This window comes from Brachyhypopomus gauderio, chromosome 1 (assembly GCF_052324685.1).
Source record: "Brachyhypopomus gauderio isolate BG-103 chromosome 1, BGAUD_0.2, whole genome shotgun sequence".
Lineage (NCBI taxonomy): Eukaryota > Metazoa > Chordata > Actinopteri > Gymnotiformes > Hypopomidae > Brachyhypopomus > Brachyhypopomus gauderio.
The window spans coordinates 19,972,810-20,116,988 of NC_135211.1; the positions used below are offsets into that span (position 1 = coordinate 19,972,810).

The 144,179-nt window shown below is 43.6% G+C and overlaps 5 protein-coding genes and 1 pseudogene across 10 annotated transcripts in view; 4 read left to right on the forward strand and 2 right to left on the reverse strand.

The window, feature by feature from the left end:
* Positions 1–3,172: 3,172 nt before the first annotated feature.
* Positions 3,173–54,464, forward strand: vstm2b (V-set and transmembrane domain containing 2B). 2 transcript variants are annotated; one of them, XM_077000948.1, is made up of 5 exons: positions 3,173–3,882; positions 4,326–4,513; positions 5,056–5,085; positions 5,728–6,124; positions 54,277–54,464. In XM_077000948.1, exons 1-5 carry the CDS (start codon positions 3,810–3,812, stop codon positions 54,426–54,428), a joined length of 840 nt encoding a protein of 279 aa, XP_076857063.1. In that variant the 5' UTR covers positions 3,173–3,809; the 3' UTR covers positions 54,429–54,464. The 2 variants fall into 2 exon arrangements, with proteins under 2 accessions (XP_076857063.1, XP_076857072.1); XM_077000957.1 differs by lacking the exon at positions 54,277–54,464 and adding an exon at positions 28,298–29,593.
* A 5,517-nt stretch (positions 54,465–59,981) lies between these two features.
* Positions 59,982–75,863, reverse strand: strip1 (striatin interacting protein 1). Of its 2 annotated transcripts, none has more exons than XM_077000978.1 (21): positions 75,718–75,863; positions 74,666–74,735; positions 74,520–74,594; positions 72,869–73,003; positions 72,596–72,716; positions 70,105–70,167; positions 69,762–69,868; positions 68,905–69,032; positions 67,910–68,092; positions 66,343–66,578; positions 66,185–66,250; positions 65,897–65,960; positions 65,738–65,809; positions 65,520–65,594; positions 65,203–65,300; positions 65,004–65,130; positions 64,815–64,915; positions 63,320–63,386; positions 63,106–63,210; positions 62,414–62,618; positions 59,982–61,280 (listed from the first exon to the last, which is right to left on the reverse strand). In XM_077000978.1, the coding sequence occupies exons 1-21, from the start codon at positions 75,826–75,828 to the stop codon at positions 61,024–61,026; spliced, it is 2,466 nt and encodes an 821-aa protein (XP_076857093.1). In that variant the 5' UTR covers positions 75,829–75,863; the 3' UTR covers positions 59,982–61,023. The 2 variants fall into 2 exon arrangements, with proteins under 2 accessions (XP_076857093.1, XP_076857084.1); XM_077000969.1 differs by having other exon boundaries at positions 70,105–70,173.
* Positions 75,864–76,465: 602 nt separating this feature from the next.
* On the reverse strand, positions 76,466–96,903 carry LOC143511013 (S-adenosylhomocysteine hydrolase-like protein 1). 2 transcript variants are annotated; one of them, XM_077000989.1, is made up of 17 exons: positions 96,364–96,888; positions 92,895–93,006; positions 92,638–92,781; positions 92,366–92,466; positions 91,537–91,639; positions 89,567–89,661; positions 89,229–89,335; positions 88,636–88,752; positions 88,463–88,526; positions 88,101–88,189; positions 87,916–87,986; positions 83,869–83,963; positions 81,748–81,846; positions 81,575–81,643; positions 81,267–81,345; positions 80,769–80,889; positions 76,466–78,593 (listed from the first exon to the last, which is right to left on the reverse strand). In XM_077000989.1, the coding sequence occupies exons 1-17, from the start codon at positions 96,538–96,540 to the stop codon at positions 78,587–78,589; spliced, it is 1,650 nt and encodes a 549-aa protein (XP_076857104.1). In that variant the 5' UTR covers positions 96,541–96,888; the 3' UTR covers positions 76,466–78,586. The 2 variants fall into 2 exon arrangements, 1 of the variants encoding a protein (XP_076857104.1); XR_013130134.1 differs by lacking the exons at positions 76,466–78,593; positions 80,769–80,889; positions 81,267–81,345 and adding an exon at positions 82,257–82,524 and having other exon boundaries at positions 81,613–81,643; positions 96,364–96,903.
* Positions 96,904–103,958: 7,055 nt separating this feature from the next.
* LOC143511033 (RNA-binding protein 15 pseudogene) lies at positions 103,959–106,725 on the forward strand (annotated as a pseudogene).
* A 5,829-nt stretch (positions 106,726–112,554) lies between these two features.
* LOC143511024 (uncharacterized) lies at positions 112,555–121,116 on the forward strand. Of its 3 annotated transcripts, none has more exons than XM_077001006.1 (2): positions 112,555–118,902; positions 120,542–121,116. In XM_077001006.1, exon 1 carries the CDS (start codon positions 112,555–112,557, stop codon positions 117,850–117,852), a length of 5,298 nt encoding a protein of 1,765 aa, XP_076857121.1. In that variant the 3' UTR covers positions 117,853–118,902; positions 120,542–121,116. The 3 variants fall into 3 exon arrangements, with proteins under 3 accessions (XP_076857121.1, XP_076857132.1, XP_076857141.1); XM_077001017.1 differs by having other exon boundaries at positions 112,555–118,079; positions 118,646–121,116; XM_077001026.1 differs by having other exon boundaries at positions 112,555–118,079.
* A 2,816-nt stretch (positions 121,117–123,932) lies between these two features.
* The window catches only part of celsr2 (cadherin, EGF LAG seven-pass G-type receptor 2), a 60,368-nt gene continuing 40,121 nt past the window's right edge, over positions 123,933–144,179 (forward strand). Inside the window, exon 1 of the mRNA XM_077001053.1 lies at positions 123,933–127,859. Coding sequence (XP_076857168.1) covers positions 124,286–127,859 — 3,574 coding nt within the window. The 5' untranslated portion in view covers positions 123,933–124,285. The remainder of the gene's footprint in view (positions 127,860–144,179) is intronic.

The following is a 144,179-nucleotide window of genomic DNA, read 5'->3' on the forward strand; positions in this document are numbered from 1 at the left end:
CACTAAACATAAACGCAAGAAAATCTCTACATACAAATACTGTAAAAACAATCCAACATCCAAACTCTAGAAAAACCGCAAACACACATACTAAAAAAACCTGCACATACACTCTAAAAAACCACCTCGCAGACACTCTAGAACAACCTGCACATACAATCTAGAAAAGTCCTACACATGCACTCGCAGCACCCTACATGCACATTTTAGAAAAAACCCACAAACACACTCAAGAAAAACCCTATTTACATAGCTGGTAGCCATGATGGACATTTGTTCTCCTTTTGATTAGAGGTTTCCAGGTCCTCTTCTGAACTGTAGTCATGTAAGTCAAAACGCCAAAATGGTTTTACAGTGGAATAATAGCAATCAGTATGTCAGTTAAAGTGCAGTGACCTAATTCTAAATCTCTCAAAGTGTTTTTTTGTACATGTTGTTAATCTCTTTCAACTTGTCTGTTATCTCTCCTTCTCTCCCCATCTGTATATTTATGTGTATGTGTGTGGGGAAAAATTTACCTGTTTGTGTGTGTATGTGAGTGAGACTGTATTTGTTTTCTGTGTGTGTGTGTGTGTGTGTGTGTGTGTGTGTGTGTGTGTGTGTGTGTGTGTGTGAGAGAGAGAGAGAGAGATTGTCTATCTGTATATGTGCATGATTTTATCTCATTGAAACATGTTATCCCTCTCTATCTTTATCTATGTACATGGGACTGCATTAGGCTTTTGTGTGGTGTGTGTGTGTGTGTGTGTGCGTGCGTGCGTGCGTGGCAGGGGGTAGGGGGTGTAAGGGAGTATCCAGGCTGTATTTACTGAGAGAGTTGCAATCTAAAAGTTCAAGTGATCACACACAGGCACTGTAAAACCTCCCTACCAGTAACCATAACCTTGTTATCAAGGGCACACTGATGAGCAGGGTTTCTTTGCAAGAAGACACAAAGAGAGGGATGAAAGAAGAATACAACTGAACAGATACTTCAAGGTTAACTTTGGCCTCATGAATCATTTTCCAAAATGGGAGCAATTGTAGAAATGTTGAAGGCTAAAGAGAATCTTCCTGCTAGGAGTTGAAGTTCAAGCCAGAGAGAAAGAGAAGAAGAGAGATATGTATTTGATCATTCACCTACTTTTCTTTTGTATCTCATACTATCATTCACACAGTCTGCCTGTCATAGTGTCATTCACATTTTTCGTCTTTCTCTTGGACCCTTGGAATTGTGTTGGGGTGTACCTCAAGTGAGCTGTTATCCAGGTGCTGTGTGCGAGTTATAGAAAAAAAAAATCTTTGTGTGTATATTTTTGCCTTTATTCCTTACTTTTGTTTTGGTAATTTGGGACATAGCCCCTTTTCTCATGATGTATCACAACATCATTCATCACGAGCGAGAAATTGGGGTAGATGCGTTAAATGTAAACAAATGAGGTTGCCATGCCTATGGCTTGAATACCGTACGTGGAGCCTTTGACTACAGGGAGTTTAAAATCCCTGGACATTACCGAAGGTTGCGACGTGTAATGAATGTGGGAAACAAATTAAACACAACATCAAACTTCTTAAAGCACCTGAGAACACACCCAGATACATTAGACACTTAATTGTCATTACAGTTAATATAAAACACACCCGGATAGGTTTGTTTAGTTTACGTTAGACACATACATTTTATTACAGCTAATATATAAAACACATCTGGATAGGTTTGTTTAGTTTACGTTAGACACATACATTTTATTACAGCTAATATATAAAACACATCTGGATAGGTTTGTTTAGTTTACATTAGACACATAGCCATTATTACAGCTAATATATAAAACACATCTGGATAGGTTTGTTGAGTTTATGTAAGACACTTAGCCATCATTACAGTTAATATATAAAACACACCCTGAACCTTAACCCTACAAGCAAAACATTACTGGCAGATAATGTTAAACATAACCCGAAATCAGTCATGCGCAGTCATGGTTCAGTGGTAGGGAACTGGTCTTGTGACCAAAGGGTCGTGGGTTCGATTCCTAGGCCTGAGGCCATGACTGAGGTGCCCTTGAGCAAGGCACCTAACCCCAAATGCTCCCCGGGCGCCGGGCTAGGGCTGCCCACCGCTCTGGGCACGTGTGATCCACAGCCCCCTAGTAATCAACTAGTGTGTGTGTGTGTGTGTGTGTGTGTGTGTGTGTGTGTGTGTGTGTGTGTGTGTGTGTGTGTGTGTGTGTGTGTGTTCTAACTGCACAGATGGGTAAAAAGCGGAGGACAAATTTTGATTGCAGTGAAAAATCACAATTAACAAATATGGCACATTCGAAATGTAACCCTAACTCCAACCCTTAACCCTATAAACTTACATTAAAAAAAGCAAATAGAAAAAGGCTAAATGAACACAAAAACTCTTGGGAAGGCTTAACATTAATTAATTTATTTATTAAGACCTCACATGAATAATTTAATTGATTTATAAACCTCACATGAATTAAATAGCAACAGATTATTTTTCACAGGATCTTCTTCACATTATGAAGAGGATTATGTATTAAATCTATTTTAAAAATGTCTGCCTTTATTTCTCCACTATTGAGTGTCCTGGTCCATTTGAGGACACAGCACAATTTGATTCACTCATATGAACTTCACTTAAAAAAAATAAAAAAATAATAATAATAAATAATTGGTTAATAAATATAATTTACTGCTTTTCGATGTAAAAATTACTTTAATAATAAAAATAGCATTAATAACATTAGTTTTTATCATTATTATTATTATGCAGAAAAGAAGAATAGTGAAACTGAAACAACTGAAGTTCTCAATTTTAATGAACACATGAAATAGTTCACCTAATCTGAAAATCTCTGTTGACTGCTTATGGAGAGCTTTAATAGCAGTTTGAACTTTAGCTGACTGACATGTGACAAAGAATGATGGCAAAGGGACAGAACTTAAACTGGTATTTTAAATGTTTCATATAAAATGTAACGACCGATGTATTATTATGGTAATTGGACTGCATGTTGATCGTTACCAAAGAAAACGGCATACATCACATCACAGTGGTTGTTTATTCTTTCAGGACATGATCGTCAGATTGCGCGGTTTCTCCTCATAGGCTGAAGCCGATTGAGAGACAGGGGAGGTCGGATCGCGTCCAGAGCTCGTCTTTGCTGTCAGTGGTATCGCGCGCGCATGCCACACTGAGCTCGTGGGTTTGGAAATGCCAAAGCGCCTCCTCGCTGTTACGCGCTCACACACAAAGCAGAGGTTTCCGGTGGCGCCAGCGGGAACTGTCGACTGGTGCTCCTGGTTTAGGTATTAAACAATCGTCTTTTCAATCTAGTGGAAAAATCGTCATCTAGCGCAAAGTGTTGTTTTTCGGGATTGGACACTGGATTGTTTTGTGATGGGAGGTGGAAAAGACTCCCGGAATTTTTCCCTTCATGTTGGGGTCAGAGTGAGGAGATTTAACACTGGTGAAGATAAGTTGCGCCCTGACATGAAACAAATCGGGAAATAAAACAATCTGTCTCGAAGGATACTTGCTAAAAAAAAACAGCCTACAGACATTTTGCTGAACATATACGCTCTTGCGGAGAAAGGATATTCTAGTCTGCACCTTTGGATTGTACAATTTGACGCAGCACCGCTTGGAGTACGTTATTCGGGGATTTTAAATCTATCATTAGCATTTTCTGGAAAGATTAACTATTATTACAAAATACAAATTAAAGAAACAGAATGGAAATGGCAATGAAATAAATCGTCTCTGTCTGGTCACATGACCATTTTCCTTCGTTCTCTGATCTAACCCACCGTATGAGATGGAAAAACAGGGACTCGGCGGCGTCCTGTATTATCTGATTCTAAATGCGCCCCTGCTGTTCTGTGTAAATGGTGAGTAAACTTGATCAGTCGTTCTGGTCAGAGGGTTCCAGTCTCTCGGCCCCGTTGTGGTTCAGACTGTCTCTAAATACTTTATCTAAAATACCTAAATGTTCTTCTTTCATAAGATATTATTTTCTTGTTGAGGATCGACCAAAGGTTGTGTAAAAAATTAACAGCACACACTCTGTAAATCATCGCTACTTCCGTAGGTATGCTATGCTTTAAGAGAAGTTATATATGAGCAAAGACTCATGATTGTCGAGGGCGACATTTACAAGCACAACGCACTTAGGTGCACTTCGATACTATGCATTATTATTGGGAAACTAATCTTATTTTGTGTACTAAAAAGAATACATTATATTTAAATATCAACCCCTCATAACCTATTAAGTACGTTTTGGAGTTCGCAGCGTTCGAAAGTAACGCCGGTCTTCGCTTTTCTGCCTCAGCCACTTTTACCGAAGTGCCAAAAGATGTGACCGTGGGTGAGGGCGAGGACATTGAGATGCCGTGCGCTTTTCGAGCTGTTGGAGCCTCCCCGTTCTCTCTGGAGATCCAGTGGTGGTACCTCCAGGAAGCAGCCCCAAGAGAGCTTGCACAAGAACTGCAAATTAGCGCCCCAGCTAACAGACCTAAGGTAATGCGTTTTTTCCCCACGAAGAACTGGCTAAAGACATTAGAGTCGAATTCGCTCTAAGATACACAGAAAACGAGTAGTGCGAAGAGTGCAGAGAACCGCTCTCCTGTTCCACGGACGAAGCAGGATGCGACAGAGCTTTGCGTGTGTCAGCCGATCCCTTGATAGATTCGTGTCAATGTGGGGCAAATTAACCTAACGGAAGAGATCCAGTGTAAATATTGTTGCTTCTCCGTCATGGAGGAGGAGCGCTCTCACGCATACTACAAAGGCCACTTGTTGGGCTTAAAAGCAAAACCAGGACACGTCAAATTCTCAAAGCACAGATACAGTTTAGAACAGCAACATCAGAAAGTAGTTCTATATGAAGATATGTGTAGAATTTCTAGAACTGATGGATATAAAACAGTCATCTCCTAATCGCGTCCAAATTATGGAGGTCAATGTGGCTCCTGCAGTTCTTAGACTCAGAGGCAAAGAAGCTTGAAACAAGAAAATACAAGAACTTTAAAAGCTTCTTATATTGTTTTAATTTGTTATAGGTCGCCCCAAGGGACGCCACAAAAATAAGTGTAAGTATTTCAAACAATCAAATATGAATTCAATATAAATGTATTTCAGTCAATTAAGTATCAGTTAAATAATTGTATTTCAATAAATTATTAATGCATTGTGACTGTCCTAATCACAGATTGTTTTACTAAACTAGGCTGATTTGGAAAGAAATGTGTAAGATGTGATGATACAAATGGGTTTAAATATGAGAGAATCTTTTAAATATATCAACTTGATGCCATGACAGCCAGTGATGAGGCAAAAAAGTTGTTAATGTTTTAAACAAATAACTCTTTGACTAAGTCAATTAGCAAATACTGTAACAAACATTCTGCATCAGTAAAATCATTGAGATTCACAGTGTTCAGACTTTGTCCTTTAGACCCAAATCAATGAGTTTTCCATGAAATGGATGTAAACCGCTGAAATGTACAAATTCAGATCTCTTTTTTGCCTAGTATTTTTTCTTAAATTCATCATTATTGTGAATCAGAACGTCAATGATGTGGTTTAAGGAGTGTTTTGAACATTTATAAAACAGCCTGCACTCTATAGTAGAGATGTACTCTGTACTGTTAGGGTTAGTGTTAGGGTTAGAGTTAATGGCATTATTTTAATATTTCTCTGCATCTTCATTTTTCCTTTAATATCATAAACAGACCGTGAGAGTGCAAGGAAACGCCATTTCTCACAAGCTAAGTCTCTCCAACGTACGTAAGGAGGATGAAGGGGTATATGAATGCCGTGTTTCGGACTTGTACTCCGACGAAACTCAGGAATACAAGGTCCAGGCCACTCTGCGTGTGACTCCGCGTGAGGGCATGGTGGCAGAAGAGGCCGTGTCTCATATCCAAAATCGGTGGTCACTGAGGAATAGCAACACTGCAACGGGTGGACGGGCCACTTCACAGCCAGGTCATGGGAAGCCCCGTATGCCTCCGCTGGGTGGGATAGGCCCTGTTCCCGCATCAGTGACAACAACCACCTCTGCAGCAAAGTCTTCAGCTTCACCTCGGCCCGGTAATGCGTCAATTCTCAGACAGCAGCATGGAGCCGGTGAGTGGAAGGGCAATAGTGACACCTAGTGGTCAAGAAAACAAAAACCAATGTAAATTGAGGGGCAGCTTTTGTTCTGGTTTTCTCAGGGGCAGTTTGTACTGATAAACGTGAAATGTCCTGCTGAATATGTATTGTAGGCACATGTATATACACACACACATGCATGTACACATGTGCATGCACACACACATGTGCATGCACGCACACATACACATACCCACAGGCATACAAACACCACTGATTGATGAAGCATGTTCCTGAATTAACACATTTTCCTCTGCTATATCTAGACTGTGTGTGCTGTGTGTAACTGGGCTAGGCAAAACCTACATACATGAGCAAGTGTGTTGTGCATGAGTCATCCATCCATCCATCCATTTACATCTGTGTGTGAATGAGTGTCTATATAATTTACCTATGCCCACACAGTCACAAAGTGCTCAAGTCGCAAAGAGAGGTATGTCAGGGACCTCTCGCTCATGCAAACATTATTGTGTCTTTGTTTCTGTGGCCCTGAGCTCAGGGCTCCTCTTCAGGTGGATTAGTAAAGGAATTCTAGCGTGGGTTTCCCACTCATTCCAAGGAAAGTGACACCTGTAGATATGGGAGGACAGAAATCAAGAGTTGTGTTGTAGTCATCATGGAGATGGAAGAGATTATGAAGACAGGTTGGGTTTGCTGTGCTAACTGTGCATTTAAAATGATATCACCAGAGTGTTAGACCCTGGCTGGTTTTCCCATGAACCACAGAGATTTAGAGACTAATGATGAAATCACAAAAAAAGTATGGTAATTCCTGAACGTACAACCAAGAACAAACTTCCTGCTTGACTATCATGGAATGCCTACATGTCTTTAATCCAAACATTTATGTGGTTTTGTTGAGGCATCTTGATCAGAATTATAAAGTCACTGGTATCTTTTAAAGTCATTGTGTAATTTATACTACAAATTCATCATAATGTTGGAATAAAAATAATAAAGTGCCACATGATGCCAAGTCCAAAAATAGCTAAAGCTAAACAGTGAATCAAATAAATATGTTAAATATATTTGGTTATTGTTAGTTTGCTTGGTGTTTATTATAATTGACTCATTTGATTGGTTGATTGATTTTGGTAGACTATTAAGCAGAAGTCCAATAATATTCAGTTAAAGCAGTGTTTGGGCTATCGGCATCCAGTAAATTCTGTCACTAGGAACATTAGTGTGAAGTTTATAGAATATGATTTCCATCTGATAACATGGCATTTAGATAAGGTAGTAATATATTTCTTTTTGTTATCTGCTTTTATTATCGTGTCGTTCCCATGCATATTAATTTAATTTCCCAGAAAAAGACCAATACGCTCCTTAAAAACTAAAATTTGCTTATATAAGGTTTAGTGTTAGGTGTTAGGTTTAGAGTTAATCTGCACCCCTTAAGGACTAAAATTTATTATAGAAGGTTTAGTGTTAAAGATTGGTGTTAGGGGTTAAGGTTAGGGGTTAGTGTTAGGGGTTAGGGGTTAGGTTTAATCTGCACTCCTTAAGGACTAAAAATTGCTTATATATTTCTGTATTTATTTGTGTGTGTGTGTGTGTGTGTGTGTGTGTGTGTGTGTGTGTGTGTGTGTGTGTGTGTCTGCCAATATGCCCAGCCCATACCCAAGCCATGTCATCATTGCAGATATTGGGGTAATCATGGCAAACATGCTGGACATTAGATGGGCGACCCTAAACCCTAACCCCTAACACTTATAGTCATGCATCTGCCTCTGTGTCTGTTAATATATATAAAAGTAAAAAATAGATATTTACAATAATATCAAATATATTCTTCATATTATTATTATTGTTATTGTTATTATTATTATCAAATAGGAAAAATTGCAGATTCACTATAATTATAGGGCCAACCAAATGTTGTTTGGTTGGAAATGCATCAGCTGTATGTTTAAGCAAAGTGTGTGTATATTCAGGACTGTTAAGTCCTGGCTGGGTTTTCTTAATAGAACATTATATTTGAATGTCTTCTTTTGTTGGTTTATTTGTGTTTTTACAAATATAAGCTTGGATGTTTTTTAGGATATGCAATAGTTTGGCTGTATCATTTTATCTGTTTCTTTGCTTGTAGTTATATTCACTGAATATGCTGGCACATTAGTTTGTAGCAGTAGCAGTTTAATTGCTGCATGCTTTGCTTGTGTAGAATGTCAGGTAGATGTGCCTCTTTAGTTCAGTGAGGCGGTGCTGCTGCCCCATGACTGTGGGTATGATGAGCAATGTGTGTATATCTTCCTGTTCATTCAGGGTCAGTCATATTCATTTGGTACCGTCCAGTAGCATCTATGCAAGCTGTCATTGTTTATATTTCCCCAGCTAAATCAAATACAGCAAAGGCCTCCTTAAACTTCAGCAGGGACAGAAAGATCAAGTGTTTGTCATGTTTTTTTTTTTTTTTTGACTGTTGTACTCAGACAAACATGTCAACATATTTGTCATTGGATGGTGAAGGTTAAAGAGCAGTCTGCAAAGTTTGAAAAATTACTACACACACACACACACACTCACACTCACACACACACACTCACACAGACACATACTCACACATAATTTTTATTCTCTGCCTGTCTTGGAAACATGCAACTGATGTTACCTCAGTGTTAAGTAACTGACTGCAGGAGTGCCATGCAGCTGATAACCCTAACCTAACCCTCACTGAACCCTAATCCTCACTGTTCCCTAACCCTCAGTTTGTTGTTTCTTTGCTTCAGATTTTTTAAAGGGATGAGTTCATTATACATATTTGCCATTCTGTTTTTCAAGCTCAATATTGCTGGTCTGCTAAAACAATCTAATGTGTTTACAATTATTAATGATCAATGACTTTGCATGATTTGGTATTACAATACAGATCCATTTGCAAATGACTAAGGGAATGTGCCAAACGTTTACTGGAAGTGGAATGACATGGAAGTTCAGTCCCATTGACTTACATTTTATTTTGATCCAGAAATAAAAATAACAAGTGTTCAGCAGGTGAGAGACTGGCAGGAGTGCTTTCACACTAACTGATGAGCCTTATGTAGTTGCTGGTCCCCTCTGAGAGTGTACATTCACTGTAAGCATTTGTGCATTCTCCCTGTGCAGTGTGGTTGTGTGGGAGGACTCTGGGTGTGAGTGTTAATTGTTTCTTCTTGGCTTTGCTCATTCTGGGCCATTAAGCTCAGTGTTACAGATACACTTGCAGCAAATCAAAGAGTGTCTCTGTCTCCATCTAGGTTTTGTTTGGCAGAGTTACTGCAAAATACATAAAGAAAATTATAGAGAAGAGAAGAATAAAACGATAGATTGGATGAAAGAAAGGAACACACGGAGAGAGTAAAAGAGGGTAACAACAGCAGCAGCTAACACTGAAGAGGAAGAGAGAGGGGGTGTAAAGTTAAAAACAGGGAGAAGATGCATCTCTGTAAGCCTGAACTTGGCGCAGCTGCTGGGCTGAGAGAGAGTGCTCTAGCCACTGTTGAAAAACAGAGGGACCTCTTATAACTGTGAAATCACAGGACTAGCCTTGATTTCTTTCTGATTTTCACATGAACTTGTAAGCCAGATGAATGTGTGCTACTAAATACGCATAACAGTAAACACATTTCATCATACTATGTACACTGAGGAAAAAAGTATTTGAACACCCTGCGACTTTGCAAGTTCTCCTACTCAGAAATCATGGAGGGGTCTGAAATTTACATCTTACACTGAAAAAAATAAAGCATTGGTTCAATGTAATAAAATTGAATTAATCAATCACACAAATTTTTTTTCATTGACTCAATCCAAAAAACTTAATTCATGACTAAATGAACAAGTCCGCCCTCTCGGGGTCCAGGCACTCACGAGCCGCGGCCAGCTGAGTAGCGCACACTGGTCCTGCTCTAGCTGTTCCAGCGTGGGCGTGGTCTCGTGGTGCGGGAAGGAGTCCTTCTCCAGCTCGCCCTCTGCCCCATAGAGCTCGGGAACGCTGACCCGTACAGGCGAGAGCTCCTGGGAAGGCGAGGGATGTCTCTCCCGCCACACCCGCACCGCTGTCTTGCGGTACTCCTCCGCCAACTCCGGTATAGCGGTCTCCCGAGCCGCACACAGCAGATAGGAGCACTCGGGATCCCGCTTCAGCTGCTCCGGAGTCGGCGTGGAGTTACGGCGCGGGGGGGAGGAAGACGCGTGGTGGTGCCGCTTGCTGGGCTTCTTGCCCTTCTTGGGCTTTGGCTTGTAGCCCGGCATTGTGGTGTCTCTTCGTGGCTCGTCGTTATGTGCGGGCAGGGCGAAGGACGAGACACGGGAATCCTTGCTTTCGTGCCAAAACGTCACTTTTAATAACAGATAACGGTTGCGCAATAGCGCATGGGCAACACAGTTTAATCACACAACGTGCAGACTTAGACAACGATGAGCACAGGACACTGCGCGAATGCACATTAAGTAGACAAACCACATTAGCCCCACGTGATGACGAGACGAGGCACAGGTGAGACGGATAATCACTAGACGTAACCACCACCACGAATATCCACAGACGCAGACGATGACACGCGGACTACGTGAACACAAGCCCAAAGGGGAGGGGCCGGGGTCCTCAACGTGACAACGTGAAGTGGAGGTGGACTGTTTAGAGGCGGGCTAACAGGTCTTTGAGAGCCAGAATATTTGCTGATTGGCAGGTGCTCATTGTGATTTGTTTTAGATTATGTCTCTCACAGTGGACCTGCACCTAAGATGTAAATTTCAGACCCCTCCATGATTTCTAAGTGGGAAAACTTGCAAAGTCGCAGGGTGTTCAAATACTTATTTTTCTCACTGTAAAATGTGTTAAAACTTCCTTGCTGTGTTCTACTCACCTCTTGCTTCTGCTTGACAAGGGACCAGAGTGAGTGCTGTGAACCATGTTCTCCTTATCTGCAAGGAACACATCCATTAGTTTAGTAAAAATACATAAAAGTATTTTAGTTGTAGTGACAGTTGCTATTTTTTCTCTGCAATTTTTTACTGAAGATTCTCTAGTACAGGCCTGATAGATTTCAGGCGCCACGCCGGAATTCCGGCGTACCAACATGTCCGCGAGAAAAAAAAATTTGAGGGGGGGAAAAAATCGTCAAATCATAATGATAAACCACACGCGCGCGCATGCTATCTGTTTTGAGGCCGAAATATGATCCTTATGATCCTTACGAGGTTCCCAAGTTACGATTTTTCGTGGTTACTACACATCTCCCATTTACTGTATAAAGCCTCGTTTGGACCTAAGTGGTTCTGCGTCGTAAACGGAACTTGGTGTTTGGTGTGTGCGGCGTCAGGATTAGTTAAACGCAGCTATGGATAAAGGTATTGGCCAAAAGGCTAGCTTTAGGATAGGATAACTGCGTATAGTACGTTATTTACGTACAGTATGTACGTATGTTCCGATTTACACCGAAAATCGATTTACGATGGATCAACGTCGTAACCCGTAGACCACCTGTATTTCAGACATCGGAAGAGCTTCAGAGGTAGATACAAGATAAATTCAGTATTTTATCTTTACTATGATTAAGTTAAATTTTTATCAGAAATATAAGAGTGTTTTCTTTTGAGCCGGTACAGGTGGTCAGACGATCTGGTTCATCCTGGCCGCTTTACGGCGTAAGGTGTAATACATGAACAAAAGCACAAAATGTATGTCCTAATAAACCAACACAAAATATTTATTAAATGTATTAAATTTTATATATAAAAACTAACTATAATCATAATACTTGTAATTCATTTAAACTTTATTTGCATAATTTCTTTGAGTTGTCTGGTATCCTATAATTTACTAACAGTAATGAATAAATAATTAATCATGCCTGTTTAGGTTACAGCCTCTTTAGGTTACAGCATTTTCTTTTTTATTTATAGTTTTTTATTTCACAATAATGATTACCTGACTTATTTATTATTAATTAATTTAAAGATTAATTATTAAATATTCAAATAATTAATCCCCCCCCCCCCCCCCCCCCGCTCAGAAAAAGTTCAGGCTCAGGAATTTTTCCCACTATCACCCCTGCTAGTATTAGCTTTGCAGACCAGATAATGCTTTATAATTTCTCTTAGTAATAATAATACTAGTGTTAGTAGTCCTGGAGTTTTGGCTCTTTCAAACATCATACATTCTCACCCAGGCGACCCAGCTTGTGTCCAGGTTGTGCTAACCAACCCACAGCTCTCCTCTCCTTATCCACAGTCATCTTGAGGTAACTTATGCTTCCTCGGTAACCTCCTTGATAGCCCTTCACTTACTCTGCAGCCTCTGCTGCCCTCCACCTGTGCCCTGTCTTCCATCCCAGCCCTTATGACTCTGTATTGCGGCACCTGCTGGCATGGGACTCTTAAGTTCAGGCTGCTGATGGGGACATTCAGATTGTTGTTCTGGCCATACAGTGCAATGTTGCTCTGGCTCCAAGGTCAACCCAGGTACTTCTGTAGATACCTGCTGACTTTCCTCTCAAAACTCTCAGTGGTGGAGATTGGAACCAGAGGATCTGTGGGATGATGCCGTGTTGCTAAACCCAGGGCTTGAACTTACCAGGTAGGCCTGGCTGCTGCTAGCCAGGCTTCTAGCTCAATGTCGGTAGCTGCCATGTCTTTCAGGCTGCAGTCAGTTACCTTTCCCACCCTCTTAACTGGTTTCTCAGTGATTTATGGTATCTGGGTAGTGCCAAGTGTGAAGCAGAACGTGTTGATGTGGACCAAGTCAAGATTCTCAGACTGAAACTGTCATAATAATCCAGAATAAGGTCTCTAAACCAATCTGGGATATGGTGCCAGCACAGGGCCTCATCAACCAGTTTGTGGGGTATGAACCCATTGGTATTTGTGAAATCCAACCCTAGCACCCCCCCCCCCCCAGCGTCTCTCTTGTTCTCACTGGCATTCCTGATCAGCTGTGACCATGCCTGTGTGCACCACCTTTGGGATTCCTCCTTTGTGGACCGAGGTGTGTACAAGTTCCTCAGGAGGTCAGACACCTGGAAACAATGCTGAAAACTTGATTTAGGTTCAGTGAGTTAACAAGTTATTAACTGAATCAAAGGAAGGAACAAACCAACTGAAGTTAAGCTAACCATGAATCAGAAAACTCCACAGACCATTTAAACCAATGTTAACCAACTCAAAAGCTATGATCATTAAAGCAAATGGAGGAAAATGCCTTATGAATTAAACTATTAACTGCAAGATAATGGCATGTCCTGCAGGATATCTAAAAGCCTTGAGCTTTTGCACAAGGATCCCTCTCCGTGTCTTTGAATCATAACACTACCCTTAACTCTACAAACGAAAACAGGAGGCAAGATAATTTTAGTGACAATGTGTTAGAGCAAATTAAGTGAGTTTAATGAACAGGTTTCAGGCTTTAGAAGTATAAATACTGTGTGTGTGTGTGTGTGTGTGTGTGCGTGTGCACGTGTGTGTGCGCAAACATACTTGGATTTCCCTTGCTGTTGATGGCTCTGCACAAATCCAGGCAAATTTCTTGTAGCGATGCTTTGGCTTCTTTCCAACTCCAAGTTCCTTTTCAACTTCTACTTCAACTACTTTAACTCTCCCTAGGTTTCAGTATTTAACTATTAATCCGAGGATGTTGCAGTAAGGGAGGGACTAGCTGTCACACCAATGAATATTCAAAGTTAAGGCATTTCCCTCCAGTTGGAAACAAAAGATATTAAACATCTAAGACACAGAAGCATGGCAAGGATAGAAAAAGCTACATTACATATCCACATACACTGAAAAGTGTATTCTTTTCTTGCGGGAGCATCATTTAGGAATAAGGAAGAATTGGTGTATGAGGATACATTAGTTAAGATATTTCAGTGGTATTCACTCTACCAACAGCATCTATAACTTAACAGACTTCCTTAACTCACCATTCTGGAGCTCTTCCTCCTTTGGAATCCACACCCCTTCAACAACCCACCACTGCTCAGCAACCTTTCCCCTCCTCCACATGACCTTCAGGATCTTCCAGAGCCTATGGAGTAGCTTTTGGCAGTTCTTGTAAACTCTATAAGGTACCCACTTGGTCCTGGCGCTGAGCTTGCTGTGACCATCATCACTTCCTGGATCTCCTTTCAGCTGTCGTTGAAGTTCAGAGTTGGTACAGATGGATCAATCAGGTACTGAGAGTGGCCCAGGTTGTGCTCCTGTAAGGTGTCTTTGAGGTAGCAGTCGATCTCCACTTTGGAACAGGTGACCTGGCCACTCCGCTTCTTCCTAATCAATTACTTTGTGAACCCAGAAGGATTCACATGAAGGAATCACCATCCGCTTCCTGGCCCTCTTTGTTCTCCTTCTGTGCCACTCTCAGGAGATGCAGGCCAACCCTCCCCACCCTTCCTGCTGTCTGTCCGACATATCCGCTGTCTCACCAGCTGCCACCGCTTTATTCTCGTTTTTAGTCTATTCCTGATATCACTGGTTGTTCCAGACAGATGCTTGTAACATATGAAATTGATGCAACCTGGACACATCATCAGTGATTGTGAGTGTTTCAGGTCTTTCAGAAATCATACACTGCATAGTAGTAATAGTAGTAGCATTATTATTATTATTATTATTATTATTATTATTATTATTATTATTATTACCATTGTTATTATTATTATTACCATTGTTATTATTATTAATAGTAGTAATAATAGTATATTCCAAACTCTGGTCTTTGAAGTCTTGTCTTCATCTTCCCCACTTGTTTACACCATATGACACTGCTGTGCATATCTGTGGTCTCAAAGACATAAGGAGAGAAAATCACAACGGCCACATTGGCCTTGCTCACCTTCAATGGTCGATATTCAGGACTGTAAATTAGTCATACCCTCAGCTCTGAATGTGGTGATGTCTATATATATATATATATATATATATATATGGCCAGGTCTTTGTACCAGTTGACTGCTGGTCATTATATCCTTGATTTGGATCCATTGCACGGGTTTTTGGTTTGCGCACTTTCAATTAAACCATCCCTTTTCCCTGAGACTTGGCGTATATATACGCCAAGTCTCAGGGAAAAGGGATGGTTTAATTGAAAGTGCGCAAACCAAAAACCCGTGCAATGGATCCAAATCAAGGATATAATGACCAGCAGTCAACTGGTACAAAGACAAGACAACAAACGACCCTCAGGTGGGACGGATCACGGGCTCTGCCCACCTGAGGGACGCACATGACGTAACAAAACAACAACAACAACAGCCGCTGTGGACGGAGGCGACCGGTAGGGGGCCGCCTCACCGTGACAGACCCCCCCCCCACCCAGCCGCACTCCCCTCCACTGGGTGTGTGGCACACAGCGGCTGCACACAAAACATGAAGGAGCAGGAAGGCAGGGACAAAGCAGGGACACACCCCCTGCAGTCCAGGAGCTGAAACACAAAACATGAAACATTAATTAGCTCACCTTCCTGGGTGGGACCCTGGACCGACTGGGCCGTTAACAACACAAAACCACGCCCCGGTCAATCACAGGGCCCTCACGCCCTAACCGGCCCTCAGCCGGTGAGCCCCACAGGTGTGAGGATGAGGAGCTACGGCTCCTTTATCGTCCCTCGTGTATGTGTGTGTGTGCAGGTTACCTCCCTGAGGCGTGGCCACTTCACCTCCTGGACCTACCTCCTCCCAGAGCTGACCCCTGCCTTCTGCTAGGGGTCACCCCAGCTTCCTGGGGAGCCAACCTCTCCCGGGGTCCCTCATCGCAAGGTGGACTCCTCCACCCAACCCAGGAGCGCCAGAGACCGAGGCCCAGAGCACCCCCGTCGCGGGCTGGGGAGCAGCCCCAAGGGCCTCCTGGTCACCCCAGGCAGGAGGGAGGATCTCCATCTTCAGCAGGAGCTTCTCAGACCGGAGCCCCATGGTCCCCAAACATCCGGGGGCCCCAGCCCTCTAGGGAGGGGCTCTTTACAACCGGGCTCTGGTCACCCCACAACATAAGGGGGCTCCTGCCAGGTGGAGACCCACGACACCGCCAGGGGGAAGCACCTGCACAGAACACACACACACACACACCAACATAAAACACAAACGCGCACCACAGACGCCCTCCGTGCCATACCCCGTGGCACGGGACCACAGCTGGTCCCCCCCCAAACACACATTTAAGGGGAGGAGCATGCGTGGGATTACACGCAACACGTCACATGCACGCGAGGACAAAACACATGCAAAGACTAGACAAACAAAATGGTGTACTAACAACGAACGGACGAGACCCACACATGCGCGCTCGGTTCAGACAACAGTGACGCGCTGCTCGTGTTTGCAATCGCTCCCCACATGAAACACAAGACAACACGGGGAGCGAGGCGACAGTGAAGAGCGGCATCTGCATCACACATAAAACAATAAACATTTAACACCACGAGCACGCACACTGATCCAGACGCCCATTCATACGTACACGCTAACACCACCTAACACGAAGAGCTTTCCCAGGGAGACTGCCCTGGTCCTCGCCGTGCCACACACACAACACAAGCACGGCGGAGCTCTTCAAACAAACACGAAAAGTTTTCCCAGGAAGACAGCCCTGGTCCTCACTGTGCCACAGACACAACACAAAAGCACGGTGGAACTCTTCACAAAACACCACGCAGACAAACACTTACCACGAGACATGACCACGAACGAAGGAGAAAGAAAAAGAGACTGGCGGCTTCCGAAAGGTGGCTGGTCATTCTGTGACGGGCAGGGTGAGCGACTAAAAAGGAAGCGATCACGCCAAGTCTCAGGGAAAAAGGATGGTTTAATTGAAAGTGCGCAAACCAAAAACCCGTGCAATAGATCCAAATCAAGGATATAATGACCAGCGGTCAACTGGTACAAAGACAAGACATATATAGGCAAACAAACGACCCTCAGGTGAGACGGATCACGGGCTCCGCCCACCTGAGGGACGCACACGACATGACAGAACAACAACAGCCGCTGTGGATGGAGGCGACCGGTAGGGGGCCGCCTCACCGTGACTATATATATATATATATATATATATATATATATATATATATATATATATATATACACTACCGTTCAAAAGTTTGGGGTCACCTAGACAATTTTGTGTTTTCCCTGAAATCTCGTACTTTTATTTATCAAATGAGTTGCAAAATGAATAGAAATATAGTCCAGACATTGACAAGGTAGAAATAATGTTTTTTTTTTATTTGAAATAATTTTCTACTTTAAACTTTGCTTTCGTCAAAGAATGCTCCCTTAGCAGCAATTATAGCATTGCAGACCTTTGGCATTCTAGCTGTTAATTTGCTGAGGTAATCTGGAGAAATTTCACCCCATGCTTCCAGAAGCCGCACAAGTTTGATTAGGTTGATGGGCACTTTTTTCGTACCATACGGTCAAGGTGCTCCCACAACAGCTCAATGGGGTAGAGATCTGGTGACTGCGCTGGCCAATCCATTACCGATAAAACACCAGCTGCCTGCTTCTTCTCTAAATAGTTTGTGCATAATTTGGAGGTGTGCTTTGGGTCATTGTCCTGTTGCAGGATGAAATTGGCTCCAATCAAGCGCTGTCCACAGGGTATGGCATGGTGTTGCAAAATGGAGTGATAGCCTTCCTTATTCAAAATCCCTTTTACCTTGTACAAATCTCCCACTTTACCAGCACCAAAGCAACCCCAGACACTCACATTACCTCCACCATGTTTGACAGATGGTGTCAGGCACTCATCCAGCATCTTTTCAGTTGTTCTGCATCTCACAAATGTTCGTCTGTGTGATCCAAACACCTCAAACTTTGATTCGTCTGTCCATAACACTTTTTTCCAATCTTCCTCTGTCCAATGTCTGTGTTCTTTTGCCCATATTAATCTTTTTCTTTTATTAGCCAGTCTCAGATATGGCTTTTTCTTTGCCACTCTGCCCTGAAGGCCAGCATCCCGGAGTCGCCTCTTCACTGTAGACATTGACACTGGCGTTTTGCGGGTACTATTTAATGAAGCTGCCAGTTGAGGACCTGTGAGGCGTCGATTTCTCAAACTGGAGACTCTAATGTCCTTGTCTTCTTGCTCAGTTGTGCAGCGGGGCCTTCCACTTCTCCTTCTACTGTGGTTAGAGCCTGTCTGTGCTCTTCTCTGAAGGGAGTAGTACACACCATTGTAGGAAATCTTCAGTTTCTTGGCAATGTCTCGCATGGAATAGCCTTCATTTCTCAGAACAAGAATAGACTGTCTAGTTTCAATTGAAAGTTGTCTTTTTCTGGCCATTTTGTGAGTTTAATCGAACCAACAATTGTAATGCTCCAGATTCTCAATTAGCTTAAAGGAAGGTCAGTTTTATAGCTTCTCTAATCAGCAAAACTGTTTTCAGCTGTGCTAACCTACTTGCACAAGGGTTTTCAAGGGTTTTCTAAATATCCAATAGCATCCTTACACAGTTAGCAAACACAATGTACCATTAGAACACTGGAGTGATGGTTGTTGGAAATGGGTCTCCATACATCTATGTAGATATTGCATTAAAAACCAGATATTTACAGCTAGAATAGTCATTTACCACATTAATAATGTATATAGTGTATTTTTGATGCATTTAATGTTAGCTAAATTGAAAAAAAACTGCTTTTCTTTCAAAAATAAGAACATTTCTAAGTGACCCCAAACTAATATATATATATTAGGGGTGCAACGCGATTAAAAAAATTAATCGAATTAATCAGAAGCTTTGTAATTAATTAATCGAAATTAATCGCATTTTAATCGCATTTCAGTATTTAACATGAGAAATATTCATTTAAGTTTGAATGATGAATGAATCAATGAACATAATCATAAACTTCAACATCTTGTTTATTTTTCCACCAGTCTACTACACGAGTGCAGAAAACAGAGCAAACAGTTTTCAGAACACTGGAAATTCTGACCAAAAATGTTTAATTTTGGGAGTTTTGCTCAGGATATTGGAAGAATAAGAAGAATTGAAGTAAATCAGAAGATGTTTTTTAATACAATTTTAGATGGTATACTTTTTCTTTAATTTCCCAGGCCTCTCCATAGTGCCTAGAAGTGGTCTTCTGCATGCTCAAAGCAAACGACTGGATCTTCCATTCATCATCTATAATATGAGCTGTCACACCAAGATAATTCTTGTTGCTAACAGAGGTCCAGTGATCCCCAGTCAGAGCCACCACATTTGTGGCGCTCTTCACAATAACCTGTTTTACTTCCCTTTCCTCATCATACAGCTGCTGGATTTTCTTCGACATTGTCTTTCTAGACGGCAGTTCGTAACTTGCATCAGCTGACGCAATTTGCAGCGCTTCTTGTAAACTTTCAACCACTGAGAGCGGTCTACAGTCCACAGCAATCCATCTCGCTAGTCAATTGGTCAATTTGTCTGATGTGGACTTTGACATTTTGTTTCTTAATTTGAACCCCGACATGTGGTTGAGTGTTGACTGGAATACATTTAGCAGCTAAGTTATCATTGCTGACCTGCGCATTAGCCCCAACATGTTATGCGTTGAGGTGGTAACGAAGGGTGGAAGTGCTCCTGTGATAAGCAAACTTCTTCCTGCATAAAGTGCAAATAACACTATTTTTGTTTGTACTTCCATCAGGAAGTTTCTTATATTTAAACTTCCCATCCACCAGCATAGCCTCTTCAGTCATCTCCATCATGCTCATCTTATTGTGCGTCCATATAATCTCTATGCCTGGAACTTATGCACTGAGAAACATTCCACGGTGCAAAAGTGTCTCATGTATTAAAATGCGTACATTTTTTTAGTTCATTATTTTCCCTGTAATGAATTAATCGAAATTAACGCGTTAAAGTTGTATATATATTATATATTATACTAATATATATATGTGACGCTGGGACAGAGGCAGCAGGAGGCAGAGGTGAAGGATGCTCGGGTTTATTATCCATAACAAATAACAACAAAAAGACTCAGGCTCAAAGGCAAAAATAGTAACAACAGAAATGTGAACACCGAAGTAAAGCTCTTGGGTAGTAGTGGCAGAACTCTCCCATGTAGCGAGGCGCTGAGGCAGGAGAATGAGCAGCGCTGGAAGGATCGACCTGTGGGAATATAAAGGGAGAGCCTAACACGGAACAGGTGTTAGAACACAGGTGATTGGGAGCGTGGGAGTGTCCTGCGCTGTGAGGGTGTGCGTTGTGTGATGGGGGGCGTGGTGGTGCTTGTGCGGGTCGCTTGGGACGCCCTCTGGTGGCGTCCGGGCCGACTCACCGTGACAGAACCCCTCCCCAAGGATCCTGCCAGCCGATCTCTCCTCGGACGCCCCGGGCCACGCGGAGCAGGAAGACCAGGGTGCTCCCGATGGAAGGAGGCGATCAAGGAAGGATCCAGCACCTGGGAGGCAGGGACCCATGACCTCTCCTCCGGTCCGTAGCCCTCCCAATCGACCAGATACTGCAGTACACCGCCCCTGCGCCTGGAGCTCAGCAAGCGACTCACCCCATAGGCCTGCCCGTCTGGCAGCTGCAGCGGAGAAGGGGGACGTGGTGCGCCCTCAGCGCTCAACGGGCCCTCCCGGAACGGCTTCAATGCAGACACATGGAACGTCCTCGAGATTCGGCGGTCCGCTGGCAGGTGTATTTGGTAAGTAACCGGATTTATTTGTCTGGAGATGGTGTACGGACCTGTGTAACGGTCAGTCAGTTTTCCTCTTGGTCCCATGCGGCCGTCGCCTGTAGCCACCCACACCTTGTCAACGACTCTGTATGCGGGCGCCTCGCTCCGTCGGCGGTCAGCTTTGGCTTTGAACCTCCTTACCGCTGCCTCCAGCTTGCGGTGAGTATCCGCCCATACCCTCTCGCTTCGCTGGCACCACTCCTCGACTATGGGTTGGTCCGAGGAGGCGGCATTCCATGGGTAGAGAGGAGGTTGTCGGCCTAACACGCACTCGAACAGTGTTTTACCTGTGCTCGATTGGACCAGGGAGTTCTGTGCGTATTCCGCCCAGGTGAGTAAGGAGCTCCATGTGTCCGGATACTCACTGCAGTAGGCTCTTAGGAATCGTCCCAGCTCCTGGTTTATACGCTCCACCTGCCCGTTGGCTTGTGGATGGTATCCTGAGGTGAGGCTGACCGTTATGTTGAGTTTGGATAAAAACTCCCTCCATACCTGAGATGTGAACTGAGGCCCACGGTCGGAGACGATGTCCTCCGGTAACCCGAACTGCCGGAACACCTCCTTAAACAGGATCTCCGCTGTCTCCCAAGCCGTAGGCAGTCCTGGTAGAGGTATGAAGCGCACCATCTTGGAGAATCTATCCACCACGGAAAGGATGGTGGTGTTTCCGTCGGAGTCAGGCAGGTCTGTCACGAAATCAACCGCTATATGAGTCCAGGGCTGAACCGGTATGGGCAAGGGAAGTAGCTTACCCGCGGGAGGCACACGGGGCACCTTGCTCCTTGCACAGTCCGGACATGAGGCCACGTGCCGCAGGACGTCTCTGTGTAGTCCCGGCCACCAGTAACGAGCTCCCAGCACCTGTGACGTCTTGGTTGATCCAGGATGACCTGTGCCTAGCGAAGAATGCGCCCAACTGATGAGAGGAGTTCGCTGCGCAGGAGGAACAAACCTGCGGTGAGGAGGACACCGGGGGTGTGGGTTAGTCGCCACGATCGCTCGGTCGATCTCCCAGTCCAGCGCGCCTAGAAAACACTCCGTTGGAAGGACGGGCTCTTTCTCCGTTGACTGCTCTCCGGGAAGGAGCGAGAGAGAGCGTCAGCGCGTGTGTTCTTCTCTCCGGGGCGGTACGTAACCTGAAAACGGAATCGGGAAAAGAACAGCGACCATCGCGCCTGACGCGCATTCATACGTTTCGTGGATTTTATATATTCAAGATTTTTGTGATCAGTGATCACTGTGAACGGATGTTTAGCCCCCTCCAGCCAATGTCGCCATTCTTCGAAAGCCAGTTTCATGGCTAGTAATTCTCTGTCGCCGACTCCGTAGTTTCGCTCTGCAGAACTGAGTTTCCTGGAAAAGAAGGTGATAGGTTTAAGCGAACAGTGTTTCCTGAAACGCTGGGATAGCACGGCCCCGACCCCTACATCGGACGCGTCTACTTCCACCATGAACGGCCGTTTCGGGTCGGGCTGGTGCAACATAGGTGCAGAAGTGAACGCCTGCTTAATACTGTTAAACGCGTTCTCCGCCTCCGCGGTCCAGGTTATCCTCTTCGCCCCTCCACGCAGTAGATCTGTGAGAGGCTTGGCTATCTGGCTGTACGAGCGGATGAAACGCCTATAAAAGTTCGCAAAGCCCAAAAATCTTTGGAGCTCGCGCCGTGTGTGAGGACGATTCCACCCCTTCACCGCCTCCACCTTTCCCGGTTGCATATGCACGGAGCCTGACCTTATGATGTAATCAAGGAAGTTCACCTCTGAGAGATGGAACTCGCACTTCTCCAGCTTGCAGTATAGCCTACTGCGCAGGAGAGTGCTCAGGACTGCCAGCACATCCCGGACGTGTTGGTCCCGGGAAGGAGAATAGATGAGGATGTCGTCAATGTAAGCGACGACACATCTATTCAGGTACTCCCTCAAGACCTTGTTGATGTACGCCTGGAAAAACGACGGTGCCGATGCCAAACCGTAAGGTAAGACCCGGTACTGGTAATGACCAGTAGATGTACTGAACGCCGTTTTCCACTCATCCTCCTCACGGACCCGGATGAGGTTGTAGGCGCTGCGCAGATCCAGTTTGGTGAACACACTCGCCTCCCGTAGCTGCTCCAGAGCCGAAGGCACCAGAGGCAGTGGGTATGAGTAGTTCACCAAGAGGGAATTGAGCCCCCGATAATCCACGCATGGCCTCAAACCACCGTCCTTCTTCTTCACGAAGAAGACACTGCCTGAGGCGGGCGAGGTGGAGGGAGTGATGTAGCCCTGAGCCAAAGCCTCTCTAATGTATTGCTCCATCACCTGCTCCTCCTCTTGTGACAGGGGGTAGATCCTGCATTTAGGGGGAGTCGTGCCTTCTCTCAGGGTGATGGTGACATCCCAGAGGCGGTGTGGTGGTAACTGTGCAGCTTTAGACGCGCTGAATACCTCCGCGAGGTCCCGGTACTGGATTGGGATCGCTTGGGGGATGAGCGACATTAGGGCTCTCTATACTAGTAGTCAGCATGTTATAGGGCTTTCTGCGACCCGCACGTGGACGTTTGGACAGAGTGGACCAACGGAGAATGCGACCCGAGGACCATTTAATGAGGGGATTGTGCAAATGGAGCCGGGGAAGACTTAACGTGACTGGGTGACGTAAGTGTGATAGAATGTAAAACGATATGTATTCTGTATGACCCTGTATGGTGAGACGGAGTTAAGCAGTGCGGTACTGGATCACGCCCCCGCCCACAGGTCGTCCGTCCAGCGCCTACACATGCCTCGGTTTCTCCAACTTCTTCAAGGGAACCCTCAGCCGCTGCGCCAGGCTCTGCTCCATCACGTTCCCTGACGCTCCCGAGTCCACTAGGGCAAAAACCCCCACAGAACAGCCCCTGTAAGACAACCAGGCTTGGATGGTAAGTAAATTACCCGTCAAGGAGTTACTCACCCGAGCTCTGCCACCGCTCGGGCGAGCGGTCTCCTTGGTCGTGGTTGTCTCTCCGATCTGCATGGGTTCGGGTTTCTGGTTCTCCTTGGGGCTCGCCGGGGCCGGAGTGGTGTCGCCAACAGGACCGTGAGGAATTCTGCATGTCCTCTCCTGCAGCAAACGGTCATACGTAACCGCGAGACGCACCACCTGTGTAAAACTCGCCCCTTCCTGGCGACACGCTAGCTCTGCCCTTAGCTCGGGGCGTAAGCTCGCGATGAACGCGTCAATAAGAGCCGCATCATTCCACCCGGTGTTGGCGGCCAAGGTCCGAAAATCCAAGGCATATTCTGCTGCGTGCCATGTGCCCTGACGCATTCTCAATAAGCTTTGTCCGCACGCACTGCCCTGTCTCGGGTGGTGGAATACATCTCTCAACTCCGAGACGAACGTGTCGTAGTCCGTCAGCAGAGCTGATTCAGTTCTCGTGAGCGCTGTTCCCCACTCCAGCGCTTTACCAGTGAGGTGGGATAAAACGTAAGCGATCTTTTTCTCGGGACTCAGAGAAGACCGATACGTGAAATATAACCCGCATTGCATAAGGAATCCCTCGCACCTGTCTGGTTCCCCTCCGTAGGGCTCGGGAGGTGCGATGAGACCTCTATCCTCTCGTACTGGAGGAGAAGCGCTGCTCGCCTGGGCAGAGAGAGACTGCAAGCAACTCGACATCATTTGCATCATGCTTCTTATCTCGGTGATCTCTTGCTGTTGTCTTCCGATGACCCTACCTTGCGTTGCCAGTATCTCCAAAGGAGACGGCGCTTCTGCTCCTGCTGTCGACGGCTGCTCATTCTGTGACGCTGGGACAGAGGCAGCAGGAGGCAGAGGTGAAGGATGCTCGGGTTTATTATCCATAACAAATAACAACAAAAAGACTCAGGCTCAAAGGCAAAAATAGTAACAACAGAAATGTGAACACCGAAGTAAAGCTCTTGGGTAGTAGTGGCAGAACTCTCCCATGTAGCGAGGTGCTGAGGCAGGAGAATGAGCAGCGCTGGAAGGATCGACCTGTGAGAATATAAAGGGAGAGCCTAACACGGAACAGGTGTTAGAACACAGGTGATTGGGAGCGTGGGAGTGTCCTGCGCTCTGAGGGTGTGCGTTGTGTGATGGGGGGCGTGGTGGTGCTTGTGCGGGTCGCTTGGGACGCCCTCTGGTGGCGTCCGGGCCGACTCACCGTGACAATATATATATATATATATATATATATATATATATATATATATATATATATATATATATATATATATATATAATAATAATTATATATATAATATATATATAATCACACCCCTACCTTTCTTTCTCTTCATGTAACTATGTGCGCGATGCAGAGCAGGGAGGCGGACACAAACACTGAGGAGAGAGAGATTTATTAATGGGAATTTCATAGGCAAAGTCGTAGTCGTAGGCAGGGGTCATAACAGGCAGGCAATCCAAACATGAAATGTACACGGGCATGGTAACAAAGAGAACAAAACAAGGCAGGGGAACGAAGACTAGGCTGGACGTACTCACGATGACGAAACAGAAACAGTAATCACTAGAGCACGAACGAGGCAAGAGAACAAAACAGACAACAGCACAAACCAACTCAGAGTACAAAATATCCGACAATGACATGGGCGATTCAGGGACTATAAATACACAGGACTGGACTAGACACAGGTGATAACAATGACGACAAGGGCGTGACAGACAATGGAAAACCAGGGCAACAGACAAGCTGGGCAGGATCAAGGAGCAGGGAACAACACACACACGAGGGAACAGGGAAACCGGAGTGACAGCTAGGAGAGGGGGCATACATTATTCTGTATGATGCATATCTGCATTTAAAATAATAATAGGTTACTATTATTAGGTTAATATAATTACAAATTGGTTTGTATTATAAAAAGTATAATCTTAGTTACATGAAGCTCAACTCTTCAAATATCATTACATAATTATGTGTTATTGTGACCTTATTACTGCTCAAAAGCTTCCAGTGCTTCATTGTGATAAAAAATGGTGCAAAGAGCTGAGGAATAGCTACATTTACATTTACATCTACCTATGTTTTTGTTACTCATATTCTACCCATTTAAATAATGTGCTAGCTAAGATAAAAATGATCTTAAATAGCATGCTAGTGGGAATTGCTAACTAGTAAACTTTTGTTCTCACCCAAGTTAAAAATGTTAATATTAGTTGTTTCACTTTTTTTTCACCCTAACCCTAAGCCGTGTTCTACTCCCATGTATATTTATTTGTTTTATTTTGCTGCTTTCTAAAGTGCCAGTAAGTATTAACAAATACAATTAGAATATTATCCAAATTATTCCAAATTGCATATTTATATGTTAACCAAATTCAGCTTAAAGCAACCAAACTGAAGCAGACTCTTAATACTCCTCAGCACCATCTTGTGATGTGTTTGCTTGAGTAAGATTAGGGTTGGGGTTTGGGGTATGGGTTAGGGTTTGGGACTGGGTTCAGGTTTGGTTTAGGGTTAGGGTCTAACGGACAGAACTTTGTGTGTGACCTTCGCTGGCTCTAAATCTTCCTCAGCTCCCATGCCATATGGGGTTCCACAGGGCTCTATCTTAGGACCCCTACTTTTTTCCCTGTATCTGCTTCCACTGGGTTCCATTTTAAGGAAACATGGCATCTCTTTTCATTGTTATGCTGACGACATCCAGATATATGTCCTACTGAAGAAGAGAGATGCCGCTATAAAACCACTTCTGCTATGTCTAAATGATATTAAGGACTGGATGGCTTTAAACTTCTTAAATTTTAATGAATAGAAAACAGAATTGATGGTCTCTTTTGGGCCCTTTGACATTATATGTGAAGCAAACTATCACTAACTTGGGTTTTAAAATGGACAGTGATTTTAAATTGGACCGCCAAATCGGTGCAGTGGTTAAGTCCAGTTTTTTCCATTTGAGGCAGCTGGCAAAGATAAAGAAATTCATTTCGCACAAGCACTTTCAAACAGTAATCCATGCCTTCATTACGTCTCGGCTGGATTACTGTAACGCACTTTATTTTGGAGTCAGCCAGTCCTCTCTCAAACGTCTTCAGTTAGTGCAAAATGCTGCTGCCCGACTTTTAACGGGATCATGCAAGAGAGAGCACATAACTCCTATTCTGGCCTCCCTCAACTGGTTACCTGTGCATTTTAGAGTTCATTTTAAGATTCTTTTATTTGTTTTTAAATCTTTAAATGGACTCGCCCCGCCTTACCTCGCCGAGCTGCTCCATCCCCATACCACCGCTTGGTGCCTCAGGTCAGCTCATTAGCTGCTCCTGGAGGTGCCAAGGTCCAAGCGCAAGTTCAGAGGGGATAGAGCTTTTTCCATCGCTGCTCCTAGATTATGGAACAACCTACCACTGCATGTTAGGCAAGCCCCTTCACTGTCCATTTTTAAAACATGTCTTAAAACCCACTTTTATTTATTGGCTTTTTACACACCATGAGACTTTGTATATGTTTTTAGTTTTTACTGTTTTAGTTTTATTGTTTGATTTGTTCTATTGATTCTTTTTACAGTTTTATTTAATATTGTTTTATCCATTTTTTGCTATTAGTTGTTTTATGTCTAAATGTTCAATTCTTATGTACAGCACTTTGTTTCGGTGCTCTGAGTTCTAAATAAAATTGAGTTGAGAGAGTTCAGTTGAGTTAGGATTTGGTTTATGGTTAGGCTTTGAGTTAGTATTTGCTGCACTGTTCCCACACCAGTGGTGATATGATGGAGGTAGAGTGGTGGAGGGTTGGGGCAAAACTAAGATGGATCCACTCACAGCTGACACTATCAAAGCTTGGAGAACAACCACACACCAGTTACACACTCTAGGTGTGTGTGTGTGTGTGTGTGTGTGTGTGTGTGTGTGTGTGTGTGAGAGAGAGAGAGAGAGAGAGAGAGAAAGTGAAAGACATACACACAGCTATGTGTTAATTGTACACACTTATTCAACCAGCACCTTTTTGTTTGTGTGTAAGTGTCTGGCTGTGCTTTCATATTCCATGCTGTCTTTGCTATTTCTCATAGTCTCAGGGCCTGTAATCTGGGAGAGAGTAAATGCCAAACTGGCTCACACAGACACAAGGCGCCTCATGTAACCACTGGTGCTCCTTATAGCCTCTGAGCAGAAGCCAAGCCTGATTTACAGCATCACCATGGGAACCTACCACCATTTTGTGGTTGTATTGAGCTCCCTGCTGGGTGTGACAAGCAGGGCAGGAAATGGCTGGAGGATATATATAATATATATATATATATATATATATATATATATATATATATATATATATATATATATGATGAAAGGAAACACTGAATGTGATGGAATAAATAAATGCCCAGAATATTTCTTCATTTTTCTTTAATGCTGTTTGTTGTTCTTTATTAGTGATTAAAAGTGTCACAATGCAATTTTATTTAAGAATAGTAAATTAACCCTAACCCCTTACCCTAACCCTAAAATGTATCCTTTGAACTAATGGTCTTCTTGTATGATTTTGTTGATATTTAGGTTCTGGAACCATGGCAACCACTGAGCCCCTCCTCTACATAACCCTACTTATCCTACACAGGCTTGTTCCTTTACTGATTGCCAACTAAAAGACTCCAAACAACTACCAACATTTTCATTTTATGTACCAAACAGGGAAAAGTTTATGAAAAATGAATATATATACTATTGTGGCACAACATCAACAAGGATGGGATACAATAAATAGTTCAGTGACTGATGGAAATAAGAATAAAAAGAAGGATTCTCAGAGACTTGCCTGGGAGTTGGATGCTGAACGGACTGTATGAGAAGCATGACAGAAATAAATATAAAAAATATATTAAAAACAAGTCTATGTGAATTAGAGCTTCACATCTGTGTCCTACACACAGCTGACATCCTCAAAACACTACATCCACTTACAAACACTGCATCCATTTTCAAACAATGCATCCGTTTCCAAACACTGGCCTCAGCAGAACGAAGGGTATCTTCAATTATTTTTCAGTGGAGCTTAAATTCCCTAATTTTGGATTTTTATCTTAATGACATTTCTTAATCTACACGGGATCCAATTCTCTGTAACCACTTGAGAAATTTGTATTTGTTTTGGTTCCATCATTAACACAAAAACAAGTCTATGTGAATTAGAGCTTCACATCTGTGTCCTACACACAGCTGACATCCTCAAAACACTACATCCACTTACAAACACTGCATCCATTTTCAAACAATGCATCCGTTTCCAAACACTGGCCTCAGCAGAACGAAGGGTATCTTCAATTATTTTTCAGTGGAGCTTAAATTCCCTAATTTTGGATTTTTATCTTAATGACATTTCTTAATCTACACGGGATCCAATTCTCTGTAACCACTTGAGAAATTTGTATTTGTTTTGGTTCCATCATTAACACAAAAACACTAGAAAAACAGTATTATTTGTTAGTGTTGATTTTATTTATTTTGCTATTTATTTTTATTGTTGTTGTTTTTATGTGTTTATTTTGCACAAGCTGTTGAACAGTCTCTCATGGTCTCGTGTCCGAGTCAGTGATGAAGCTTGTCTGTGTGTGTCAGCTCTTCCTACTGAAACTCTGATGCTGTATTACATCCACATGTTTCCGTCCTACATCTGAGTTTATTTGTTTTCTTGCCACATGTATTCAAATGTGATCAAATAAGTCACATGTTTCCATAGTTGTTGTTAGTCACCTTCAATAATGTTTATTTTTATTAAAGATATGGTGATCAAGTTAAAACATTCATTTATAAAAAAAAAGTATGTTGTCAACACATGTTGAAATAAAGATTGTTTCTTTTTAATAAAATTAGTTGTCTGACATTTTATGCTTAAAATTAAAAGATCATACTGAACATGCTTTTTCTCTACAGGAATTCCACATACAAAGAGATGCATGCAAGCGGTGTAGTTAGATTTTGGGGTTAGTGATGGGTTAGGGGTTAATGTTAGGGTTATTTAGGATTAAGGTTGGAGTTATAATTGGGTTAGGGTTAGTTAGGATTGGGGTTAGGGTAACCCTAGTGTCACAGTGTTTGCATTCAGACTGAGTCATGGAAGATAGAATGTGAATGTGGTGCTTTGTGACAGAGTGACTGCATTGTGGTTGTGAGGGGACTGGACACACAGACTTGGTGACTGTTATTGGTGACTGTAACTGTAGTAAGTACTGTGACTGTGGTAAATATGAGCACTTATTACTTCATTATTACAAATAAGTACTGTGACTGCGGTGAATGAGTGCACTTGTTACATCATTATTACTAGTAAGTACTGTGACTGGTGAATTAGTGCACTTGTTACATCATTATTACTAGTAAGTGCTGTGACTGGTGAATGAGTGCACTTATTACCTTATAATTACTAGTAAGTACTGTGACTGTGGTGAATGAGTGTACTTATTACCTCATAATTACTAGTAAGTACAGTGACTGTAGTGAATGAGTGCAATTATTACCTCATAATTATTAGTAAGTACTGTGACTGGTGAATGAGTGTACTTATTACCTCATAATTACTAGTAAGTACTGTGACTGTGGTGAATGAGTGCACTTATTACTTTAACGGATTAAGGCAGATCTGAAGGCAAGAGTGTGTCCAACCTGGTGTATATATATAAGTTTTTAATGCTTTGGAATGGTCCAGTTAACCTACTTCTTGATTTATTTAATTAAATGCTAATGTGAATGTTGAAATAAATTTCCTTCTTATAATTTTCCCTTCCTACACAAAGTAGGGGACATTTTTAGAAACCAAAGTAACAGAAACAAATATTTTTACATGGCCAAAGGTTGCACCCTGCATGTCTCAATTATCATTTGCATATTAGCTTAACTTACTAAGCTCAAGGATTTGTGAAGATGAGGAAGATTGTAAAATAATCTTAAGTAAATGTAATTTAATGAGTACATTTAAAGTGATATAGAAGATTGGCTTGTATGTGCAAAAGGTTAAAGGTAGGGAAATGTGTCCAGGACTGGGCTGCCGCAAGAGCAGTTCTCGCATGATCCACCGATCCCAGAGCACTGTGTCATAATAATGGGCAGAACTTCAGATTTAAAAGCAGCATTCAAAGATCTGGAAGCGGCGGCTTTTAGCTCATTGGTGAACTACTGTTTGCTGCTGTCTTACATCCTACATAGTGTTTGTTTACTGCCTTGTAGTCGACTCTCTTGCACCATTTTGTGATATCGGATATTTGTGATGTTCATTATTTAGTTGTGTTTTTGCTCCATAGTTTATCCCCTCATTGGTTTTGTGTTTCATGTTCGATCTGACTTTACAGCGCCAACTCTTTGGCTTGATAAAATTATAAAATTCTGTTGACCAAGAAAATGTTAAATGGTCTTGACCCACAATATCTAAGTGAACTCATTGCATACCATAAACCATCTCACCTGCTACACTCTCAAAATGCAGGATTTATCTTAGTTACAGAAATGAGCAAGACTTCAACTGGAAGCAGAGCCTTCTCATTTGTAGCCCCTCAGTTATGGAATAGCCTTTCAGCTCCACTCCAAGATTCTGAAACAGTTCCAATCTTTATATCTAGATTTAACACTCACCTTTTTAATCAAGCCTTCAGTTAATATACAACATATGAAGGTGTGGAGCTTGGAAGCCCCCGGTCATTGAGTCTTAATCTGAGATGTTCATGCTCTCATCCAGTGATGTCATGCATTCCCTCTAGTTGTGATAATGATTTGGGTGGAAAGCAATGACAGGTTGTTTTAATTGATGTTCACGTACTTAACTTGTATTTGTATCCTGGTTACATACTTCTACAAATGCAATTCCACAAAAGGACTTAGAAAATGGTCTGGCTTGCCAGTGGATGTACCGATGTCATGGATGAATGTGCCAATGCCAGCAGCGGACGCATCAGTGCCAACCCCTACCTGAGGCCCAACATCCACATTGGAGGTACTGTGACTGCTCGGCAGGGCCGGAGTGGGACACTTTTTCAGCCCGGGAGTTTCATGCCCAAATCCTGCCCAAAATTATTTTTCCCTCCCAATCGGCCCAAACTACAGATTGACATGAGCCGGCCCATCGGGAATCCACACGAATCTCCCGAATAGCCACTCCGGCTCTGCTGCTCGGCCTAGAAATAGAACTAAATATGGACTTCTACTAGCTGGACCGCCCAATGGAGAATGGGTTCCATTTTGAGTCTTGGTCCTCCCAAGGTTTCTTCTTAATCCCAAGGAGTTTTTCCCTTTAGAACAGGCTATTAGTTTAGAATAGGCTATTTGCCATAGATTAGGATTGTTTTAGCATTTTCTTTCCTTGGACTCAGGAAAGAAGTTTAATTTAAGTTCAATTTAGTAGCTCCTGTGGTGGTGGTTGTACTTGTTTATATCTATTGTGGTGCTTGTTTTGGTATTCTTTTGTAAATACACTATAATACACTAGTTTCCATTAAACACTTTTTGCGTATCCCCAATCTGTGGTGTGGTGGTTTCTGACTTGTGATCAGGGAACCCTTGTTTACATGCCAATATAGTGCCTAGGCAGCGCCAACATCAGGTGGGTTTGTAACAGTAATGCAGAGCCAACCTAGGCCTGAATAACAAGTTTAGGTTAGGGTTAACAGTGGGATTGTCGCAATCATCCTCACCTTGGCAATGTGGTTCCCACGGCAATGCTCTATTTTGGTTTTGCTTCCTAGTTTTTATTTGTTGTTCATGTGCTTTGTTTTGATTTCAGTTTTCACACCTCTTGTTTCAGACCCCACTTCATTCTCTCCTGTATAGTTGTTGTTCTTGTTAGTTTGTGTTTAAACCCTTTATTTTGTCTTCCTGATGTTTGGTCTTTGTGACTATCCATATTGTCCTGGTGTTCATGTTTTCAAATCTCCTTGATGTTAATTATAGTTTTGTTTTTTTAACTATAGTTCAAAACCTAGCCACTAGGGTGCACACACCAGTGTATTTTAGTGCCGGTTCCAAATAGGGAGGGTTGCATCAGGAAGGGAATCTGGTGTAAAAACTCAAATCAAATGATGCGGATCAAAAATAGAAATACCATACCGGATCGGTCGAGGCCCGGGTTAACAACGACCGCCACTGGTGCTGTTATCCAACATATTCCGGCATTAGCAGAAATTGGACTACTGTTGGGACAAGGAGGAGGAGGAGAGGGGGGAAGAGGGTCCTGAAGCTGAAGGAGACGAGGAACAGCAGGAAGGTGGAGGTTAGAGTAGGTACGTGGAATGTGGGCTCTATGACAGGTAAAGGGAGAGAGCTAGTTGATGCGATGGAGAGGAGGAAGATAGATATACTGTGTGTACAAGAGACCAAGTGGAAGGGGAGCAAGGCCAGGAGCATTGGTGGTGGCTTCAAACTCTTCTATCATGGTATAGACAGGAAGAGAAATGGAGTAGGGGTAATCCTGAAGGATGAGTTTAGTAAGAGTGTAGTGGAGGTAAAGAGAGTAAGTGACAGATTGATCTGTTTAAAGTTAGAGATTGATGGGGTGATGATGAATGTCATCAGTGCTTATGCTCCTCAGGTAGGTTGTGATGTGGAGGAGAAAGAAGAATTCTGGGGAGAGTTAGATGAAGTTGTTTTGCAGGTTCCTAAAGAAGAGAGTGGTTATTGGAGCAGATTTAAATGGACATGTTGGTGGAGGGAACAGTGGTGACAAATGGTGGTAGATTTTGCTAAAAGGATAGCTGATAGCTGGGATGAGACTTCAAATGCAGTGAGGGATGTGGCTAGGAAGGTATTTGGTGTGACCTCAGGATAGAGGAAGATAGACAAGGAGTCGTAGCGGTGGAATGAAGAAGTTCAGGAAAGTTTGAGAGGAAAGCGGTTGGCTAAAAAGAATTGGGATTGTCAGCTAGATGAAGAAAGTAGACAGAGTTACAAGGAGATGTGTCATAAGGCAAAGAGAGCAGTGGCAGAAGCTAAAGAGAAGGTATTTAGCAAGCTGTATGAGAAGTTGGACACTAAGGATGGGGAAAAGGATCTGTACAGATTGGCCAGAGAGAGAGAAACAGTGATGGGCAGGATGTGCAGCAGGTTAGGATGATAAAGGATAAAGATGGAAATGTGTTGTCTGGTGAGGAGAGTGTCTTGGGAAGGTGGAAGGAGTATTTTGAGGAACTGATGAATCAAGAGAATGAAAGGGATAGAAGGTTAGAAGAGGTAGAGTTTGTGAATCAGGAAGTGCCCCAGGTGAGCAAGGAGGAAGTAAGGGCTGTAATTCGGAGAATGAAGTGTGGTAAGGCAGTTGGACTGGATGATATTCAAGTGGAGGTATGGAAATGTTTGGGAGAGACAGCAGTGGAGTTCTTGACTGTGTTATTTAACAGAATCTTGGAAGGTCAGAATATGCCAGAGGAATGGAGACGAAGCATATTGGTGCCGATTTTCAAGAATAAGGGCGATGTTCGGAGCTGTAGTAATTACAGGGGAATAAAATTGATCAGTCACGGCCTGAAAATCTGGGAAAGAGTAGTGGAAGCTAGGCTGGAAGCAGCAATATGGTTTCATGCAGGCTAAGAGCACCACAGATGCTATGTTTGCTTTGAGAGTGTTAATGGAGAAGTATAGGGAAGGACAGAAGGAGTTACATTGTGTGTTTGTTGACTTAGAAAAAGCTTTTGATAGAGTACTGAGACAGGAGCTGTGGTATTGTATGAGGAAGTCAGGAGTAGCAGAAAAGTATGTGAGAGTAGTGCAGGATATGTATGAGAAAAGTGTGACAGCAGTAAGATGTGCGGTAGGAATGACAAACGGGTTTAAAGTGGGGGTAGGACTACATCAGGGATCAGTCCTGAGTCCCTTCCTGTTCGCAATTGTCATGGACAGACTGACGGACGAGGTTAGGCAGGAGTCCCCTTGGACTATGATGTTTGCTGATAACATTGTGATCTGTAGTGAGAGTAGGGAGCAGGTGAAGGTGAGCTTGGAAAGATGGAGATATGCTTTGGTGAGCAGGGGAGTGAAAGTGAGCAGGAGTAAAACAGAATACGTGTGAATGAGAAAGCAGACGGTGGACAGGTCCAGTTACAAGGAGTTGATTTGGTGAAGGTTGACGAGTTTACCTACTTAGGGTCGAGGGTACAGAGTAATGGAGGAAGTGAAAGAGAGGTAAAGAAGAGAGTGCAGGCAGGATGGTGTGGATGGAATAAAGTGTCTGGGGTGATCTGTGATAGAAGGGTGTCGGCTAGAATGAAAGGAAAGAACTATAGGACAGTAGTGAGACCTGCTATGTTGTATGGACTGGAGACAGTGGCACTGACAAAGAGACAGGTGAGGGAGATGGAGGTGTCTGAGATGAAGATGTTGTGATTCTCATTTGGAGTGACGAGGAAGGATAGGATCAGAAATGAGTTTATTAGAGGATCAGCACATGTAGCATGTTTTGGAGATAAAGTTAGCGAAGCGAGATTGAGATGGTTTGGACAGGTATATTGGTAGGAGGGTCTTGAGGAGGCAAGAGGAGGAGAGGTAGACCTAAGAGGAGGTTTATGGATGCAGTGGTAGAGGATATGAGAGTGGCTGGTGTGTCAGAGGAGGACACTCAGGACAGGGCCAGATGGAGGAGTTTGATCCGCTGTGGCAACCCCTAAACGGGAATTGCAGAAAGAAGAAGATTTAACTTTAGTTCAAATTCCTTGCATTTTCCCTAGCCTTTTGTCTTTAGTTTTTTGTTTCTGTTACCCTTTCCCATAATAGTATGGTCCTACCAACTAGGGACAAGCCCAGATGTATATGTAGAGGGGGAATAGAGAGTCCATTCCAGTTTGCACACCAAATACAAGTTGTTATGAAGGAAAATGGATTGTGCAGCGATGCTGGGTGGCCTATTTTTTAGCAAATTTTGTGCTCGTTGTGTGCTGGGTAACAGCTAACCCAGGGGTCACCAACCTTTTTGAAACTGGGAGCTACTTCTTGGATACCAATTATTGCAGAGGGCCACCAGATTAATACGCATCAATCAAACGAAAAGTTGTAGAGCGGGAGGGGGTGGCGGCGAATGAAAGTTGTTGAGCTGGGGGGGTGGGGGGGTGGGGGGGGGGTGCGTGTGCGAGTGTCAATTGCTAAGCAGGAAGACTGCTAGCAACCGCGGACAATCTGTAATAGTAGCAAAAACATAAACGATGCAGCGTTTTGGTGCATGGCACTATAGTGAGCTATTTTTAAAACAAGCCCGCGGGCGACTCATGACGTTGGTGACCCCTGAGCTAACCTGATTATTGGGTTTAATTAATGATTTATTGTTGAGCCATTAATGATATTACATTAAAATTCTATGTCCATGACTTCTGAATATTTGTTATATTAATGCTCCATCATTCATTATTTAATTATCTATATATTAGTTATCTATATATTATCAGACATGTGAACAAGTCACTAAGTTGCAAGTAACAAGTCTCAAGTCTTCACAATCAAGTCTCGAGTCAAGTCCCAAGTCAATACAATCAAGTCTCGAGTCAAGTCCCAAGTCAGTACAAGCAAGTCTCAAGTCCCAAGTCTTAAACTTCAAGTCCTAGTCAAGTCACCAAATGTAATTTCAATATTTAACACAATTGATGCAGTTGATTAGCAGTATATAAAGTTAGTCAGACTAACTAACGTAAGGCGTTTGAGTGTTTCGGTTCGCTTGAGTGAGATGTCTTTGCAATTGTCGTCGTCACCTACAGCCCCCCCCCCCCCCCCCCCCCAAGTTACTTTAGTTTGTCCGTTCGTCGTCGTCCCCCCCCCTTCCCCCGAATTATCGTTGGTGCTAGTGATGGGATTTTCGGCTCAATTTTGAGATGCGGCTCTAATGGCTCTTCTTACTGTGGAGAGCCGGCTCTTTTCGGCTCCCAATATATATTTTTTACATTATTAATGAATTAATAGCTTAAACCTAATTTTATAACATTTTGTTTCATTATTGACATTGTTAAGCACTTGTGATTGTGACGGGTGGGGTGTGCGAACTAAAAAGGAAGCGATCACGCAAAGTCTCAGGGAAAAAGGATGGTTTAATAGAAAGTGTGCAAACCAAAACCCATGCAATAGATCCAAATTAAGGATATAATGACCAGCGGTCAACTGGTACAAAGACAAGAAATATATAGGCAAACAAACGACCCTCAGGTGAGACGGATCACGGGCTCCGCCCACCTGAGGGACGCACATGACGTCACAAAACAACAACAACAGCAGCTGTGGACGGAGGCGGCCGGTAGGGGGCCGCCTCACCGTGACAGTGATGAGTAAAAATGCTGCAAAACAATGCTTTATAAATAAAACTTTTATTATAACCAATTATTAAATTATCACAAAATAGCACCAAAATAGAACGCAATACAGATTGTGCCTGCCGTTTCCACAAAAAAGTGGAGATAACTAACGAATCAAGGGAGGGCGGGTGTGACGCAAACACAAGTATCTATGTAATTTATTAATTTAAACAAAGACCAAAAGGAACAAGAGAGAATAACTAAGGACAGGAGAATACACACTAGACCAAACATAAGCTAGACAGCACGGCAACCAAGCAAACACACTAATAGAAACACTACTTAAAACACAATGCAAGAAATAAACTTTAGACACACCACAGGAAGGACTACTACAATAATGGATGAACAAACAATACTAAAGCATGACAACCATAACACAAACAGGACTGAAATAACTGAAAGACTAAAAAGCAAGAAGACTAGAACGCACAGGGAATGCATACACAAACTAGAAGTGAAAGACAAAGGCTACAACAGAACCTAACTACTAAGGGGAACAGAATAACAGGGAGAAATATACAAGATGTGAAGGAAAACACAACTATCAAGGAACAACTACATAAACCAGCAAATAGACATGAGAACTAAAACAGGGAAGACAAGACAGAACAAACCAGACCAGCACACAGGAGAAACGAAGGGAGGGTACAGGCTACTGAGCACGGAGAGAAGCATAGACCGGAGCGTGCAGGAAACATGGCAAACACAAATACAATGACCGACACGGGAGTGAAACACTAGGGGGGTTATGTACACAGAAAACAAGACGGTGAAACAAGACTCAGGTGTGTGTACTAATGACGAGGGCGTGACAGACAGGGGTAGGAACGAATGGGAGCGGGGAGCTAGGCGGGATCAGGGAGGAGGGAGGGGCTGGACGTGACAATAACTTTTTTTTTCAGTGTTTTCCCACCACATTATTAATTGAAAGCTGCGTGTGATTGGTCAGATGTGTGGAGCACACGCTTGACATGCGGGCAGTGGAGACATTCTTTGCAGTGTTGTCCGAAACAATATGTGGTAGTATAAAAGAAACACCCTTTAAAAACAGGGGAAGGAACATTTACCTGATGAAAATTAATGTTGCATTGTGTTCCAGGTTTGAAAAGTGCTAAAGTAGGCTAAAGTACTTGAAAATGCTTGAAAATGTAACTGTATTTTGTTTCACAACAAATAGCTGTCTGACTGAAATCGAAACTTTTTACCCCAGACTCGAAGATCAAACAGAAATTTAAAAAATCATAACCAATAACAGGGACACATTGTAAAGTGCGGGACATCCAGAGACAGCCACTATCAATCTCTCCTCCATTTTGCAATCAGAACAAATAATCAGCAGGAACCAAAGTCAGAGGTGCGGTTTCGGAGGAGGGTGCAAACATACTTTCTGATTGGTAGTCGACGCCGCGCGCCACTGCTCATTTGCATAAAGTTGAGCCGAGCTCAACTTGTTCGTGTCGCTCGATTCGCTAACTTCGCTTCGCGCCGCTCACGGTCGCGTCGCTGGGTGTCGCTCACTCTCATTGAAAATGAATGACTTCCGGTCGCCGTGTCACTCTCGTCGCTTTCGGTGTGAATGCACAGTTAGAGGAGAACCGGCTCGGTCTTAGAGGGGAACCAGCTCTCGTCGTTCACTTAAAAGAGCCGGCTCTTTGAACCGGTTCGTTCGCGACCGACACATCACTATTAGCTTAGGCACCAACTGAGGAAATAAACTCTCCGCTCTCTACCACTGGTAGAAGCAGAGCAATACGCACAAGGAGAGGGAGAGACAGCGAGGCACCAGAGGACAAATAAAAACGATGTTGGAAAAAACTGTGGCACTTGCAGAGCACAAGCGCAATACTGAAGGAAAAAGCGGCTTCCAAATAGGATCCTAAAACGGCTCCCATTGTGGAGCTGGTTCCAATCGTTCACTTCAAAGAGCCGGCTCTTAGAACCGGATCGTTCGTGAACGACACATCACTAGTTGGTGCGGACCGCACACACAAGTCAAGTTGCTCATGTGGACCCTTGTAAAAGTTAATTTTCGACCCCTGAATTATCACATCCCAGCTAGCTAGCCAACCGTTATAGCATTATGTGAAATATACGTAGCAGAGACTTACTTTTGTTTGTGCAGCCTCAAATGTCAAACAGTTTAAAGTGGCTGCATCTCCATCTCTTATCCTGACTCCACATGTCTTGCATGTCGCAGTTCTTATTTTATTCACAACAGCATAATCTTTATAATTGAACAGGATAATTTTTGGGAGCATGTTGCTTGTCCTCTCTGCACAAATTCAACGCTGCTGACACCCCTCCCCCTCCCCCGGTTGGTTACGGATAAACTGAGCTGAGCAGTTCACATTTTACAGCACCATTTAATACAAAATGATCCAGTTATGTGATTCTATATTACTTATTTATGTTAAAATAAGGATTTCAAGTCTTTTCAAGTCTTAAAGCTCAAGTCCGATTCCAAGTCCAAGTCAGTAAAGGTAAGTCTAAGTCAAGTCGCAAGTCTTCAGTGATGTTGTTAAGTCGAGTCACAAGTCATCAGTTTAGTGACTCGAGTCAGACTCGAGTCCAAGTCATGTGACTCAAGTCCACACGTCTGGTTATTATTATCCATCTTCTTATCACTAATAGTTGACATCTGTGACAAAAGCATGTAACAACAAATGTTTGTAGGTACTCCACATGCTCCATCATCTTGTTACTATGGTTTTCTTGTGTTGTGCTATGCCCTGAGTTGATGACACATCTTTATTTCCAAGAAAAACTTGCGCTAGGAAAACAACATGGTTCTCACAAGTGTAAACCGGAATAGTGCTTGAACCAGAATTGTTCTGGTTCACTGTTGATGGAAAAGAGCTACCGGGGGGAGTCAGCATCCAGGCAGTGACAGGGCAGACACCACATCTGCATGAGTTCCAATCACAGATCCAGATCACCTCACACCTGCCTGTCCTGCCAATGACAACCCTGCTCACCTTCACCTGAGTACCTAATGGCCACCTGCCCATTATACCTCCACCTACATAAATTCCTCTTGTCCTTCATTACGTGTTTTGCTTTAGCCTGGCTCACACTAATACTACTCTTTTTGATTTTTCACAGACATGCTGGTCTTTCTTTGTTTTTAAGTTTCTTCTTGTTTCATGTTTTCTTCAAATAAACTACATTATTTTACTTTGGGTCACATCTCATTTTCTTTGTTCACACAATGGCTCATGAAACATTAGTTTACTGCAGTGTGGGACTAATAAAGAATGATCTTATATTATGTTAAAGTTGTGACCTTTAAAAGAAAATGTGGCCACAACATATTTGGTGAGTAGAATTATAATAAACTGGGGAGATTGATATATAGTGAAAGTAGAACGACATACTTTTGTCCCATTTTTCTTGGATGTGGAAATGTGATTTATTCAGTATTCATTAACTTTTAACTTTTTGGAAAGTAGTTATTGGTTAATTATCCTCTTTGACCCCTGTGAGGTTAAAGAAAGGTTATAAGTAAAAGAGAATAATATATCTGTATGTTGAAATATGAATAGAAATTATGATTTATGAGTGTTACTTAATTATGGACAAATCTCCCATGTTTTTTTCCCCTGCCAACAATCCTTTCCCTTCCACTGTGTCCCCATACAAGAGGTCAGTGGTGTGGCTCTTCCACCGTGTCCCCATACAAGAGGTCAGTGGTATGGACCATCCATAGTGTCCTCATACAGGAGTCAGCAGTGTGGCCCTTCCATAGTGTCCCCATACAGACAGCAGAGTGGCACACCATCATCACTTCATCAGTCCAACATGCATCACAGTGACGCATAGGAACTCATAGCTCTCCCACTCCATCTGCTGTGTCTGAACACACTGAGAAATTCACTTTCACTAAAACACTGATTTCCTCCCAACCATAGCACCCTAACCATAGCACCCAAACCCTAACCTCCTGACCCTAATCACCATGTTCTCCCTTTAGTGCACTGCTGTCAGCTTCCTGACAGCCCCCTTTCTCAATCAAATTAATGAGCACTTGACAAGGACATTTATGTGTCCCAACAAAGCTAAGAGTGTCTCAGCATCACTGTAAATCATTTCTTGCAAAATAACACCAGCGCTTTGCTTCACCATTAACTCTGCCTCTCTTCTCTGTAGTGGAGAAAGCAACAATTTTTCATCACCCTTGCTCTGATGGCTCATAGATCATGACCAAAAGACTGACTTCCCCTCACAAGGTTTGAAATACTAACTTTAGCTGATCCCTTAAAGTGCTTGGACTGTGTAATGAAGAATGCAAAAAGGTTTTCTACCCCGGCCCCCTCCAATGGGGACTCAAATTTCATGACCCCAGGACTGAGGAAACCCATCTTATCATACTCACCAGGGCCTAAGGAATTATGGCTTCCACCAGGACAGATGCTCCTGTTTCTGGCCTTTGTCCTTAGCTTGGTGCATTCCTAACAACAAAGCGTCACCTTTGGAATTTGCGAACAGACCTATATCCATGATTGCCAAAATTGACCATAATTCTTATAACTCTATATTCTAAGATACACTATATTGCCAAAAACATTCGCTCACCTTCCTTGACTCACATATGAGCTTAAGTGACATTGTAACGTTCACCAGAAGCAGGGGTGACACAATTGCAAGTAAATGAATATTTACTACAGAACAGTACTGTGACACTTGGGGCAGGGCGAAGGACAAGGCACAGAATCCTTGCTTTCACGAACGTCACATTTATTTTACACATAAATATAGCGCGGATAGCGCACGTGAAACAATCACACTTCTAAGTATGTATGACTCAGACAAAGACAAGCACGGGACACTGTGCGAATGTACATTAAATAGACGAACCACATAAGCCCCAAGTGTTGACGAGATGAGCCACAGGTGAGAACAATGAACACTCGGACACAACCGCACCCACGGAGATCCACAGACGCAGAACGACTAGATGTAGACAACGTAAACGCACACCCAAAAGGGAGGAGTCAGGGGCTGAGATAACTAGGAAAGGTCAACACACATGGGAACATACTACAACACACGCTACATGAACATAAAGGGGAGAAACATAATATAACAAGGGAAGTAGCGACTAATGGAAAACTGAGAAATGAGTGACTAAGCAGACCACGGAGGAACACAACTAAACGGGACTACAGAGAAACATGAGCAGCGTAAAACACAACGAAATGGAAACTAACAATACCAGAAGGCAATCTCTTAACACGCACTCTTCTCAAACACTAACACTTCTCCTAACACTCTCTTCTCAAACATACATTCTTCTCCTAACACACACTCTTTTCAAACACACACTCTTCTCCTAACATACACTCTCCTACTAACACACACTCATAACACACATTCTTCTCGAACACACACTCTTCTCCTAACACACACTCCTAATACACACTCTTCTCCAAGCACACTCTCTTCTCATAACACACACTTTTCTCAAACACATACTCATAACACACACTCCTAAGCTGGAGTGGCATATGTGACATTACTGCTGTTGTATCCAGTGATCTCTATACAATGGGGTGCAGGACAAAGCATAAAGTGATTATTAGCATTCGGGTCCTGATGAATTTCTCCTCACACATTTCTGTATAGACAGTGAAGTGAAGTGATAATGACATAGAAAAGGGGGACATTTGCCTATGAAGCCATCTTTGAGAAAAATAAAAATACATTTAAAAACTACAAGTATGCATGATTGGTGCATGCTCTTGAGGTAGAACATGTTGGAACTGCTCAACCCAATTTAAAGGGTGGCATTGTGGGTTATTGCACAATGGACTGGACCACTGAATATATATGCCTTTGGTTTCGACACTGAACTCTGTAAATGACTCTAAAGATTTAATAAGTTAATTAGTATGATATGTGGTGATGCGTTTCCTTGGTTGTAAGCCTAAATCATGTGGAAAATAAGAGTTCTACAAGATGACAAGGGTCACCAGAAATTAATGCATTTTCAAGGAACCATTTGTGCTTTGCTTTGCATTGTAACTGTATTATGAAAACATAAACTGAGTTAATCTGTATATAGATTAGGGTGCCTCATTTAGTTATTTTTACAACCCACATGATAAATATCTTTCATTTGTTAAAATGCAAAATAAAAATAAACACGAAAGAACCTGAAGCAACAGGGTCACAAAAGCTTTTCTATAGCAATGGAGCAATTTTCAAGGCTTCATTATCATACTGCAAATAGAAAGGTACTAAATGTTGTGAGTGACTCAACCATGACAAGAACCGGAAGTATATGAATCAACACTGGTTCTTTTATTTGGTCATTCACTGCCAAACAGCACAACAATTCCAAGAAAGACTGGGGAAGGGCTGTTTAGGAGCGGTGCACTGTGTGCAGCAGTCAGTGCCCACAAGGGTTCTGGCATGCAAAGGGTAATGCCTACTAGGAGTAGTCTGCCCTGCTGGCATGCAGTGGTCAGTGCCTACAAGAATGTTAGTGTGTGACAGATAATGCCTATGAGGGGAGAGGAATGAGGAAGCTTTGGTCCTGGTCTATTGGTATGGATGGCACAGTGTCCAGGGGAATCCTAATCCACTGAGACAGAAACAAAAAGAAACAGAATGAACACATTGCTGATTAGCATAATTACTGCTAGTCTCACCTGACTGTCTTTTGAGCAGTGTTTGTATTGCATCAGTAGTCAGCCAGATGACTGAGTGCCAGTGGTCTCATCATGTGGCCTCAGCCATGTTTGATTTCCTGACTCCTGAGTCAAGTGGTTGGTGCAATCCAGAATGTGGGTGCTAAAGGTGGTGTTTCTTCATTCATCACCATGCATGGCCCCAGGGTGGGGGACATATGCAGCTGGTTTCATAGGTGGTCTGAGTCTCACCCCCCTCCTGTATGGGGGACACTGCAGGATGCTAGAAACATCACTGTCATAACAAAAGCATATCGCCATCTAACCCTAACACTGTCTATTTTGACCTGTTTTTACAACACAAAGCAGCTTTACAGGCGCATGTGTCCAGATCACTAATGAGCAAGCCAGGGGTGACTCTGGCAAGGAAAAACTCCCAAGGCAGAAATTAGGAAGAAGCCTTGGGAGGACCAAGACTCAAAAGCGAACCCATCCTCTATTGGACAGCCCAGCTAATAGAAGTGCATATTTAGTTCTATTTCTAGGCTGAGCAGTCCCTCCAATGTGGATGTTGGGCCTCAAGTAGGAGTCAGCATCGACGCGTCCACTGGTGGCATTGGCACATCCATCCACGGCATTGGCACATCAACTGGCTAGTCAGACCATTTTCTAGGTGATTTTATGGAATTGCCTTTGTAGAAGCATGTAACCAGGACACAAAATACAGGATAAATATGTAAACATCAAATTAAATATCCATATATACAGTATATAGCACACATGCCAGTGATTAGCATATCGGAGGTTTATCTATAGCAGCATAACTAAAAGTAGGGGCCTGGAGGTGACCACAGTCATGAGGGCTCACTGAGCCATTGCTTTGCACGCATGACATGGCTGAATGACAGCATCAACATCTCAGATTACCAGATTATTATCTTCAGTTAATGATGAATCAGTTAATGCTGCCCAAGGTAAAAAGTAAGCATAGCATTTAGCTTTTATGCTGTTTCATATGGAATCAGGAATCAGAGGATATTAGAAGAGCTCCTGCGCTATATGTAAATCAAAGATAAAAACATAACTATATGGCCAGGCCTTTGGTTTGGGATAGTTGTTGTTTTGCAGGTACTGAAAACCTAAGTACCTAAAATGTGGTATTATTGCAGTTTTATGTCCAGTTTTTATGTTCATAGAACGGTTTTCCAAGAGAGACTTAGAGTAGAGCTGCTGCACCTCCATGTAGAGAGGAGCCAGTTGATGGTTCGGGCATCTGGTCCAGATGCCCCCTGGGTGCCTCCCTAGTGAGGTGTTCTGGGCATGTTCAACTTGGAGGAGACCCTGGGGAAGACCCAGGACATGCTGGAGAGATTATATCACTTGGCTGTCCTGGAAACATCTTGATATCCCCCAGAAGAGCTAGAAGAGGTGGCCGGGGAGAGGGAAACCTGGGCCTGGATAAGTGGATGTAAATGGATAGATGGATGGATGTTCATAGAACTGGTACATTTATTCTTTGCTATGCTTCAAGATGTTACTCTTTCTCATTTACAAATAGTTTTAAAGTGATTTCACAGTACAGCATGACTGATCTAAATTCCCTGTTTATTCCCCATAGTAGATATCAGCTATATCAACAATGCAAACAGCAAAGACAAATAAGTCATGACTCTTAGAAACCAGACTCAGAAAAAACTATATCAGTTTCAAGATCTATCAATAGTCTAACCAACATACTATGACCTCTGTGAAATCTGCAGGTCTAATGTTTTCTCCACTATTTCCTTAAGAAATATTTGTATCAGCTATATTACAATACTCTCCTGTAACATAAGCTGTTACTATTGTATTAATTTCTGTTCAAAAAGAATCTTCACATCCCCCAGAAGTAACTCTTAAATATTTTCATTTGATACCTACGTCCTTTAGGACAAATTTTAACATTATGTGAATACTTCTTAAATGTATAAAATGCCTTACCCATCTATGGCTAGGGTTTGGGTTAACCTATATTCTGACCCTAACCCTTACCGATCTATGGTTAGGGTTTGGGTTAACCTATGGTCTAACCCTAACACTTACCCATCTATGGTGAGGGTTTGGGTTACCCTATGGTCTAACCCTAACCCTTACCCATCTCTACCCTAGTAATATGATTGTTAAATATGTTCCAGCTAGTAAGAAAAGTGACAGGCTAACAATGGGCAAGCTAAGAAGAAGGTGTGGCAACACAGCAGCATACACAAAAGCACATGGATAGGACACAGAATTTATGGATAGAGCACATAGGACTTTCAGAAAGAATCTTAAAACATATGTATTTAGTACTGCATCTAATTATGTACTTCTTTAAAAGATTCTAACAATAGTAATATTTGTTTTTATTGAAAATCTTTTAATCTATTACTTAGTTTACAGGATTCTGTATTATGTTGATATGCAAACAACGTTGCCTGATCTGTTTTATTAAACAAAGAGTATGGTATCAAAGATGAGCCAATTAAATAAATAGCAGTTGATTAATATCTTAGTAACATTCTCTGGTGTAAGACCTGCTGTTTGGAATGCAGGAGAGAGTGATAATCATAGTTATATAAAAATCATATAATTAAAAAAAATTATAATAAAATCATAGTTATAACCCATCCTTTAACAAGCATGTGAAGCACTTCCACAGCATGTCCTCAACGCTTGGGTTCTTTTAACTAAATGGACAGTGCCACTGCAAGGGCCTGGCTGGTGTTCCGCTTCACCTCTTCAACAGAGAGGGTTGAATTAATTAAAAGGAGAAAACAAGTTATCTAGATGTGTACCTAGAGTTATGTAGATGTAAATGCAAATGAGTAATCTAGATGTGCACCTAGAGTTATGGAGATGTAAATGTAAATGAGTTATCTAGATGTGTACCTAGAGTTATGGAGATGTAAATGAGTTAAAATGTGCCATATTTTGTCAATTGTGATTTTTACACCCCAATTGAAATTTGTCCTCCGCTTTTAACCCATCTGTGCAGTTAGAACACACACACACACACACTAGTGATTACTAGGGGGCTGTGGATCACACGTGCCCAGAGCGGTGGGCAGCCCTAGCCCGGCACCCGGGGAGCAGTTGGGGTTAGGTGCCTTGCTCAAGGGCACCTCAGTCATGGCCTGTCTGGAAATCGAACCCACGACCCTCCGGTCACAAGTCCAGTTCCCTAACCACCAGGCCATGACTGCCCCAGTCTAGATGTGTACCTAGAGTTATGGAGATGTAAATGTAAATGAGTTTTCTAGATGTGCACCTAGAGTTATGTAGATGTAAATGTAAATGTGTTATTTAGATGTGTACCTAGATTTATGAAGATGTAAATGTAAATGAGTTATCTAGATGTGTACCTAGAGTTATGGGGATGTAAATGAGTTATGTAGATGTGTTACACACATCTAGGTACATCATGTGTACCTAGAGTTATGTCAGGGTTGCCAACTTTTCAAGATCACTTGGAGTGAGATTTGATCTTGTAAATTGTTGACGGGGGGAGGGGGGTGGAGACTGTAAATTGTTGACGGGGTGGCGAGTGTAAATTATTAGCGGGGGGGATGTAAAATGGACACAAATTAAGTATTATACTGTATTGCAATTGATCGCCAGTGGTTGGAGAATTAGTAACTCATTGAATCATAGATGTAAATCAGAGATAAATAAACTAGACTTTTTCAGCGTGAGAAATTGGATGTATGGCATGTGAGCGTGTGAAGACAGTCAAATGCGTGTGTCTCACGCTCATTGCGTGAGAGTTGGCAACCCTGTTATGTAGATGTAAATGAGTTATCTAGATGTGCACCTAGAGTTATGTAGGTGTAAATGTAAATGAGTTATCTAGATGTGCACCTAGAGTTATGGAGATGTAAATGTAAATTAGTTATCTAGATGTGTACAATGTTAGTGCACATTCTGGGAAAGGAAATAGCAGTAACATTTCTGGAAATACTATGGTGAGTGATCAAGCAAATCATTTCAGCTAACAGAGATGGTGAGATTCCTATGAATAAATTGCTGGATGAGCAGCATTTTCTTCTGGTGCAGAGCAGCCACTATGAAACCATGAGCTATGCTGATTTTGGCTCTGCATTAGCAGTAGAGTGGGAAGAGGAGGTTAACGAGAGCACTTCTGCACAACCAAAACTGCATGTAGCACCAAGCAGTGTCCTGTCTCAGTTCCTCATGAAAGCTACTCCAGCAGGACTCAGGCAAATGAAGCTACAGGCAGAGTATGAACGAGCCTGATTAATGGTCAAAATAAAGTGAGGGTGTGGGGACTCAGCACCTCTGTCTAATCTGGTTATGCTAAAACCCTGAGAGAGATTCAGCCCAAGACTCTAAACAATTATGCCTGCCAACAGACCCTGTCAACTTTGATCAAATTGTTATTGCTTCAGCAACCCACTATGAACAAAACACATCCACACGCAAATGCACTGTACACTACACACACTAACAAATGCAAACTCATTAATGAACTTTCTCATCAGTGCTCACTTGTGTTACCTTCACCTGCCAAAACAAGTGATGGCTGCAAAATACAATATTTGTGCATCGAAATGGAACTAATCTAATGGGTGAGTCAGAGGTAAATTATTCACTTCGTAGATTGCAAACAGAATGATTCCCATACTGTTTATTTAATGGTGTTTCAATTCATTCTGTTGAGGTTTGGGGTTGAAGGTAGGTTATTTTCATGATTTCCTGAAAGCACATTTTCATTTTTCAAAAAAAAAAACTGTACAAACAGGCCAGTAATATGCTAAGGGGGATTTGATTGTTTGCTGAATTTTTCCTCTTTTATCCCCTCTGTCCTCATAGCAGATTGCTAACAGCCACTGATGCCCTTCTATTAGTGCTGAGAATCAAAATGCCATAAGTAAGGTCATTTGGTGCTCAGGTCTACTAGTTTGTTGAAGGTTATGACAGAGCAGAATGTAATCAACAAAACTGTCTTGACACACATTATAATGACATGAAATTAGAGAGGCCTGCAGACTGAATCACTTATGTATGTCCAGACTGCATGGCTATTACAGAAGAGATTGTGTGAAGGGTTAGTAGAGTAACTAGTGGCACTAGTCACTTTTTAGGGCTGCTTGGCCTTTGCTAAGAGGGATTGCAGCTGTAGTGTGAACATTTAAGTTGGTGTTTCAGTGAAGGGCATTCTGGACAAATCAGTTCTCATCCTGAATCCTTAAAGACTCCAGAGGGCCTCACATAGCTCAAAGCAGAGTGGTGTTCGTCTTCTTTGTCGCTTCTCCCCTTCAGCACTGACTCTGTGTGCTTCAAATGTTTTTTTTCTCATAACATATTTTCAATTTGATAATAAGTGACAGTTGAACATTTGGTCACACTTCCTATTCTGCTGAGGAATGGAGGAACAGAGGGTTAGTTTTGGGGTAGGGTTAGGGTTTGGAGTTAGAGTCCACACACTCAGGAATCTGCAGATTACCCTTTGGAAAGGGGGAAAAAGTAAATATATTTTTAAAATTTAAGCAGTTGTTTAATTTGTCATCTTTTCTTCTCATGTCATTGCACCTCTGGTACCAGATGTGTGCAGATTCTGGTGAAGGGAGGAGCTGTCCAAGGTGCTTAAACTAGTTATGGGCTTTCTAATGAGAGAGGGAGGAAGTCTGAAAGGTCAGATTAATATTACTGAGAAAAATTGAGGCCATCAATTTGCTTTTGAAGGAGACAAAGTTACGACCCATGAGGTGAGTCATTATGATTCACACATATTGCTCTGCATATTAACAGAGGTTCCTTACAGAAAAATACTGAAGACCACAGAATTACAATGAGTAGAAACACCACAGTCTATTGTATTGGGATGGTCCATCAATTTAGGTTGTTAACTATGACATTCAAATCAGTGACATCAAAAAATGACTTCCATAATCTCAACAAGATGGTATAGCCACTCATAATCTCCTTGACATGCCCCTTGAATTATTAAGGAAAGTAGAGATGAAAAGGTAGTACTACATATTTTCAGTTTAAAAAGACAAGTTAATCAATGGTATAAGGAGCATTTTGCATAAAGTTTTGCATACATTAAATTAACAGAACACAGACCACAGTTAAGTTAACCGTAGACTGCAGTTATGATTGTCTGCCATTTAATAATCTTTACAATATATAGATTAGTCTTTTTCTTTCTGCATGTTTGAGTGTCATGTGCAGACAGATGTATTTTGCTACAATATACATCTGACTGATCTTCTTTAGATGGTTTAGATGGCTATTGTGATCTTTTCTATAATGTAGAAATCATCCTGGCACATTTGCAGCTAAGCTCCTTCTGTAATTCTTAGTAAATTAGCAGTGAATTTTTGGTAGCTCCATGACTAACTGGATTTGAGTGAAATGTGACAGTGTGACAGGTGCTGCTCTAATGTTCACTATGAAAGTTTTAAAATGTTTTTAATTAGCTTGTTTAAATTATGTTTTCCCCCAAGATCAATAATGTTCATCCTTCCTATATGCATTGTGTTTTTCAGCATGTGAGGTGACAGTACAGACTTGGCACTCACTCGGGTTCTCTTTTGTCTTTTTACTTAGAAGAGCAGGCACAGGCATTTTAGGACTCAGCTTACCCAAACAGACCAAAAATTAAGCTAGTGAAAGCCAGCTGACCATATAAAGCTAGTGAAAGCCAGCTGACCATTAGAAGTATCATCTTGGTCACTCCAAAGTGAGGCTTGCCACACCTAGCTGTGGAGCCTCTTCCAGCAGATGCCACATCCACGAGCTGAACCAGGACACACTCTTCCCATTCTGGCAGCAGGCAGTGGCGCAAAAAGGGGGTATGCAGCGTATGCGACGCATAGGGGCGCTGCACTAGAGGGGGCACCAAATCGATGCCAGAAAATTATTTGCCGAGTTGGTGGGGGGTGAGGGTGGAGTGCGGGGGCGCCGATAGTATGTTTGCATACACCTCAAAAAGTATGTAGTTGCAACCCTGGCAGCAGGCATCTGGCAGTCCCATTGGGAGCAGCACCCCTGGGTCATGAGAGCTGAGAACTCCTGCTGCTGCCCCCTGCTGGGGAGAGACCTGCAGCACTGCTCCTCTTATTGCTTCCTGTGGAGCATGATGACTTTAATAACACAAGTAGTTAACTTTAACTAACCTGGGTTAAACCTTAGTTAAACAATTATGAAAAACAATTGTCTAATCAAGGATTAGGTAAATTGTTTATAATTAATTTATACACTTTGACACACAGAGCCAAAGTATTTTTTAGTAGCCTACAAAAATACTTTGTCTACAACAAAATAAAAAAACAATAAAATGTAAAGTTATCAACCTATTGCTGAATAGTTTCAACAACTGAGCTGAAGCAGTCAACAAATATTGTTTAGTTGGCCATTTGTCTACTAAATGGCCTCTGAAATCATTAAAGATCAAAAATGATTCATAGTGAACCTTAGAATATAACATTTTCAGTGTGTAGTGAGTTTGTGATAGCTAGCAGTCTCAAGAGTACAACACTCCAGCATATCAGAACTATTTCCTCTAGTGGGGTGAGATCCTTACACAGCAGTTTGTAAGGGCTAGACTAGACCGCTGCTTGCCACCAGAGGGAGCTAATCAGACTAGATGAGCCACACCTGCTTGTTTGCCTTTATAAGAAGCTCACGTGAAGGCACTTGTTGCTGAGTTGTTGTTCATTGTTCTGGCATACAGATCAGCCAGTAAACTTTGGTAGAGGTCTCAAGACTTGCTCTCGAGCTGATGATCTCTTTCCCCTTGAGTCCTTTTCGCTTCCTTTGGGTTGTTCCTCTTCTCTCTTTAATTTTATTTTCCCTTTGAAACAAAACAATGAATTTGTCTATCTTCTTGGTGTTTCCTTCTTTGTTGGAGTTTTCTTTTATTTCTGACTCACTGTTTGAGGGAGCCAGTCCTTCCCTGAAGTCTTTTGTTCCTTTTTTCCTGCCCAAACTGTCTGAGGCCCCCTAACTTACAAATTAACACCGCATTTGGATCCTACTTACCAAAATTATGTGGTTGCTCAACCAGTTAACCAGTTAATCTACCCAATGATACTGGTTCCCTTCCCACCTCCTGTTACCACATGGTGTAACCACATTACAGGTTTCATGTGAAGTGTAGTATGCACTTTGATTGAGGTAACTGCAGGAGTAAATTCGGTTCAGTGAGCTAGGAGTTAGGGCTTAGTGGTGCTCTGCCATTTAAGCATTGCCCAGAGGGAAAAAAGGTACAGATCTTATGAGTCTTCATTAAAATAAAATCTGCCTGTTTAATGGTGATGGACTCGTCGTGTGGGATAACAGGCGAGCATTTTGCACCAAACGTGAACTGCAAGGTCATCTGCCCATAAGAATCCAGAATGTATTTAACACGTAGGATTAATGGTGAAAAACAAAAAAAGTCTCCAATCACAAACATTTATGTATTCCCATACACATGTCAGATGCCTGATCATTATCACAATTCCAGACTACCTCTAAAGCCCATTAAAAAGCAAAAGCACATTCTGTTTGTTAGCCTGCAGATGGAGGAATGGTAATCTCATCTCCTCCATTTACAACAGAGCCAGTTTTTCCTGCTTGCCATGCCGGGCCTCAGTAGAGATCTAATCCTTTTACCTTTTTATTATCGGTCTGCTCTATCGAACTGTGGGCTGGGTCTTGCAGCCAGCTATCAACAGTCTAATGGCTGCATGCAGAGGGGGTCACTGAAGATCACAGCCCACTGTGGGTCAGACCAGTGTCTCACAGACACTAGCTGCATCTCCAGTTTGTTCAAAAAGGATACTAACCTTTAGAAGGAAACTATCCCTAACCCACACAAGAAGGAGAATCGTTTGTACTTATCATGAAACCAATCAACAGGTATTGGGGAAATGTAGGTCATTGTCATGAGCTGGGATGAAGTTGACTCCAGTAAGTAAACAAAGCTGTTGTGACGGGCAGGGTGAGCAAAAAAAAAAAAAAAAAAGCAAAAAAAAAAAAGTGATCACGCCAAGTCTTAGGGAAAATGGAAGGTTTATTAGAAACCAAAAACCCGTGACATGATCCAAATGAAGGATATAATGACCAGCGGTCAACAAACAAACAGGTGAGACGGATCGCGGGCCCTGCCCACCTGAGGGATGTACACAACAACCACAACAACAACAACAACTGCCGCTGTGGACAGAGGCGACCGGTAGGGGGCCGCTGTACCATGATAGCTGTGTAATAACATAAAACAAAAATAATGTATCTGAGAACAAACGGCCCCAGTAATGCACACAGAACAAAATGTAGATGATGTGCATAACAGAGACAAAACTTTGTTTCTCTCTGTGTGTGAAGCACTGAAACCATTCCTCAGATTAATCTCCAAATACCATAAACAATTTTGTATCTGCAGCGCAGTGTTGGATCCAGACACTGTCAGTATTTACTGACTTACTTACAGACACACATCTCTCAGTCTGAGCTGGAGGACTCACGATCCCCAATGTGGCAATCCATGCATCTGCTTGCAGTGGAGCTGGGTTAGGGTTTAGGGTTAAACCCCTTTGGTGCACTGGGGCACTGCATCTCCAATCCATACTTCTTAAAACCTGTTACAACATAAATGTTTTTTGAGTATATAGAGCATGTATGTATGTATGTATGTATGTATGTATGCATATGTATATGTATAGGGTAAGGGTAGTGTATACATTGTCTATGTCCATATATGTACTTCCTGTGGGTGTGGTTGTTTGTGTATGTTTCGTCAAGTCTAATGTGTTACACATGGTGCTTGTTCTGTATCAAGTATATATTGTGTGAGTTAATCTTGTCCTGTGCTCATCTTTGAGTCTCATACATGTTGTGTGTGTGACTAGAAGGGGAACCCCAAGTCACTAATACTTAATAAACTGCATTTACTTATGACATTTGTCTCTGCATCCTCAACCCCTCGCATGTTACAGATCGGGTAAACTCTGACCCTGACCAAAGGGGATGGTAACATGAGGTTGATGAAAGAGAACTGGTAGATTAAAACTCAGTTACAGTAAAAACCAAATTGGACTGCAGAGATTCCCATGCAAGAGTTGCCTGGTTCAAGGCCCAGAGGCTGCATGAGTGAACGCCCCCACCTCGCCCCTTCCCCCAAGGGTGGGTCAGGGGCTGGTCAGGGGCTTTTTGATAATGAACTGTAAAAGTACTATACATCGCAGTGGAATCTGAGAGGTCTCCATGGACTTAAAGTGCTATAAAATTAAGTGCTACAACAAATCACCCCAATCTAAAAGAAACCTGATAAGTAAGAAGAAATATGATGTAGAAAAATAAACAAAAGCAAAAATCACATATCACAATTGCCATAAGAGCGTGCCCCCCTGTTCTGTTGTGCCCTAGCTCCCAGTGCATCCCCAAGCGATTATAGTAAAAATCATGATATGAACGTGTGTTTTGTCCATTAGTGCAGTGTTATGTAAGTATATGTTGCGTATTTCTTCTGATCTTCTTATATGGGTGCTGTGCTAGGTGTGTTAGGTGTGTCTCCAATGTATTTTTTATTACCGTATGTACATGTGATCATGTACACTAGATTTTTTGTGTCCAGAGTGGTTTGCTGGGGCAAGAAGTGATCCTCGGATCCAACCCAATGGATTATTTTCTGGTAGAAGTGGGCTGCATCATCCTGCAGGACCCCTGGAGGGTCTATCCACAATGTTGCATGTACCACAATATCCTGGAAATGTGTTTTTTCGGTAAGCAGAAATCATTCTGAATGATTGGAGTGGTGGGTGGACAATGATTGGAGCGGTGGGTGGAAATTTTGCCTTAATCTTCTATGTATTTGCACTGATTTGTGCAAATGACAGACAGGTTTGAGATTTGATGGAATGTATGAACCTTTTCAAGTATCCCCGGGATCTTAGTGCTTTAAATAGAGTGGATGTGGCTTTTTCAAAATGTTTGGTAAGTAAGCAGATTTTATGAAAATGGAAAAGTTGATTAAACATTGATTAAGGTTTAAATGTATGTTTAGGATGATAACTGTGTTTGTGTAATAAACAGACTGTATGTGTGGGTTTGAAAAAAAATGGTTTGTACTGGCTATTTGCCATGTGGTGTGGGTATGAAAAACACTGTTGTATATAAAATCTATGCTGTGGGTGTGTTTACGAGCTTTTGAGATTTATGGTGTCGTGGTGATTATTAGCCAAGGTGATAAACTGTTGAAAGGCTGTGTCATCCAAGTATCTGTAATACGTGTCTGGTTTATGGGTAAGTTTATGATCTAACGACTTTTCCCAGTGTGCCACATGCCAAATTTCTTTCCCTAGGGTTAGGGTTGGGGCTTAACCTAGTGGTTAGGATTACGGTTAGTTAGGGTTAGGATTTAGCCTGGTGGCTAAGGTTATGGTAAGGGGGTAGGGTTTGAAATTGTTGAAAGAATGAAGTTGTTGGAACTACACAGGAAAAGCATCATGAATGTGGCACTTTCAGCTCCAGCATCAATATGACTATCAACAGAGCAACACAAGAAGGAGGAAGGTGGGAAAAGGTTTTAATTTTATTTCAGCTACAGTGTGATTTCATTTTGTCTTCACCTGCTTTTAGAGTCATTTATGTGCCACAGTGAAGTAGCTTTCACTAAAATGAATTTAGCCCTGACTAACAAGTTTATTTAATCAACTTGCCCCATTATTTTATATATATTCCACAGGAGCAGAGGAAGAAAAACAAGTACATCACCTCAGGAGGAAGAGGAAGTGAGGAAGGTCATTTCTGATGGTAGCCATGTTCCACTAAAACACATCGCCTGCTTTTGTGGCAAAAAAAAAAAAAATCGATTTTCTCTTTTTTTGCTCTTCCAGGTTAAGATGACACGAGCTGCTCCCCTTCTGTCTAAAACACATGAACACACAATTAAATATCAATAAATATTGCACACTTTGCTTTCTTTAGTCTTATGTTTTCCTCTCACATGTGATAGTCTCTGCGTGGGTTTTGAGTGCTCTGGTGAGGGGCTTTAGTGTTCAGCTGATTCTCCAAAGCCATTCGTTTGTCTGAAATATGGTAATCCACAGATTTATCCCCAACTACATCAGACACACTGGAGGCCAGCTGGAGTCTGCTGGGATAAGAGACCAGAGCGGGCAGACACCTGTGCTCTGTAATTGAATCAGCATCATGGCAGACTCACAGCAAAGAGACGGTTCCTGCGCTCCTGAACAGGTGCTTCCCATCCACCTGTGAATAATGACCAAGAGAGCAGAGCAGCAGGTTGCACCATGACATCTGTATAGCATTACCTGAGTAAATCATCTGCAGTATGTTTATGCATACAGGGTACGACACACACACAGCTTGTGTGCTGGCTTGTGTTTCCGTTAAAATGTCCATGTGGAAAAAAAGTTATTTTATTGTCAGCTTACATCCATATCCATTTTCATCTTCTAAGCAAAGTCAAGTGGTAACATTGACATTAGTATGCAGAATGCTGAGTGTTTTCAAATAAGGAGAAAATTTGAAGCAATTTGAGACAGGGATACTTGAAGCAAATGTTTCCTTTTGACCATTCTGATAATAGATGAATGAATGTCATCCTAAGATTCCTACTATCCTCTGCCACCAGTTTGCCCTTGAGAAAGGCTCCATTTCAAGCTTTTTCATGTATCATTAGTATCAGAACCTGACTGAATTCATTGTTCTTTGTTTCATCGCTCTTTTGATTGTTTTTGTGACTTAGCCTATCTGGATAAGGCTAACCCTAATACTAACTGCTTTCTTTAAAAATCAGAATCCTTCTTCTTGAGGGCAGATGTTTTGGTGTTTTAATATACTGATGGGTTATACTTCAGGTCATTTGCCTTTTGATATGGGAAAAGATTGATAATTGCAAACATTTTCAAATGTAATAATTTTACATTTTAAATTCATGTTCACTCATGGCATAAGTTTTAATACTATTAGCATTCCATCCAAATATGTTCAACCTATAAGGCATTTAATCTATAGCCAGTGTTTTTGTTCACTGTTGTCATGGTTTTACAGCAGTTCATGATCAAACATTCAAAAACATCTAACGGACACTGTCAGAACTGGTGACTTAACCCTAACCTTTGGCACTTTCAGATCACAAGAGGGCAGTACTGCACTGTGATGTATCCATACTGTAAGAGACAGCATCATTAATTCTAAACCTCTGGGAACTGCAAATTCATTTTTCTGCCTGATTGACATAATGACAAAATCAATGACTACAGCACACTGAATTCAATTATCCATTTTTTAAAGTTATTCCAAAGTTTGCTACACAATGAACTATCTCAGTGTATTGATGTACACTTGAGAAATAATTAACCTAGATATTTGCAGTGATAATATGCATAGTCTTCACTGGTGGTTATAAATCTATTCTTCATTTACAAAAGAAAGAACAAACTGTTTCCAGCAGTTGTACATGACCATAAATATAAAGGTAACAACAGATATTTTTAAGTAGTATGTGTGACATGAGGCTTGAAGAATGTCAAAATGAGAGTAGTATATACAAATATACAACCCATCATCTCTCTGAAACAACTCAGCTACATGATTGATATCCCTTAAGAGGGTTAAGAGGGTAATCTAGGGTTAGGTTAGTGTATAGGGATATGGCTATTATATGAATGTGTGGAGAGTGTTGGCAGAGTCTCTCATGCTGGCTGTCAGGAAGCAGATTCCGGTGGCAAGAAAAGGATTAGAGTCTGGGCTTACACATCTTTATCTACTGTTTGCTCACTTTTAAGTTTTTGTTTTTATCCATCACCCTGTCTTCTTTTAAAATGCTATAATTACTTAAATTATTACTCCAAAAAGTTTATTTATTTATTTTATTATTTAGTGTTGAACATATACTGTCATGCAGGCCCATGAAAGCCATTTCTTCTAAATATGCCTTCAAGTGTCCTGAGAATAGAGATGGGCAAATGAAGCTTCCACCCTGGACTTACATTAACCTTACCCCCTAACCCTATTTAGGTCACGCCTCAGCTAGGTAAATTCATTCTCACACGTGTGGCTCTAATCCAGTATGCACATAAATCTGCTGCAGGTAAAGTGGTTGCCTTTAAGTGTCATTATCCCCTGTCATTGATGAAAATATGATGTAGCACAGCAGTGGCCATCATGAAAACATCACCAAAGAAAAGCAGCTCACAAATGAGAAAGATGTAGGATGTCAAGAAATAAATAGACAAGACAATCTGTAGTTTATATTACATACATTTAGTCACAAAATTACTATATTGAGCATACTGACCCTCTACCTTAAAACAAATGCACATGCACATGTGTGTAGTGGTGCTGCATAGTAAGTGATGGCATGTGTCATTCTTAGTTTTTCTTAGTTATATCACCCTCATGTGGTAAATGTGAAAACTGCAACATAAAATAAATTCGTTTTTCCCTATCAAATGGCCCAGACTGAGTTATATTACAGTCAGTACATTATGTATTTACTGTTTTAGTCTTTAATTCACACAATGTTATACTGAATTACATTTAAGATTTTCATTTTATAACATTTTGTTTTGAATGTGTTTTACACTGGTCAGAACAATTACAGTGATATAAAATGTGTTACATTAAAATATGCATGTACATACTATATAAGTTTGTACATAGATGCTATATTATATATATATATGCACTAGTGTTAACAATGTCTATAAACCAACATTTATAGGCATTTTGTAATGGATACAGTACTAGTTTCCTTATTGATGCTATTTCTATCAAATGCACATTCATGCATGGGTTACCCTAACCCAACAATCAGTAAATAAGTAAATGTACAAAAATGAGTAAAAAGCAAATATGCTAACAGTTCACAACAGTTCCACTAAATCCCATTTTAACCCAGAATTGGCACAATATGCTCTGCAATATTAATGCCTGAGCCCTGGTCCCCAAAGCAGTCGGGAACTGGACATAGCTCACCTTTTGTTATTACAATGTAACTGCATTGTTATTACAGTTATTGATCATATGGTGATCAAGACCTCAGCTTTGGTCATAGGGTGATCATATTTGACAGGAGTGTTTCGGGAGGCGTCGGGAACAACACACCTGAGCCCCAGCGCCCAAAATTGTTGGGGGGCAGTACCTCTGGACTGGCAAACCGGGGTGGTGGTTCCCCTTTTTAAGAAAGAGAACCAGAGGGTGTGCTCAAATTTCTCAGTGTAGACAAGTGGATGAAGGGGTTCAGTTTGGTCACCTCAGGATTCCACGTCTCCTCTTTGCATGGTACTCAGTCAGACAAGTGTGGAGTGCCCTCTCTGGGTCGGGAGTGAGTCCTTGTCTCAAGTTCAAGCTTCTTGGGTTCTTGTTCACGAGCGAAGGAAGGATGGAACGAGAGGTTGAGATCAGTACGGTGACCAGTGTTGCGGACGCTGTACCGGCGTTCGCTGTGGTGAAGAGAGAACTGAGCCAAAAGACAAAGCTCTCAATTACTGGTCAATCTACATTCCGACTCTTACCTATGGCAACAAGCTCTAGGTAGTTACTGAAAGAATGAGATCACAAATTCAAGCAGCTGAAATTAGTTTTCTCTGCAGGGTGTCTGAGTTCTCCCTTAGAGGTAAGGTGCAGAGTACGGTAATCCGGGAGAGAGTGAAGCTACTCCTCCATGTAAAGAAGAGCCAGTTGAGATGGTTCAGGCATCAGGTCCAGGGTGCCTCCCTGGTGAGGTGCTCTGGGCATGTCCAACTGAGAAGAAAAGACCCAGGACATTCTGGAGAGATTATATCTCTCGGATGTCCTGGGAATGCCTCAGTATCCTCCCAGAAGAGCTAGAAGAGGTGGCTGGGGAGAAGGAAACCTGGGTCTCTTTACTTAGGCCCCCGTGACCCAGACCCGGATAAGTGGATGAAAATGGATGGGGGGAAGTTTTCTCATTGAAGTGAAGAATTATTGAGTTAATTTTGCAATACATTTCTTCAATTTATATTTACAATATTTACTCAAAAGTACAATTTAATATTCCATGCATCATACTCCATTTGCTTTCCATTTTGTTTTATGTAATGCCTATTATTGCTATTTTAACTCTGTATAAAACCAAATCATAATGGTGCAAAATGTCAACCTCCATTTTGAATGCCAACAGTAAGGGGGGCATTCTCCCTTATAAGTACACACTTGTACTGCTGCTTTATCAACTACATTTTTGATAAATCTTTTGTACTACCCAACAAGTCCTAAGAATGCTCTCAAGGTAAAATACATATGGTATTAGCAGCACTGAGCATGCATGAATGGTGCCATGTTAAGACATTCTGATATTCCATGGCAAATTTTATTCAATCAAATCATCAGTGTCAGTAGGACATATGATTGTGTAACTGCATTTCCAGGTGCCATTTCTTCCCAGATTAAGCAATAAGATACACAAAGGGCACCATGAACAGAACTCCATGACAACCTTCAATACTGACAATGTACATTATTTAATACAGTATTTTATATAAAGCAACACAAACATATAAACTCAGATTAATAAGAGCATTTTACTTTACAAGAAGTTTTGTCATCTAAACCTAAACATTGTCTAAACATTCATCTATTAATAAAAGCACATTTCTCAAACCCATAGCAGTATAGAAACCTGCTCTGCAACAAAATCCATCTCCCTCTCTCCTACCTCTCTCCCACTTTCTATCTCTCCCACTCACTCTTACATGCTTTTTGTTATTAATTGTACAAGAAAGAGAAGAGGAGAAAGTGACGATATATCAACCACTTTGGACCTCCACATGGCTCTTTTAAAAGATTCTCAAATTTAATTCCCTGAAGCCCATATTCTTACAGCTGGTTATGACAGCAAGGCTAAATCACAGGACTTCACGTGAGTGAAACCTGGAGTTTGAAAAGCTTGAAAGTATGATGTGCAAAGCACCTAACAAATTACAATTTGTCAGCGGTATGACAATGTAAAAGCACTGTGCAGATTGTAACTGCAAAGCCTACTTGGACATTAAGAATGATGCCATTTAAGCATAAATTATTACTGCCCCACATGTAAACTCAGACCAGCACATACTCACACATCTGTGCTAAAGACACACTATAGAGAGAGAGTGAGAGAGAGAGTGCAAAGGAGAAACCCAAAATTAGAAAGGAAATGAAGAAATGAACACACACTGACTAGCCCTATAGAACAAAGGGTTATGAATAGCATACCAAGTGGCAACAGTATAAATATCCTGCATAACAGATATACAGTGCACTGACCAACAGTGCTGATGCTCCTATACAATCTGGCCCCAGTGTAAAAGGGCTGGCCCTCTCTGCCCCGCTGCCTCTCTCCACACTACAGTTACCCAGCTCCTCCCAGCAGCTCCTCCCAGCAGATGGGTTTGGAGAACACCTCACGTTCCAGCCAGAGGTCATAGTTCATCTGGAAGTCCTCAGGCAGTTCGACCCGCTGGCCCAGCACGCTCTGCAGGCAGTTGTCCACAGGGAGGAAGTCCGGATTGCTCTGGTTCCTGTCGTAACGGCGGTTATTGAAGCGCTCGATGCTAGCACGAAGAGAACACTCCTCTGCCTGGAAGTCCCATGGCCGTGCGTCCAGATCTGCTGCCACAAACAAAAGATACACTCAAGACACATATACACAAAGATGTATACACAGACAAATGCACACTGTACCGGACACAGTACACACACACACAGACCAGTGTACACAGCTATAACAGTGTACTTATTACTTTTCAAATTGGCTCATCCATGGTTATTTGATCCAAGTGTGAATACAGAATTGTTAGATTCCACAATCCCATTTCTACCATAAGATTAATCTTATTTACGTGTGCTTCCATCACATGGGTTTTCCATTCTGACACCAGATAAGAGAAGAGTTGACCTCAGGCCAACAGGTTTGTCTAATTAAAAGATAGTTGACAGCACCTCATAAAAAGGCAAGTTTGCTTTGTGTTATTACATGTACATTAATGTAATATTAATAAAAAAGATCAAGCACCCTTCAATATTAATTAGATCATTTTAATCCCGATTTGTTAGGTAGGCCAACATTAAGCAACCAATTCAATGACATTCAATAAGTTTGGCAGACTGAAGATCAGTCATGCCGCTATGTTCTGGATCAACTGTAGGGGCGTCATGGTCCGGACAGGAAGACCAGCAAATAGCAAGCTGCAGTAGTCGAGCCTTGAGATTACAGCTCGACAATGTGAGCCACTTCCAGAGACAGAAAGGGCCAAATCCTTCACAAGCTGCAAACGTGCAAGACAAAGTCAAGTGTGCAGGGCAGCTATGAAGTCTTGTTTTCCTCTACTTCTGCTGTTGCTGTGGCTGTTTCTTATTGTGGGGGTATTATCAGTATCAGTATGTGGTTACTTTTGATTGGTCAGTAGTGGCAAACCTGGTGGTTAGAGGGGCAGAAAGGGGGATGAATCTGTACCTGTGAATCTGGAAAAAGTCTGCACATGTGAATCTGGAAATAGTATGTATCTACGAGTCTGGAAATAGTATGTATCTGTGAGTCTGGAAATAGTCTGCTTTTAGCCTTCTGTTCACGTCTTTCTCAAAGCCAGCAGTGCAGAGGAACACCTCTAGTTAAGCTCTAGTGCAGAGGTAACAGATAACACAGGCAAGGAGCACACTAATGTAACACAATGTACCAAAGGGTCTAATCTCTACTTTTACACTGAAGGGTCTAATCTGTACTATTACACTGGTGTCCTCACCGTTGCCATAGGCCCAGTCATCATTGAGACGGTGTCGCACTTTCTGGTAGATGGCGGACATTGTCTTCATGTTGCTCTTTCTCCACTGACGGCCAAGATACTTCGTCTGCACTTTGAGCAATTTAAGCACATAGAGTTGCATCATAGCCTGCTTTACCTTCAGCGCCCTCTTGAGGATGGGAGCCGATTTGAACACCACCAACATCTATTATAAAAGAACAAATGAACAATAAAAAACTGTTATCTGTTATTTGGACATAACAAGGGGTGGTATGCGTGGCAGAAAAAGAACACAGCATTCCAAGACAAACACAGTAAAATTTGGTGGCAGTTCCATCATGCTGTGGGGCTGTGTGGCCAGTGCAGGTACTGGGAATCTTGTTAAAGTTGAAGGTCGCATGGATTCCAGTCAATATCAGCAGATTCTTGAGAACAAATGTTCAAGAATAAGTGACAAAGTTGAAGTTGCACCAGGGCTGGATACTTCAACAAGACAACGACGCTAAACTCAAAATCTATTCAGAATCTATTAAGTCATTCATTGCTGATGCGAACAACCAATGATTTATAAAGGAAAGTCATGAAAATTGGGGTACCCAAACTTTTGCATACCACTGTATGTTTAGCTCTGGACAATATATAGTGAACTGCATGCACTGTACTTCAGCAGTGCATTATGTTAGTGTGTGTACCATCGTTCTGGAATGCTTCCACTTGGTGAGTTTGTTGAGGATTCTGAGTAGGTTGATACAGGAGAATAAGTTCCTCCAACAAAACTGGTTATTATCTCCAGCTTCCTGTGACCAAACACAAAGACAGTATATTATATACACACTCATTTACATGTTAATTACCGGTAGTCTTACAGATATTTCAGGTGTTGAAAATTGTGGAAGTCTTTCTCACCAGGCTCTCTGCTGTAAGTTCAGGCAGTTCGTGTAGTACACAGTATGGGAAGTCCAACACCGAGATACTGTTTATAGGAACACAGTGAAGTCAGTCATAAATAGTAAAGTACAACACCCATGCTTATATTATTCATAATAATAAAGATATTAATTGCAGGGAAACGGACTCCAACAGCTTTGTTCGTCTTTCTCTTCTTAAAAAGCAATTCAACACAACTACAGAAATGCTCCTCACGTGTAGGGCTGTGGTCTGGCAAGCAACAAGGTAGTAAAACTAAACTTGTTCATCTCGACCATCTAGTCCAGGGGTGGGCAATTAATTTTTACAAGGGGCCACATGAGAACCCTGAATTGTGTCAGAGGGCCACACAAACAATAATGACGTCATCACAGTGGCTCCGCCCACCTCACGCAAACTTCCGCGAACAGAGGAGGCACTTATACTTGCCGCATCACATTCTGTGCAGTGTTCTCAAAACGATGTGTGTTGGTATAAAGAAACACCCCTCAAAAACAGGGGAAGGAACATTTACCTGACCAATTTTAATGTTGCTTTTTGTTTCAGATTTGAAAAGTGCTGGAATTTAGGCTAAATACTTGAAAATGTTTGAAATTGTAACTACTTCGTTTCACAACAAATAGCCATCTGAATGAACAGTTTTCTTGTATTACGTTAACAAATATGAGCCTCTTGTAATTCTAGGACGAAACATGAGAGAACGTGAAGACGTTAAGATTGGGCGTTTTGAAAATAAACAACAATTAAATAATGTGATAAAAAAGCGAATTATTTCGGATCCTTTTGAATATATGTATACATATTTAACTTAATTAAGTTTAACGTGCTGGGAAATATTGAATAATAATAATAGAATTTTATTTATAAGCGCCTTTCAAGACACACAAGGACACTTTACAAGGGAATAAGCAACAAGAGTTTATATAAAACTAAAAATGATTAGAATAAATCACCAACAATTTAAAATAAATTATTAAATAACTAAAAACATTAGAAAGAAGCAGCACATGAGAAAAGAGACACACACATACACAAACACATACACATGTATAAATGCTTTAATTCCACCTTGTAAAGATGTATGAACCCTGCAAACATGACTTTGTTCATTGCGCTGAAGCGCGGCGTGCGCGAAGTTTTTACAAATTTCGAGAGGTGTACGACAGCGCGAGCCGCTCGTCAGCCGCTGCGTCGAAAATTACGTAATCGCGGTGGTTTCGCCCATGCGCGAGCGGCTTGCAATTAACCAAGTCATGTTTGCAGGGTTCATACACCGTAAGTCCCTTTTTAAAAAATATATTTGATATTTTTCTACATTTCCAATTGTAGCCACATTTAACTATTACACATATTGATTAGCACCATGCTGAAGGATGCCAGGAGGGAGAAGCCATCCAACCCACCCAGAGAGCAAGTTCTAATAGTGTGAAGCTCTAGTAGTATTTGATATCTTATCCTGTGCAGTTACAATTACCTGTTCTTAGCAGTGATGTAAGACATGATGTTCTGGTTAAAGAACTTGAGGATGAGTGGGATACAGTTGGCAAAGACCAGGTGCTGGGCCATGTACTCGAACTGAGGGGGAAGAGAGACATGCGTCATTCTCATCTGTCTCCTTCTGTATACAGTTGTGTCTCTGAGCATGTGTGTATGGATTACGTACCTGATAAATGTGGTTGAGTTTGAAGTGTTTTAGCAGAAGAAGCAGAATCGCTGAAATGGCTTTAACAATGATTTCTTTATGTCGGTTCACATCCACACCCAGCTTCATACTCTGTAGTACTGTAGTCCTGTAGAGAACACACTAAGTACACACACAGACGGCAACACACCCATCACACTGTAGCATGCGAGACTCTTACGGCATCTCCTCTGGAAGCACGTCTGCCAGGATGTTAATGGAGTCGGTTTTGGCTTTAGAGGTGGGAGCAGCAGCCAGCAGGATTTTCAGCAGAGCAATCTAAATTAACACACACACACACACACACACACACACACACACACACACACACACACATTTACACACATGCACCCCCATCCAAACACACACATACGTACACACACATACGTACACACACATACGTACACACACATACGTACACACACGACCACAGGCTGGTGGGATTGGCTGACTTTTTATATGTAGGACACTCTGATTGGATGTTTATTGGATACTCACCATGTACTGAGGGAGGCTGGGGAGAATGCCCTGGTACAGCAGCTCAGTAGCACCCATTACCACATCTTCCTCTCCCTGTCAGCACACGCACGCACGCACGCACACACGCACACACGCACACACGCACACACAGTGCTTTTTATTTATCTTTAACATACACTTGTAATGAATGAAATGGCACCTAAAGCAGGTTTACTGAAGCTACAACCACAACTCACCCCAGACAGAGGAGTCTTCTGATATTCCTCCTCTTTAGCAATCTGAACCTCAGCAACTGACACATATTTATGCTGCAGAAACACATCATACAGTTTGAATGCACATAACACAACAATGCACTGAATCATATGCACTGAATCTTTTGCAGCTTATTGTACCTGTTTGAGTGTTCTGATGCTTTCATGGATAGGCCTGGGCAGGCCAACAACTGTATCTGTGTCACTGCAAAACATGCACACACACGCACGCATCTCTAAATATGTTTAATTTCTATGATCTTCCTGACATATAGGACCACATAAGAACTGGTCACTTGGATACTGAATTATGTAGTCAATATTGTAGGTGTAATATTGACTACAGTGACAAAGCACAAAGACACACACTGGTTGGTTAATTCAAACTCACAGCTGGTAGGGCTATGGTAGGGTTTGGGGTTCACTTACTTTCCCAGGGTGTACCCAATGAACTTGCTCCTGCTGCACTCAAGGAAATGTTCTATATCTTTCTCCCTATTCAAAACAAATGTGCATTTGGGGTTGAGAGATCGTGGTAGAGTTCCTGCAGGCCCAGAAAAGACACGTTCACTATACTACAGACCTACCTGACTTTAGGAGCCCAGGGTAGTCCCTTGGGGAATGACACCCGCTCAGAAGGCGGGTGGGTGACGGGCGGGTGGGGGATGGGCGGGGGCACGACCTCGTCACGCTCCAGAGGGAACGGCTCCGTTTCCAGAGAGTTATCATTATCCTCACCCTCTTCCTCATCCTCCCGGGACTCATCCGCTTTATAGGGGTCCTTCTCATTAAACGCATCCAGATTCTCCTGTTTTATCAGTGCCTTGTCAGCACAACATAGACACAGATAGAGAGACAGGAGAAGAGTATTATTAATCAGGACACTAATAACCTACATGAATGACATTTATGGTCCAAGGTCTTTTTTTTTTTTTTTTAATAAGTACAGAGTTTTTTTTTTTTTTTTTTTACCTTTTAGCAAATGTTGACTTACACCATCACAACAGGTTTAAAGAGATGAGGGCAAGCATTACGGAAAAAAAAACTCAAATCACAATGATCGTGACTCACTGTCAATGATGCTGTGCAAAATGTAGTACATCACACTGTTAGTGTGTGGTATTGGCACAGAAGAGCGATCTCTTGGTTTTTGCTGCTGTCTTATTGGTTTTGTACACATTAGGTTGGTTTAGGGACACACTGACTAATCTTCTGAAGTTAATCGTCCGAAAATGAAAAAACTAAAATCTTGATGTTTGACCAAATAATTTATACAAAACATTGATTTTTTTAAATGATGCCGTAGATGTGAACCAGAGTGGAAGTTTTACTCCTTAACTCTGGGGATAACCCACATTTACTAAAGCTAACGGCTCTAGTGTAACACACGTATTAACACATTATCTTAACACAGCCAGTCTCATTGAAGCTGCCCAGATATTATTCCGTTTCAAACATTCGAGCCAAACAGAACTAAAGAAAGAGTAAAGAAAACAGAACAGACCCACTGTGTTATCAATCATTACAGCTCATCAGTGTCTCACACACTCTCTCCCGTCTTCTCTAACTCACACACACAATCTCTCTCTCCCCCCTCTCTCTCTCTCTCTCTCTCTCTCTCTCTCTCCCCTTCTCACACACTATCTCCTCTCTTCTCACACACACACGAAAACACTCCCCCTTCTCTCTCTCTCACACACACACACACACACACACACACACACACACTCTCTCTCTTTCTCTCGCTCTCTCTCCCCTTCTCTCGCTCTCATACACACACACTCTCTCTCTCCCCTTCTCTCTCATATACACACACACACACACTCTCTCTCCCCTTCTCTCCCTCATATATACACACACACACAGTCTCCCTTGTTTATATACATTAGGTTGGCTCTGTGTGTGTGTGTATACATATTAGGTTGGTTGTGTGTACGCAGTAGGTTGTGTGCATTTGCATACATTAGGTTGGTTGTTTTTTTTATTCTGTAAAGCACTTTGAGTTGCATTTATGTATGAAAGGTGCTATACAAATAAAGATTATTATTTGTGTGCATGTGTGTGTACACATTAGGTTGGTTGTGTGTGTGTGTGTGTGTGTGTGTGTGTGTGTGTGTGTGTGTGTGTGTGTGTGTGTGTGTGTGTGTCAGAGACCTTATGCTCCCTGCGAGCGCGTCGCTGTTGCTGCTCGATGAGGTCGGAGGCAGAGGCAGGTGGAGAGGCGGCTCTCATGTTCCTAACCACACGAATGCTGTCCTCTGGGAGGCGGGGCAAACCGAGCTCCTCCCTCTTACACACCTTTAAGCTCTGCAGCTGCTCAAAACCACCCAGCGTGAACTGAGAGAACACACATGTTAATTGTAAAACAGTGCCTCAAACTCACCATTTCAGAAAGGGATGGTCACATGGATGAGATGCCACGTTAGGTGGAAGGTGAGGGGAATGGTGCAAACTACCCATAACCCCACTGATCTAGGGTTTCCAATACAACCGTTTTACATGTCAAAGGGATGTTCAAAGCTGCTTTGTAACAATGTGTGAAATAAAAAACACTAAATAAATACCGTTGGCTTTGACTACAGAAAACATGACAAAATAATTGGCCATGGTACCATATGCTCCATAAGGCACACTACTCTATACATATAGATATTAGGATAGAAGAGTTTTGGATTAAATTCTTTTGGTTTTGTTTTCTCGCTATTTGTTCATGCCACTGCACTGAAATTTTTATCTTTGACCACTGAACTCGTCACAGCTGATTAAAAAGTGAAGTTGAAGAATGTAATGTTTTATATTCTATTTCATGCAGAGGGTTCCAAAACCAAGTCTGTCCTGACCAACTACAGACTCAGTGACCACCACCTGTCCATAGAGAATGGCAGACACACAATCCTTACTATCTAAAGAACAGAGACTGTGCCAGCAGTGCCAGGACAATGAGACTGAGACACAGCTGTACTTCATAAATGAGACTGACACACAGCTGTACTTCATAAATGAACATACAAAATTTACCGACATCAATGAGTCACATATTCTCCTGTTTAAAAGTGTATAAATATAGTGTGTATATGTCACGCCAATAATGCACTCAACTGAACAAGAGAGATGAAAGAGGTATGGAGAGGCAAATAAAAACACATCACCAGAATAGTTTTCCAGAGCAGAAGCAGAACTTTCTTCATGGGGAAGTGAGGGGCGTGGCCACTGCAGAACTTTGTTACCATGCCAAAGAGCATTACAGATATGGGTTCGCTGTTGTAGAGTGGTGAGCCTGAACAATACAAAGATTTATAGTTTTATAAGTTTTTATAGTTTTAGAAAGAACCCATTTACTTTATGTCCCCTGTGAGCTGTATAATCATGAGCTACAGTCCTTTGTGCCATTACTCTGGACTCGCTTAGTGGCTCACTAGTGAGTAGTGAACATTAGAGAAAGAAGACAATCTATTAACATACCACTCAATAATGCAAGTTATTGATATACTGTCATTTGAATGAATATGTTAAGAAACATGAGAGAATAAAGAAACAATAAAAGATTAATTGAAATAAAGCAGTATCATTACTAATTTGTTCCATTTATGTCCACCACGGTGGCCAAATTTTCCTGAATTTGTTATATTGTTGTCTGAGGCTATATATGAGTTCTTATAGTCTATGTTATATGCATAGGTGAGATACATTCACAACGTTAACATCTTTTCCAGATTCATAAGATTGAATACTTTCATGAATACAATATTTTGCAGTGGCCCTAGTTCATCCATGCAATTTACTTCCCTTGTGTTAAGGCTTTGCAAAATCTGTCTATAAAAGGATGTCTATGTATCCATGTGCACATTTAGATAGATTAGCTATGGATGATTATATGACTAAATGCTGCTGTGTATTGTGAACTACTGTGTAACCAAAGACAATTTTATCATATGTGCAAACATACTTGAACAATAATTCATCATTCTAAGACCTACGAGCACAGACACATGCACACAGCACATACCCAGTTCGGTTTTGAAGGTCTCTCTGGCTGTTCTCCAGTCTGGAGGGTCTGCCAGGTCCTCCTGCTGGATCATTTCCACCATCAGGTACATGATGTTGAGCAGGACCCTAATAGCACCACAGATATATACAAACACACAGCACTAAAACCACAGCCTGAATACGGGGACACGTGCGTCAGAAATGCAGGATAAATCCTAAAAGTATTGTTTTGTGCTGTGACTGCTGGGTGTGTAGAATTAACAAAGAGATTGTGGATGTAGCAGGAGGTTACATATATGAGAGTGAGACTGTGTGGTGTGCAATTTTTGCATGAGTTTATTGTGGCATTAGCATGGACGTACCTTAGGTCTGTGCTGTCAGCCAGGGAGATCGCAGGTTTCCTCACCGCACTGCTGCATGCTGCGCTGTTGCTGACAAAGACAGACAGTACTCCATATCCATCATTACATATACAATACAATTCCATATCAATTATTAAATATACAGTTACACTCGATATCCATTATTACATTTATGGTACAGTGTTTTTACTGTATTCAGATATGATTTCATAGATCAAGACAACAGCCTCTGAAATTAATGAGGCATAATTAATGCAAAATTTGTTTACATTACAGGGTGGAAACTGCACAAAATTCAGTTGGATAACATTAGGGACATTGAATATATACAATAATGTAACTTATACTTGCATAGCTGACCAAAGATCCCTTTTTCTGGATGAAGATATATATATATATATATATATATATATATATATATATATATATATATATATATATATATATATATATAGCCCCTCCCCGAGTGGGTCCTCTACCAGAGGCCTGGGAGTTTAAGTGTTCTGCAAACACTGTGCCCTGGACTGCTCTCTTCTGGACTGAGATCTCAGATGTTCATCCTGGGATCTGCTGGATCCATTCACCCAGTTTGGAGGATACAGCCCCTAGTGCTCAGATTACCATGAAAACCACTGTTGTCTTTACCTTCCAGAACCTTTTCCAGCTGTTTCATCAGCCCTGGGTATTTCTCTAGCTTTTCATGTCCCTTGTTCCTGATGTAGCACTCCCAAGTGATAGCAATATCTATCACTACTGCCCCTTCTGCTGTTTGTCCATCTCTCCTATGTGTGGTTGGTGTCAAATTATCATTGTCAGTCTGAATCTGGATCTCCTGCAGGATCATAATTCATTCATTCTCCACCACCTACAATTTGCTAGTGGAACATTCCATGCAGGGATTTAACCTCCTTGACAGCTCCTGCTCCTCCTTTCACATTAGGTTTCTGCTGTCTGAAGTTCTCTCAAGGCACTTTATGACTTGGGGCCATCTTCCTAGCACGTTTCATCAGCGGCTCTGATGTTCAGTAATCTTCATCTCTTCTTCTGCTTAGTGTACAGTCTCAGAAGTGCTGGATTTGGGATGAGTCCTTGTTTCCTTGTCTTGATGTCAGTGGCTTCCGTCTCCTCCTTTGGACAGATTATTATACCAGCAGGGTATCTGATGACTGGTAGAATGATCTTCCCAGATCATGTTCTTCCCATTCCGTTGAATTCTCAAGAGAACTTGCCTAAGTGTTTGTAAGTATATGGCTGTAGCCATTGTCCTTGTGGCCTCTTCAGGATTACAATTTACCTGTGGGAATGCAAGATACTTGTGGCTAACCTACACAAGTTATATGAAATATGAACCCTTCAGTACTAAGTACATTAACTCTATTTGTAACCATCAGACCACACTTAATAGTCCAAATGACATTCCGATGCCGCTGCTGCATATTTCCTGGTGAGATGTAACTGTCTGGAGAAGTAAATGTCTTGTTAAATTATTCCACAGTCAGTGTCTGCAGCCAGTCTTGGAGATACTTTCAGTGAAGGTGTTCAGGCTTATGCAGGACAGCAGCCAGGACAGGACATCACTTCAGTAAATCCCACACTTGATGGCAACTTGTGAAGATTGAAGCTGGCTGCTATGGTAATCTTCAACAGCCCCATTAAATTCTTACAGTAAAGGCACTTAGAGCTCCTGTTGATGTTATACTGTATTAAGCGTTCCTGGATCCATTTGTGTGGCATTCAGAGATTTTTCTTGGAGACGATCCAGGTGCTGATTGGCTTCTCTGGTGTTCTTGCCAATGCTTTTTTGGCCCCACTCATGTATTGAGTCATGTGACACAATGATGCCTGAAAGGAGGTTCCATGTTGTTCAATGAAGCTCTCTGCGCACTGTTATTGAGCTAATCTGAAGGCCACATGAAGTTTGGATGCCTGTAGAAAGTCGGCAACCTCTTCGCACTACACACTCCAGCATCCGCTGACCCCGCTTTGTCAGATTACGTGGCCTACCACTTCGTGGCAGAGTTGCTGTCGATCCCAAACATTGTATTTTCTTATAATACAGCTGACAGTTGACTGTGGAATATTCAGGAGTGAGGAAATTTCACGACTGGATTTGTTGCACAGTTGGCATCCTACCACAGTTCCACACTGGAATTCACTGAGCTCCTGAGAGTGATCCATTATTTCACAAATGTTTTTAAAAACAGTCTGCATACCTAGGTGCTTAATTTTATACACCTTTTTTATTGTAAAAAAATTGTAACATTTTTTTTTACAATTTTTATACACCTCTGGCTATGGAAGTGTTTGGAAGACCTGATTCCGATAATTGGGATGGGTGAGCGAATACTTTTGGCAATATAGTGTGTGTATGTATGTATGTGTATGTATGTATATATATATATACACACACACACACACACACACACACACACACACACACACACACACACACAAGAGAGATTATGAGAGATTGTAATAGTATTATTTTTACTCTATCTCCATGTTAAGCAGCTCCACCAGGGCAGAGAAGGCTCCCACTTCCAGCAGCAAGAACACATTGTATCTCATCCAGTGCTGCACCTCAGCCTCTGAAGTACACTCTCCAAATGTTCCTGTAAAACACACACAAGTACATACTGTCTGTGCATATCCATGTAGATGGGCATGATTAAGAGTCAAAACATTGGGATGTAAACAGGTGGACAATCCCTTAAAACTTCCAGCTGTACTGAATAACCACACATAAGGACTATGATGTGTTTACCTTGTGTCATGTACAGGATGGCCCTGGCCACCTTTAATCTTCTCTCTCGACCAGTCACATCCAGTCCGTCCAGAAGACGCATGGCATGTGCTCTGTGCTGTGTAGCATCCAGCTCCACCCACCTCTTATCACACACTGACATCAACAACACAGGGTGGTACATACCCAGGATTTTAAGCAGGTACAGTAAAACAATCATTTATACATGCACACACACAGAGACAAAATAATACACTTACTTAGAGCCTCATTACAGTAATAAACAAATAGAGAAAACCACTACATCACATTATCAATATGACACTAGCTTCTTTGTGAACTCTCAACTAAGACCACGCTAGTCAATGTGTTATATCGTGTGTTTATCCACTACGCCATTAGCCTCTGTGCTTCTGATAATTTTGCCATACATCCCACTACTCAAAAGGTTCTGCACTTCCTGAATAAGAACATGTGGTAGATGCAGACCCAAAAAACTCCCCATTCATTATTTCTGCACATTCTCTCATTACAACTACTGCACACAGTTCTCAGACCTTCATACCACCTCTGCCGTGCTAATAAGAGCAAGACCAGGGAGAGGGCGGAGATCCACCACCTCTCCACTAAACACACAGTAGCCAGCAGTGTGCACAGTCCACTCAGGAGGAGGACAGCACACACTGACTTTGCAGGGCTTGATGTTACCAGGAGGCCAACTAAAATATCAGCTACGCAGGATCAGGAGGGGAAGGAGAGTTCAGACACAGTCCCCACAGACACGTCCTGTCCCCACAGACACGTCCTGTCCCCACAGACACGTCCTGTCCCCACAGTGTGCGCACATGTAGACATGTCACTGTTATTTTAAGTTTGTCTGCTGTAGAAATAGAGTAAGTTATAGGATTGTATTTTGAAAATTAATGAATTGATTTGACAAATATACTGTTATGGAATTCCCTTTTGTATTCTGTGTTAGTAGTGAACTACTACTATTCTGAGAAATCTAGCTACTATTTTCAAAACCTTTCTGCTTTTTCACAAATGTTGAGACCCACTGAGGGCACTGAAAAGGTGTGGGAATGAAAAAAATGGCAAATGACGTAAATTTGTAAACCAAATTAATGTGTTTGCCATTCATATCAACAATCACTTAGGATTAGGACCATTACACCAGCCTTATCAAAATAAAGTTGAATGACTTCACGTATAAACAAAACAAAAAACACATGAATAATAAAACTCATAAAACCATTAAAACAGAGTCATGTGGATACATTTGCTAAAAGTAACAATATTTTTTGTGCATTTCAGAAAATATTTTAGTTAAAAAACAGAATGCACTTAAACACTCAAAACTAGATTTACTAGTATCACTATTGTGATCACACATAAGTGACAGTATATTGTCTCATTTAAATGTTCTCATGGGTAACCTACTTCCCTACACTGGGTTATCAAAACTACACCTAATGTGCTACTGCAAGTAATTGCTGTGCCATTTTCAGACTGGAATAGTAACAGTATCAGATCTAAACATTACTCCTGATATTATATCCAGCATTTTTTTTTATCTTACTGACTCTGATATCAGATGCCATCTCTAGTTGTAAGTCACTCTGGACAAGAGCTTGTGCTAAAAGCTGTAAATGTAAATCTACTTTCCTCTTACCATGTGTCTGAAAATCCTCTTCAAAGCATTTTCTGTTAAGATGAAACTCTGGTCCCTCTGTGTAGCTGTAAAGCTCTTTAATGAAAAGCAAAAGGTCAGTAACATTAGATGATATCAATGCTGAAATATTAAAAGCATGTTCTTACCTGACAATTCAGCTGCCCATCTGTCTGAGTCATTGTATTCAAACTCAAGGTCGGGAGCCTCTGAAAACCCCTGTATTACAATAACACACAACTCATCACACATGCCAGACAGCAATGGCCTAAAGACAGCACTAACTCTGTTGAATCCATTCACCCAGTTTGAGGGATACAGCCCATAGTGCTCAGATTACCATGGAAATATAGGAACCAAGTAACATTGACACTTCAAACCAAGCCACCTACCTACCAGAGATCACAGATCTCAAAAATGACACAAGAAATACATTGTGATATCCTGTTTCACATCTAATAAATGTCCTTTATTAAATACAATATTTGATTAAAAATGGAATAAAACATTTAAAAATCATACAAATCTATTAACATATGTATATGGAAACATATCAATCACACCCTTATAATTAACTGATTTAACAACCAATTACACCCTTATAATTAACTGATTTAACAACCATACGTTTGATCAAACTTGGACCAACCTATATAGCATACCAAAGATCAATACATATCTACATATGTGATGCATGTGATCAATTAATACTCGCAATTTAATGTCTTTAAAATAAGCTATTTTGCGTATTTTTATAAACATTTTTGCTAAATATTTTGGTATTCTGCCATTGTTCCAGAATTTAAAAACGTTTAATGTAACTTGCTTGCTTGCCAGGTGAAAGGAAAATAAACCAAGCTGTTTATTGTTAAACCATAGTACATTAATGTTCCGTGTAGTTAAATAGAGCTAGAGGCATAAATCCTGAACACGGTACTGTTCCGTGTAGAGTTAAATAGAGCTAGAGGCTTACATCCTGAACACACAACTGTTCCGTGTAGAGTTAAATAGAGCTAGAGGCTTAAATCCAGAACAAAAATAATGTTCCATATAAACGAGGACGAGACTGTCACAGCCCTGGTGAGCACAGCCAGCCTCACTTAGCATAGCGAGCTAATGTACACTAACAAACCAGCTGGGTACGTCAGCTTTACTGTCAAAAACCATTTGCAACGTGATCACACACGTGATCTGACCTTACCTCAGAATCTTTTCTCTGATTACGGGCAAATTCCCCTCTGCTCTTGCTGGGCAACATAACCTTTTGCTTATTATTCACAATTATTCCACCTCCATTACCTCCGACGTCCATCTTTGATTACGTCGACGCCCTCTCAATTCTCGCGAGAGTGACTCTGACCTCACACTCATAAAGAAAAACGACCAAAAAACATCCATAAACACTAAGATTTAATCATGTAAACCAAAACCCCAAGCCAGTGTGCAATATTGCCAAACTGAGTGATTTTCTTGCCAAGCTGGTTGAATTTATCCCAAATTCTTAAAGTAGCACTTATGGGTCACTATGGGTCACGTGTGCAGTAGACATAAAGTGGCACAGCACCTTCACCCAAACCCCAGGCACAGTTAATTATCTGTTGACACAGTCTTGCTTTCTGGGGAGAGGAGACAACCCTGGTACTGTAACAGACTTGTACAATATTGTACAAGATAATTATCCAAATAAACATCAATATCATGCTCTAAAAGCCAAGTACAGGTACGTACAGCAGATGGGTATCAGTCAACTAATGGACTGAGCAGTTGGTAGACAATTGTTTCAGTGCTTATGAATTTGGTTATCTGGCAGTAGAAATGCAGTTTCTACCTAAACATGGGCCATGTTGTTCTGGAGGGTACTCTAACATTATGGTAAAAGAACTTGAACAGAGCAAAGAATGAGATATAATAAGATGTAATCATTGCAGTCAACATAAGGCTTGAACATATTAATCTGACAAACAAGGGATTTATGTCTTTATTCAGGCAAACTCACAACATACCTTATGGAGAACAATTTTGTTTAACTACATATATACCAAAACAACTTGTCCAAAGCAGTGAACCAGTCAAATACACTTTATCTGCTATCTCAGAAGATTAACAGACTGTATCAAAGTCAAATTTTCCTTTCATAAATTCCTGAGCCATGGTGAAGTTCTATATAGCTTCGATGCAAGAGGCTTTTAACCGTTCACAGAGTGTGTATGAACTTATCCAAAGATAGAGGATTTTGTTACTGAGGATTTTGTTGAATCAGGAGTTAACCATTCCTCAAATATCAATTTGAAGGAACCATGAACTTCATGACCAAAAACTAGAGAATTCAGAATTAACACCCATTACTCTTGAACATGACCACATATTGCAAACATCAGTAAGGGAGCACACTCATCCCAACCTTTACTGACAAATGAAGACAGCAGCATATTTTTAAAAGTCCACAAAAAAAAACAGAATCTGTCTAATACTCCTTGACATTTGGGATGAGATGTACTCGATACCTGGTGTTGAATTTTAACTCGGACATGACCCGAGAAGAGCATTTCGATGTAAAATTAGAATCATACTTGGGAACATACTGAGGAAATTTCACAAGCACCTTTATTACAGATTTTTATTTTAGAAAACAAAAGATTTGTGTCTTGGGAATCTGGAAGCGTTAACACATTTGAATTGATTTTCCAACAACTTGACTCATATGACAAGATAGACAGTAACTAATGGCATAAAATAACTGACAATAAACGTAAGGTTTATAGAAGGCTTATATGTAGTACTACTTGATTATATGTAGTATTACTCCTTGATTATATGATCAGTAAGCACTGTGCATGTTAATATCAATGATTTAAAGATTAGTTAATGATTTAACTAATTTTCTTAGGATAATGAGTTTTTTCTGAGGACATATTTATGAATACAAAAAATATGTGCTGCTATACAGACTTCAAGTTCTTTCAGAAATAATGCATAAATCTATATTAGTCGGGTTGTAGAAGTGTGTGAATGCCTACTCTGGCTAGCTAGGTTAAAAAACTATTGTTTGTAAGCATCCAGGCTCAAGAATGAAGCCAAGTTGATAAAAGTGTATTGCTGGAGTTGCTTTACCCATTATCCACTGTAGACTATGTTCACTGAATTGGCAAGAACGTTGAATCAGCATGAACACAATCATTCTGTGCATAGAAAGTAAGGTGCATGTGTAACATGTCCTGTATGCCCTGACCTGTCCTGGATGTATAAGAGAACCTATGACCCCTCAAGATATCAAACTTTAAATTCTCGTTGTAATTTCTCTGAATAGAGAACCTAACTTTTCTTTAAAATTCAATGAAGTTACATTTCAGTTGTAGAAAAGCAGTTCTCTATGTAGATAACAAACCATGCTATTAGATATCTTCAAAAGAAGAGTTTTGTTTTTGAATGCCTTGCTGGTTACACCATAGTTCCATTTACTGTATTTCCTCTGTGTTTCAGAAATGGTGAAGGCCAGTGTAGGAAACATATCATCCAGATGTTAAGAATCCAACAGTGAAACAAAACGTACTGCATGGACAAAAGTGTAGAATGTTGAACAGAAAGTTTGGGCATATTTATGTATAAAAATAATGTGCTGCTAAACAGACTACAGCTCTGTCAAGTAGGTGACATAAAAAAACATATTAATACACAAGATGAGAAATGATAATCCCATAATTACTGTCCATTTACAGAGTGCCAAAAAGACACCTGCAGGTTCAACCACTTGACTGGGTTGTTTGTACTGAAACACACACAGAAGTAAAAATCAACTTAATTTAAATGGTTCATTTGGCCTACTGTATTATCACACATACCACTCATCACATGGTTGTTTTCACAGTAAACCAGACAAGAACAGACAGAAACAAAGACATAATTGTATCAGGATAATGTTTCTGATTGGACACTGCAGGTTCTACAGTTAGGCGGTGAAAAAAAACAAAAATCAGGCAAAACAATCTATAAAGAGCAAAAATAAGATAAAAACTCAACCAGTTCATCTCCATTAAAAATCGTGTCTTTAACGTCTTGTCTGCAGCACAGTCCTAATACCTGTAGAACAGGGAGAAGGAGAAATATTAGCCACTCTATCAAACATCTTTGCAGAGTCAGTAAAAAAAACAGAACTGGGTGAAGCAAGAAGGTCTATTCTGTAGATTCACAGACGAGCCTCTTCGTGGTCATTCACAGACAAGCCTCTTCATAGTCATTCACAGACAAGCCTCTTCATAGTCATTCACAGACGAGCCTCTTGAAATGAAATGTGCCATGAAATGAAATGAAATGTCTATTCTGTAGATTCATGGACATTCACAGACGAGTCTCTTCATGGACATTCACAGACGAGTCTCTTCATGGACATTCACAGATGAGTCTCTTCATGGACGCCCTTTGCTGCTGCTGAGACCTTGATTCATGCGTTTGTCACTTGCCGACTTGATTACTCCAATGCTGTATGTATGTTGTATGTTGTATGGCCTCCATGCGCGGGCTTTGAGCAAGCTGCAGTATGTGCAGAATTCAGCTGCGAGGGTGCTTACCCATAAAAGATCTTGGGAGCATATTACTCCGGTACTGTGTCACCTTCATTGGCTTCCAGTGCAATTTCGCATCCAGTACAAACTGCTAGTGTTGGTTTTTAAATCCCTGCATGACCTTGCTCCTTCCTACTTAAGTAGGTTACTCCAGCCATACTCCCCGATGCGTACACTTAGATCTTCAAGCCAACACTTGCTTGTGGTTCCGCCCTTTAAGTTAAGTTCCCATGGGAAAAGAGCATTCTGTGTCGTGGGTCCAATGCTGTGGAATGAGCTCCCTGATGAAATGCGGGCTTGTTCATCTTTAGATATTTTTAAAGCAGGTCTTAAAACTCATCTTTTAAAAGTGGCATGTGGATGAGATTTGTAGATTGTAGTGGTATCCTATATTTTTATGCATATTTATCTGTATTTTTAATTGTATCTTATTTTTCCTGTGTGTACAGTGTCCTTGGGTGTCCAGAAAGGCGCTTTACAAATAAAATGTCATTATTATTATTATTATTATTATTATTATTATTATTATTATTATGGACATTCACAGACGAGTCTCTTCATGGACATTCACAGACAAGTCTCTTCAAGGAAATTCACAGACTAGTCTCTTCATGGACATTCACAGACGAGTCTCTTTATGGACATGCACAAACAAGTCTCTTCATGGACATGCACAAACAAGTCTCTTCATGGACATGCACAAACAAGTCTCTTCATGGACATTCACAGACGAGTCTCTTCATGGACATGCACAAACAAGTCTCTTCATGAACATTCATAGAAGAGTCTCTTCATGGACATTCATAGACGAGTCTCTTCATGGACATTCATAGACGAGTCTCTTCATGGACATTCATAGACAATGGACATTCCACTTCCCTGCTTAGACCACAAAGAGCTGCTGGCTCTTCTCCTTGTTGCTTGTTTGTAGAGTGAACTAAAGTCTGAACTAAAGTTTGAAGAGTCATTAAAGATGTTTTATTAACCTTTTCAACCTTTACATGCTGAAGCTTAATACAAAAATTATTATTGCAATTATTGTATATTAGCTTTAATTCTATAATGAATTGTATTTGGCACAATCTTGCTATATATCAAATTATACATCAAGCTATATTGTTAGCTGATAGTAATAATAGGAAAGATATGTTTGATGTTTAACATTACCTTGTTTCTAGTTAAAATAAAGCATATCTATAATGCAATAAGGTATATAAAATGCATCTATATGTTGGTATCTATAATGCATCTATATGTTCATATCTAGCAATTTAAGTTAGTTTCACAATTAACTCTAAAGGGCAATTGTGTACACAAGTTAATTGATGGCTAGTGGTGAAAGTACTGATTCACTCGTACTGTATAGCAGGAATGTAAACATTTACATGTGCAGTATGCATCTTATACCACTTACTAAGTGCAACGTTCTATTATTACTGTAATGTAATGGAATGCATTTAACATAATACATTATGCACACACTTAGACCATCTATGTAAATATGCATTATAGAGCAAGTGTTTGAATACTTTTTATGTCTTGAATACTGTAGGTCAGAATAGCTAAGATATATTTACTAAAAAAATGAAAAGGAAAAGTAAAACTAGGACATCTTTCATGCAAAATGACCTGTGTAACCATGGTAGATTGTGTAATAGTAGTGAGACTCCATTTGTAACTGTAGCTTGTGTACCTGTAATAGTTGGGTTTGAAGGGCCCATTCTTACAGAGACCCAGATACTTGGCCTGCTCATCAGACAACTCAGTCAGGTGGGCGTCAAAGGTTGGCAAGTGCAAACTGGCAACATATTCATCTGCAAAGAACATGCATGTATGTGCGCACACACACACACACACACACACACACACACACACACACACACACACACACAAACATGCACATACAAACATGTGCACACACACACAAACATACACGTGTACACACACATACACACGCATGCATGCGCGCACACACACACACGCATGCCCACACACGCACACACACACACACACACGCATGCGCACACACACGCACACACACGCACACACACACACACACAGGACAGACACAAAAGGCTTTACACACAACACCAACACACTTCACTCAGGGCTGCTAGGAGGATACTAACATTTTGCATCCTCCAGCATGTGGCACGTACTAATGCATGTCACCTTTATGTGAGTTGCTTACCCATTTTCTTAGGAAGCAGGTAAACATCCTGCTTGTAGCGACCTTCTGGAGCATTATACAGCTCTATCAGAGCCAGAGCCTAAACAGGACACACACACACACACACACACAAATCAAAGACCCCTTTCCCCAGTTAAGACAAACATAATCTCTCTCTCTCTCTCTCTCTCTCTCTCTCTCTCTCTCTCTCTCTCTCTCTCTCTCTCTCTCTCTCTCTCTCTCTCTCTCTCTCTCTCTCTCTCTCTCTCTCTCTCTCTCTCTCTCTCTCTCTCTCTCTCTCTCTCTCTCTCTCTCTCTCTCTCTCTCACCTGTGTTGTTGCGGTGATTGACAGAACAAAGGTAGGTACAGTGGAGCAGGTCAGGTTGAGCAGCCTCCCCTGGGAAGATATTCAGGAAACAAACAGTAACACCACACACTCATCTGCACTCACACTGTCCACGGTGTACATGCTACACAAAACTGTGTGCAATGTCAGCGCACCTCTGCCAGTAGAACGACCCTCTTGCCATCTGGCCAGATCACATGATCAACCTGTGAGCGTACCTTTTCCCAGGTAAGTTCAGGGGTTCGCAGGCTAGCCTGGATGACAAAGGAGACCATCTTCACCACCACATCTTTACCACCACAGACACAAATACACATACACATACACACATATAGCCTTGCCATACATATGGTCTCAACTGTTAGCACCGATATGAAACTTACAGTGTTTTTCCCCAGTAACAGGTTAGTTGTTATTTAGGATTAAAGTTAGGCTTGGGGTTAGAGTTAGGGTTTAGGGTTAGAGTTAGTGTTTAGGGTTAGAGTTAAAGTTAGGTTTAGGGCAGGGATGGGCAACTGGCGGCCCGCGTCCTCACTCAGTGCGGCCCGCAAATAGATCAATAATAACTGAATAATTAAAAGAAAAAAAACTGATAGAGCAGGACTTTTTTGTTCTTGTCACGTAGGGCTACGCCCCCCTCTCCCGTGTCGGTGTTGTTCCTTGCCTGGTTATCCCGCCCTGCGTGTCTGTTGTCCTGGTTTCCCTCTGTCTGCCACGCCCGTGTTGTCATTGTGTTCAGCTGTGTCTAGTTGTCCTGTGTACTTGTATCTCTGTGTTTCGCCCGTTCTCGGTTATTTGTGGTTTGTTCGGTTTTGTGGATTATCTGTCATCGCTGTTCTGGTATTTTCTGTCTCCGTTGTGTATGGCTCTCCTGTTACGACTCCTGCCTGTCCTGTTGACCACTTGGACGGCTCTCCCGTTTTGACCTGTGCCTGTACAAACGACTTTGCCTATGAAATTCCCCTTATTAAATCTCGCTTATGGTGTGATTTTTGTTTCAATAGTTCCACAAAAGCAAAAGTAAATCCAAGAGCAGAAAGTATATGTTATGAATGCAAAACAGAAAAAAATATATCAAAAGTATATTTTTTTAATATAATTGGTTATTTGAAACTTATTTTCGTTTGCATTTTGACAAGTTTTTGGTTCCATTGTTTTTGTTTTTTTGGATTTTCCCAGTAAGGTCTTTTGCTTCTGGAATCTCTCTGTTCTTCTGCTTCGTTTTTTGCTTCTGACTTTTGGAACACATTTCACGTGTGGGAGGGTCTTAGATGAAGGCGTTCCTCTGCAATCTCCATTGGTCACTGATTCCGGACTGACACAGAGCTCTGAGACCGCCTCTGGGACCAAGCCACGCCCACCCCACCAGCTTCCCAGCGTTTTCAAACATGGCGGAACGCGGGGGTTCTGTTTCACAGTAGCATGTAAACTGAGTTTTACCATTAAAGTTTATAGCTACAAAGGTTTTAGTTAATTGCTAAATGGTCTGTAGATATTGCAAATGTACACTGTATAATAACTACTCGCTCTTCTCAGCGTTTGTGTCCACCTCCTCGCTCCGCAGCGTGCTACGCATTACAGTTCTTTGATATGAAGGAGTTCAAATTCCTTTTTGCACTTTTTTATTAAGCAAATGTTTAGTCTTTGTTGCTTATTAAGGACATGTTAATGCATTTATATGCAGAAAATAGATGTATGTTGGTGCAATAAACATACAGATCTGAATTCATTTAAAATGTGTTCTTACTGAGAATAATTTGTAGTGTCTTTCATATCCAATTATTTGAAGTGCGTGGTCATGTGGCCCTCCAATAATAGTGCTGAAAATGTTTGGCCCTCTTTATCATGGAAGTTGCCCATCCCTGGTTTAGGGTTTGGGTTAGAGTTTAGGGTCAGGGTTAGACGTGTCCCAGACATTTTTTCCTATAGGAAGTGAAAGGCAGAGTATTCAAACCCTTCAAACACACACAGCCGTGCATATGGGGCCGTCATTGTCTGGTGGTTAGGGATCCGGTCTTGTGACCGGAGGGTCGTGGGTTCGATTCCCAAGACTGAGGTCATCATGACTGAGATGCCCTTGAGCAAGGCACCTAACCCCAACTGCTCCCCGGGTGCTGGGCACGTGTGCACCACAGACCCCTAGTAATCACTAATGTGTGTGTCTGTGTGTTAACTGCACAGATGGGTAAATGCGGAGGAGAAATTTCGATTGAGGTGAAAATCACAATTGACAAATATGGCACATTTCATTTCATTTAATTTCACATATGACTCACCACATCGATCTCAGTGTTGGAATGTCCCATGTTACACACAATCACTCCATTTTTCATGCGGTCCAGATGCTCTCTGCTCACAACATTTTTATTTCCTATAACACACAATAAACTTCTTTGCATTAGGATTCCCTTAACAAACACTAATAAGTTAATATTAACATACCAGAAACCTAAATAACACATAATATTAAATATTAAACATAACTAACACATAATATTAAAGTTTAACTATAAGCTGCCTATAAGGATAGAAATAAATTTTTTTCTGCATGACCACTGAGAGCACTGCTGATGCAGCAGAACACTGGGGTTAATTACTGACATTTGTCAGTGCCAGGAACCCAACCTGAGGGATACGTCCACTACCACTCACCCACTACCACACGCCTTCTGCAACACGCCCACTACCACTCAACCACTACCACTCACCCACTACAACACGCCCACTACCACTCACCCACTACCACACGCCTTCTGCAACACGCCCACTACCACTCACCCACTACAACACGCCCACTACCACTCACCCACTACCACACGCCTTCTGCAACACGCCCACTACCACTCAACCACTACCACTCACCCACTACAACACGCCCACTACCACTCACCCACTACCACACACCTTCTGCAACACGCCCACTACCTCTCAACCACTACCACAAGCCCACTACCACACGCCTTCTGCAACACGCCCACTACCACTCAACCACTACCACTCACCCACTACAACACGCCCACTACCACTCACCCACTACCACACGCCTTCTGCAACACGCCCACTACCACTCAACCACTACCACTCACCCACTACAACACACCCACTACCACTCACCCACTACCACACGCCTTCTGCAACACGCCCACTACCACTCAACCACTACCACTCACCCACTACAACACACCCACTACCACTCACCCACTACCACACGCCTTCTGCAACACGCCCACTACCACTCAACCACTACCACTCACCCACTACAACACGCCCACTACCACTCACCCACTACAACACGCCCACTACCACTCACCCACTACCACACGCCTTCTGCAACACGCCCACTACCACTCAACCACTACAACACGCCCACCACCACTCACCCACTACCACACGCCTTCTGCAACACGCCCACTACCACTCAACCACTACCACTCACCCACTACAACACGCCCACTACCACTCACCCACTACCACACGCCTTCTGCAACACGCCCACTACCACTCAACCACTACAACACGCCCACTACCACTCAACCACTACAACACGCCCACCACCACTCACCCACTACCACACGCCTTCTGCAACACGCCCACTACCACTCAACCACTACCACTCACCCACTACAACACGCCCACTACCACTCACCCACTACCACACGCCTTCTGCAACACGCCCACTACCACTCAACCACTACCACTCACCCACTACAACACGCCCACTACCACTCACCCACTGCAACACACCACTACCACTCACCCACTACAACACACCCACCACCACTCACCCACTACCACACGCCTTCTGCAACACGCCCACTACCACTCAACCACTACCACTCACCCACTACAACACGCCCACTACCACTCACCCACTGCAACACACCACTACCACTCACCCACTACAACACACCCACTACCACACGCCTTCTGCAACACGCCCACTACCACTCACCCATTACAACACACCACTACCACTCACCCACTGCAACATGCTCACTGCCACTCACCCACTGCAACACACCCACTACCACTCACCCATTACAACACACCACTACCACTCACCCATTACAACACACCACTACCACTCACCCACTACAACACGCCCACTACCACTCACCCACAACACACCACTACCACTCACCCACAACACACCACTACCACTCACCCACTGCAACATGCTCACTGCCACTCACCCACTGCAACACACCCACTACCACTCACCCACTGCAACACACCCACTACCACTCACCCACTGAAACACACCCACTACCACTCACCCACTGAAACACACCCACTACCACTCACCCACTACAACACACCCACTACCACACGCCTTCTGCAACACGCCCACTACCACTCACCCACTGCAACACACCCACTACCACTCACCCACTGCAACATGCTCACTGCCACTCACCCACTGAAACACACCCACTACCACTCACCCACTACAACACACCACTACCACTCACCCACTACAACACACCCACTACCACACGCCTTCTGCAACACGCCCACTACCACTCACCCATTACAACACACCACTACCACTCACCCACTACAACACACCACTACCACTCACCCACTGAAACACACCCACTACCACTCACCCACTGCAACACACCACTACCACTCACCCACTGCAACACACCACTACCACTCACCCACTACAACACACCCACTACCACACGCCTTCTGCAACACACCCACTACCACTCACCCACTGCAACACACCCACTACCACTCACCCACTGAAACACACCCACTACCACTCACCCACTACAACACACCCACTACCACACGCCTTCTGCAACACGCCCACTACCACTCACCCACTGCAACACACCCACTACCACTCACCCACTGAAACACACCCACTACCACTCACCCACTGAAACACACCACTACCACTCACCCACTGCAACACACCCACTACCACTCACCCACTGAAACACACCACTACCACTCACCCACTGCAACACACCCACTACCACTCACCCACTGAAACACACCACTACCACTCACCCACTGCAACACACCCACTACCACTCACCCACTGAAACACACCCACTACCACTCACCCACTGAAACACACCCACTACCACTCACCCACTACAACACACCCACTACCACACGCCTTCTGCAACACGCCCACTACCACTCACCCACTGCAACACACCCACTACCACTCACCCACTGAAACACACCCACTACCACTCACCCACTGAAACACACCACTACCACTCACCCACTGCAACACACCCACTACCACTCACCCACTGAAACACACCACTACCACTCACCCACTGCAACACACCCACTACCACTCACCCACTGAAACACACCACTACCACTCACCCACTGCAACACACCCACTACCACTCACCCACTGAAACACATCCACTACCACTCACCCACTGCAGCACGTCCACTGCCACACGCCCACTACACCTTCACACACTGCACCTTCCCGTTACACACTCCATAATCCCCTGTGTTTGCCTTTTTGTTTCTCCCTCTTCTGCAAGTACAGGAACGCTTGTCAAGTGCTGTGCAGTGTTTACAGATGGCAGATTAGGGTTAGAGTTAAGGGTTAGGGTCTACAGATGGCAGTTTTCTCAACATCCTGGTTCTTTTGGACCCTAACCCAGATTGTGTGGACTGCAGACTGGTGTAAAACGGGCTACAGTCAGAACTGCCCTGTTCACTATTTGCAGAACGGCCTGGTAATGTGTTTTTCCAGCCTTAAGTCCACACAACCCTCCTGCTGTTTTCTTTGTCAACTAAGATGAGTCACTAAGGCTGTGAACTGTGAAGAAACACACTGTTGGGACAACCCACTTTGCATAGTGTATCTGTGCATAATCTACCTGTGCATAATGTTAGTCAATGTAGTGATATGTAGTGATATATATTCAGTATTGATATAGTCAGTATCGATACGTAGTGATATACTGTATATCATTGTTTTCTGTGTATTTTTGATAACTACAAAAGTGTGCAATCTGAGACAGACTGGAATAAGCTAGTACAAGTCTCTGTGTTATTTTGTCCAAGATCTGTTTGTGTGCATTTGTACCAACTTAGTTTTTTTTAGAAATTTACCTCATGTACTTCCTCATGAAACAAATGTTGTGGTGTGTGTCTGCATGTTGCAAGATGATGCAAAACAAAGAAATCATTCAGCAAACATAAGTACCACTAATGAAAACAGTTTTTCTTATATAGAGAAATAAGACCTCAAACAGGTTGATTTATAATAAAGTGATTCTTCTTATGAGTCTGTGGTGCAGTGTCATGTTTAGAACAGAACTCTCACATACCAGTGCATGTGATGATGACATCCACTGCACGAATCACCTCGCTCAGCTTGACAACTCTGAAACCATCCATACTGCACACGTAAAATACATGAGCATATACGTTTATGTATACAAGTGTGTGTGTGTGTGTGTGTGTGTGTGTGTGTGTGTGTGTGTGTGTGTGTGTGTGTGTTTTCTACTCTTACCAGGCTTGCAAAGCACAAATAGGGTCTATCTCAGTGATGTAGACAATGGCTCCAAGAGCTTTCAGTGCTGCACAGCATCCCTTACCGACCTACACATGCACGCACGCACACACGCACGCACACACGCGCACACACGCGCACACACACACACACACACACACACACACACACTTATAGCTGCACCATTCTAAGCAAAATGGTGACGTTAAAGTTCTAAGAACATGTGGCACACGAGCATTTGCACAGGAGTTTTTATGGTTAGGTCATATAGGGCTAGGATCAGGGTCATCTACTGTTAAAAGTTATATAGGGTTATGGGATAGGGTCATGAAGGGCTGCATCATCTAAGGTTAGGGTTGTACCTCTCCATAACCGCACACTACCACCTGCTTCCCTCCAAACATCACATCTGTGGTCCTCTTCAGACTTGCACAAAGAAGAGTTACACAGGAGAAGCAATCAAAACCCTTAAGCAGATTATAGGAACACAGAATAGGGTTTGGGTTAGGATTATCTAGGGTTAGGGTTATCTTACCCATCCAGAATTGATTCTCTACAGCAGTACAAGTTGTCAAACTTCTGTTTTGTCACTGAGTCATTCACATTCATAGCTGGAACAGACAGCTTACTTGCCTTAGAAAGTTGGTACAGTCTACAGTTGTGCACACACATACACACAAACACACAGGAACAATTACAGTAATGTTCAATTTAATAGAGACAAAACTATCCACGGTTCTGATATACTGCATTACTGACATAAATCACAGCATTATATAAAAAAATAGTTTGGGAACAAAACCCTGCATTCAATTTGTTTGTATGAAACATTTTATTTAGTAAATATCAGCTGTATTGTACTTGTTCATTTAGTAAATCTCAGCTGTAGTGTACTTATCCGTTTAGTGAATCTCAGCTGTATTGTACTTATTCATTTAGTGAATCTCAGGTGTATTGTACTTATTCGTTTAGTGAATCTCAGGTGTATTGTACGTATTCGTTTAGTGAATCTCAGCTGTATTGTACGTATTCGTTTAGTGAATCTCAGCTGTATTGTGCGTATTCGTTTAGTGAATTGTAGTTGTTTATTGGATTCAAAGCTGCAGAATTTCCCTTATCTTTCTTCACCTGTGGACTCCAGTGACACTCTCTTCAACAATGCCACGGATCATTTTAAAGATATTTGGGTATTTCTTATATACCCAATGAGTTAGGTCTCCACCGTCATCCAATATCTAGCAGAACACAAACACACACACACATAAATAAAGATAACTGGTTATTGATATAATATGACCGGGTAGTTGCCTCTATTACATTTTCAATTCATACAAGTGAGTAACCAATTAATTCTGATGATTATGAAATAAAACGAAAAAAATGATACAGGCTAGAAAAAGACAGGTAAGGAAAGAGGGAGAGAAACAGCTAGAGAGATATATAGAAAATGTATGTTCTGCATGTACCATGTTTGGTTGCCAGCCCTCCACACTGACACAGCGATCAATGCACCACCAGAAATCATCCTCTGACTCTCCCTTCCAAGCAAACACTGACACACCTACACACACGCACACACACACACACACGCATGCACAAACACACGCACAAACACACACGCATGCATGCACACGTACACACACGCACGCATGCGAAAGACCAATAAATTAAAATTTCTAAGATAGCACACAAATTAAATGCCAATTAAATGTGCTAAGATAGCAGGTGATTTTGATTTTTTTAATGGATTTTATTTATTTACTTTTTTTTTTTAGATAAAACCCAGTTCTACTGAAAACAGACGGGTAAAATTTGGCAAAAGCTTCGGATGGCAATGCAACTGGTGCAGCCACCCCAGGCCCTGTGTCTCCCTGACAGTACCCCATCCTGAAGACTCTGAGATGGGTACAGGGCTCTGCGGGACACCTGCCAGGAGTTTCGGTTCACACCTCAAGGACGACCACTTGGATGAGCAGCTGGTTTATTTGGGTGCCGCTGGGATACAGGATATCATTTGATGGCACCCAGCACTGTTCCTCAGGACCCCAACCCTCCCAGTTGACTACACTGCTATAACTCATCCTCTCAACACTGAGAATCCAGCAACTCTTGCACCGCATGTACACACACCATTAGTATCCAGGTGCAATTGCATCACCTGGACAGAAGTGTCATCATCCAGGGGTTGTGTAACCAGACTTAAAAAGCACTGGATACTTTATACTGAAGTAGTCAGTAATTCCAGTCAGTAAGTAACTTCATTAGCCCTTTTAAAAACCTTGAAAGGTCATTGTGATGTTTTCTTGATACACTGGTGGGCTAGGGTTAGGGTTAACCTTCACCCTAACCCCTAACACTCCCACATCTTTTTGCTTCTCCTCATCCACTCATCCATGTCAGGAACATCAGAAGTTATAGCAGGGCCAATAGGTGTAGCAGTTCACAGGCCTCACAGTATTCCCTAATTCTTTATTACTATGTTTGCACTGTCCATTACTGTGGGGTCATAACCTGAGCTAAGGCTAACTGACACCACGATATATAAAAAAAAGGCTGACCATAGTCTAGAGCCCCCATACTCAAATAGTGGCCCGCGAGCTGTTTTGAAAAGTGTTTTTTTTTTTTTTATGATTTTTTTTTTTCAATCGCGCTATCCGCTCTTATTTTGCTATCTCAAGGCGATGCTGGGGATTGCCTCTATGGCAACAACAAACAGGTAGCGTTCGCTACAAAAGTGTAGTGAACTGGTGGATTCTCACCAACAGTAATTAGAGTGCAGCTGTTGAGTGCCCAAGCTATCAAATGATCTCTGAATTCCTCGGGTACGTAGATCTTTCCTGCATGCATGTGGCTTCTCCTGATTAGCCAAGGCTCCATCAATTTGTTCATTGGTCTCCCATCGAATAGCAGACACTGTTACCTAATGGGGTAAAACCCCTTTCAGGTTCATTCAACCTCATAACCATAATTCTGAAACATCCTGGACAAGGCATCAGCGTTGATGTGAAGCTAAACAAATGGTGTGCAGAGGAGGGGTAGCAGGGTAAATGAGATGGTATGAGATGCTATGTTTACAGATTGCTAGTGATTACAGGCATAGCTCAGTACTACTGGGTTAGAACAATAAAACGCATTTTGACTTTAAATCTGTGAGCCAAGTCTACTGGGTAGATATCAACATTCCCATAAAAGGACAGATGGTTCCAGATGGTTCCAGATGGTTTGTTATTGGAAAAAACACATTTCTTGTAGCCAACATTGGAGGTCTAACTAGCAGCTAAACTGCCCCATGCCTATTCCCAGAGATTGGCCAAAGATAAAACCAAAATAAACCATGCTAATCACACTAGCATCATGTGAGCATCACTGTTACTTGGTTAGAGTTAACTTCAGTGTTACTGGTGAGGAGTAGCATGGTAACTGGTTACGATCTTACCTCTCTCAGACAGAGCTGCCGCCACCTCATTCTGAGTGGAGTAAATATTACAAGCTGTCCAGCGGCACTGAGCCCCTAAAGCTGCCAGTGTCTCAATCAGGACCTGCAAGCAGAAACACAATAGCCACTTATGTCTGTTTGCATATGAGTTCCCATAGCATGGAATTCTGTTGAAGGAAACAGGTCACCTACTTATATTTGAGCAATTAAATCAAATAGCAGGGAGCAAGTAATGTTGATAATGTGCCTTCACTCTGAACTGTTTACTGGTACGGGGTAAGTGATGTTCATGATGTGTTTACTGGCATTGGGTAAGTATGTCAGTCAGTAACACCTTTTTCTTTGCTGCTAATTTCTATTCATTCCATATTCTATTATTCTCATTTCTGTGTAGAGAAGACAGACATTTTTTTCCTACTATTCAAATGCAAACTGTTCTGTTCATGTACATTATGATTGTTTTCAACATGTTATTAACTGGGGATAATGTAGGCAAAACTGACTTTGACAATAAATTTCAAAGCCAGTGAGTGAACTATGATGACTTTGTGGCACTGCTAAACCAATAATAAATAAGATATTCGAGTGTGCAGGTTAAAGACATATAAAATGCAAATTGTTCACTAGACCGAAATTATTTATTTATTTATTTATTTTACAAATTTTTGTTTGCGTAAATGTTGCAGAGATGGTGAACTGGCCAGCCTAAAACTAGATATTTGACCATTAAATGTGGAAACACTGAAACAAATTTGGACTTTCATGTGTTCCTTCTGTATTCATGTTTCGTGTGTGCATCAATGTGGCCACACATATGTGCAGAACGTACGGCGGTCTGCGCTGTGATGTGTGTGCAGCCAACGATCTTTGCTCCAGCTAAGGGCTTTTCTCCTTGAGCCCTCTTCCGCAGTGCTATCAGAGCAGACATATCTGGGGGTTGCGAAGACTGTGTAAGTTCACTATTATTGAAACAAGATTCAGAAACTGATTTGGTACAAGTAGCATTGTTAAGCTCTAACAATTGTTGGATTAGTATTTTGATTCTGAGCAGGAAGAATAAAGTAAATAGTGAATAAAATTAGCTAAATTAAATTGAGTCACCTTGCTCTGCAATCTCAATCTCCCTTCGTCCAAACTCTGCCTGCTTGATATCCTTCACACAGAAATCGCTGCTGCCGCTTGAGTTCGCCTGGGATTTGTCCCGTGGTGAAGTCTCATCATCAGAACTGTCTGTGTATGAGGCAGCTGAGGAGGGGGGGGGGGGGGGGGGGTGGGGGGCAGACAGACAAAAAGGTCAAGCACTTTGAATGCAAGTGTGCGTGTAGACATGTGAGACATGTGCGTATTAGATGATGTACCTGAGCTTAAGCTGTCAGTGGACGACTGGGAGATTGACCTTGAGAGTGAACGACGACCAGTCTTTGTAGGGAACTTACTGAACTCCTGATTGTCTTCCACAAACTGTATTTGCTAAAGAAGTAACATGAGAGGGGGAGGGGGGGTGACAAATGTTCATGCAACTATATATATATGTAACACATATGAGACACATATGTAACACATATGAGATATTGAGACACTCTTATCAGCATATCAGATTAGCCTGGTCCCTCAGCACATCAGATTAGCCTGTTCCCTCAACATATCAGATTGTCCTGGTCCCTCAGCTTGGGCGGGATTTGAAACACGCCCTCACTCTGGGCGGGATTTGAAACATGCCCTCACCCTGGGTGGGATTTGAAACACTTCAATGAATTTACTATTTAGAAGTCAACTTGTTTTATATGGACAAAATATTGGTATACTGTATATACACACATTACACCTATAATATGTATAGGTGCTTTTCCCATCCTAAATCCATAGACATTAACAGCTTTCGCTCTTCTGAGAAAACTTTCTACAAGATTCTGGAGTGTGGGGGAATTTTTGTCCATTCATTCAGAAGAGCATTTGTGAGATGCTGATGTCGGATGAAAGGGCCAAGTTCACAACTTCCATTATAGTTATTACACATCAAATTCACTCAGCCATAACTTATGGACATTGCTTTGTGTAATCCAGCTATTGTGGAATAGAAAAGAGCCTTTGCCAACCTGTTACCACAAAAATGGAAGCATAAAATTGTAAAAAAAAAAAATGTCTTGGCATGCTGAAGCATTAAGATCTCCCTTCAGTGAAACTAAAGGCCATAGGCCAACTACTGAAAAACAACCCCACACCATAATCCTACTCCACCACACTAAGCAGCCCCACACCCTAATTCCCCCTCCACCACACTAAACGACCCCACACCATAATCCCCCCTCCACCACACTAAACGACCCCACACCCTAATCCCCCCTCCACCACACTAAGTGAACCCACACCCTAATCCCCCTCCACCACACTAAACGACCCCACACCATAATCCCCCCTCCACCACACTAAACGACCCCACACCCTAATCCCCCCTCCACCACACTAAGTGAACCCACACCCTAATCCCCCTCCACCACACTAAACGACCCCACACCATAATCCCCCCTCCACCACACTAAACGACCCCACACCATAATCCCCCTCCACCACACTATGTGACCCCACACCCTAATCCCCCCTACACCACACTAGGCGACCCCACACCATAATCCCCCCTCCACCACACTAAACAACCCTACACCATAATCCCCCTTCCACACTAAACCCCACACCCTAATCTCCCTCCACCAAACTAAATGACCCCACACCATAATCCCCCCTCCACCACACCAAACGACCCCACACCATAATCCCCCCTCTACCACACTAAACAACCCCACACCCTAATCCCCCCTCCACCACACTAAGCGACCCCAAACCCTAATCCCCCTCCACCACACTAAACGACCCCACATCATAATCCCCCCTCCACCACACTAAACAACCCCACACCCTAATCCCCCCTACACCACACTAGGCGACCCCACACCATAATCCCCCCTACACCACACTAAACGACCCTACATCATAATTCCCCCTCCACCACACTAAACAACCCCACACCATAATCCCCCTCCACCACACTAAACAACCCCACACCCTAATCCCCCCTCCACCACACTAAACAACCCCGCACCATAATCCCCCCTCCACCACACTAAGTGACCCCACACCATAATCCCCCCTCCACCACACTAAGTGACCCCACACCCTAATCCCCCCTACACCACACTAAGTGACCCCACAGCCTAATCCCCCCTCCACCACACTAAACAACCCCACACCATAATCCCCCTCCACCAAACTAAACAACACCGCAGCAGAGATTGCTTCTCATAGGTTTATCAGAACAGTGCAAACTCACAGCAAATCTGCCTGTGAGCAGAGGGGGTAACACAATGTACAAAGTTCCATTCCAGGAGGATCTACCCCTTCCTATAGATCTACCCCATCCTATGGATATATATAAATTCCAGATGTCAAAGACAACATGCCAGCCCTGGGTTGTCTTTGCCATTGCAAGTATTGGCTATGCATATCAAATTATGCTGCAGTGACAGGTCACCCACAGAGGATGACACGTAATTATGTAAAATGAAAATGAAGATGTTCTGTTCTGTGCTTGAGTGTTCTTCATTTGTGATGAAAGTACTCATCTACACCTTCCAGGAGATAGGAGCGATGTGAGGTTGCCCAGGCCGAGTATGCCAATGCTCCATTGATCTTTGCACAGTGGATTCACAGCAGTCTACATTCCAGTTTACTGTGAGGATTACTGAGAGGAACGGGTCACTGTCACCAGGGCTCCCTGCAGACTCTTAACCTTAAACATTAATTGCAAGCCACTTTGAAAAAGAACCTGTGACATTTGGAAACAGCGGGACAGTTTGTCTGGAGAGAACAGAGCAGATTAACAGTGGGCCTAGACACCCTGCTGAGAACGACTCAGGCCTTTCCCACATCAGTTCAACAATACCAGCTGTGATTTATGAAAATGAATTTTTTGTCAAATTAATTAATGCAAAAGAAGTGATCAGTCAAAGCTTTCCTGACTGACACCTCTGACAGATGGATGTTTTTCCACAAGCTGTACAAAAACTGTTGGTATTGCACACTGGACAAATGTAAAGAGTTTGTTCTTTATTTACGCATTAAGCATGTTTGTTCACAAATTAATGCTGCGTGGATGCCAGAAAAATCACACCCCGGTGTTGCAAGAATGACGGCCATGCTGTTTGTTTGGTTACATTTTGGGGAATGTAGTGTAACAAATTCTGTGCTGTGAAAGTCAAAAACACACTATGAAAAGATACTTCACATGAAGACCAACCCTGCACTTCCTGTTTTGGGTTTTACATAAAATGTTTATGATACGGTAGTTTTTTCAACTCCCTCTCAACCGGTCCAACGGCCAGTTGTTAAGGGCACGTTGCTAGTTGATATAATTTAAAATATTTAGCCAACAGATATGTGGGCCAACGCTGATCTTGCAGTCCAACAACACATCACCACAGAACTCCCAACAAATGTTGGGACAATGACATGAAGAACACATATTCAACAAACAAAAGGAACTAGAGAGTCTAATAATGGTCACTGTACTTCTACAAGGTGTTTAAATCGTGTGCAGTCATGAAGATGAGTTACAAGTCTTTTGCTAGATAGAAACATTAAAATGTGCGCGTTTTAGGAAACTCTAAGCAGTATGGATTGGAGACGCATTGTTTATGCCCAGCGATGCTGAGTGTCCTCAAGTTTTATAGTTAGGTTATTTGTACAGATATGTGCCTATAATAAACACAGTCTCACAAACATCAGTTAGGTTAAAGTAATATATGCATCAGCTGAGCGATAGCAGTGACTTACCTTCTTCCCAGGCTTGTGGGAGGGCACAGTGTTGAATGCAGACAGTTCTCCTGTTGTCACATCGCTGTTTTTGGTCCCCGTCATAGCAGAATATTTTTCGGCTACGTTTTCACTCTCCTTCACCTCCTTACTAGCCTGTTTCACATCCAACTTTGCCTCTCTTTCAAAATCTGACATCGCAATCAATTTCCGCAACTCTATAGAAAGTCGAAACTACCACTTGCTCTGGCTGCACACCGATTTATACCTAAAACAATACAATTCTGACGTTTGTCTGTATTTAAGTGTGGATTAATCTTACGTATGCAATGTAATCGCCAGCATTCGCATAGGTTAGTTATTTAGCCGCTGTTACTTTGACAGCAGTCGTTATCCCGTCAAGCCCCGCCCCCTTGTCATAGTTCATCGAAGTTGCTCCGCAACTCACACAGCAATAAAAAGTGAAACGAATCAAAGTTCAATGGCGCCGCTTAATGGAAGTTTAAAACCCCACACTGCTATTAATTAGTCTGCTAAAAAGCAATGTACATTTAAAATGTATTTAGTACCAAACACGCCACATTATGTTGTTTCAGATTCGATTTCAAATATAAAAATAAATACAAATTTCCTCCACAGATGAGGCACCAAGTTATTAAGTCATAAAGTCAAATATACATCATAAATATGATGTAAAAAACGAAATAGATTCATACATATCATTTTATTAGTAAGCTGACCAAATCTTATAATAATACAATACAGCCGAACATGAAGTAATGTCTTTCCTGTTCTATTAGTCTTGCATTCTCAGACTATATAGGGAGTGCCTAATGCCTTTCGCAACTCAGCGTGGACAACAACCACCCACTACACAGGAAAAGCACATTCAACTGATACAAGGACCAGGAACACTCGCACTATCTGCTACTCTGCAATGACTTCCCGGTTCATCAGACGCTACAGGAACTACAGCTTTACACTAATTCCTAAGGCAAAAATGTTACTGTTTTTCTCAGTCGATTTGGTTTATTTCTCACATCATGTTTTACATTGGCATCACAAGTGCATTTCTCAAAACAGTTAGAGCAAACAGCTAAACTCAATGAAATACCTTCAAAAGCAAATACTTCACTCAAAATTCTTTGGTTTTGCCCCAAAAGCAAATATTTAGGTCAACCAATTTTCAGTGCCATCAGAGTATCTAGTCTGTGTGCCATTGCCTATGAACAAGGCAGTCAAAATACTTAGTCATGTTGTCAGTGCAACTTGAAGCCACAGTCAGTGCAGACTGCAAGTATATTTTGATGGAAACTAGCTAAGCTTTTGATTTCAAGAATGCTGCACATTCTGTGGTATATCAAATGAAACAATATGTTACACACAAAATACAAACTTACACAGAACACAAAGTTACACATCACTATGTGGGAGACTGATAGAAAGAAATTGCAGTGGAATCAATTTGTACAGCAATATTGTACACTGCAATTTGTTGACAAAAACAAATCTGATTGAAATTAAAATACGGACAACTGACTGGAAAAACTGCAAAATTAGAAACTTACTCTACACATTCAAAATAACCTAAGCACATACAGCCTCCTCTTGTTGTGTGAAAATGGAACTTCTGCTACCCCTATGAGCTAGTCTTGATATCCTATATGGTAATAATAATGCAAAAATGCAAAACAAAAAATTGAATAACGTCAGAATGGTCAGTGTGCAGCATTACAGCAGAGAGACCTCTGACCTATGGTTGAGACCATAAGCCTTCACCAATTCCCTTTCTTACTGTAACTGAATGTTCACCTGCAAACAATTTAATGAAATTAGGATAAATTACCAAAATATAAGAAAAAAATAAACGAAATAAATAAATGTTAAATGATGCCTTAGAGATTATGACCTAGGCGATGACCTAAAGACTAAATGTTTTGGAGGGTAAGACAATTCAACTGACAATCCGTACAACACATTTTGATAAACATGACATAAGCAACTGATAATGTAAAAAACAACAGACAATTGTCCTTATCCATTTGCAAAAAGTACAAAAGACAAGGAGATGTGGAGATTGAATGGAGTTTTTCAGTTCTGATCTGAGAAATGAACCAAATCAACTGAGAAAAACTGTAATATCGTTAACAATTGCTAAACAGATGCTAATGGTCCTTTTTAAGTGTCAAAATGATCAATTCACAACATGGAATGCTAAGGACTTAGACTTGTGCACACAAAAATGAACAATCCACCATTTCATGTCTTTTGTTCAGCAGTTATAAAATAAGTTCAAATTTCTACATGACTTCAACAAATTTAACATCCATGTAAAAATATTACAACCTGGTAAATGGACTCTGTATATTTGTATTACATTTCTGGTCTGTAAACAGTGTGAACAAGATGACAAAAGAATATGAGGGGAAAGGAAAGACTTGTGGTTACTATTGCCCTCAATCTGAGGGGCAGCGCCACAGTTGACACTCCAGACATAGCCCTGTCACACTACCTCCTACTGGTGAATCTTAAACTACGGGAATTCAAGTAATTTAGCAGCTATATCCTATTTATATATTAACTAACGCCAACTTCAACACTTTGCTAGTTAGCAAGGCTGGCTAGTAGGGCCTACACAATTTACCAGCAGTCTGTGTAGATGTGTGCCCTCGTAAACCATATCTTCTAGTCAGTGTTACTGTCACGGTGACAGCTCCGGACCCTTCCCTGTGGGCGTGTCATGACGTCGTCTGCGTGCTGTTATGTCCATGTTTGTACTTCCGTGGGTGTGGGTTGTTTGTGAGCGTGTTCGTTTGTTACACCTGTGCCTTGTCTCGAGGTCACGTGGGTCTGTGTAACTCACCTATTTAATGTGCGTTCGCGCAGTGTCGTGTGCTCGTCTTTGTCCAAGTTTCATGCCAGTGTGAGTGTCACATTGATGTGCTTGCGCCACCGCAGTGAAGCTACGTGTTCTATGTTCAGTAAAGTTCGTGTTTGCACCCAATCTGCTACGTGTCGTGTCCGTTCCTCCGCACGTCACAGAAAGACGAGCCGAAATATAAAGAGGGATGCCTGGATACGCCAACCGGGCGCCCAAGGGGAAGAGGAAGAGCCGTCACCACCACGGCTCTTCCCCAGTCCGTCGCCACGAAGCCCCCGTCTCCAAGCAGGAGATGATGAGGAAACCCGTGTGCGCGTACATGCTCTGCGCGGCTCGGGAAACGAAGGACGCGGAGATGGCAGAAAACCTACGCCAATCCGCGGTCCGCATGTGGAAGGACCAGGACCTCGCCGCGTCCCTAGAGCCCCCGCACCGGGCGGTGAGAGGCGGCAGGAACAAACCCCCGCACGCGTCTTCTCCCGTGCCGGTGCCCGAGAGCGCAGAGCAGGGAGAGGATAGCGCACTGCTCCCGGTCTTCCCCGAGGAAGAAGAGACCGATGAGCCGTTTTTGGTGAGCATGGGCGCCTTTTCCCTCACCCCTCCCGAGGAAGAGGAGGAAGAGTCCTATCCCCCCTCAATGTGCTCGAAGAGCACGGTGGATTACGGAGGTGAGGAAGGCAGTCTCCCACCGTCGGAGGGCGAGACGGAGGGGACGGACTCCGAGGAGGAGGAGTATTCCCCGTCAGTGTGCTCACGGAGCACGGTCTGCTACGGGGAGGAAGACGTCAGTGCTCCGCCATCTGAGTGCGAGGAGACAGAGGTGGACTCAGAGGCAGAGGGGTACTCCCCGTCGGTTTTCTTGGAGAGCACCGTTCGCTACGGGGGGATGACGTCAGTCCCCTTCCCTCCGACTACGGCGAGGAGAGCGAGGGGGAAAGCCCTCCGTCAGTGTGTTCGCTCCCGACAGTATACAAGGGGGGCGGGAGCGGACCGGACAGTTCGATCGCATCGGAGAGTGGGGATTCCTGCGGGGAGGAGCCCATGGAGCACTCCCGATGCGAGACTCCCGCTCGGTCCACGGACTGGAGCGTGGCCGAGGAGGAGGAGCCGGAGATGGACACCACCCCCGATACCGGCCCCAGAGGTGGCTGGCCTAGTAACGGAGGGGGCCGCGGACCCAGGGGGTGGGTCGCCACGAGCCCCGCCGGTCTCGCTGCATCCAACCGGGCCGCAAGCCGCGCTGCACCAAGCGCGTCTGCCCGAAGCAGGGGCTCCAAGCGGTCAGACAGTCGCGCTGCACCTCGCGCGTCCGTCCGCAACACGGCCCCCAAGCGGTCGGACAGTCGAGCTGCACCTCGCGCGCCCGCCAGAGGGACTACCCCCAAGCGGTCGACCAGTCGCGCTGCACCCAGCGCATCCGCCAGCCGTGCGGCACCTGGCGGTGAGCGGGCGGAACAGCTACATTGGACGCGACAGCTCGGTTCTATATGTACTATTATACCACAGTTAGTTCCGACCCTACAATGTGATTGGCTGAGAGGCGATCTAGGAGTGCCAATATTACATGTTATAGCACTGTAACCGAAGCTCTCCATGTATTACTCCGCCACATACAGGTAACCTAGCAACGAAGCAGCGTTTACAAGCCAAACAGCGCAACTACAAACAAGCAGCAACATTATCAAAATGAATTACAGGGAGTTCGTTAAATCTATTGGCTTCGAAAGCATTTGTTTCGATCTGAAACTGGAGGATGAAGCTATAAATGACCAGCCTGATTCCTCCAATGAGCCAAGGTTTGTCACGCTTACAAACAATGATTTGGATGAGCTGGAAATTCAGAGAAACGAAGTTAATACCGTAAAACAAACGTCCTGGGCTCTTAATATATTTACATCCTGGTTAAAAAGCAATGACATTGCAGTCGATTTTAGTATTATCAACAAAAATGAAATGAATCAGCTTTTACGACGTTTTTATGGATCCGTCAGAAACGTGAAGGGAGAGTTATATAGCATCAGCAGCTTCGTTGGTTTAAGAGCTGGACTGAACAGATACCTGAACGAACCTCCAATCAGCCGTGGATGGTCAATAATTGTTGTACTTTATTTTTAATAAATTCAACTTTATCAATAGTTGTTTTTGTGTATATTTACCTCTATAATATTTATTGGGTAAGGCTATTCCAGTGTTGTGTAAGTTTAGCAGCGAGCCATTGAATGGAACTATTTTAACTGGCGGAGTATTTTACCAAACAGGTCGTATTTTCTCGTCCTCTTTAACTCAAAATCTTTCAATAAACAGCGATAATGGAACTGTGGTATAATCGCAATAATACACTCGAGGTTCGTGCTATACGTGTAATATTGGCACAGCAGTGCCAATATTACACTTTATAGCACTCCCTCTCGTGTATTATTGCGTAATGACGCAATAATCAAAAAGTGGCAATATTTAAAACGACTGTCTACTGGCATGTTCGTAGCTATTTTTTGCTCGCACTTTCTCCTTCGATTTTAAACGTTTTTCTGTTTTTTCTATTTTAAAACAGTTTCAGGAAGTTATGAAAATGAATCTTCTGATTGTGACCAGATTTCCTGGTCGAAAAATCGATGATTGTTTTCTTCCAGAGATTCAAAAGAAGCAACACGATGAAAAGATGAAACCTCTAATACATCTACAGCTCCGTGCTCCCACTAAATTTCCACAACTTAATACTCGATGGATCTCCGGACACCTCACCCACCTCTTTGTGCCAAACAACACCCAGGACAGAGAGCAAGAGTGGACGTGTTGTGGAACCACAAATTTCAGACAGTGCTGTGACTGGAGAGCTTCCTTCCTCAACTTGCCTGGGAAGTCAGATCAAGGACAAGGTTGCTAATCTGTGCAGGGCCAAGATCACTAACGGCATTGCCATACGGTTCAGAAACTCCAGATTGTCCCAGGCTGCAGCTCCAGTGTGTGCAGCTCCAGTGCCAGTGAGCTCACCATACACTGGAACAACACATAGAAAGACAGAAGAATGTTCCTATATTCCTACTGGAATCGTTGGGAAGGATAAGAGGAAGCAGCAGACTCCTCAGGGCTCTGTGTCCTACCTTGAGACTCTAAAAGTGCACAGCAGTCCCCTTGTTCTTCAGCCTAGACCTCCTGCAAAGCTGTGTCCCCTGGACAACGCGAAGCAGCGACCCAAGGCCATACAGACGGCTGTTCACAGTCCAGCCGAGACGATGCAGCAACTGGTGTCTTTTGCTCCGCAGACAGCGAAGACTTCCTGCGATGTAGTGGCCAGAGTCTTGGACTGGGCCTCTTTATGACACAGCTGTCTCATGCGTCCACCTCTCCAAGCCTGCCTGAATATGCTGGGGTGGAAAATGGACTCGGGACTTGGAGAAGAGCTGAGATGCCATGGAGGGAAGCCCTTATCTGTGCCAGCATTTACAACAATCAAGCACAGCACATCACCTGTGTGTATTAATAAAATACAAAGCATACAAAGGAATGCTTTCATTATATTTTAATATTTTTTCTACATTCACAAAATCAGTATGGGAAACAATAACCTCTTTAATGTATGCTCCTATGCTCGTTTGTTTAATCTCTCTCTTTTAAACAAAGTGCGCAGCAAACACGCATCGTGAACACACACTTTTAAAATAAGTAACCAACTTCAGAATCATGGATAGTATCTCCACCGTTAGCTCACCGGTCATTCCTGAGCAGAATACTATCGCACAAGACCTGTCCGAGTGGACATGGTTCAAAACTATTTGAGATAACTGCATGCAGGCATACATCCCCAGTGTTCAACGGCATTGCTATGATAATACCCCACTGTAGCCCTAACATCCACCATGCCCCTAACATCTAACATCCACTTCATTCAGTTTACCGAAGACCATCTATCCACTTCTGCCCTGCTCAAGCGTTTTAGGATTTCATCTCCTTGGATTTATTGCAGAATATGTGTTTGTAAAGATATTAACATGTTCTTTTGTTGTATATTCTGTATGCAGTAATATTAAATTTTGTAATTCAACTGTGACAGTAAGCTTTAGTCATGTGTAGTTGCAATTCCAGTTACTTAAGAGGCATGAAATCAATGAAGTCAAATTTAGGTTTTTAGTCTGATCAAGTTCATTTCGACTTTGCTCTGACTGTTAATATGCAGGATTTGGTTTGTTTTTCACGCTATTCACGCTACTGAGTTATATTCTATCCTCTGCTGGGACGCCATAGTGCCACCATCCAGATGCAGTGAAAAAGATTATCGGAGTCACACGTTATCTCTCCGGTTCAGGCACAAGTATAAACACAGAGACATTTAGAATTAGAATGAAATGTCTGCCAATTTTGCCTTTCAAAATTCCCCAAATCATTTGCATAACAAAACCGGAAACTGGTTTTCTCGATCTATGCTGTACAGAGCGGCAAAACACGTCATACGTCATAATGTTGCCGAGCGCGTCTTTCATTATGTTACCGTGCTTGTCATGTTATAACGTTACCGAGCACGTCGTATGTTATAACGTTGTGCTTTGATTCGCACATATTAGTGGGCAGCATATGAAGTAGCTGCATTCAGCTTAGACCTAAAGGGTTTATATAATTTATAATAAAATGAAACAAAAACAAATACATTTATTTCCAGGAATTATTTCCGAGACAAGCGTCACGGACGTCAACCGGCAGAGTTTCCGACAGCTTCCTGTGAATGTGCGCCTCACTTCCTACACCGGAGGCGCTGGGCGTGAACCTTCAGCCCAATTTCAAAATGGCTCCTGTGTAGCATGAAGTGCACTGGAAAAACACGAAAGCTGAGAAGCCTCCTTTGGAGTTTATGATAATATTTGATAAGTTTCGTGCAGTGACGTGCTGAGTTACTAAATTAGCTCCGTTTAAAGAAAATGAAAGAAAAGGATCGTTCACCAATAAAGAAACGATGGCGGGTGCTGGATGATGAAGGAGACAAGGGGAGAAGCCGCCCAGCGACATGGCAGAAGAGAGGAGTGATCCACTCGGGGAGCAACAACGGGGATAACTCGACCAAAAGCGAGTATATCAGGAGGAGTTTGCTCGGTGAACAGAGAGGTGGACGAGATCTCGATGAAATAATGGCATGTCGAACTGGGAATACCGCCACTCTTGCCCCGAGCAGCAGGTCTCGTGACGGACTTGTTTTGGATAGTAACACAAGAAATGCCTCTCGTGGGGAGCCCCGTGTTTCTCCTACTGAGAGTGAGTACAAAACGTTGAAAATAAGTGACTTTAGTGCACAAATAAGTGACGAAGTAATTGAAGATGCATTGTTTCTGGAGTTCAAAAAGTTCGGGGATGTTGGTATCAAAATCAGTCGTGTTAATGACGAAAGGGTAGCGTTTGTCAACTTCAGAAAGACAGATGACGCAAAAGCCGCTAAGCATTCACGCAGTAAATTATTGCTTAATGATCGCCCGCTGAAAATTGAAGCTGTGTATTTACACCGCCGTAGGAGTCGCTCCCCTCTGAGTAGAGACACCTACGCAACCGTAACTGTTCACAGACCGTTATATGGCCAGAGACCACTGTCCCCCCCTGGCGTTGGCTACAGGGACTACAGACTACAGCTTCCCCTTCCACCTCCTCCCCCCTTACCGTCACTGTCCCGCGAGCTGGAGAGAGATTTCTCTCTGTTTGACATGAGAACTCATCCCCCTTTTATCCCAGAGGACATTGTTTCCCCTGAGAATGATCACAGAGCAAACAGAACGCTGTTTCTGGGCAACCTGGACATCACTGTGACTGAAAATGACCTACGTCGGGCTTTTGAGAGGTTCGGGGTCATCACTGAGGTGGACATCAAAAGGCCCACCAGAGGGCAGAACAGCACATACGGCTTCCTGAAGTTTGAGAATCTAGACATGGCTCACCGTGCCAAGGTTAGTATGTCAGGAACAGTGGTGGGCTGTAACCCAATCAAAATTGGATATGGCAGACCGACGCCAACCACACGTCTGTGGGTGGGGGGTCTGGGTCCAGGGATACCACTGTCTGCCGTGGCTCGTGAGTTTGATCGCTTTGGCACCATCAGGACTATCGACTATCGGAAAGGGGAACCTTGGGCCTACATTCAGTATGAAAGTCTGGATGCAGCGCAGGCAGCCTGCGTCCACATGCGTGGCTTCCCGCTGGGAGGTCCTGAGCGGCGCCTTCGAGTGGACTTCGCTGACACAGAGCAGCGCCACTTACAGCCCTTGCCTCACTATGAGCTGCTTCCTGAACCATTAGTGCCACGCGGAGGAGTGAGGGGCAGGTCTCCTCCGTCCCTGCGTCTCCGAGACGCCCTGCTGGTCCCTGCAGACTGGCCAGCACTGCCCCGGACTGGGGGGGTGGGAGGGGCTGTGCTGGAGCATGAGCGTCGTCCTCGGAGGGCGTGGTCTTTGGAGCGTGAGTTTCGTCCTCGAAGAGCGTGGTCTTTGGAGCGTGAGTTGCAGGGACACGACCCCCTCCAGAAGCGGCAGGCGGCAAAGCGCTCACCAGACAGTGGCGAGGCTGTGCGTGCGCACCATAGCAACGTGCCTGAGTGCAGTCCCGGGAGCAGCGGCCAAACCGGAGACACCGAGTGGGCCAATAGGATGTCTCCGGGGAGACTCCGCCCCTCCAGCTCTGCTCTGGAGTGTGAGGGCAAGCGCAGGTCTAGTGGCCAGCAAATCGAGGAGCCGTCGTCCTGCGGCGGACCGGACTTGCGTGAGCAGCGCAGGGTGTGGCGCGGCCTTCTGCAGCTCAAGAACAGCTGTTTTCCCACAGATATGCACCTCTTACAAGGGGAACGGCGTGCGGCCGCTGGCCTGCACAGCCTGACACAGACCCAAACCCCACTCCTACGCATCAGCCAGAGGCTGCGCCTGGACCCTCCCAAACTGGAAGAGGTGTCGCGACGCATGGCGGCAGCCGGTCCTGCTGGCTTTGCCGTGCTGCTGGCGGTGCCGGGCGGAGAGGAAACAACAGGTGGCTCAACAGAGCGGCCTCTCAGGAACCTGGTGTCTTACCTGAAGCAGAAACAGGCTGCAGGAGTTATCAGTCTACCAGCAGGGGGCAGCAGAGACAAAGGGAGTGCATCAGTACTGCATGTGTTTCCACCGTGCGATTTCTCTCAGCAGTTCCTGGACTCCACAGCCAAAGCACTTGTCACATCAGAGGACTTCCTGGTCATGGTCATTGTGCGGACAGCCTCATAGTGCACTAAAATGTCCTGGAATTATAATGCCTGATGGGTTAGGTCAGGGAGAGGGGTTAACTTTAGTACCCTGGCTCATAAATCACACAGCAGATAACATGTGGCTTGTTTATTTTCCCCTTTTCAGTTCTAAGTCTGTCTTATTGATGAACTGGAACAAACTCATGTTTTTCAGAATGTTCAATATGTTTGCATAGACTTGTGTTTTTTTCTCAAATGTGAGAAATTGGGAATCTGTGATGCCATTTTGGAAAAAAATTAAAATACAGTATACATAACAAAAGCATGAACGGTAACTACATATTTAATCAGTGCATTTTGCGTGATGTGTAATCAGTTTTGCGTGACATGCACCCTCATGAGTTACACCCACACGTGATTTTCCAGTTAATACAGTTAATAGTTTTCTAGTTTTATTGTCAACGTTCAACTGCTGCTTAGCTTTCTAGTATGCAAATTAAAAATTTGGACCTGCACCTCATCAGCCAGCCCAGAAAAGTGAGATAACTGGTTCAGGTAACTGGTATTTCCCACCCCCTTCTGATTGTAATTTGAGCAAATGTAAATCAGAGATGGCAGTAGATATAATAAATATTTCTTTTTGGTATTTTGCAAACATTGGGATTATTGGAATATCAGTAATAGTTTGATACAATATGTCAGAGCGTCATATAATGCAATAGGACAGTGATTCCTGCTTCATATGCACTGCATGTGTTTTGCCTACCTTAACACTCTTGGCCAATCAAAATGAGCAATTGTAAAGTCCCAAAGTATAGTATGGTGTGTAGTGTGAATTGAACTCCTTCTGTAGATGAACAGCTGCATATACTATACAGTTGGGATACCGACAACTGGTAAATTCAAGATCCAGCCATGATTACTTTCACGTTTCTAACGCTTGAATAAGTATTCCTTTTGTTTTTCAGTTCCACATATTGGGACACATATTGTTCCACATTGGGGCAGTCATGGCCTGGTGGTAGGGAACTGGTCTTGTGACCGGAGGCTCGTGGGTTCGATTCCCAGACCTGAGGCCATGACTGAGATGCCCTTGAGCAAGGCACCTAACCCCAACTGCTCCCCGGGCGCCGGGCTAGGGCTGCCCACCGCTCTGGGCATGTGTGATCCACAGCCCCCTAGTAATCACTAGTGTGTGTGTGTGTGTGTGTGTGTGTGTGTTCTGACTGCACAGATGGGTTGAAAGCGGAGGACAAATTTCGATTGGGGTGTAAAAATCACAATTGACAAAAGATGGCACATTTTTACATATTGTCCATTTGAAAATTCACAGTATGCAAGTGTGAATTATGTGTGCATTGTGTTCCATTTGCTTCTTGTGTTTTGCATAGACATTTTTAAGGGTGATTTTTCTTCTTATATTTTATACCAAATTAACCTGGTTCAATGAAAGTCATATTTCACAGTGTAAGTGTATTTTCTGGTATAATATGTGCTGTTTTCAAACAATCGCCCTTGTGCTTCCACAACTGTATTTAGGGTTAGTTTGGGTTTGAGTTAGTTAGGGTTTGGGCTTGGGTTGGTTAGGGTTAGAGTTAGTTAGAATCCTAGAGAATTTAATTCTCTAGGATTTTCAAATGTCATTGGTGCTATAGACTGTACTCACATCTGGATAAAAGGCTCCATCTGTACCCATGGAGGCAGACTATGTGAACCAAAAAATTATTTCACAGCATCAATGTACAGGTACATGCAAGTTTTGCCTACCCAACAGAAAATGTAAATCATGTCAGTTCATGGGTTTGAATAACTTTCACCCTTTGTCACTTTTGCCATTGTTCTAAATGGTTTGCACCAGCCAATTTCTATTCTCCAACATTGAGGCAAAATGTCCTGGCTCAGTGCACGATTCCAGGATATTTCGTGCCTCCTCACTGAGACAGAGGTTTGCCCAAGGTAAGAACACTCCAACCACACAAAATAGTGCAGATTTGGCCTCAGTGTTTAACTCTTCTCCTTATAATCGTAGGTGCTTTTCCTGGCTTACTGCTTGGGGATAGGTGTTACCCCTGCCAACCTTTTCTCCTTACCTCATATGCAGACCCTACAACAGATGCAGAGAGGAGGTTCAATCGTGCACATTCAAAGACAAGGGCATGCATTGAGATGGCATTTGGACAGTTAAAGAGCAGATTTAACTGCTTGCGCCATCTCAGTCACCCCTGAGAGAGCCTGTGATATTGTAGCACCCTGTGCAGTTTTGCACAATGTGGCAATACTGCAAAAAGAAGAAATGCCAAGAGTGCAGTTGGAGCAATGGGAAGACAACATTTTAATTGCAGACCACATGGATTGTAGAGCTATGAGGGACATGTATGCAAACACTTACTTTAGTTAAGGGAATATTTTGTTTGCAATTGTTTATTAACATAAAACAAGATGCCTTTTTTTTTGGAAAAAGAAATTTATTAATTGTCTTGCTGAGCCTGTGGACAGAAGAAACTTTGATTTACTTATCTTGCAAAAACGAGCATATTAAAGTCAGACCTTTTTGCAAATACTCACATTTTTCTCAATTTTCTTTATTTCAAGCTCCAACTTCCATATTTTTAGTTTTTTGTATTGCAGATCTGCTTTTTTACATTCTATATCTTGGAGCAAGTACCTTTTGTAGATCTCACTAATCTCAGATTCCTTTAAGACTGAAGTATAGTCAAGATTGAGAAGTATTTATTCATGTTGAGCTGCATAACTACTACTCACGTGTTCTCTTGTAGAGGTGTGAGCTCTGGACATGGAGGCCTGAGGGTCTTCTCTCTGTTCTTCCATTTCCTTTAAATACAACACAAATCATGAGATCACACAGCACATTAACAGACAGATACATACACACACACGCCTTACAGAACAGGCAGACACTGTGTCCTTTCTGAACAGGCAGAAACTGTGTCCTCATCCTCCTGTACCATCCTGGATGGTCCAGCAATCTCCCCCTGAAACCAACAAATTAAGACACATAAATATTAACGATCCTCAGGGTTCAGTCATAAGAAATGGGCTGGTTTATGGTATGCACATCATTGTCAAATACAAGAGGGTCCAAAAGAGTCAGCACACCCCCCACCACTGTAAAATTTTAGTCATCAAGAATACAATAATACTATGATGTAGCCTGTAAGAACAAAAATGTAAAATCTGAGAAACAACTGAACCTACCTTTAACATAAGGCTGTGTATCATGAGGACAGACAGGATCAGATGATGTTCCTCCTTCGATTCCCACAATGATGGGGCGTCTGCTGTTTTGCTCTAAAGCATGGTCTTCTGCAGGAGTGAGGGCTGCTACAGGAGGCCCACCACCAGTAGCAGCAGCAGTTTTCTTTCTGGTTGCTAAAATATTTTATGCAGTTATTTAATATGGTGTTTTATCTTTTCCTGCACATTGGACTAATCAACTGTACTTCTACCATTCTGGAGTATATTTTTATATTTCACCTTGACCTGCTGCCACGTTCTCATAACCCCGCTCATGTTATTTCTAAATGAGGAAATTATTAACATTATTAATTTATTATAACACTTTTTAAATGCCAATGAATGAATTAAATTATATGCTTACACATTGTCTGCAATATTATGCCAGGCAGCTTCTCTGGCTGTATTAATACAGGACGTGTTGCCTTTCTTCATAATAACGTCTTTATATTCCTCATAAAGACGTATGAGTAGCTCCTGTTCAGCAGAAGAAGAAAAAAGCTGCTCGTTCTTTCAGCTCTTTCGACTTTTTCTTGCCTTTTCGAATATCGATTAGTGAGGCTGTGTAAATACTGTGTGCACGCACATGATCGCCGATTACAAAAGCCTGGCTTGAATTAGCGGGAACAGGTTGCGTCTGGATTTCATTAGTGGAACGGAACTAGACGGAAGTTAATTGTTTGGCTAACTCAAGCGAGGCTCACTCTAATAAGCGCCGCTTTCATAAGCTCGCTTTGTGGAATATCCCCCTGTTCAGTCAGACAGATATTTGTTGTGAAACGAAGTAGCGCCATAATTTAGGTTTCTCTAATTTTGCAGTATTTATATAAACAGGTGTACAGCTTATTTTTTTAAGGAGACATTTTGTATACAATAGTTAAGGTTTTTACAATAAATAGTTCATTGAACAAAATTGTAATTTCTTTAAGGGTCAGTGTATCTTTTAATAATATATGTAACAATATGTGATACCGTGATAACCGTGGTATTTTCTGAGATGGTTATCATACCGTGAAAATCTCTTACCGTTGCAACCCTACTCTCAACTGGAATTTTGGACCACTCTTCATTTGCAAACTGCTCCAATTCTCTCATATTTGAAGGGTGCCTTCTCCCAACAGCAATTTTAAGATCTCTCCACAGGTGTTCAATGGGATTTAGATCCGGACTTATTGGTGGCCACTTTAGAAATCTCCTGCGCTTTCTTTCTTGGTGCTTTTGAAGGTGTTTGGGGTCATTGTCTGGCTGGAGGACCCATAGCCTAGGACGCAAACCCAGCTTGGCACTACATTGCGACCCAAAATCATTTTGTAATCTTCAGTGTGGAAAACCCCCTGCTGGAGTCAGCGTTGTGACGTCAGCTGTGACGCACCACGCATTTGCGTACTTTCATGACTAACTTTCGGTGTGCTTTGCTAGCGGACACTTGCTGTGTTGCTCCAGCGCGTTGTTGAAATTGAATGTTCTTTGTGTGCACGTGTGCGTTGATGATAATGTAAGTACGTAATTTCTACTTGAAATTATGTCGTATTTCATCCGCTCGTGTTGGTTACCGGACTAAACAGCATAACAGTGTAACTTTGGTTTTACCGCAAGCTCATTTTACCGCGAGCTACATTTCAACGGGAAATTCTCGTTTCTAAATGCTTTGCTAAATGCTCATCCCTTGGTTTAAAGACACATAAATAGGTGGGTTTGGCATTGTATTAGCAGTATTTTCGATCTGTGGTGTTATTTCCACTGTTCTAGGGTTATTTTGAAACATTATTTAGCTCCCAAATGTTACGCTGCCATGTCTATTGCGCCACGAGTTGTTCACGTGAACGGTCGTCTTTCTAGACTTTACGGCAGTGAATCCCGCTTCTGCCATTTGCAGTAATTTGGTTTCCGTGAACACATTAATGTTATTTCAGTGCAATTATGTCAGTATGTATATATTGTTAATGTAACTTAATGTGTATTTTGATATTACTACTGTATATTCTGCATAATTTAGTATATTGTAGAATTTGGTTTATACAGTTCCTAATTCCTCCTTTTCTGCACATGTTCAATTTGCAGAGACCACACACACACACACACACACACACACACACACGCACACGCTGTAATGCCTGGAAATAAATAAACCTTTCAATAAGTTATCACCTGAAGTTGCAGCTGTTCTCTGACCGGAGCACATGGTCCGTGGGTGGGCGACTAGCCATCAACGTACACGTCCGACACAAGTGGTCCTTCGAGCCGGATAGCTCCGCCCACGGCACTATGGCGACCTTCCAAGGTGATGACAGAGAGGACGATGTCCAAGCCCGTCCCCAGAGAGTGAGACAGCTCCCACGGCATCTTGGGGACTACGAACTTGGTTTCCCAGCCAAACAGCTGCCTCCCTTTGAGCGACACCTTCATCAGGCTACAGAGAGTCAATCTACTAACCAGCTAGTGCCTGCCGACTTCATCACGCCTGTTCCAACTTTGCAGAGGACAGATAAAGAGGAGCAATTGCATCGTATTGAAGCCCGCTGCAACGACCTTACCAAACAGTTACAGGAGTTGCGGCTTGTGATGGACAGCGCCAAACACCTGCCCTATTCACAAAGTGCTCCAACGTATCAGCCCTCCTATCCTCCATGTTACCATATTTATCCTCCACAGTACACTAGTTTGCCAAGGCTAACCCTAGACAGCCCTGCTGGCAGCCATCGGTCAATACCAGTGCACACCCCCGCCCGCTACACTACCGCAGACAGGGAAGAACCCCTTCAGCAGCCAGTGTCACAGGGTGGTTCCCCGTCACGACAGCCCGACTTTCTGCCTCAGACTGGAGAGCCACGTGCACAAGACCAAGCTATGCTCACCCAGCCAGTCCACCAGGCCTCGGCACAAGTGCCCATGGAGGATGGATGGATCTCCCACTTCAACTCTGCACTTCATACCCCACATCGACAGGATGGATGTCCACCATGGCCTGCGTCACAGCCCATTACGCCCAGCACAGTCAGTAAACCATCCACTTCCTGTCCCACCGCGTGATCCTATTCCTCGGCCTACTCAGCATTCACTTCCTCCATCAACACAATATCAGTCGTGCCCTCAGTACCCTGCCTATCCTCCTGAAGTTTACCCATCCGGAGGGTACTGCCCTTATTATACAACACTCCCGCCAGCTACTCGCATGTTTCGTATGCCACCACCAGCACCCTACGGGCAACCTGTCCCATCACGGGGCCCAACAGCTCCAGGCATCCTGGAAATGGCCATTGCTTCTTCCTACGGCATTCCAAAGCCCAAGCTTATCCCGTTCAGCACTGGCAAGGAGAGTGACTTTATCATGATGAAGAAAGGTCTAGACAGTGTGTTAAGTCCACACAAACACTTAACCGAGGACTACAAGTACCAAATACTTCTTGACCTTCTCAAACTGCCCAACGCCTATCAGGTGGCCAAGAGGTATGTGAACGATCCAACACCATATAGTAGCGCCATGCATGCCCTCGAACAGCGCTATGGTCAACCGCGCCAGCTTGTCCAAGGAGAGCTGAAAGCTATCCTGAACTCTCCCCCTATCAGGCCTGGTGACGCACAGGCTTTAGAGGACTTCTCATCTGCTGTTAGCACTTTAGTGGGACTGCTGAGCACTATTGATGGTCCCTCTCGAGCTGAGCTGAGATGTGGCTCTCACGTGGACACACTGCTGAGTAAGCTACCCGCCACGTACAGAGACCGGTTTGCTGAGCACTGCATATCCAAGGGGATCATCTGCAGTGGCAGTGATCAGACATACACGCTTCCAGATTTTGCACATTGGCTTGAACGCAAGGCTCAAGCTATACAGGTGGCAAGACGTGCTACTGAAGCCTCCAAACCTGAAGTCACGCAGCCCGAACGCAAGAACAAGACTACCAAGCCCCAGCAGTCTAAGTCCGCCACTATCTACGTGACTAACCAACCTGAAAGCTCGGAGTCACCACAAAGTTCTGTCACCTCTACAGTCAGTTCCAACCCCGGTCAAGCCTCCAAGAAGCGGGAGCGCTTTAAGCCTTACTGCCCCTACTGTTCAAACCAAGAACACTACCTCAGTGCTTGTACAGAGTTCGCCAAACTCAGTACAGCTGAGAAAGGAGCTTGGATCAAGGAGAAGGGTAAATGCTGGCGATGTGGGCGTGGACATAAGCCGGAGAGCTGCACCTTGAAGAAGCCATGCTCCACCTGCAACGAGCAACACCTTCTTGTCCTGCACGAAGTAGCAACCAAAGCCTGCCAGACCCCCTTCACGAGTATTGCATCCTCCAGCATGGTGTATGTAAGCCAGTCCAGTCACTCCGGGCGCGTCATGGTAAAGGTTATTCCTATTCAGCTGCACAGCGGTGACAAGACACTGGATACTTACGCCGTACTAGATGATGGGTCTGAAAGAACCATTCTTCTTCCTGCCGCTGCCAGGCATCTTGGTCTGCAAAGGGAGGATGAAGTTTTGTCACTCCGCACCATCAGACAAGATGTGGTGAAGCTTAATGGAGCATCAGTGTCATTTGAGGTATGCAATCCGAACGACACTCGGGTGAAATACGCCATCAACCATGCCTTCACTGCAGAAGAGCTCAGTCTTGCAGAGCAGTCCTGCCCTGCAGAGAGGCTCAAGAAGAGGTTTGACTACCTCCGTGGTGTTCCAGTGCGAGGCTTTAGCGTAGTCCAGCCTTCACTCCTCATCGGTTCTGATCACCCACACCTGATCACTCCTGTACGTCCAGTACTGAGTGGACCTCAAGGCGGTCCAGTCGCGGTGTGTACCCTACTGGGATGGACCATACAGGGACCTACCAAATTCCTACAAACCCCCTCCAAGGAGACGTCATGTCTCCATGCAGCGTTCCACTCTCCTAATCGAGACCTACTCAGGCATGTTGAGATGCTCTGGCAAGTTGATACCTTGCCGTTCCGGTCTGAGAAGGAGGCGACACGCTCCAAGCAAGATCAGCTAGCTGTCAATACACTTGACCAGCGAACTGTCCGCGTCACGGTAAATGGCATAGCCCGCTACGCCACACCTCTACTCCGCAAGCTGGTAGCTCCCAAACTACACGCACCTCCATCGGCGGTGATGCCGTTGCTACGTGCTACTGAGCGACGCTTAACCAGCAACCCAGATCTGGCTAAGGTCTACAACGAGGAGATCCATAAGCTGGAGAGAGTTGGATATGTTATCAAGATCAGCAGTGACGAAGCAAGCCAGTCAGAGGAGTCCTGGTACATTCCACACCACATTGTTCATCACAATGGGAAGGCCAGAGTGGTGTTCAATTGTTCGTTCAAGTATCAGCAGACCGCCCTCAATGACATCCTACTCCCTGGACCCAACCTAGGAGCGTCACTGCTCGGCGTGCTCCTTCGGTTCAGAGAGTATCCAGTGGCCATCAGTGGGGACATCCGAGGGATGTTCCACCAGATCCGGTTACTCCCTGAAGACCAACCACTCCTCCGTTTCCTGTGGCGTGACATGGAGAAGGAACGCAGCCCAGACATCTATGAATGGCGTGTTCTGCCCTTCGGTACTACCTGCAGCCCGTGCTGTGCCATATACGCATTGCAACAGCACGTCAAGACCAACAGTGCCAGCTACGAAGAGGTCTTGAACTCGGTCAACAATGCCTTCTACGTAGACAATTGCCTTCAGTCTCTCCGCACTCCACCACAGGCCAGACGGCTGATTGACGATATGAGAGTCTTGCTCGCGGCTGGTGGATTCGACATGAGGCAGTGGGCGAGCAATCGACCAGAGGTCATCGCTCATCTCCCATCAGAGGCAAGGTCCGAAGGCAGTGAACTGTGGCTAACTGCCGAGAGAGCGGATCCTCAGGAATCCACCCTAGGCCTACGGTGGCACTGTCCCACGGACACGCTTGGCTACAAGTACCGCCAACCAGTATCTTCTGAGCCCACGCTGAGGAACGTGTATCGAATTCTGGCATCTCAGTACGATCCACTAGGGTATATTATCCCCTATACCACTCGTGCCAAGATCCTGATCCAAGCCCTATGGAGGCACGAACAACAGTGGGACGAGCCCATCACCGGAGAACTCCTCTCGGTGTGGCAGAATTGGGAGAGTGAACTTCCCCACCTTCAGCACATCAGCATGCCTCGTTGCTACATGCCTGTCAACATGAGCGCTGACGCTTCCGACCTTCATGTGTTCTGCGACGCCTCCGAGAAGGCATACGGATCCGTTGCCTACCTTCGTATGGAAGACGCAGAAGGACACCCACATGTGGCATTCGTCATGGCCCGATCCCGGGTTGCACCAAGGAAGCAGCTCTCCATGCCCCGTCTCGAGCTCAGTGCTGTGCTGACCGGAGCTCAACTTGCCAAACTGCTACACTCTGAGCTCACCCTAACCCTGAGGTACACAATCATGTGGTCAGACTCCACCACGGTGCTTAGTTGGATCCGGTCTGACTCGGCTCAGTACAAGGTGTTCGTCGGAACTCGCATAGCTGAAATCCAAGAGCACACCGATATCAGTGACTGGAGGTACGTTCCCTCTGCACAGAACCCTGCGGATGACATCACTCGGGGGAAGTCACTTCATCAACTAGCTCAACCCAGCCGCTGGAACAGTGGACCTGCTTTCCTGTATGAACCCCCTAGCCATTGGCCGGAGAATTTAGCGGAGAGAGTGGGGGATACAGTAGAGCTCAGGAAATACACGTTCTGCGGACAGCTTGCAGTCTCCGACACCTGTCCCGATCCACTACAGTACAATAGTTGGTCTGAACTGGTAGACGCCACTTACCAGTCCCAACACGGGGCGGCAGCGACCTCCATGTCCGCTCCAGCTCGCATAGACACAGAAGTAACTCTCCTGAAGCGAGCGCAAGCTGACAGCTTCCCTGAGGAACTCGGCGCCCTGCAACATGACTGCCCTATCCGACCGAGTAGCCGCCTCATATCACTCTCACCGGAGTACGATTGTACTCTTGGTCTCATCAGAGTGGGAGGACGCCTCCGTAAAGCTGTCGATCTACCCAAAGACTCAATTCACCCAATTGTCCTTGCACCAGACCACCCCATCACGCAACTCCTGGTGAAGGACTACGACAACCGTCTCCTACATGCCGGTCCGGAGAGAGTTTTCGCAGAAATCAGGAGAGCGTACTGGATCCTTAGAGGTTGTCAAGCCATCAGGAAGCACCAGCGACACTGCGTCGAGTGTCGCAAATGGCGAAGCAAGCCTACGACGCCCAAGATGGCTGACCTACCTGCGGCGCGCCTCCGACTCAATAAGCCTCCATTCTGGTCCACCAGAGTGGATTGCTTCGGCCCATACATTGTCAAGATAGGACGGCGGCAAGAGAAACGTTGGGGCATCATTTTAAAATGTCTCACATCCCGCTGTGTCCATCTCGACCTGATGCCAAGTATGGACACGGACTCCTTTCTCCTTGCCCTCCGCCGCTTCATAGCGCGCAGGGGCAAGCCCTATGAGATACTCTGCGACAGAGGCACCAATTTCCGTGGTGGCGAGAAGGAGCTCCAGCAAGCGTTTGAAGCACTTGAGCCATCGCTCAAGGAACAGTTGGCCAAACATTGCATCCTGTTCAGATTCAACCCCCCTCTCGCTCCACATTTTGGGGGAGCGTGGGAGAGGGAGATTAGATCAGTGAAGGCCTCCCTCCAGACTGTCCTGAAGGACCAAGTCCTCCCAGAGGAAGTCCTAATGACTGTGCTCATAGAAATCGAGGGAATCCTTAATTCTAAGCCCCTCGGCTACGCATCCTCTGACTTGGCCGATCTTGACCCGATCACCCCTAATCTTCTCCTCATGGGGCGGCGAGATGCTTCACTGCCCCAGGCAGTCTACGGCTCCAGTGACCTGCTGGGACGACGCAGATGGCGACACAGCCAGGTGCTTGCCGACCACTTCTGGGGTCAGTTCATCCGCAAGTATCTGCCTAGTCTACAGCCCCGCCAGAAGTGGAGAACTGTTACACCAGACTTAGCAGTAGGCACCGTTGTCATGGTACTCGACCCACAGCTCCCGAGAGCACTGTGGCCCATTGGGCGCATCACCCGTATCATCCTCAGTGATGACGGTAAAGTCCGCGCTGCAGAGGTGGACATCAAGGGCAATCTCTACACCCGTCCTGTCGCCAAGCTGGTCGAGATGCCGGACGATAGTAAACCCAGCGCATGCTAATCCAGCAGAGCCTTTCCTTTTCTACGTATTCGCTCTACGAATCCGGGGGCGGCTGTGGAAAACTCCCTGCAGGAGTCAGCGTTGTGACGTCAGCTGTGACGCACCACGCATTTGCGTACTTTCATGACTAACTTTCGGTGTGCTTTGCTAGCGGACACTTGCTGTGTTGCTCCAGCACGTTGTTGAAATTGAATGTTCTTTGTGTGCACGTGTGCGTTGATGATAATGTAAGTACGTAATTTCTACTTGAAATTATGTCGTATTTCATCCGCTCGTGTTGGTTACCGGACTAAACAGCATAACAGTGTAACTTTGGTTTTACCGCAAGCTCATTTTACCGCGAGCTACATTTCAACGGGAAATTCTCGTTTCTAAATGCTTTGCTAAATGCTCATCCCTTGGTTTAAAGACACATAAATAGGTGGGTTTGGCATTGTATTAGCAGTATTTTCGATCTGTGGTGTTATTTCCACTGTTCTAGGGTTATTTTGAAACATTATTTAGCTCCCAAATGTTACGCTGCCATGTCTATTGCGCCACGAGTTGTTCACGTGAACGGTCGTCTTTCTAGACTTTACGGCAGTGAATCCCGCTTCTGCCATTTGCAGTAATTTGGTTTCCGTGAACACATTAATGTTATTTCAGTGCAATTATGTCAGTATGTATATATTGTTAATGTAACTTAATGTGTATTTTGATATTACTACTGTATATTCTGCATAATTTAGTATATTGTAGAATTTGGTTTATACAGTTCCTAATTCCTCCTTTTCTGCACATGTTCAATTTGCAGAGACCACACACACACACACACACACACGCACACGCTGTAATGCCTGGAAATAAATAAACCTTTCAATAAGTTATCACCTGAAGTTGCAGCTGTTCTCTGACCGGAGCACATGGTCCGTGGGTGGGCGACTAGCCATCAACGTACACGTCCGACACATTCAGATTTCATGATAACTTGCACACAGTCAAGGCACCCAGTTCCAGAGGCAGCAAAACAACCCCAAAACATCTTTGAACCTTCACCATATTTGACTGCAGGTACTGTGATCTTTTCAAACATTGTATGGTAAGACTCACTGTTCTTGCCTTGTAATGTTCTTGAATAATCAAAAGGGCCATGAATGTTGTGCTTACTTGTGTACGGTGCAGTAAAATAGTATTAGAAGTCTTACTATCATGCTTATCACAATTACTTTTTCTTTTCAAGGTGCTGCCTTGAATAGAATTTATCAACATTTGCTACAGATACTCTCAATTGTAAGAATAGTTTTTGTAGAACTAATTTTATCTAAAATTTAGTTGGTGGATTTAAATTGTCATTAACCATATGAAATTGTTTTTGTTTTGAAATGGATGTTAGGCAACTGCTTATCGATTGTTGTGGCATTGCTAAATGTGATATAATTTATTTCAAACACAATGCAATAATATCTTTATTTAAATTTAATTTTTTTCTAATAATTTTTTTACAAAATCTTGCTTTAATAATAATAATTATCCATATGCTTGTTACAATTATACATATTAGTTATTTGGAAAGTGCATAAGTATGAGTTTTATTGAAATTTGTATTTGTCATAATTGAAATTCCTGTAGCCTACATGTGAAGATAATACTATTATTGCTATCATGTTGGACATGGTTGAACCAACCCACTCTACTTCAGTTCCTGTCAGCAACGCTAGGGTTCTCACCTTCTTTCTCTACTCCTCTAATTTACCCCATTTGCACGTCTACCTTTCTCTTTCTCTCACTCTGTCTTTCACTCTCTTCTTCCCTTTCTCTCTCTCTCTCTCTCTCTCTCTACCTCTACCTCTACCTCTCATCATCCTTGTTTAACTCTGTCCTGACCATTATTTAAAAGGTTTTTATATCAATATGGTCATTAAAACTTGGTCATGCTGCAGTTATTTATTGCGAATGTATGTAATTTCAGAACGACTGGAGTAAATATGTGATCGTTAATTGTTTTTAATTGAGGCCTTAGGAATGCGTGCGTGCGTGCGTGTGTGACTGGCTCCAGACTGTCCCGCTTGAGGACTTGCTCCTCCATAGCAGGGCTAGCGAGACTGTATCAGCTCCCTCTTGTGGCGACTGGGTGGAACTGCAGAATGCTCTGAAAGTACAGGGTAGTTGCACCGCGTACTTGAGGTTGTAGGTGGAGGAAGTGTGCCACTTGTGTAACTGCATGGAGTTACCATGGAGATTGCTTTTTATATGTTAAATATAGAATTTATTGATTGTATCACAGTTTTGTCTTTTGCAATACAGTAGTAGTAGAGATAGTAGTAATGCAACTAATAACGCGTCTTATTTATATACCAGTGTACAAACGAGGCCTCGAACAAAATCTACAAGAATCTACATGTTCAGAGTTTTGCTTCAAGGCATTTATTACAAACATCCAATTAATGCAGTTTTGGTCCAATTTATACAGGCTAGTCTTTAACATTGAACACATCACAGAGTAGGGCATAACGTACAATAGATGAGCAGAGTAGTGTTTTGTCCATACCCGTGTGTGTGTGTGTGTGTGTGTGTGTGTTAACTGTAGTCTTTCTCTGGTTGCTGAGAGAAAGCCGGTGGTGCCCCCTCCTATAGGGATTTCTTCCATCACTTATCCCTTCCCTCATCCCTCATTCTCTGTCTCATCCCTCACTCTCTCTGTCACCCACAGGAGTGTTCAGACTCTGGCGGACAAGTCCAAGCAGTAGGCCCCAAGAACTGACCTGATCGGCGCTCTCAACAAACGCAAACAGCAGAGCTGTGTAATTCCTGTTTCATGTCCCAGCTACAGTTTGGGAACGTGTGTGTGTGTGGCTGGCTGGTGTAGGATGTAAAAGGATTCTGTTAGATGAGGCTGCAGAAAATCCTATGATGTACACAGTGTGGACACATATGAAACACACACACACACACACACACACTTCCTCTCCCTCCTATCTCTGTCTCTCTCTCACCTGCATTTAGCTTTGTATTCTGTTGATGTTTTTATTTTGGGGTGGAATATTATGTCTTTTGTTTTGGTTTTGTAAAGCTTACAATTACAATGTATTAGAGCCTCCAGCAACAATAAAACGGTAAAATGCTAAAGTGGTAGAAATGTAAGTTGTGTGTCTCTGACTGGGTGTTGTCCTGAACGCCTGGTGGAGCGTGTCGGCTTTAGGAGTGTATGAAATGGTGACTCTCGGCTCTCTTCCAACACTGCAGCGATTCAAATGAATTAAACTAATAAAAACAAGAATTTGGAGTTTCTTAGAAAGCGAGTGTGTTAATTTATCTGCTGATTTGTCCTTTGATAATTCTCAGTACCAGTACACAGGATCAATAAAAGGGAATACCCCACTTCTGTGGTCCCTGCATCTAAACAGAATACATAGATCCGTCTCTCGCATTCTGTAGGGTTTCTGATAAATGTATGTGGAGTGTCACAAACCAAGAACCGTCCGCACACAATTAAAACTGAATATATTTTAAACCTTTGTTACAACCTGAACTACACTTAGATTACTTCAGAAACGAATTAAGTGCGCATGCCAGAGATGTGAAAACACACGTGATTGTTTTAACTTGTTTGACAACATTAATTTTGTGAAATTCTCTCCCGTGAATAAGGCACTATTTTGAGAACATTGCAGTGAATATATTTTAAACCTTTGTTACAACCTGAACTACACTTAAGCCCTATCCGGACGGGATTAGTTTTTCAGGGGGACGTCTGTGAAAAATATTTCACCCTTGTACTCAGTGATAAAACTCTTGCATCCGGACAGCAATTGAAAAAACAGGAGGACCCGTGAGTTTTTGGCTTTCTCGGTCACATGACATCGCCTTGTCACGTGATAGCATGTTTAATAATGTCACACTGCCAACTCTGATGATTCCTTTTTAACTTTTAACTTTACTACTGTTCAGTTCAGCATTTAAGATCTCCGTTTAAGTTAAGCTATTTTGTTAAACCAATACAGAAAACACATTATAAAAAATCGCTAATGAATGTAAATAGCTAAATAAATCCGTTAAATAAAATAAAATAAATCCATTAAAAAATCCAGTAAATCCATTTTCGCTCACCGCTGTCTTTACGTGGATCTCCGTGAAAACGCGCGCCCAACGTGTAACTACGGTGCGTGGCAGTGGACATATAGCTGTTTTATTAAACGCGAGGTGATGTCTGCATGTATAAACTCAGACATGTGGATCCGGACGGGACTAAAATTACCAGACGACCACGGAGTACAGCGAAAAACAGTAGGTAATTCCGCCTGTAATTTTCTCTGAGGACATCTGAGAAAAACACGGACATGCTCGTTCCGGACGGGATTAAAATCACAGAGGACCCCCCGTAAAAGAGAAAATTACCCCAGGACCCCCTGAGAAACTAATCCCGTCCGGATAGGGCTTATTACTTCAGAAACGAATTAAGTGCGCAGGCCAGAGATGTGAAAACACACGTGATTGTTTTAACTTGTTTGACAACATTAATTTTGTGAAATTCTCTCCCGTGAATAAGGCACTGTTTTGAGAACATTGCAGTTTTGTTAAGTAGTTTAGCACATTAGTAGCCTATACAAAATTGTGCATACTTTTTGTATTTATTATCACGACTATGTGCGCTGTATCTCTGCTAAGATCCAGAAAGGGCATTATAGCCCTATCCGGACGGGATTAGTTTCTCAGGGGGTCCTGGGGTAATTTTCTCTTTTACGGGGGGTCCTCTGTGATTTTAATCCCGTCCGGAACGAGCATGTCCGTGTTTTTCTCAGACGTCCTCAGAGAAAATTACAGGCGGAATTACCTACTGTTTTTCGCTGTACTCCGTGGTCGTCTGATAATTTTAGTCCCGTCCGGATCCACATGTCTGAGTTTATACATGCAGACATCACCTCGCGTTTAATAAAACAGCTATATGTCCACTGCCACGCACCGTAGTTACACGTTGGGCGCGCGTTTTCACGGAGATCCACGTAAAGACAGCGGCGAGCGAAAATGGATTTACTGGATTTTTTAATGGATTTATTTTATTTTATTTAACGGATTTATTTAACTATTTACATTCATTAGCGATTTTTTATAATGTGTTTTCTGTATTGGTTTAACAAAATAGCTTAACTTAAACGGAGATCTTAAATGCTGAACTGAACAGTAGTAAAGTTAAAAGTTAAAAAGGAATCATCAGAGTTGGCAGTGTGACATTATTAAACATGCTATCACGTGACAAGGCGATGTCATGTGACCGAGAAAGCCAAAAACTCGCGGGTCCTCCTGTTTTTTCAATTGCTGTCCGGATGCAAGAGTTTTATCACTGAGTACAAGGGTGAAATATTTTTCACAGACGTCCCCCTGAAAAACTAATCCCGTCCGGATAGGGCTTATGTCTTGCGGTCGATTTGCTGTTCCGCGTTCACTGATGCACTCAAACCAGTAGAGGGGAGCAGTGCCTTATACAGAAACTTAAAAACAGCAACTTAAACCATTCAGCCGCGCCTGTTCATGAACACATTACAACCATAATTGTTTAGTGAGCTACCGAATCCGTAGTTTCTTTCATTTTTGTCATCAATGGTAGGGCGTTCTGTTTTCCGTCATTGGAAATAAGACAGGATAAGCGAGGAATTATTTTTTGTATCGGATAAGTACGTTTCACCTCGCAGGCGAGGGTAGTTTAGGTTTTAGATATTTTCTCGTTTACGTATGTCTCATTTATCTTTTCTATTTTTAAAATGTTTAATAAAACGCGTCCACTCATTTTAATTGGATTACAATCTACATTCAGATACTGGAGTAGTAACTGCCTTCTTTTTCACCACCATTGTTTGCAGTGCATGGGTCGCATGGGTTAATGTATCACCTTGAGGTAGTTTAGCCTCTTAAATCATTTTTCCCAAAGTTGAACCCAATTCAGAATATGATTCTCTCTGCCGGCTACACACACACACACACACACACACACACACACAGCGCGCGCGTCTTGAGCTCCCTATTTGCTTTCCTTCCCCCAACTGGAACGTCCCGTAAAATCCCCCCCTTAACCCTTTTAAGAAAAGCCCCCCCCCCACACACACACACACACGCTCCCGCTTGTGCGCTCCTGCTTTTCCTCGAGGTGCCCTGTCCCCGCTGTACTGAAACAGGTTTATGTAAATGTGAAGCCCCTGGCAGTACGAACACGCTGGTAGGAGCCATTTTAATGACCGACTCAAACCCAACGGAGGTATCGGCGTGTTCACCTTGTGCGTGAGGTTTTAGGAGGGCGGCGGTTTCTCTCCGTCTCACGTTTGTACCGGAATATCGAGCTGTCGTGGTGAGAAAGAGGCATGGACTCATCTCGAAGAGAGACAGAGAAGACAGGAAAAGTTTGAAACGCAACTGGAGCGAATTCGGTCAGAAAAATCACGGAGAACAACACTATTGACTAATAATGTTAGGCACGAAGTGGGATTTGTTATTTTTTATTTTCGGGTGGTTAAAACTCCCGCATCTTTTGGATTGTCGCGTTGTACATATACGCGAAGATGCGAAGCCGGGGACTGTTGTGACTGTGGAGAGAATGGAGACCTGCACTTTGGAACAGGTAATCGCCCCAAAATTCACAGAGAGTTTTCTTGGGATTAATGCCGTGGCAGGAACTGTATATGTTTCGGGCTCTTTGAATTGCGGGTCGCTCCCTTTCAACCCTTTATCGTTATACACTGTTTCTGACTGCACAAGCAGCGACCCCGGATTCAAGCATCTTTTGACCAGTCAGTACAGTGTTTATGTCCGCGGCAGGAACTGTGTAAACAAACGCAAACGTGAAAAAACATGGGACATGGAAATGATTAGTTTATTGGATTCCCACGGATCGCATCCCGAGTGCCGCGAGGCAAACACCGCTCTGTTCAGCGTCTTGGATCTGTTGCCGTTCATTCGTCCTCATTACACTGTCTCGTGTAATGTAACCGGCACTTCGGCTTTTTACTTTTCCGATGGTCAGTTGTTCGTTTCGGCGCCACTCTGTTTGAAGCGCGATTCGCTGCTGGAGTTTGATCTGCATTGCACAGAAAGAGCCCAAGAGCGCGCTGGGCGCGCGGCAGGTTCGGCCAAGACGCTAGGAATGTCTGTCCACTGGCGCGTGGGTCAGGGCGCATTCAGGCAGCGTTACCTAGAGAAGTTACTGTGGAAAGTGGCAACACAGTCTGACTCTGGTCTGCTGAGCAGAAGGAAAAGAAACACGAACACCACCCCCCAGTTTCAGCCCCCTATGTATCAAGTGACTGTTCCAGAGAATAAACCAGCTGGAACCTCTGTGGTTGTTTTGAAAGCCATAGACCCAGATGAGGGAGAAGCAGGGAGGCTAGAATACTTCATTGAGGCCCTGTTTGACAGTCGTTCGAATAACCTCTTTGATGTGGACCCAGTAAGTGGGTTAGTGTCCACTGCTGAAGAGCTGGACAGAGAAACAAAGGACACCCATGTGTTCCGAGTGACGGCTGTCGATTATGGCACACCCCGGCGCACAGCCATGGCAACCCTCACGCTCACTGTGAGTGACACAAATGACCACGACCCTGTGTTCGAACAGCAGGACTACAAAGAGAGTGTGCGTGAGAACCTGGAGATCGGCTACGAGGTGCTCACGGTCAGAGCCACAGATGGAGATGCCCCTGTCAATGGTAATATTCTGTATCGCATCCTCAACAGTAATGGCTCCAGCGATGCTTTTGAGATTGACCCACGCTCTGGCGTGATCCGGACCCGCGGCACTGTAGACCGAGAGAGTGTTGAGTCCTACGTGCTGTTGGTCGAGGCCAATGACCAAGGTCGTGACCCAGGACCACGAAGCGCCACTGCAACTGTGCACATCGTGGTGGAGGATGACAACGATAACGCACCGCAGTTCAGCGAGAAGCGCTACATTGTGCAGGTGGCAGAAGACCTGCTGCCCAACACTGAGATCCTGCAGGTGACGGCCACAGACCGGGACCAGGGTGGTAACGCTGTCGTTCACTTCAGCATTATGAGTGGCAACACAAGAGGACAGTTCTACATCGATGCGCAGACAGGGAAGCTAGACTTGGTGAGCCCGCTGGACTATGAGACGAGTAAAGAATACACGCTACGCATCCGTGCACAGGACGGGGGACGGCCGCCGCTCTCCAACATCTCAGGCCTGGTGACCGTGCAGGTGCAGGACGTTAATGACAATGTTCCAATTTTTGTCAGCACCCCGTTCCAGGCCACTGTGCTTGAGAACGTTCCAGTTGGATACTCAGTTATTCACATCCAAGCGGTTGATGCGGATTCTGGAGACAACTCGCGACTTGAATATCAGCTCACAGAGATGACCTCGAACTTCCCGTTCACAATAAACAACAGCACGGGGTGGATTGTTGTTGCGGCTGAGCTGGACCGAGAGAGTGTGGATTTCTACAGCTTCGGCGTGGAGGCGCGAGACCACGGCACACCTGCCATGTCATCTTCCGCCAGCATCAGCATGACCATCCTGGACGTAAATGACAACAACCCCGAGTTCACGCAGAAAACATACTACATGCGTCTGAATGAGGATGCCGTCGTCGGCACGAGTGTGGTGACGGTGTCCGCCGTGGACCAGGACATCAACAGCGTGGTGACATATCAAATCTCAAGTGGAAATACCCGAAACCGCTTCTCCATCACCAGCCAGAGTGGAGGAGGGCTCATCACGCTGGCACTCCCACTCGACTACAAACTGGAGCGGCAGTACATGCTAAGTGTCATGGCCTCTGACGGCACACGATTTGACATGGCCAAAGTGTTGGTGAACGTTACAGATGCAAACACACACCGGCCTGTGTTCCAGAGCTCGCACTACACCGTCAACATTAATGAGGACCGTCCTGTTGGCACCACCGTTGTGGTAATAAGTGCAACAGACGAGGACACAGGTGAAAACGCACGGATCACATATTTTATGGATGACAGCATACCGCAGTTCAGCATCAACCCCGACACAGGTGCTGTGACAACCCAGATGGAGCTGGACTACGAGGACCAGGTGTCATATACACTGGCCATCACTGCACGTGATAATGGCATACCTCAGAAATCTGACACCACCTACCTGGAGATCCTGGTCAATGACGTTAATGATAACATGCCCCGGTTCTTGCGGGACCGCTACTTGGGCTCAGTCATGGAAGATGTTCCAACCTTCACCAGCGTGGTCCAGGTGTCTGCCACAGACCGCGATTCTGGCTTGAATGGCCGTGTGTTCTACACCTTCCAGGGAGGCGATGACGGCGATGGCGACTTCATTATTGAATCCACATCAGGAATTGTGCGCACTCTCCGGCGTCTGGACCGAGAGCACACGTCCATATACAACCTACAAGCTTTCGCAATGGATAAAGGAGCTCCTGCCCTCAAAACCTCTGTGGACATTCAGGTGACTATCCTGGACGTGAACGACAACCCACCAGTGTTCGAGAAGGACGAGTTCGACATCTTTGTGGAGGAGAATAGCCCCATTGGGATGGTCGTAGCCCACATTTCAGCCACGGACCCTGACGAGGGCAGCAATGCCCAGATCATGTACCAGATTGTGGAGGGCAACATCCCAGAGGTGTTCCAGCTCGACATCTTCTCTGGTGAGCTCACCGCACTCATGGACCTGGACTACGAGACTCGCTCTGAATACGTGATTGTGGTTCAGGCCACATCCGCTCCTCTGGTTAGCCGGGCCACTGTCCACATCAAACTCATCGACAAGAACGATAACATGCCCATCCTGAAGAACTTCCAGATCATCTTTAACAACTATGTCACGGACATTTCCAAAAGCTTCCCAACAGGAGTGATAGGCCGGATTCCGGCACATGATCCGGATGTGTCTGACCGGCTGCGGTATAGTTTTGAGGCAGGAAACGAGCTGAACCTGCTGATTCTGAACCAGACAACTGGAGATATCCGTCTCAGCCACGCCCTTGACAACAACCGACCACTGGAGGCCTCCATGAGGATTGCTGTCTCAGGTAAAAGACACAAGTGTGTTTGTGCGCGTGTGGGTTTGTGGCCTTGTGTGTGGGGGATTGTGCATGATGGAGAGAAGTGTACTTTCATGCTTCAAGTGTTTATCGTGTTTTTAAAGATCGTGGTATGTGGATGTGATTGGAGTACTGCTCGATCATCATATTTCCAAATATGCTTCATCTTAGTTTCATGACAGTTTCATGACAGTTTGGGCTTTTCGTTATTAGTTTGCTGTGCTGACGGGTACAAGCAGATGGCCTCGTTTCCTCCTGCGTCTGGGTCTGTTCTGCGTCCTGAACTCTGATCCCAGACTCTCCTGTTAGTCAGAGGCAGCATGAAACGTTGCATATGTTGTCTAAGCACACGTTGGCTCAGCTAAGCAGAGTCAGTTTTTTTGTTTCTTTGTGTGCTGATTTGTGTGGTTGGATGTGGTTGGAGATTTGATGGGGTGTGGTAGGTGTGCTTGATTTTATTAGTGTGGATGTCTGTTATAGTTAGGGTGTCTTTCTGCTTTTGTGAAGACCTTTAGGATGTAGCGATGAATTAAAATGGCGGCCTGTGTGGGAGAGAGGCCATTAACCGTGCGGGTGGAGGTCTCTGGGGTCGTCATGCTTCACTGGGTCAGCATGACTTACTTCCATCTAACAGAAATACATTACATGCCAATTTCTGTTAGATCTGTCTGCACACTGCGGAGGACTCTGCCTTGGATTGAGTTACACAATCTTAAGGACCTGCTGTATAGATCCAGATTATGTTTGGAAAATCAGAAGCAACATCCCACTGGTTAGACTTGGTATGTTTTCAGAAGGATTGGGGTTAAGGTTAGGGTTAGGTTTAGGGTTAAGAAAGTATGTTAGGCTTGGTATGTTTGTGTAAAACTGGCTTGGGGAATTTACACCCACCTGCTCTCCACGCTTGTAAAGCATGTGTTGTAAAGGGAATATTACTTTTCTGCTTTGCTGTGGTTCAGAGCTTGTATTTATTGTGGATGTAAAGTGTAATTCATAGTCAGGGTCTATGCATTTTACTTATTGGATTTCATGTACTAAATGTGTTTGTGTAGTCAGGCTTCGTCTTTCAGAATCTAACTAATATAATTACAAGGACAAAAAGTAGCTGACTCTAGATCAGCAGTCTATAATGTAATACACATTGACTGGGATTTATTGCAGTACTGATCTTTGGCTAACTTACAGCAGGTGTTTGAATGTTCCTATAAGACCAGGGGTGAAAGTGCAGGGGTCATGGTGTTACAGCCCAGCACAATGGGAGGTGAAGAATTAACGCTTTACTGTCAGTGTGGCTGTAGTCATTGGAGTTTGAAATGCAGAAACTGGTTTAGATGAACACTGCTGCTTCTGCCATGCATCAGTGAACACTGAAACCTAAAGGAGGACAACACGCCGCTCGCTGTAAGAGGCTTGCACAGTCAAGAGGTTCAAATGAAGATGGAGAGCGCCAGATCTAAGCATTTTTCATACTTGTAGAAATTTGTAAATGTGATTCATGTGAATCATGCTTTATCCCCTCAGCAGCTGATATGTTTGGACTCGGTAGTTTCATTCAGTAGCTTCATTCAGCGCGTTCCAATCTCAGCAAATTTGTGTCATCAGTTTATCTTCTCGCTAGCAGAAGCTTCCATTGACATTTTGTGAACGGGCAGCAATATCAGACTTAAAGCCATGCTAATTGATGGCCACTTTTCTACATTGTTAGCAGCATTAGCATTAGCGATCTTGACTAATAGAAACAGTAGGCTATAAGTAGGTCCTGTTCTCACACAGAAGTGATCCTCTGAGGTCTTGCTTTGAGACAGGCTTGGTCTTTTCTTTTCTTCCTACTGAGAGGCGGGTGAGAGGCCCCTTAACCTGCTGGAGGGATCTGTGCTGCAGAAGTGGTTTGTTAGCTAGCTCGTTAGCCACCGTAAGGGCCTCAGATTAGGCAAGGGATCCTGTTGACGCCCCAGTGCTGTGTGTGTCTGTGTGAGTGTGTGTGTGTGTGTGTGTGTGTGTGTGTGTGTGTGTGTGTGTGTGTGTGTGTGTGTGTGTGTGTGTGTGTGTGTGTGTGTGTGTGTGTGTGAGTGTGTGTGAGGGAGAGAGAGAGAGAGAGAGAGAAACAGGGCAGACAAAGCAGATGCGAGCAAGTCGATTCAGACGCTCAGATCAGGATGAGGCTCCAGTCAGAAGCAACAGCTGGGTCTCCAGACTGACCAATCAGTGAGCAGGAAGCACTGCTGCCTCACACTGGCTGGGTCTATAGTTCTATTGGTCTTTGGGGAGATGATGATAATGGTCCCTCTGCTGCATTTCTCACCAATTATATTTGACAGGCTTATAAAAATGGAGACAACTCTTCTTACCGTGATAGACCTGACAGTTACACATTAGATGGATCAACTCCACAGTAAGCAATTAATGAAGCAACTACCTGTCCACCACAACCACTACACAAACAGCCCTGGATCTGCCAGAGAGAGAGAGAGAGAGAGAGAGAGAGAGAGAGAGAGAGAGAGAGAGAGCGAGAGAGAGAGAGAGAGAGAGAGAGAGAGAGAGAGAGAGAGAGAGAGAGAGAGAGAGAGTGAAAGACAGAGTGAGAGAAAGAGAAAGGTAGACGTGCAAATGGGGTAAATTAGAGGAGTAGAGAAAGAAGGTGGTTAATTTATTTATTGGTATGGAAATGTAGAGAGATTTAATTTAATTAATAAAATTTTTGGATTGTACATTCTTATCCTGTCAGAGCCTCTGGTATTGGATTTGCTTACATATCTACAAATTAATATGTAGATCATTTATAGATATAAATGGATTGAAATCCATTATGGTTATGGGTGATCTTTGCTGTGGACCCAGTGTAACTGGGTTTTAAAAAATTGGATTATGGAAGTAGATGGTATGCTTATGAATGGCATGTTGACAAGATGATTTCAGACTGTTTTACTACTAACGTATGCTCATGAGGCTGGAGATTGGAGAAAGAGTACTGCATGCTTTGTGGGCTTTTAATTTTGTTTTAAAAATGATTTATTCATAATTTATAACTCATTATAATAGTTGAGCACTTCAAACCCGTGGAAACAATTGCTCTCTCTCTCTCTCTCTCACACACACGCGCGCGCACACACACACACACACACACACACACACACACACACACACACATATATATCTCTCTCTCTCTCTCTCTCTCTCTCTCTCTCTCTCTCACACACACACACACACACACACACACACACACACACACACACACATACACCGCATTTTGGGCCTCTGTTCTCCCTGCTGTTATAGTAGCAATCTATGCTACAGCAGTAGCATGTTGATGACATGGAATAGTTGCCCTGGGAATGCATTCCCCACAGCAATAGAACAATTCTGGGCTGTTCAAAGCTGAGATTGTCTTGAATCTCTTGATTGGTTGGCACTAATCCTAATTCTAACTCTAACCTTAACCTTAACCCTAGTGGTTTCAGTGTCATGGTCCTCAACTGAAAACAGTTTTTTTTGTCTTAATTGTCTTTCATTCAGAAGCATCCTGGACACCTGAAAGATGTTCATTCTCTTGTCTAAAGAGATGTGAAGTTTGAACAGCCAGAAAGATCTGAATTCTGGGTGTTTTATTTCTTGACTGAGAACATTCAAGTCAATACAAATAGCTTAATTTAATTTCATAGAATTTCTCAACACGTCATAGCATGAACATCTATGGTTAAAATTTCCCTTAAAGAGGCTAAAATTTTCAAAGTATTTGTGCCCTGTGTCGATTCAGCAATGTCCGAGAGATGTAGCTGAACAGGCCACGCCCCCTGCTGGAATATTATCAGGAGGGGTGTGGCCTTAAGCCATCAGCCCATTCAGGCCAAATGGAAGTTTCTGCTTGTACTCTTAGACTTCAGCTTGCATAAGCTAAATTTTCTCCAGTAAAGTCTTTAAAACTCAGAGTAAGTTATTGTTAGAAACACACCAGCCTGTAGAGGCCTGTGTGGGGTCAGAAATTCCTGTAACTCAGCCTGGTGGAGGTTTTTGCTTTGGTGTAAAAGTTGCATTTGAAGCTGCCAGCGTGAGTTGGTGTGCATTCTGAGAAACACTGCTTGTTCTCTCAAACACACATTTATTCTCTGGGGGTCATTAGTCAAAGCCCCTACTGGAATGTGAGAACCCTTTCTTTTCTTCGTCTTTTCGCTCCTCCTGCCCCCCACCACACACACACACACACAAACACACACACACTCACAAACCACCCTACCCTCCGTCACCTCCTGTGATATCACTGTCTATGTTCCCTCACTCCCATTCTTTTCTCACTGGTGTCATTTCATCCTGCTATCACTCTTCTCCTCTCCCTCTTTCTATCTCCCTCTTTCTATCTCTCTCTCTCTCTCTCTCTCTCTCTTCCTCTCTTCCTCTCTCCCTCTCTTCCCCTCTCCCTCTTTCTCTCTCTATCTGTCTCTGTCTGCCTTCACTCTATTGCTCTTTCTCTTTCCTTCTCTTGCTGTGAATGAAAGAATAGCTAAGAGAAATGCTTTGTTAAGCAGGGAGTTGTCATGGTGACCCCAGCGATGCTTGAGAAATGCCTAATGGGTGGGGACTTGGGGGACTCCTATTGTGCAGAAGACAGAAGGGGCTGGGGGCAACAGAATGCAAGGTGGGGGCAGGGGGGAGTTGGGGTGGCTGGGGGCATTTGGGGTGGGGGTTAAAATGGTAGCAGCCAGGGCCCATTTGTAGGTGTGTGTATGAGTGTGTGTGTTTACAGGTGTGTGTTTACAGGATCTGTGCATAACACACACAGATCCTTTTCTCTTTCAGTGTCAAGCCTATGTACTAGATGACATCTGTGTGCTATATTTGTATATCTTCCTTTGATGTGGAAGAGAGTATGCATGTGTGTGTGTGTGTGTGTGTGTGTGTGTGTGTGTGTGTGTGTGTGTGTGTGTGTGTGTGTGTGTGTGTGAGCGAGGACAGAATGTTGTGGCATGCCTAGCATGGTATGTTCTCCCTCATTACATTAGTGGGCTAACTGGTGAAAGTCCTTCATAAACTTCCCTTCTGCTTTGTGGTCACGTTCCATTCAGACCTTTAAGTAGTTTATTCCTCCTGTGGACAGAGGACCTCAACCCTGACAGCCAGTACACCAGTCCCAGTGCACCAGTCCCAGTGCACCAGTCCCAGCACTGATGCTCCTGAGGGGCCGTCCGTGCCAGACCGAGTGTGTCTTTGGTATGTTAATACACCCATTCACAGGGACATGTAGGTCAGCCTGCATGGCCTTTACCCATCTCATAATAAACTAAAATGTGAAGAATGTGGCTGGTGGGTGTGGTTGTCTTTCTGTCCTACTAAAATGTGTAGATGCTCATGTAGGTGTTTGGGATGCTTGTGTGTGTGGATGAGCAAGTGAGTGTAAGGGGTGGTTGTGTGTGTGTGGTTTTGGAGTGAGTGTAAGGGGTGGTTGGGTGTGTGTGGTTTTGGAGTGAGTGTAAGGGGTGGTTGGGTGTGTGTGGTTTTTGAGTGAGTGTAAGGGGTGGTTGTGTGTGTGTGGTTTTGAATGAGTGTAAGGGGTGGTTGTGTGTGTGTGGTTTTGAGTGAATGTAAGGGGTGGTTGTGTGTGTGTTGTGTGTGAGCAGACATGACCTCTCGGGTAGACCAATGAGTGGCCATAAATTAAACTATATGACCTCACTTCTGCTTGTAGGAGGGAGGTTTTGTTCTGTGTGTGTGTGTGTGTGTGTGTGTGTGTGTGTGTGTGTGTGTGTGTGTGTGTGTGTGTGTGTGTGTGTGTTTGGGTGGGAGGGTATGACCTTGCAAATTATCAATAATATTCAGTGAAGGAAGACTGCACAAGGGCGAGAAATGGACAGATGGAGAAATAGGGAGAGGGAGCGATCTCTCTCAACAACAACAACGAGGAGGAGGAAAAGAGAGAGATATCTCTCTCAACAACAACAACGGAGGAGGAGGAAAAGAGAGAGATGGGGGGAGAAATTAAATGATAGCTGCTCTTTGATAGCAGATTATCACATCTGATCCAAAAGCACTCCAGCAATGTATTGTCTCTCTCTGTCTCACTCTCTCTCCTTCACTGGTTCGTTTTTGTCACTACTGTAATTAAACACAGTGTTTGATAGCATTACCTCTGGAATGCAGATTTAGAAAATGACTTTTTCTTCAATGTTAAGTGTGTGTCAAGGCAGCAGCAGGATGAATGTGCTGCGTGGGAGTGAAAGTGTTTCTGCCAGGCCCTCACCATACACACAAACATACACATGTACACACACACCTACACGCATGTGCGCACACACACGCGCACAAACATACACACAGACATACACACATGCACACACCCACACACACACAACTGAACCTTCTAAATAACTTGGTGCAGGGTGTGTGGTGGTGAGTCGTAGTGCAGGGTGTGTGGTAGTGAGTAGTGTTGCAGTGTGTGTGGTAGTGAGTAATAGTTCAGAGTGTGTGAGTAGTAGTGCAGGGTGTGTGGTAGTGAGTAGTAGTGCAGGGTGTGTGGTAGTGAGTAGTGTTGCAGTGTGTGTGGTAGTGAGTAATAGTTCAGGGTGTGTGAGTACTAGTGCAGGGGGTGTGGTAGTGAGTAGTAGTGCAGGGTGTGTGGTAGTTAGTAGTGTTGCAGTGTGTGTAATAGTGAGTAATAGTTCAGGGTGTGTGAGTACTAGTGCAGGGGGTGTGGTAGTGAGTAGTAGTGCAGGGTGTGTGAGTACTAGTGCAGGGTGTGTGGTAGTGAGTAGTAGTGCAGGGTGTGTGGTAGTTAGTAGTGTTGCAGGGTGTGTGATAGTGAGTAACAGTTCAGGGTGTGTGAGTACTAGTGCAGGGGGTGTGGTAGTGAGTGGTAGTGCAGGGTGTGTGAGTACTAATGCAGGGTGTGTGGTAGTGAGTAGCAGTGTGTGTGGTAGTGATTAGTAGTTCAGGGTGTGTGAGTACTAGTGCAGGGGGTTTGGTAGTGAGTAGTTGTGCAGTGTGTGTGAGTACTAGTGCAGGGGGTGTGGTAGTGAGTAGCAGTTCAGGGGGTATGAGTACTAGTGCAGGGTGTGTGGTAATGAGCACTAGTGCAGGGTGTGTGAGTACTAGTGCAGGGGGTGTGGTAGCGTGTAGTTGTGCAGGGTGTGTGAGTACTAGTGCAGTGTGTGTGGTAGTGAGTAGTAGTTCAGGGTGTGTGGTAGTTAGTAGTGTTGCAGTGTGTGGTAGTGAGTAGTGTTGCAGTGTGTGTGGTAGTGAGTAATAGTGTGTGGTAGTGAGGGTAGTGAGTGGACACGCTGCTGTAGTGGGATCTTGTGCTATTGTTTAGGTGCCCTCTCTGCCTCTGAGCTGGAGCTCAGACTCCTGCAGTGATGTCACAGAAACCACAAATACAACACACACACACACACACACTCACACACATCTGCCAGACAGACACCACACATACATTGGTGTTATATCGTACTGTTATGTGCTACATTTCTTTTTTGTAAGGGTTTTCATGCAGGCTTTTCTAGGCTGCTTTAATCCAGGGTTAATCTGTAATAGGCTGCACTGCTTGTCCTGCTGGAGATCATGTGGAAGGACTAAAGGAAATGGGAACCCCCCCCCCCCCCCCCCCCCATCACACACCATGTCCCTCCCCACTTCCAGATAAGCCCCGCTCCCAGCAGCCCATTTGCTCCCATGCAATGCATTTGCATTCTTTTCTCTGTCAGTGAAGCAGGTGTGATTGGCCTCCACTCTCCTCTACTGAGCCATGCATTAGCATGCTAACAACCCTGCTGCACACTAAGCTGTATATATATACTACTCATATATGTATACTCATATATGTTGCCCAATTATATACACTCCTAGATATACTGCTCATATATATGGAGTTTTTTCCTTGCCACTGTCGCCTTTGGCTTGGTCATTAGGGATTTGGACCCATAGTATTGTTAACCTTATATATATATATATATATATACTGCACCTTGCTCAGGTCTAAGTCTATGTCTGTTAGTACTGTTTGTACTTGACTGGGAGTTGTATTACTGTATGATTCATGGAGACCTGGTGTCTCTTATTCTTATATCGTCTTTGATTAGAGTCTGATGCCTGTGTCCTGAGCAGGAAATGGTTCCACCTCATTGGGTACTGAGAGCAGGAAACGGTTCCACCATGTTGGGTACTGAGAGTAGGAAACGGTTCCACCACGTTGGGTACTGAGAGCAGGAAACGGTTCTACCACGTTGGGTACTGAGAGCAGGAAACGGTTCCACCACGTTGGGTACTGAGAGCAGGAAATGGTTCCACCTCATTGGGTACTGAGAGCAGAAAACGGTTCCACCACGTTGGGTACTGAGAGCAGGAAACGGTTCCACCACGTTGGGTACTAAGAGCAGGAAATGGTTCCACCTCATTAGGGACTGAGAGCAGGAAATGGTTCCACCTCATTAGGGACTGAGAGCAGGAAACTGTTCCACCTCGTTGGGTACAGAGAGCAGGAAATGGTTCCACCTCGTTGGGTACAGAGAGCAGGAAATGGTTCCACCTCGTTGGGTACAGAGAGCAGGAAACATTTCCACCTCGTTGGGTACTGAGAGCAGGAAACGGTTCCACCATGTTGGGTACTGAGAGCAGGAAACGGTTCCACATCGTTGGGTACTGAGAGCAGGAAACATTTCCACTTCGTTGGGTACTGAGAGCAGGAAACGGTTCCACCTCATTAGGGACTGAGAGCAGGAAACGGTTCCACCTCATTGGGGACTGAGAGCAGGAAATGGTTCCATGCTGCACATAAACACCTGCTGTTAGTCATTCAGAACAAATGATGGAGCAGCTTGAGGTTGAACCCCAACGCTTGTTTGCCAGGGAGCAGCACTCAGCTTTTCTCTAACTGCAGAGTAATCACATCATGAAGTGTTGATTGATTGTGATATATAATTACAGACTTCGTAAAAGTGCACAGTATCTCACTGGGGGAACATAATTCATCAGGATGGTACCAGGATGAAATGCCCTCTGGTTAACAGAACATAAGGTTGTATCAGACAGAAGCAGCCTCATTAAAGTTGATTATTTTTATCAGGTTACTGAGCTCACAATCGAACACACAGACGTCTTAGTAGTGGTATATTTCCAAAGGTATAGAGGTGGAGGGATGGAGGGGGGTAATGTCTGAGAAGAGCTTTGCGTGATGCCTCCTGGTCGTATTCCTCCTGAGCAACTCTAAGTGTCTGTGTGTGCGCGGGCGTGCGTGCGTGTGTGTGCACTTTGAGTGTGTGCCTTTGGTGAGATGTGTTGTGTGCATGTGCGTGCACTGCATGCGCGCATGTGTGTGTGTCTGTGTGCTCTTTGGTGGAATGTGTGTGTGTTTCTGTGTGAGTGTGCTTTGGGGGAGAGAGAGAGTGTGTGTGTGTGTGTGTGTGTGTGTGTGTGCGTGTGTGCGAATGCACATATGCTTTGGGGGAGTATGTGTGTGAGTACACTTTGGGAGAGTGTGTGATAGTCTAGAGCTTTTGTGGGTTTTGAGTCTTGCTTTGAACTACTCCCATCATGAATGTAGGTCACACAACCGTGCCCTCATCACATCTCCATCCACGGAGGAACACTCTGAAATTCACTTTGAAATATTTTTCTGCTTCTTACTGGAATTAAATGTTGGAATTATCTTTCCCATGTTTGAAGAGAGAGGAACTAGGAAACTACCCAAATGTACCATATATTTCCCTGTATTACCTGTATTATTCTGTATTATTTATTATCTTCAGATTTTTTTGTTGAGTTTACCTATTTATTCACTGGTCTGCGATCAGTCAGATGACAGTCAGGCTGATTAATGTAGTGTGTGCACATGGCGGTGATGTCTGCAGTGTTCTGTTTCAGGGATCATTCTACTGCCCCACAGGCTACTGTATTCTTCTAACCCTCTAAAGCTCTGGCACACCTGTGTGATTCATCTAGAGCCCCACACATGATGTAACGTGGTTTCTAACAACAGTTGTCTATCACATTCTGGAACCACAGTGAGAATTCTAGAATGGCCCTAGAAGGGTTCATGGAGGTCTCGCTTTCACAGGATGGTGTTTTTAAAAATCGTACTGCAAAAATCGCATGCAGACTAACAAAAACTAATATCCACCATTGTCTTGATTTCACTTCCTCTAGCATATTTTCTTCATTATTAGTTCATTATATAGCTGCTCAGTTGGATTGTAGCAGAACCTTGGAGTGCTGTCAGACAAGATAGGTGAAATGTTAGATCCAGATGTTATCACTGACAACTACAGACAGGTCGCAGAAACTGAGCATCTCGACGTCTTGGTGCATGTCTGTTTTCATATGCTCCCTGGGCCCAGGATAGAGCTGCAGGGTTAGGGATTAGGGTTAGGGGTTAGGTGTTAGTTAGGGTTAGGGGTTAGGTGTTAGTTAGGGTTAGGGTTTAGGGTTAGGGGTTGGGGGAGGGAGACATGCACCCTGGGGATTTCCTGCCCACAGTGGAGTGGTGATAATTATTTCAACAGCATTCTCTCAAACTCAAGTTGTGACTCGCTCAGTTGTGACTCGCTCATATGTGTGTGTGTGTGTGTGGAGGGGGGGGGGGGGGTGCACACATGCTTGTGTGTGTGTGTACCTGTGTGTGGATGCATGTACTGTCATATGTGTTGCACGTATAGTCATGTGAAAAAATTAGGACACCCTATGGAAGCCTGTGTGTTTATTAACATTTATGACGTGGATATTTAATATCAATTTTAACAATACTGAGCGATCCAAGTAATGTGACTAAATATTTAAGAAAAATTAAGAAAACCCTTTTTACAATTTTCTGTAAAATGTAATTTATTGTCCAACTTAGTTAAGTGGTTAAGATCACACACAGGTGTATTGCATCAGGTGCACATGATCAGAACATTGTTAACCAGCATTTTGAATGAGGCTTGCCCTCTTTAAACCTCAGAACACTAGTTTGGTGTCTTCCTGACTGCTGAAGTGAGAGTGAGCACCATGGTGAAATCCAAAGAGCTTCTGAGGCCCCCAGAAAGAAGCTTGTGGCTGCTGATGAGTCTGGTAAAGGATTAAAAAATAATTTGTCCAACAAGTTCACCCAGACCATAAGACGCTCAAAGAAGTCATGAAAAATGTTCATGGAGGTGTGCAAGGAGGAAACTCTCAAAAAAACAACTAAGGCCAGACTTTTTGTTTGCCAGAGAGAGCACAGACAAAGACCATGATGTCTGGAATAATGGTCTTTGGACAGATGAATTACTAACATGTGTATCAGAGGTTTGTGTCAGTGCTGTAGCATTGGGTCAGTGCTGTAGCAGTGGGTCAGTGCTGTATCAGTGGAGTGTGTGCTGTATCAGTGGAGTGTGTGCTGTATCAGTGGAGTGTGTGCTGTAGTAGTGGGTCAGTGCTGTGTCAGTGGGTCAGGGCTGTATCAGTGGATGTGTGTGCTGTATCAGTAGGTCAGTGCTGTATCAGTGGAGTGTGTGCTGTATCAGTGGAGTGTGTGCTGTATCAGTGGAGTGTGTGCTGTAGTAGTGGGTCAGTGCTGTATCAGTGGAGTGTGTGCTGTATCAGTGGAGTGTGTGCTGTGTCAGTGGAGTGTGTGCTGTGTCAGTGGAGTGTGTGCTGTAGTAGTGGGTCAGTGCTGTATCAGTGGAGTGTGTGCTGTATCAGTGGAGTGTGTGCTGTATCAGTGGAGTGTGTGCTGTGTCAGTGGAGTGTGTGCTGTATCAGTGGAGTGTGTGCTGTATCAGTGGAGTGTGTGCTGTATCAGTGGAGTGTGTGCTGTATCAGTGGAGTGTGTGCTGTATCAGTGGAGTGTGTGCTGTATCAGTGGAGTGTGTGCTGTAGTAGTGGGTCAGTGCTGTAGCAGTGGAGTGTGTGCTGTATCAGTGGGTCAGTGCTGTATCAGTGGATGTGTGTGCTGTATCAGTGGATGTGTGTGCTGTATCAGTGGAGTGTGTGCTGTATCAGTGGAGTGTGTGCTGTATCAGTGGAGTGTGTGCTGTATCAGTGGAGTGTGTGCTGTAGTAGTGGGTCAGTGCTGTAGTAGTGGAGTGTGTGCTGTAGCAGTGGAGTGTGTGCTGTAGTAGTGGGTCTGTGCTGTATCAGTGGAGTGTGTGCTGTATCAGTGGAGTGTGTGCTGTAGTAGTGGGTCAGTGCTGTAGTAGTGGAGTGTGTGCTGTAGCAGTGGAGTGTGTGCTGTAGTAGTGGGTCAGTGCTGTAGTGGTGGAGTGTGTGCTGTATCAGTGGAGTGTGTGCTGTATCAGTGGAGTGTGTGCTGTAGTAGTGGGTCAGTGCTGTGTCAGTGGGTCAGGGCTGTATCAGTGGATGTGTGTGCTGTATCAGTAGGTCAGTGCTGTATCAGTGGAGTGTGTGTGCGGTATCAGTGGAGTGTGTGTGCGGTATCAGTGGAGTGTGTGTGCGGTATCAGTGGAGTGTGTGTGCGGTATCAGTGGAGTATGTGCGGTATCAGTGGAGTGTGTGCGGTATCAGTGGAGTGTGTGCTGTATCAGTGGAGTGTGTGCTGTGTCAGTGGGTCAGTGCTGTATCAGTGGAGTGTGTGCTGTATCAGTGGAGTGTGTGCTGTATCAGTGGAGTGTGTGCTGTGTCAGTGGAGTGTGTGCTGTGTCAGTGGAGTGTGTGCTGTATCAGTGGAGTGTGTGCTGTATCAGTGGAGTGTGTGCTGTGTCAGTGGAGTGTGTGCTGTGTCAGTGGAGTGTGTGCTGTGTCAGTGGAGTGTGTGCTGTGTCAGTGGAGTGTGTGCTGTGTCAGTGGAGTGTGTGCTGTGTCAGTGGAGTGTGTGCTGTGTCAGTGGAGTGTGTGCTGTGTCAGTGGAGTGTGTGCTGTGTCAGTGGAGTGTGTGCTGTATCAGTGGAGTGTGTGCTGTATCAGTGGAGTGTGTGCTGTAGTAGTGGGTCAGTGCTGTAGCAGTGGGTCAGTGCTGTATCAGTGGGTCAGTGCTGTATCAGTGGATGTGTGTGCTGTATCAGTGGATGTGTGTGCTGTATCAGTGGAGTGTGTGCTGTATCAGTGGAGTGTGTGCTGTAGTAGTGGGTCTGTGCTGTAGCAGTGGAGTGTGTGCTGTAGTAGTGGGTCAGTGCTGTAGTAGTGGAGTGTGTGCTGTAGTAGTGGGTCAGTGCTGTAGTAGTGGAGTGTGTGCTGTAGTAGTGGGTCAGTGCTGTATCAGTGGAGTGTGTGCTGTAGTAGTGGAGTGTGTGCTGTAGTAGTGGGTCAGTGCTGTATCAGTGGAGTGTGTGCTGTAGTAGTGGAGTGTGTGCTGTAGTAGTGGAGTGTGTGCTGTAGTAGTGGAGTGTGTGCTGTAGTAGTGGGTCAGTGCTGTAGCAGTGGAGTGTGTGCTGTAGCTGTGGAGTGTGTGCTGTAGTTGTGGAGTGTGTGCTGTAGTTGTGGAGTGTGTGCTGTAGTAGTGGAGTGTGTGCTGTAGTAGTGGAGTGTGTGCTGTAGTAGTGGAGTGTGTGCTGTAGTAGTGGAGTGTGTGCTGTAGTAGTGGGGTGTGTGCTGTAGTAGTGGGTCAGTGTTGTAGTAGTGGAGTGTGTGCTGTAGTTGTGGAGTGTGTGCTGTAGTTGTGGAGTGTGTGCTGTAGTTGTGGAGTGTGTGCTGTAGTAGTGGAGTGTGTGCTGTAGTAGTGGAGTGTGTGCTGTAGTAGTGGGGTGTGTGCTGTAGTAGTGGGTCAGTGTTGTAGTAGTGGAGTGTGTGCTGTAGTAGTGGGTCAGTGCTGTAGTAGTGGAGTGTGTGCTGCAGAGCACTTACACCTGGAGTCAGAGCACAGTACTGTGTCCCCGCTGTTGAGGACAGACGGATGTGTGTGGTACTCTGAACTTCACCCAAAAGAGGCAACTGGACTTCACTCAGCAATGCAGCTGACATTCAAGGACACTTGTTAGAAAATGTTTGAGTTGAAAGATTCACAAAAGGTTTTAGCAGATTACTAAATGGGGGGGGATCAGGTTATACTGAAGCATAACACAAAAACATTCCCAGTGTGATGGCGGGGGCTCTAAGAGCACAGGCAGTGGACATACGTGCTGAAGAGGTGACGTGTGAACTAATGTACCTCTCTCGTTAGGTTATAGCCTGTGCACAGATAACACAAGGGAACCGAGTTGAAACACAAGGCCAACTTTTTAAATATAACACATTAGACACTAAAGTAAGATAAGGCAGGGGAGATTATCACAGGAATAAACCATTACACTAACACAACCGGAAGATTGGATTACAACAAAGATTAAGGATGACAAAGACAAAACATACCTAACTACAAACAGAGAACAGGAAATAACCAAACACTCATACAAATGCAAACTAAGGAATATTAACTAGGAAAACTACAGATAACAATAAGACAGAGACCAGGGAATAACCATGCCAAGTAACAAATGCAAACCAGGTGACTCAACTATAAAAGAGAACGTACATACAAAACAAGTATCAAACATATGACATACAAATCTTCCGTGAAACAGATTCAAAATGCAAGCAAGCAAGCAGAGACAGCGAATTTCAATTTCAGGTAAGCGTTTAAACTAAACATAAATGAACGTACGCACATTGAAACATAGTCAAAGCAGAAACCAAAGAGACTAAATACAAAACTTAATTGATGCCAAACACAGAACAGCTGTAACAAAAGGGGCGTGGCTACACAGAATGGGAAGAAACCAAGCCAAACACCCTACTAGAGTTCCAGAGGAGGGGCTTACAGGAACACGTGAACCTGATAAACAAGCAGGGCCGGGGCTAGTCATGACACCCAGATGTTGAAGAGGAACTAGCAGTGACTCCTGATGCAGAGACTTCCAAAGATTAGTGATAAGTACATCACCAGTGGGACAGCTGTGATAAGTACATCACTGGAGGCTACAGTTTTTGTTGCCTAGGTCTTTATTTCTTTATTAAACGGGTCCCCCGGGTCTGACACTTTTAATGCTGGTAGATCTTTAATTTCTTCAGATTACAAAAAGAGATCTCATTCTTCAGAAGGTTGCAGACCTGAGGGGGAGCTAATACTGAGCCTTGTACTGGACAGGCTCCTCCCTCCCTGTCAATCCGAGCCATTAGGTAGGTTGTGTGGCCGGTAGGTTGTACCATGACAACAGTCACCACTGGTCCATCTGTTTCTATCCGTCTACTGTAAGAGTTGCTGAATTCTTTTCCATTTTGTGACGTTGTTGGTTAGTATGTGTGTCACGCCGTTTCAGTCCTGGTAGTCATACTCCTGCTTGAGTTTCTGAACAGCTGGAAGTGTGTGTGTGTGTGTGTGTGTGTGCGTGTGTGTGAGTGAGTGGTTCTCCTCATGTTCCTCCAGCTTTCTGTTTTCAGTTTACTCCCCTTCTCGGCCTGTCTTTGCGTGTGTGAGTGTGTGAGTGAGTGAGTGAGTGTGTACGAGTGTGTGTGTTTATGAGTGTGTATATGCGCGTGCGGGCACGCTCTCATGTCCCCTAGATGTGAGGGGTTCTGCTCCCTGGCTCGCGTCCAGAGCAGTACACAAAGGTGTCTATTGATGAAGAGTGTGTGCTGAGGAAGATCCTGGCTTGTGTTTGCAGGACGCCTTTGATTGGATTAAATGTGGTTTGGGCTGATTTCCCTTCTGGTCTGAAGAGCACACAGAGGCCTGAGAGATGTCACCCCCATCTCTCTCTTTCTCTCTCTCTCTCTCTCTCTCTCTCTCTCTCTCTCTCTCTCTCTCTCTCTCTCTCTCTCTTCCCCCCCCCCCTCCCCCCCCTCCCTGGCCCTGCTGCTGTTGGAGTGCTCTGTTCCCAGGCTACTGTTGGGGGTATCGGAGGGGATCGAGGGGCCGCGTAGGGTACAACCAGCAGATTAGTGACATTAATTAATGTCAACGCTGTTCAGTGCTCCCATTATAGCCGAAGGTAGTGCTGAGGGGTGATTAGCCAATAGAGTTTCTGTCTTTAGGGATGGAGGTCATTAAGAACATGCTTCCTCAGGTCTGTTTGTTTTTTTGATGAAGCTCATCTGTTGCTCTCTTTCGTGTATCTCTCTCATTCTCAGTCACTCTCTCTCTCACACACACACACTCACGCTGACACACTCACGCTCACAGACTCACGCTCACAGGCTCAAACTCACGCCCACCTTTCCATAAACAAATCATTGTTATAGTTTGTGTAATTATTTATGTATTTCTTAAAACGTATTGTTAAATACTGATGTTCAGGTATTCTTTTTTACTTCTGTTTTTGAATAGTTTCAGTGGGTGGTTAGAGTCTCTCCCCCTCTTTCTCTCTCTTTCTCTCCTTCTCTCTTTCTGACTGTCTCTCTCCCACAAAACCCTAGTCCAGTCCCATTCTGATCACCAGT

Coding starts and splice junctions, on each gene's coding strand:
- strip1 (XM_077000969.1), bottom strand. CDS start 75,828: ATGGACGTCGGAGGTAATGGAGGTGGAATAATTGTGAATAATAAGCAA. Junction 65,595..65,737: donor AGAAGACTCCTCTGTCTGGG/GTGAGTTGTGGT, acceptor GTGTGCTGACAG/GGAGAGGAAGATGTGGTAAT. Junction 64,916..65,003: donor AACTCAACCACATTTATCAG/GTACGTAATCCA, acceptor CTTCCCCCTCAG/TTCGAGTACATGGCCCAGCA.
- LOC143511024 (XM_077001006.1), top strand. CDS start 112,555: ATGGATGGATCTCCCACTTCAACTCTGCACTTCATACCCCACATCGAC.
- vstm2b (XM_077000948.1), top strand. CDS start 3,810: ATGGAAAAACAGGGACTCGGCGGCGTCCTGTATTATCTGATTCTAAAT. Junction 3,883..4,325: donor CCTGCTGTTCTGTGTAAATG/GTGAGTAAACTT, acceptor TTTCTGCCTCAG/CCACTTTTACCGAAGTGCCA. Junction 6,125..54,276: donor CAGACAGCAGCATGGAGCCG/GTGAGTGGAAGG, acceptor TTTTGTGTCCAG/AGTGGTTTGCTGGGGCAAGA.
- LOC143511013 (XM_077000989.1), bottom strand. CDS start 96,540: ATGTCAGATTTTGAAAGAGAGGCAAAGTTGGATGTGAAACAGGCTAGT. Junction 93,007..96,363: donor CCCACAAGCCTGGGAAGAAG/GTAAGTCACTGC, acceptor TTACTTCTTTAG/CAAATACAGTTTGTGGAAGA. Junction 89,336..89,566: donor AGGGCTGGCAACCAAACATG/GTACATGCAGAA, acceptor GTGTTCTGCTAG/ATATTGGATGACGGTGGAGA.